The sequence below is a fragment of the Equus przewalskii genome, chromosome 10 (assembly GCF_037783145.1).
Source record: "Equus przewalskii isolate Varuska chromosome 10, EquPr2, whole genome shotgun sequence".
NCBI classification, from domain to species: Eukaryota; Metazoa; Chordata; class Mammalia; order Perissodactyla; family Equidae; genus Equus; species Equus przewalskii.
In genome coordinates, this window is record NC_091840.1 from 48156536 (window position 1) to 48295675 (window position 139140).

The 139140-nt window shown below is 54.8% G+C and overlaps 3 protein-coding genes and 1 long non-coding RNA gene across 5 annotated transcripts in view; 3 read left to right on the forward strand and 1 right to left on the reverse strand.

Moving 5' to 3' along the window:
* Positions 1-1156: 1156 nt before the first annotated feature.
* PITPNM3 (PITPNM family member 3) lies at positions 1157-91942 on the forward strand. 2 transcript variants are annotated; one of them, XM_070560989.1, is made up of 20 exons: positions 1157-1799; positions 19616-19711; positions 29851-29958; positions 46911-46958; positions 62499-62575; positions 62995-63230; positions 66076-66265; positions 66940-67062; positions 67489-67673; positions 70051-70223; positions 71489-71659; positions 72911-73105; positions 73682-73830; positions 75523-75639; positions 78357-78473; positions 78836-78984; positions 79272-79421; positions 82381-82564; positions 86118-86246; positions 87748-91942. In XM_070560989.1, exons 1-20 carry the CDS (start codon positions 1778-1780, stop codon positions 88048-88050), a joined length of 2922 nt encoding a protein of 973 aa, XP_070417090.1. In that variant the 5' UTR covers positions 1157-1777; the 3' UTR covers positions 88051-91942. The 2 variants fall into 2 exon arrangements, with proteins under 2 accessions (XP_070417090.1, XP_008517603.1); XM_008519381.2 differs by lacking the exon at positions 1157-1799 and adding an exon at positions 9683-9767.
* Positions 91943-92127: 185 nt separating this feature from the next.
* On the reverse strand, positions 92128-97237 carry PIMREG (PICALM interacting mitotic regulator). Its single transcript, XM_008519377.2, has 6 exons — positions 97152-97237; positions 96254-96581; positions 94465-94760; positions 93864-93959; positions 93168-93217; positions 92128-92828 (listed from the first exon to the last, which is right to left on the reverse strand). Exons 2-5 carry the CDS (start codon positions 96545-96547, stop codon positions 93184-93186), a joined length of 720 nt encoding a protein of 239 aa, XP_008517599.2. The 5' UTR covers positions 96548-96581; positions 97152-97237; the 3' UTR covers positions 92128-92828; positions 93168-93183.
* Positions 97238-101738: 4501 nt separating this feature from the next.
* On the forward strand, positions 101739-110830 carry AIPL1 (aryl hydrocarbon receptor interacting protein like 1). The gene is made up of 6 exons (XM_070560991.1): positions 101739-101907; positions 102489-102668; positions 107410-107598; positions 108549-108725; positions 108810-108951; positions 109684-110830. The coding sequence occupies exons 1-6, from the start codon at positions 101812-101814 to the stop codon at positions 109884-109886; spliced, it is 987 nt and encodes a 328-aa protein (XP_070417092.1). The 5' UTR covers positions 101739-101811; the 3' UTR covers positions 109887-110830.
* Positions 110831-132321: 21491 nt separating this feature from the next.
* Positions 132322-139140, forward strand: part of LOC139073957 (uncharacterized) — a 7905-nt gene continuing 1086 nt past the window's right edge. Inside the window, exons 1-2 of the long non-coding RNA XR_011523188.1 lie at positions 132322-132395; positions 132890-133029. This is a non-coding gene — a long non-coding RNA (uncharacterized lncRNA). The remainder of the gene's footprint in view (positions 132396-132889; positions 133030-139140) is intronic.

Genomic DNA, 139140 nt, shown 5'->3' on the forward strand with positions numbered 1-139140 from the left:
ATGACTGAGGCGTTCCCTGGGGTGCAGACTTTCAGTGCTAAAACCAGGACAGTCTCTGGCAAACTAGGATGGTGGTTCCCCCTAGGTGAAGCCACACGAGGGAATCTGGACAGAGGGCCCTGGGAAGCCTTGGTTTTGTTGGGTGAGGCATCAGAAGGACCCATAGGTGGGTCCTAAGAGATGCAGATTTCAGTTCAAATGAGGGAAAACATTCTCATGGACAGCACCATCCAAAGATGGAAGAACTCATGCTTGAGGTAGTGAGCTCCCTGTCCTTGGGTGTAATCAACTGGGAGCTAAAGGGTCCCTTGGTGGAGATCCTGTGGATGGAGTCAAAGCCCCAGAGGCGGTGCTGGACTAAATGCCCCTGAGGCCCTTGTGTGCCCAGTTTTCATAGAGGGGCTAATGGGACCTGGAGTCAGGACCATGGCTAGTCCAAGGGTGGACCTTTTCCCTGGAAGGTGGGAGTGGCACAGGGTGGGTGGGGCCTGGCTGCAGACTGTAACTGTCTTTAGCCCTTACCAATCCTCAGAGGAGGCAGAGGGCATCTTCTCAGGGGAGGGCTTGGTGGGAGCTGAAAAGTCATCTGAGGAGCAGCGACCCCTCCCGCTTCCAGCAGCAGGGCTTCAGGCAGCTGGCCTTGGGGTGTTGGGAGCTGCCCAAGGCTGGTCGGACATCTGTTGGGCCCACAGACCTGGCCCAGCCCTGAACTATGGAGGGGACGGCTCTCCCCTGGGGCCGCCTCCCACCTGGGCACCATCCAAACAACTGGCCAGCTCCCACCCTCTGTTGGGGCTGGACTGTGGGGATCCCTGGCTGCCACCAGGCAGAAGCCACAACCCAAATCTCCTGGCCTTCCCCAGGCCTGTGCACCAGAATGTCTCCCTCCCAGGTGTGGGCAGTGGAGGGGGTTACTGCTCACACCTGGGCTGCTGGCCTCCCCAAACTCTGCTCTGGTCTGGACTCTCCGGTGGGATTTGCATGTGTTTTACATTGTTCCTTTAGAGTTAAAGGCACAGAAACCCCTTCCCCTCTGAGGCTAGGGCAGACCCTAGAAATGATCCAGAACTCTTGGCGTGGGGGCTGATGGAGGGGTCTGCTCTTGTCTCTGATCCCTGGAGCCACCTCCCTCGTGGCTTCGTGGGAGCCTCCCCGATCCCTCCTTCCTTCCTCTCTCCTCGTCCCTGCTGGCTCCGTCACTCTGCCGGTGCCAGGCTCGGGGTCTCCAGTCCCCTCAGAATTTCTATCCCCAAATTTCTCTCTCTCCCCGTGGGCGTTTCGGCCCCAGGGGCGTCTCTCTCTAGCGCGGTGTCGCCGTGTCTCTGCGCCCCTGACTCCAGTCCGCGTGCCCATCTCCGTCTGGACCGCAGCGTCTCCGCGTCTCTCGCGCGCTCTCTGCTCCGCGCCCGTCCGGCTCTCGGTCGCCGTGGCCCCTCGGCCGCCGCCCCCCGCGCGCTGCGGTGGCCTCGCGGGCCGGAGCGGAGCGGGCTGGAGCGCGGCGGCCGCGGGCCGGCGGGGGCGGCGTCGGGCGCCTTCCTCCGCCAGGCCCTCCCCGGCGGCGCGGGGGGCGGCGCGGCCGCAGCTCGGCGCCTTTAAGGCAGCGGGAGGGAGCGGCGAGGCGCGGCGGCTGCGGTGGCGGCGGCCGAGGCGAGCGGGGCGGGGGCGCGGCGCGGCGCGGCGCTCGGTGAGTCCGCTCGGGCCGGAGGCGGCGCGGCGGCCGCGGCCGGGCCGGGAGCCGCGAGGAGCGGGCAGCGCAGCCGAGCCCGCCGCCCGGGACATGGCCCAGGCGGGCCGTGCAGGTGAGGGCGGGCGCCGCGGGGCAGGGCCGCTGGTCGGGAGCGGGGACCGCGCGGCCCGGGGAGGGGCGGCCGGCCCAGGTGCGCCCCTCGCGCAGGTGGGCGGAGGTCCGGGAGGGCGGGAGCGCGCGGCGGCGAGGCCCGAGCCCCGCGCGGGGAGAGGGGGCTCCGCGCGCCCCGCGTCCTTCGTGCGCCCCCGGTCACCTCGTGGCACACCGCGTCCCCCTCGCCACGGCCCCGCCGGGAAGGGCCAGGTCTGCGGCGCCCCCGTCCAGTCCGGCTGCGGGAGCTATGAGCACCCTCCGGAGGCCCCAGGCACACCCGGGCACGGGGACCGAAGGGGCTGTCCCGCGGCCGCCGCTCCATCCCACGCCCCCCAACGCAAACCAGGACGCGCCCCCTTGTCCTGCCGCTCGCTCTATCCAGGACGCGACAATCCCCCGCCCCTAGCTCCGTCAGGAGACCCAGATTTCTTCTCGGGAAGGAGGGGCGCCCCGCGCCGCGCCCGCTAGCGAGCCGTCCCGCCCCCTCCCCCCACCCCCGACCCTGGGAGGCAGAGCCTCGGTGCAGAGGTCTGAAGGTGGGGCCTCTTCTGGGGTCCTGGGGGCTCTGCCCTCCCGCGATCAGGCAGTGTAGCCCGTGGTGTGAGGGAGTGGGCGTCAGTCGTTCGTTCATTCATTCAGCCAGACGTTCATTCACCAGCCTCTGCTCTGGGCCAGGCCCTGGGCTGGGACTGGGGATCCGGAGAGGGCCAGACTCTGCCCCTGATTGCACCCTCTGGGCCCGATAGTGCCTGGGGAGGCCCCGGTTGAGGAAAGCCCACAGGGCCGGCCATGCGGTGGTGGCAGCAAGCCTGGTCTCAGCAGGGCTGGCTTTGTGAGGCTGGCGGGTGTAAATCGACCACAAACTCACACCCAGCCTGTGACGTTGGCAGGTGCTATGCCATCCCCTGGGACTCGGCATTGGCCTGGCGTGAACCCTATGCCTCCACCTAGAAGTGATGACGGTGATGGAATGAGTGTGAATTCACCCATACACACACTTGGTGTGATTACCATTGGGCTGTGTGTAAACCCACTGTGACCCACAAAGGCTGCCCCGGATCCTGGGCTGGGTCCCAACCCCCTGTGTGTGCTCTGGGCGTAGGATTTGGGTACCCGAGAATGTACTCCCATTCTGTCCCAGAGGAGGAGTCCTGTTGGGGTGGGGCTGGTTGTGTGTGAGACACAGCGAGTGTGGAACATTCCTAAACACCCCCTTTCTCACCTCCCTCCCTCTTCGCCTCTGGAGAGGGCACCGGGAGAGAGATGACACCAGTGAGGCTGGGAAAGGCTGCCTTGTCCTCCCTGCCCCGGGCCTTACCCACCCCCACTCCTCCCAAAGGGCACATGGCAGGGTGTGTGTCCCGCCTACCGCCCAGCTCTGTGTGTGCATGTGTGTGCGTGTGCGGGCACACCCCGTGCTGGATCACCTGCCAGGGCACTGTCATCCTAATAGCAGCAAACAGTTGCGGCTTGTTCTGTGTACCAGGCAACATGCTAAGCACTTGACTGCACAGTGCTCCTGGGAGGGAGGAAGGTTACTCTCCCCGCTTTGAAAGCTCTGAAAACAGGCACTGGGAGACACAGCTCCCTCCAGGCAGCTCACAGGGTCTGGGCAGAGCCTGGACGCAGGGCTGGCTCTGTTGGACTCCAAGAACTCTAAGTGATGGATTTTCTCCCTCGCTACCCGGATAGGTCACCCCCCTCCCGAATGGGGGTGTGGTCCCAGCGCCTCTGCCTTGGCCTGTGGGTCCTTTGGTCCCTGGGCCAGTTATCCATGGGAATTTACTCCACCAGTGGAAAAACTGCCCTGCTCTGAGCACCAGTGCCTCGCGCTGGTCCAGCATTTTGTCTTTCCTGCTGTGACTTCCTGCTCAGCCCGGTCCCTCAGGGCAGCGCAGACTCCCCTCCTCTGAGGATCGAACAGTCCAACTCCCCTCTCCCGTACTCAGCTGCCACCCCGCAGAGCCTTTTGGGACTGACCAGCAAGATGGGGTTCCTTGTCCTTTCTCAGCTCTTCCAGGCTCCTTGGCATCTTGTAAGTGTCCCTTCTCTTCTTTCGGCTCCTGAGCCTGCTGAACTGAAAACAGCATGCAGTTATGTGGGCCTGGGGGTCACATCCCCCCATGGGCAAAGCCTGTGGAGAATAGATTGGGGGACTTTAGGACAGAGGGCGTCCTTCGAGATCAGGAGCCCAAGTCCCTCTCTTTACAGCTGGAGAAACTGAGGCCCAAGGAGGGGCTGTGACACAGAGAGGGGTGGCTATTCAGGATGGACTACCTCGGATGGGCAGACTGATGGTCAGAAGTGACCAGATCTTCACTCTGGGAACTGACCCTAGAACCAAGGGGGGCTGAAGGCTAGGGGTGGGGGCTGTGGGATCCTGGCCTGTGAGTGAGGGGTCTGCTCTGTGACCAGAGAGGTGTTCCCTCTAAAAACCGGCCAAGAGACCACCTACTGAAGGAAGAGATAGGGGTTTGGGCCCCAGGGCCACCATGGTGCATGACTCCAGGGTCATCACACTGTGGTCTTGTAAATGGCTTCCCTGGACTTGTGCAGTGCACAGCCTGAGCAGCCAGCCATGGCTGTGTCAACCGTGTCAGACAGGAGCTGAAGGGAGACAGTGAAAGGAATTTCACATTGCCAGGTACAGAAGTAAATGTGATCAGGTCCCAGAAAGGATTGGATAAATCGCAGAGGGTGGATCCCAAATGGGTTACTCCCAGTTCCCAATCTCTGGGGAGAGTTCAGTCACATAGACCAGGATCATTAGGGTGCCCCACATCCAGTCTTGAGAGGAAAGGCAGGGAAGGAAAGCCCTTGGTCTTGCCCTGAGGGAGCTCTTCGTCTGGTGGGCAGCGGAGGAGGGAGACGTACCTGTGGATGAACGCCAGCTGGGGGGGGCAGGGGGGGGGGCGGCTGGGTGGGACAGCATCCACAAGCTCCATTGAGGAAACGATAATTTACAATAGAGAGCTCCGGCGCCCAGTGCAGTACAGACAGAGAAGAGGCCAGTGGTGGCTTGAAATAGTGAAGGCTGGATTTCTCTGGGAGACGGGCCTTAAAGGCTAGCAGAATGTGGACAGGAGGGTGGCAGGGGGCAGCCTTCCAGGTGAGGGTCACAGCTTGAACAGAGGCAGAGGTTGGAATGGGAGAGACGTAAGTGTGGAGGGACCGCAGTAGGGTGGGGCTAGGGCACGTGGGCAGGAGGTGCCCAAAGGTGGAGGAATCCACCTGGCTGGGGTGGAGGGTTCCTGGAGGAGCGGAAAGCTGAAAGGGAGTCTGGAGAGATGGAAGACAGAGCAACACTGCACGATCGATGGGGGTGTTTCGACAGGTCCCTCTGGCTGCTCCGGGAGGGCTCCTGGGAGGGTGGAGGGGGCCCGCCTGGCAGAGCTGTCTGTGTTGGGAGGGGTTTGTTCTGGCTCATGCCAGGGCACCGCCCCTCCTATTCTCCCTCGTAGCCCTCCCTCTGTACCCCAGAGGTGTCTGCAGCCTGGGGCCGAGCGAGTGGGAGGCCCCCGGCGGGGCAGGAACACTGGGAGCAGTCAAGAGTGTCTTGAGACCTCTCAGGCTGGGGCAGGACCATCTGGAGAGGCCGGGCTGGGGCCCCAGGGCTGGGCCTTCCAGGCTGGAGGAACCAGTTTATTTGCTTCCAGGTGTAGTCTCTGCTCTGAGGGGAGGAGCCGTGGGGCTGGTGTGGCTCAAATCCAGTGATTTGAGTCAGTAAAATACAGATCCACTCCACATACTCACGTTCAAAGCCCTGGTCCACAAGAGGATACTGAGGCCTGGGGAGGAACAGCTCTTTGCCCAAGGCCGCAGAGCAAGGTGGTGGCAGAGGTGGGCCTAGAACCTGCATTTCCTGAGTCTCAGTTCAGACCTTGCTCTGCTGAGTCAGCTGCCCTGTCACCATCCCAAAACCAGACCTTTGCCTGGGCCCCCTGCTCCCCGGCTCCCAGGGTCAGGGGGCAGTGGCTGGATCTCCCAGAGGAGGGGCTGTTGGGAGGTTGGGACGGGGACCAGTGCTGGGACCCTCAGGACTTTGGGGAGGCACCGGAGGATTCGAGGCACGACTCTGAGAAACTCCCAGGCCTAGGGTCCCTGTATTGCTTTGCTGTGTATCTTGGGAAGGGTGTCATGTTCTGCAAGGAGACTGCAAATTCACCCTCTCGGGTCCCCACGTGGAAGGCTGGGGCCAAATCAGACGCCAGTGTCCTGACTCAAGGCCTTCCCAAAACTCTGCCTCCAGGAAGTCTTTGTGGACTTCCCTGCCGTCGGGGAAGTGCCTGAACTTGGGCAGGTCTCTTGTTCCTCTGCCGAGTTATCTGTCACAGCAGCAGACCCAGCAGGCCCCAGCTTGCGATCTTTGCTGCCTCTTAGCCCTGGCTGCCATGTGGTTGCATGAGTCAAAGACAGTGCAGCTCAAACAGAAGTCCCACATCAAGCATCTGACCCTGGGCCTGTAGCCCCTGTCCCAGCTGGAGGCCCCGTGACCTGGCTGGTGTTTGAGAGTCCAGTGTGGGACACAGAGGGTAGGACATGGCTAGATTCCCCCTGCTGGGGCCGTATCTGTGTCGGATTGGCCAGAAGTGCGATGTTTTCTCGTGTACATCTCAGAGTATTGTGATAGCTCATGGCTAGAAGAGGCTTGGCGATCTTCCATCCTACCTGTTAATTATGCAGGGTGGAGACTGAGGCTGCATAGGCAAGGAGCTCTTCTCTGACGTCTGGTGTCTTCAAGGACAGAGGCATGAACTCCCAGAGGCCAGTGAGGCTTTGAGGACTGGGGACGACCCGGCTGCCTCCTGGGAATTCTCCAGGATCCCAGGCTTGGGTGAGGGAGGCAGAGTCCGGGATGAGCATCTTGGGGACAATCTGGCCCATTTGTTTGTAGTGGTCTTCAACCTGCTTTCCTACCCAGTGGATCCACAGCATCCCTTTGGGGTAGGCCCAGTGGGATTCTTGTTTTAAGGATGAGAAAACCGAGGCCCAGAAAGGTTAAGTGTCTGGTTCGAGAATCACACGTGAAGTCAGAGGCAGTGCTGGAATCAGAAGCTCGGTCTCTTCTGCTCTTGGATTCAGCACTCCTAGGGGTTCAATTGTGCGACAAAGAAGAGACCTGGCTCACCTCCTGACCTTGAACTGTCCCTCTGGGGCTCAGTTTCCTCGTCTGTAAAAGGGGCAGGGGGAGGGAAGAGGTGAGAGTCAGGATGAGCTTTAAGTTGGTCCAGCTCTGACACTGCTCCTTCTTCTTTCCTGGCCTCCCTCCCTGCTGGCCTTGCCACATCTTGAGGGGCCTCACCTCTTCTCTTCTCCTACCCCCCCAGGACCCTCCCAGAGGGGTGGCGGGGATGGGGGAACAAACGGGGAGCTGAGGACTGGGGATCCCGGGCCCCCACCCCATTCCCACATCTGCAGCCAAGAGTCACGTGGAAGGGGCTGCCAGAGCCCCCAGGGGAAGGGCTGGGGGTGGGAGGGGGAGGAGAGAATGCATAACAAATGAGTTTGGAAATCAAATGAGATCTGAGCTCCCCACCCACTCCCTTAAATCTCTCTACGCACTCTGTCTCTTTGAACATTCTTGTTTTCTAAAGAGAAAGAAAATGCTAAGTTGCACCCCCTTTCACAAAGGAATGGGTGCCTTAGTGAGTCAGGCCGGAGGTAAATGCCACCTCCAGGGCCCCACATCTGCCTGCGGAGGCCTGCACAGCTGTGTGGCCATCAGCCCCCACAGGAGTCCGTGCGTGCGTGGGGAGGGTGGACGTGTGTGGGGAGGGCGGGTGGGGGTGGGGGGAAGCCTCTTGCCTGTGAGTGCTTCTGGGTTGGGAGCTGGGTCCCTGCAGTGGGGCCCCTGCCCTGCTTCCTCCAGGCTCTCCCAGGGCTGCATCTGTGAGGGTCACTTGTGGATGGAGCCACGGATCAGGCTGTGGCCAGGCTGAGAGCCTATGTTGCCCCATCAGGGCTGAGTGTGAGGCTGGGGGTGACATGCAGGGGCTTGGGCTGTGGCCTGTCTATGGGGTGAGTTCAGGACCCCAGGGGGAAGGCTTTGTGGCTGCGGGGAGCCGGGTCAGCGTGCGGAGCCAGGGCTGGGAGGGGGCAGGTGGCGTGGCATCTGCCTCTGGAAGCTGGAGTTCTCAGGTGTCAAGCTCCTCACTCCAGGCATCTTGGTGAGGTTCTCCAGGGCTGGTGAGCAGGAGACCTCGGAGCTGATGTCCTGTCAAGGAAGGGTGCCCAGGGGTGTCCAGAGCCTGGTCTTCCTTTGGGAGGGTCAGCCTGTTTGTTTGCAGACCTGGGAAAGGGCAGGCCAGAGAGGATGTAGGTGTTCCCCTTCCCAGATGACCCATTATTCTGGAGGGAGGGGAAGTAGCCGTCTGTTAGCTGGAGATGCCAAACAAGGGTTGAAAGCAAAAATAGAACCGCGTCGGGCTCTGTCTGGGAGGGGCGTTGAGTTCTGGATCTGAGAGGCCTCTCCGGAGCTGTCTGCTGCCGATGCTGTTTGCTCAGCTCTCAGTATTTGTGGAGCACGTCACATCCTGCGCTCCTGGCCTCCTCAGGGAGAGACCTGGGTGTACGGGATGCAGGGTTCTGAGCTCTGGGGGGCTGCCGTGGTTCTAGGTGTCTGTCTTTGGGAGGTTTGGGGCACTTGTGGCTACTCATCACTCATACAGCCCTGACCTTTTCTGGACTGCTCTAGAGTGGTCCAGATCACTGCCTTCGGGATCTAACTCCCTTTGGCCCCGCCGTAGTGCCCGTGGCTCCCTTCTCCCTTCGCCCCCACTTCCCAACCCCCCATGAGGCTGGTCCCAGCTGAGCAACTCTGGAATCATCCCTCGTGGTAGAAAGAGCTATTTTCAGCCTTCCCATTACTGCCCAGTGGGGGGGGTTTATCCCCGGCTGCCTCTTTGTTCCCTTCTGGTACAGTGTAATGAGAGCATTATGCAGCCCGCCTGCGGGGTCCTGGCTGGCAATTCCCTGCCTGTGATTTGGCACCAAATGGAGAGCCTGGGGGCAGAGGCAACCTTGGGCCTCATCCTTGCTCAATAGCCACCCGAGTTGTGGGTGGTACCCGTGGCCCACACAGGGTCACCTTGGCCCTTGCTGGCCGGGGTGGGGGGGGGCTACTCCCTTGCTGCTGCTTGCTTCAGGCTAATGGTAGCCTTCGGTGCCCTTACGAAAAAGCTGGCCGGCTCATTGAGGCGGGGGTCTGAGAAAGAGTCCCCAGCATCCTCCACAGAGTCTGTGACCCCAACTTGGCCTTCCCATGCTCTGGTTGGGTGCCTGAGTCCCAGGCTTCTCTGCCTGCTCCCCCTAGGGGGTCCCGGGATGATTGGAAGAAGTGCCTTCCTGCGGCTGCTGAGGGGCCCCTTGGTCCCGGCTTTTGGACCCCCCCCACCCGCCGCAGTCCTCCTGAGGAGCCTGGAGATGGCGGAGCCCACAGTGGCAGGTGCTCTGGGAGTCCCTGCAGAGGGAGGAGAGAGAGCCTTCCTTCTGGAGCAAGAGTCTGGCGGGACAGCGGGGGGACATCTGGGGTGCGGGAGAATTGTTCCAAATAACTCAGAAGCCGAGTTGGCAGAGCAAATGATAGTACAATAGATAGCCAAAGCTATTAATCACTAATTATCTCCTAAATAAGGTAATTAATGGGTATTTAAATGGCATATTTATGAGATACCAGCAGGTCTTCAAAAAGCACATCTTTTCCAAAGCAACTGGTTTGGCCAACTGTGTCCTGCTGGGAGACTGGGATTCTAATCCCACCCCAGCCCACCCCCCGGACAGGGAGCGTGACAGTGGGCAGGTCATCTTCCTCCTCTGAGCTGCACTTTCTCATCCGCAGATGGGCTCATGGCTCTTCTCGACTGACCTCACTGGGCTGTTGTGAAGACGGTGATGGAGGCCATGCGAATCCCAGACAGTGGTGTAAAAGGTGCACGGAGTTTAATGCTGGCGTGAAAATATCCTTGAAGTTATAGGATATAGCCTCTTGATGGTGCCTGGTGTGGTTCACGGCCAGGGTCAGGCCACAGTGAGTGGCTAGAGTCATTACTTGGTGGGTTGCCGAATTTGTGGCTGGATCTGTGGCCGGCTCAAGGCTTGGTCTGTGGCTTGGTCTGTGGTCAGCTTCACGGCTTGGTTTGAGATTGGGGTTGAGGCCTGGTCTGTGGCCGGGTTGCAGCTTCTTCTGTGACCAGGGTTGTGACCTGATCTGTGGCCAGGTCAAGGTTCAGGCTGTGGTTGAAGTCAAGGTTTGGCTGTGGCTCGTCTCAGGATAATTCTGCAGCCTGGAGTCTCGGCCTCAATCCTTGAGTGCCCCCATGGACTGATGGAGCTGCCTGCTGGCCCCGGACACTGGATTCTGTCTGGGTCCTCCAGGATCTGGGCTCCAGGTGCTGGGAACCCCAGAGGACAGGCACTTCTGGCATGTCCCCCGACACAGCCCAGCGCACAAGCTCATCAGTGGCGCATACAGCAGTTTGGGAGATGGTTAGGATATGTTTCTATAGCAACCAGCCCCCAGCCAGCACTGGTTTCCTTCAATAATGCCTTTTGCTGGAAGCAGCTTCTCCTGGCCTCTTGTTTCTCCCTGGGTAGCTCCACAGCCCCTTGAAGGCTGAGCATGGACTGGCTGGCCCTGGATTGGTGTGGTCCCAGACCCATCCTGACCTAGAGAGGGAGCCTGAGGACCTTCCCTCTGGGATACTTCCCTGAGCTGGAGCCCTCCTGAGATGTACCCTGTGCTGGGCCATACTGAGCAATACAAGAGCTGTCTCTGTGCCCAGCCCTGGGCCGGGAGAGACTATGGGCCTGGAGATGATTCCTACCAGGTGTCTGCCTGGGGGATCCCACAGCCTAGTGGCGAGGCAGGCCTGCCCCCAGCCTGCCAAGAGATGCTCTGATGGGCACTGGCAAAGGACATCCTGGGATCACAGCGGAGACGGGCACCCAGGCCAGCCGGAGGGTCGAGGACAGCTTTCAGCTGACTCCTCAGCTGATTCTTTTTTTTTTTTTTTTATTGAGGTAACATTGGTTTATAACGTTATATAAATTTTGCTCAGCTGGTTCTTAAACAGCATGACTGGGCGTTGGGGTTGGGGTGGGGATGGAGGGCGTTTCAGGCATCAGGACCTGCAGGAGCAAAGGCTTAGAGGGAAAGAACGTGGTGTGGGGGCTTCCCGGTGGCACCGTGTTCCTGGAGCCCAGACTGGTGGGTGGAGATGCTGGGAGAGAGCATGGGTCCTGGCCTTGGGTAACTTAGGTTTGGGGGGCGGGCTAGCCCCAGCCCAGGGAGCTGCACTGGGCAAGAGGAGAGAGGGGTCAGTGGGCGCCAGGAGCATCAGGAGTGTGGGGGGCGAGGCACTTCCAGCCTCGGGAGAGGAGGGTTGTTCCTTTTCTGCCCTCTGGGCTCCTACTCCAGGGGCCTGAGGAGCAGGAGAGGGCGCCCCCCTCAGAGTGTCCACGTGTGAAAGGACCAAAGAAAGACCCATGGGTGATCATGACATTTATTTTATTTAATAAACCTTTTCATAGCACCGAGTGCCAGATGCTGTGCTAAACCTTTTTCAAATATTCATTCATTTAATCCTCATAGCAACCTGATGTGAGTGCAATTATTACCCCCATTCACAGAAGAGGAAACTGAGGCACAGAGTGGTGTAGTGACATTTATTAAGATCACCAGTTGATAAGTGGCAGCGCTGGTTGTGAACCAGCCCCCAGGGGAGTGGGATTGGACTAGCGGTGCCCATGAGACACGAGGAGGAAGGCCAGGCTCCCAGGGGGAGGGGCGGAGAGGGGGTGGGTGTGGGAGATGCGTGGAGTCCAGGGAGGTGGGCGCATGGGAGCCTCACCTGGACTCCACGCGTCTCCCACGCTACATCATCCCAGCTGCAGACCCCTGGGACCCCGGGCTGGTACTGAGGAGCAGGGAAGAGTGATTCTAAAGGTATGTGTGAGGCTGTGTATATGTGAGTGGCTGTGTGAGCCACATATGCGCTCCTGGCTCTGCGTGTCCACGGGGCTCCTGCTGCCCATGGGGAGTCTGGTGGCCTGATTCTCTCAGCAGCATTGATTGTGGGCAGTTAGGCTAGATGCTGTGCTCGTAGGAGCTGCCATTCTCCTGCCTCTGTGTGTGTGTGTGTGTGTGTGTGTGTGTGTGTGTGTGTGTGTGTGTCATGTGTGTGAGAGACAGAGAGAGGACACGAGGGGCCCACTGGAGTGAGCCGATAGCCGGCAGCCGAGCTCTTTCCTCCTCTCGGCCCCTCTCCTCTTCGGAGGCACAGATTGCTCCGACTCAGCAGGTGGGTCCGGCCGTGGTTTCAGACACAGCCTCAGGCAGGGCGGCCACAGCCCCAGGGGCAGCCCAGCGCCAGGCACCCCACCTTTGCTCACTCAGAGGTGCTCGTGGCTCCCTGGAGGTCTGGGGATTGGCGGGTGTTACCTGAACACCTGCAGAGCCGTGGCTGTCACAGACACCCAAGTCCCCTCCCTTGCTCCGATAAACCAGACGTCTTACCCTTGAGGAGAGAGGTCTAGATCCAGCTTCTCCTGGGAGATGCCCAATTGCTTTGACCCGTGTCTCTCTTCCCTCCCACTCTTCCCCAGCCTGGCCAACCCTGCCCATCCTTCCTTTAAGGCTCAGCTTGGGCGCTCCCCCAGGAAGGCCTCCGGGCCCCTCCAGCCTGCAGGGTCACTGCCTTGGGGAGGTGCCGTCCACATCTATGGGACACATGTGTGTGGCGTTTAGGCAGGGGCCAGGCTGCCCGCTCCTTGTTTGTCCTGTGCTCTGGGCAGGGGCAGTGCAGGACTGGGTCCCGAGGCTGGCACCCAGGGGCAGGGACAGATCCACTTCAGCTCTGTCCTCGACTCCTTCCTCCCGGGCACCATCTGGCCCAAGGTCTGGCCCAGAAGAGTCGCCCAGTCCCTGCAGCCCTCGCTGTACCGTGCCTGGGCTTTCCTCACTGTGAACTGTCTTTCCGCTCAGACAGGGCTCCTGAGAGCCGGGCGGTGTCTCCCTTCTGGTGGGGCTCTTGCCCTCTGGCTGGGGCGGCCCTGGGGTCCCTGGTATAGAGCAGACCCCACAGCAGGCTCCTCTCTGTGTCTCCGTCTACCTGTTCCTGGGTGCCTGGGAGCCAGGGCTGAGGTGGGGAAGGCATGTAAGTGCCGTCGATGACCTGACCTGGGACCTCTGGCTGCACCCATGCCGGGGAGACCCAGGCCTGTGACAAGGTCCAGGAGGCCGCACTGGACCTGAAGGCGGTGGAGAGATGGGCCAGGAGAGAGAGTGGGGCTGGCTCTCAGCAGCCCCTCCCACCGCAGGCCCAGCTTGGAGCTCTGTGGGAGGTGGGGGCAACGGGGCAGGGGCACCGGGGCACCATGGGGTGTGAAGGAGAATTTGTTTTTCTCCAGTTGCTGGGGGAGGGGTAGGGTGTTCCCCTTTCTCTTTCATCCTGATTTAGAGTTTTAAATAAGTGTGGTAGTGAAGGTGGGACAGAAGGAGAGTCTGCTAGAGGTGTAGGCTGGGCCTTGGAGGACACAGAAGGAGCTCTACAGCCTTGGGGAGGGCCCCTGCAAGCTGCCTGGAAGGCCCCTGGGTGCAGGTGGCTGCTGGAGCCCTGCCTTAGCCTTGATCCTGCAGCTAATGAGGGCCACCATCTCCCCCCCGAGGGTCGGGCAGTGCTGGACACATTATCGGATGATCTTAGTTAAAACTCCTAACAGTGAGTTGGGAATTATGATACCCATTTTACAGATGAGAAAAGGCCGGATCGGAGGGGTTAACTTGCTTCGGGTCATAGTAAGTGATAACGCTGAATCTCGGTTTGTGTCGGTCCAAAGCGCACGCTCTAACCTTTCTGCTAAATTTTCACCCACGGCTGAGAGCTGATTCGTGTGTGTGTGTGTGTGTGTGTGTGTGTGTATGACACAGAGAGAAAATATGGGAGCCTGTGTGCCTGTGTGTGGGTTAGGAAGGGCGAGTGGCTGGTTGGGAGGCTCACACTCTCTGAGGAATGTAGACACATTTAGATTTTCACCCAGACACTAATTTGCGGACCTGGTGGGCAGATGATTCTAGAACTGGGAGAGCTGCCCCCAGGGCTGGGGCCCCCAAGAGCAGCCAGGGGGAGGATTATGATTGGCCAAGAGAGCAGGTGATGGAGAGAGGGGGGGACCTGGGACCCCTGCCCTAAGCTCTGACACAGAGCACCCAGCATGGTGGTCCTGAGCACAAACCCTGGAGTCAGATGGCTCTGGGTTCGAATCCTGCCTCCATCACTTATTCGCTTTATGACCTCAAGCAAACAACTTCATATCTCTGAGCCATTATTTCCTTAGCTGTAAGATGGGGATTTATGGTACCCACTCCGTGGGGCTTGGTCAGGATTCCTTCAGATAAGACCTGTGAGGCAGCTAGCAGGGTCTGGCACACTCTATTTACTCAGCAGATCATTTTTATTCATTTGCTTGTTTGCTGAACACTTCTTGGCTCTCTTCAGCCCGGGGCCACGTACTGGACACAGACAACGCAGAGTACGTGTAGGGCAGGGACCCCTGTCAGGGGCACTGTGCTTCCCATCCTTTGCCATCACTGTTCTGGGATCGTGGTGCCCACCTTCTCTGACTCTGGAGACTGTGTGTGACCTTTAGCACCCCTGACCTGTGCCCCCCGCCCTGCCCCTCAGGAGACTCCCTGACCCTCTTGGGCATCTGTGTTTCCCTCTTCCTAAAGTGTGTGGGCCATAGACCCTAGGTCAGGGTTGGAACCTCAAAACCCACCTGTTCCGAGCTCCCATCCATGACAGGCCCACTTAGTCCTTTAGCTCTTTCATCCGGGAAGGTCTCATCCATACACTCTGCCTGTCTGTGCCACACGTGTGTGTGCAGGAGTGGCGTGCACACACACATTGCATGCTCATGCTTCGCATGTCTGGCTCTTCCTCATCATTCAAACCCCCACTCACCTGACACCTTCTCAGAAAGGTCTTCCCCTCACCTCCCAAGATATTCTGTCCTTTGCTGTTTTCCTTTTTGGAAAGATGACCTTTGCCATTTGCTAAAAAGTCTGCATGCTGGAGAAAGAGGTGGAGGCAGCGTCTCCCACCTAGAAGCCGGGTGAGGGCTGCTTCCCAGCACTATCTGTTTTTATGAGTTATTTTTTATACAAAGATAAATAACCTGGATCCCCGCAGGCACCCACCTTTCCAACGGTGGATCTGGGCGGCCCCTGCCTGCGAGGAGGGAGGGGCTTGGAGCACATTTAATCAAACTGACAGTACATGTTTAAAAACCAATGCAGGTATGCATTTTGCAAACAAAGAGGATAACAGTAAACAAGATAAAATACACCTTTGGAAAGAAATTCAAATATAGATTTTGACCACAAAGGAGAGTCAAGAATCAGGTGAAAGTTTCATCTGAAAGGAGAGGCGTAGGGTTAGTTCAGTGTCTGTAACTTGAGTAAATGATGAGTTCTTTTGGTAATTGGGGCTGATCGCCCTTGTCACTGTCCCTCAGTGGATGTATAGACCCACGAGTTCGTCCCTGTGTATCCTTTAGGCTATAATTGTGCTGTAAGAGGAAGGGAGACATAGCGGAGGTAGGAAGGGAGCCGTTTTCTTTTCTTCATGGCGCTTTCTCCTGATGGCACTATCTGTGGGGTTTACTTGTTTCCAGTCTGCCTCCCCCTGCAGAATGTAAGCTTTGTGAGTCCTCCCCACCCCGTTTCTCTTAGTCACCTTGCTGTCCTTGGCACCCAACACAGTTCCTGTGGGATGGGCAGCTCCCTTTGACACCCTAAAGTCCCCTCCCTCTCTGCCCACCTCGAGAGGGGAGAACACCTCCCTCCGATGGAGCTGAGCTGGCCCCCGGCCCTTCCCCTCTGCCGGGCTCTCCCAGCTGGGACGCCCACGAGACCAGCCCATCACACGTGTTACCAGTGTGGCGGTGACCTAGGATGCTGGTGGCCCAAAGGAAGGATGTGGGTGGTGAGTGAGGGACATATTCTAGAGCTTTCCTCCTTCCCTCAGGCTCTGGCACACGCTATTTGTGAGGGGGAGGTTGGCAGAAATGTCATTGCCTCTGTTCTCGAGTGGAGTGTGTCCTGTGTAGATATAAAGGCCACCACGTCCAGGAACGTCTCACCGAGCCCTCTCTGTTCCAACTCGGGAACCAAATAGACTCAGAAATCTTCGGATAGTCCCTTCCCCACTGAAACTTGCTGCTTGCCATCCAAAACCCAGGCACCAAATAGAGAAGGGTGATATGACGGTGCTGACTATCCAAATTCTTGCTTCTTAGGAATGGAGTAGATTTGGACAGCAAGGGATATCTCTATGGTGATACAGTATATGTGATACGTTTTGTACCTTTAGTGTCTGTTGATTGAGAAAACATAAAATTAATGTAAATTCAGAAAGAATTTTAAGTGACTGTATTTTTTGAATCACAGAAATCTTCACATACATTTGATTTATACCTAAGCTCTTCTATTTTAAATTTTTATTTTTTGGGGGTGCTATTGTAAATGGTATTATTTTTTAAATTTCAGATTCCAGTTCTTCATTGCTGATATATAGGAGCAATGACTTTTGTATATTGACTTTTCTATATTGCTCTTTATCCTTTGATCTTGCTATACTCAATTATTAGTTCCAGTAGTTTTTTTTTTTTTTGCAGTCGTTATGGAGGGTTTTTTTTTCCTATATAGACAATCATGCCATCTGAGAATAAAGGGAGTTTTGCTTTTTCCTTTCCGAATGTATGCCCTTTATTTCTTTTTCCTGTCTTACTCTGCCAGCTAGAACTTCCAGGGTGCTAGCAGTGAATCTGTGGGCCATGGGTAGGAAATTGCTGACCAGCCTGTCGTGCTGTCCACACTGGTGGGTAAGAATCAAAAGTGTAGAGGGTCCCCGTAGGGAGTGTGGGCAGATTCAGCTTTGCACTTAGAGGTGACTCCTGGTGAGTGGTCCCTGTGGCCTCTGCATTTTTTGTGTCTTGGAATGTGCTTCTCACCTGGCTCCAAGCCATGGAGCTCAAGCTGTGTGAGTGTTTGGGAGTTTGCGGTGGGTGGGGCGGGAGGACAGGCAGGAGGGCTGTGTCCCTGGGCTGACCTGTGCTGGCCTCTCCCTTGAGGAACAGCTTATGTTCTGGGATCTGGGCTCAGGGCAGGGCACAGGGCCAGCATCCTGCAGGGTGCCAGGGCGTGGTGAGCTGGGGCTGCAGCAGGTCCTCTAAGCGCTGTACCACAGTGTGCCCTCTAGCCGTGGCTGGGGGAGTGCCCGCCCTCACTTGTTCATTGGCACCTCCTGTGTGCCAGGCGGGCTCCTCAAATATCAGTCAGAGCTGAAAAGTTTCACTGGACAGTCTCTGTGAGGTTTCTCATTGTACAGGCAGGGGCATCACTGATACAGGAACCCAGGTCTCTCTGGAGACAGGACATGTGTGCCTGGTGGCCAGGGCCAAAGTCCTGGTGTAGATGTACCCTGTGTGTATGGTGGTTTTACTGTTTTCCATTGAATCTAAGATGCGATCAGTTGTAAGATGCACCATTATTTTAGATACCCCGAGAAAGAAATAACAATGCCAATTAAGTTGTGCCATGCCGTCATGTAAGATGCACCCCAATTTTAAAGTGTGAAAGAAAGTACATCTTTTTAAAAAAAATTTTAGGGGGAAGAGTGGCCCTGAGCTAACATCCGTGCCCATCTTCCTCTATTTTATATGTGGGACACCTGCCACAGCATGGCTTGATGAGCTGTGTGTAGGTCCATGCCTGGGATCTGAACTGTGAACCCTGGGCTGCTGAAATGGAATACATGAACTTAACCACTACACCACCAGGCCGGCTCCAGAAATGTACATCTAAAACTAAGAAGATGAATTTATAAAATGAATAATCATATGAAATTACATGTGCAGTGTAAAAACTGCTTCCTCTGCCTCTTGTATCAAATTCTACTCTGCAGAGATATGACTATTGATGTTTTGGCACGTCCTTCCAGACACTGTAATGCATCTGTAAGTGTATTTATACACTTGCCGTATGCTAGGCCCTGTGCTGAGCACGCTGAGGCATTTTGTTTAATCTTTACCATGAGCTCATGAGGCAGGTGTGAGTTATCCTCACTTTATTCCTGGGGAAACTGATGCACAGAGAGGGGAAAGGACTCACCTGCTGTCACCCAGCTTCTAAGAGGTGAGGCCTGAGCTTGAATCCAGATCTCCTCAACCCTGGAGTCTGAGCTCTTAACTAACAAGCTGCGCATATCCTCAGGATGCAGATATAAGTATGTTTTTCAAAGATGAGGTCACAAGAAACTGTTCTGGGACCCACCTGTATTTTTTTCTCCTAATCCTACTCCATAGGCATCTTTCCTTGTCAATACATAGGAGTGACCTCGTTTTTCCAACAGTTGCAAAGAATTCCCTTTACGGCTGTTTATGAACGTCCGTTCAGTGCCCTGTGGATGGACACTGGCATTTCTTCCAGTTTTTTGGCATTACCAGAACACTGGGAGGATCAAGTGCACACTTCCTTCTTTGTGTGCTTCTCTGATTATTTCCTCAGGAAAATCACCAGCTCAATTTTCTTCTAACACTTCTATAGTTTTAATTTTTACAATCAGATTTTAATCCGTCTGCAATCCTTAGTATTTCATGTGTCCAGGGAGCATGCAGAGGAGTTCTTGGGTGTGCTGGGCACCAGCGGGTTCCATGTGAGTCCCAAAGGCCCTAGTAGAGGGAGCTCAGAGAAGGGGGGCGGGGTGGGGGAGGCTCCTGGACCCTGCTCTATCTCTGGCCTTCCTCCCCCTGGTCCCGAGGCAGGAGATGGGTTGGGGCAGGATTCAGGGCACGAGGCCACATTCTCTGTGTGTCCTTGCTCCTGGAACCACTCAGCCCCACGTGGATATTAATAATAAGAGCAGTAGCTGTAACTGGGCCTCCTGAGGTACAGGTGCTGAGCATGTTATTTCTGATCCTTCGAGCTCAGGATTGATTGTTCTTGATGTCTTATAGAGGGGGAAAGTGAGGCTGTGGTATGGAAGAGGATGGGCGCACAGGCTGCCAGGAGCAGAGATGGCACAGAGCTCAACTTCGGGGCCCCTGTTTCGGGGCTTGTTTCTCTACTGGAGGCTGCAGTCCCGGCAGGCCCGCACGTGTTGTGTGAGGTGGACATCACTACACAGGATGTCTGCTTCCCCACTCCCTGCTCTTGAAGTGGGCACGGCCGTGCGACTCGCTTTGGCGGATGAATTGTGTGCAGAAATGTGTCACTTGTGGGAAGAAGCATTTACGACTGGGCGTGACTTTCTGTGCTCTCCTCTCCTGCTTGAGCAGACCTTAAAGTCTCACTTTGAGATGGTGGCCTCACAAGATGGTGGTGCCTTTGAGTGACCACCATGATTGAGCCCCCTTCTGACCTGTGTGGGAATGACAAATGAACCATTGTTTTACGCAGCTGAGACCATTTGTTGACACAGGAAAGCATCCCCTGTGCTGCCTGATGTAGCAATGTCTCTTCACTGCCTCCAGGCTCAGTTTTGGTGCGTGTGCAATGGGCGCTCTTGTTCCTGCCCTGCTGGGCTATCTCATAGAGGTCCTTGGGGCTTACATCAAAGCTTAGTAGCGGGTCGGCTCTGTGAGGTGCTGAGGCCTTGAAGGGAGAGGGCAGACATGCAGGACACTGACTGACCCTTGGTCCAGGGGCGGGCTGGGTTTACCTCCTGCATGCCGGGACCTGGTCTCAGGCTTGGCTAACGGGTGTGTTCCCTTTGGCAGGTGGCCCTCCCCCGGGCGGCGGTGCCCCCTGGCACCTTCGAAATGTCCTCAGCGATTCAGTGGAGAGCTCGGATGATGAATTCTTTGATGCTAGAGGTGAGTAAACGCCATCCTCCCATCACTGGCTGAGTGACCTTCCTAGAAGCCTCAAGAAGGGGATCTCTGTTGGGGGTTAGCATCCCTCCCCACTCAGACACCGCAGTTCCACACTCCACACTTACCCAGTCGGTGAGTCTCCCAAGGGCCGGGCTCAGCATTCCTTCATTCACTCCTTGAGATATTCATTGAGTCCCCGTGCGCGGTGCTGTGGATACTGCATGAACTGATGGGTGTGGTCACTGCCCTCATCAGGCTTGTAGGCTAGGAGGAGAGGCAAAGATTAAAGAATTACACAAAGGAAAATGCAATCACCAATGGGAATAATGCCACAGCCTGAAAAGTACCAGGTGTTAATAGAAAGGGTGATGATGGGGGGCTCCTAATTTAGTTAGTGGGGGAGGTCGTGACCTCCTCGCTGCAGCACTGAGGGTAGGAGGTGGCTAGGTGAAGAGTGGGAGAAAGGGCCTTCCGGACGGAGGAGACAGCAGGTGTGGTGGTGCTGAAGCAGGAAGGATGCGAGCATTCCAGGAACTGCAGGAGGCCCGTGGGGCGGGAGGTAGTCAGCCAGCGGGGAGGAGAGATGAGGCTGCCAGTGACCCAGTACGCGACTTAGAAGATCAGCCCATAGAAGGGAGGGCAGTCGGAGTGGAGGTGGGGACCAGTTAGAAAGACTATTGCAGACATTCAGGTAAGAGATGAGGGGGCAGGACATCAGCTCTGTGTCCCAGTGGTGGGTGCATGGCCAGCAAGCAGGACATAGCAAGGGACGCCATTTAAGTGGGGAATGGAAGAACAAGATGCATTGTGAGCACTGGAGGAGAGGGCACCAGGTGGGTGGGCATTTCAGACAGAGAGATCAGCTTGAGCAAAGGCTCAGAGGTGAGAACATGTGGGGCCGGTGTGGGGACCAGTGGGAGGCGGGGTCTGCCTGGAATTCAGGAGAGGGGACCCTCACAGCCGTGCTCGCCTGGGTTGTGTGGGAGTGGGCGAGAAGCACCAACGGCCTCCTCCCCAGCCTAGGAGGGTCCCCAGGTCTCACTTGGCTGGCTTGGCCCAACTCTGGGAAGTCCCCACGTTTGGAGGGTTGACTCATTCTTGAGACGGGGCCAGCTTTGAAATGCCTGGCAAAACAGAATCTTGAGAGAGAAACAGACTATGTGCTGGGTACCTGCGTGGAACGGGACACTTGGGATGTGGTCTCAGCCGGGCCAGTGACTTGTTCTGTGATCTTGGGCAAGTCTTCCACCTTCTCTGGGCCTCAGTTTCCCTATCAGATCTGTGCTTCCAGAAATGGAGAAGACCGAGTTCCGGTGATTTTCGGAGAAGCATAGCCGGGCAGTGGGTGCTGTCCCACCTGGAGCCTCCCCTGTTCCTGGCTCTGGGTGGAGACCCCCCTCCCTGACACCGACCCTAAACCAGCCCATTCGGGGCTCATTTCCTGTCTCCCACTGGCGTCTGATTGGAGTGACTGCCGGGGCTGAGTTTCTCCATAGCAACTAACCCACAGTGTGACAACAACAGCTTCAATATTTTGATGCTTAGAACACTTTAATTTAAAATATTTTTGCAGTTTGCCAGGGCTCTGCGTTCCCAGATGACGACGATGACGGCCTGCTGCGGGAGGTGTCTGCGGGCGGGGCGGGTCAGCTGCATCTCTGTCCCTCGGGGCCCCGCTCACCTGCTGTCCCTTTGAGCAGCCGTGCATGAGTCCGGCTCCCCTCCCTGCTGACCACCGCCTCGCTCAGCATTCTGTCCTCCCCTCCCGCTACCTCACCGCTCTGTCTGCGCTTCCCAGATTGGCCTCATCTCTCACTCCTCTCTTCCTGGCGGCCCCACCCTCTCTTCTCTCCCTTTGTCTCATCTCCTCCCCTCTCTCCTCACCTCCATCTTGCCTTCTCTCCACTGTCTCGGACTGCAGACCCTCCTGTCTCTCTCTGTCTTCCACCTCCCAGCTCTCCCTACCTGACCTTGAGTCTCTGCTCTCCCCTCATCTCACCAACCCCACAGCATCTCCCCCAGCACATCCCAGCCCTCAGCCACAGGACCCGCCCATAGGCTGCTGGAACCCTCTTTTGTACTTTGGGGAGTTGCCAATTCCCCACCTCCCGTCTATTCCACGTGGCCTCCCTGGACAAGGCCTTTGCATATTTCCTTGGCTTAAGGCAGTAAGAGGTGAAGCCATCTGCTTCTCTGCTCCCAGGAGCTGATCCAGGCCTGACCCGGCCGGCTGTCTCAGCATCCAAGGCCAGGCCGTGGGTGTCCAGGGCTCTGGGTGTGCCTGAATGGCTACTTCCCTGCCCTCTGTTCTCTAGCCCAGCCTGAGCCGGGACCCCGGCCCGCCATGGGGCTCTGCCTCCTGCGGTTCCAACTCTAGCTGTGGGGGAGCCACATGGCTGGGTGTCAGTGCTGAACAGGCCCCTGGAACGTTGTGTCCTCCTCCTGAATGCACTGATGGGGAAACTGAGGCCAGAGCATTGAAAGGCCCTCCCAAGATCCCACAGTGAGGTGAGGGCAGAGGAACCCAGGAGCTCAGCATCTAGTCAGGCCTTTTTCTTTGACTTATTACTGAAATTGGGAGCTTCCTCCCTCCCTTTCTTCCTTAGGTTCCAGCCCATTGGCCCAGCACTAAGGGTTACCTGGTGGGACTGGAGACCTCATGGCTTGTGGTCTGGCAGCAGAGGGGAAACTCTGAGGCTCTGGGGGGGCTCTGGTTGTGTATGTAAGGCATGGGAGGGCTTGGGGGCAGTCAGACAGGAGTATGAAACTGTCTGGGTCCACAGCCCCTGGGCAGGATGCCAGCTCCTTGGGCCATGGCAGCAGCCCTGGGGCCTCAGGGTGGCTGCTGCCCCTGATTGGATGTGGCAGGGTGGGCGATGGGGTCCAGGTCTCCAGACCCAGAAGAGGCGCCACTCCCCTTCCTGTCAATACAGTCAACGGTTGTGTGGGGAGCCACAGGCCAGTCCACAAAGGTTGGAGTGCAGAGTGAGGGAAAACCCAGGGTGGCCAAGAGGGATGTGCCTCAAATCCAGACCATGTTAGAGCTGGGGGCCCTTCAAGGTCTTTGAGTTCAATGCCCCTGTCCCGTTTTACAGGCTGGGAAACTGAGGCCAGAGAACTGGGGAACTTGTTCAGGGTCACACAGAGTCAGGCCGAGCAGGGGCTAGAATTCAGACCCATTCATTCACTTTTTTCAAGTGTTTATTGAGCGTCTGCCCATCAGGTACCAGGCACTATTCTAGGTGTGGGGGACACAGGGGCAAACAGACCCTGTCCCAGCCCTCATGGATCTTATCATATATAAGAAAGTAGGTTACATTGATAATTATCACGAATAAAATAACTTAAAGGAACAGTCACCAAAGAAGACATATGGATGGCAAAAATGAAAATCTGCTCAGCATCGTTAGTCATTAGGGAAATGCAAACCCGAACCACGGGGAGATGCTGCCGCAGACCTCTTAGAATGGCTCCTTGAAACAGCGGACCAGGATGTGGAGGGACTGGAACTTGCAGACTCTGCTGTTGGGAGTGTAAGATGGTCCAACCGTTTTGGAAAATAGATTGCGGCATCTTAAAATGTTGATCACAGTTAACCGCCACATGTGCCAGCTCTTCCACTCCTAGGAGCTTCCCCAAGGGGAAGGAAGCATATGTTCAAGTGAAGATGCCTCCGTGGATGTTCATAGCGGCTTTATTTATTGTGGCCCCAAACTGAAAGTAGCCCAGGTGTCCATCAGCGGCTGAGTGAGTGACCAACTGTGCATTCGTGCCATGAAATGCTACTCGGCAAGAAGAAAGAGGGAGCGGCTGACACATGCAACAATATGGATGAATCTCAAAATAATCATGCTGAGTGAAAGGAGTCAGACTGAGAAAGAGTGCGTGCTGTAGGATTCCATTTGTGCAAAACTCTAGAAAATGCAAATGCATCTACAGCGACAGGAGCAGATCAGTGGTTGCCTGGGGGTGGGAAGGAGGGATAGAAAAGGACAGGAGAAAATTCTGGGGGTGATGGATACACGTTCACTATCTTGACTGGGGTCACGGTTTCATGGGTGTGTACATATGTCAAAACTTAAATTGTACATTTTAAATATGTGTAGGTTATTGAATGTCAATGCTACCTCAGTAATACTGTTAAAGAAATGGAGGCACTTCTCCCAATATAGCATAAGGCAATATGATAGAGTGACTGAGTGACTGTAGGAAGCCCCCAGAAAATGTGTCCTTGAGCTGAGAGCTGAATAACAAGAAATGAGCCATGTGAGGATCTGGGGGAACAGTGTTCTGGATAGCTGGAACAGCCAGTGCAAAGCTTTTACCGAAAGAACGAGTAGGAAGGCTGGTGTGGGAAGAGTGAGGAAGGGGGCTTCGTGAAGTTGGCCCACTGCCCCAGCAGACCCGACCCAGTAGCCTCTTTCCTGCCCAGGCTCGGGGTGGCCCTGGGTACCCCTGCCCTGCAGGAGGCCAGAGACTCAAAACTCAGAATCTCTGGTGCAGGATGGACCGGCAAAATGGAAGCGTGCAGGGACCTTGAGTGCCTGAGCTCTCCTTGTGGCGATGAAGATTGCTGGGTGACAGGTGGTCTGGCTGGAAACTGTGGGTAAGAAGAGCTCAGTAGGCCAAGAAGGGACAGCTGGATTTCACATGGTTCCTGGCCATGAAGTGCTGAGTTCTAGAGAGAAAATGAAGCTGTCTTTTGGACCCGCTCTTCCTCGAAGGGTTCAGGTCGAGGCGGGAGTGTCGATGTGGCGTCGGATGAGTTTACTGGGATGTGGTTGGACATGTCCAGCAAGGCCTGTTTCTATAGCAAAATGTGTGTCTTCATTTGGATAATATCAGTGCATCCTTGACTTTAAACTTCTACTTAGATGCAATAAACAGTGCAACTAGAGGAATCTTAAAAGCCACCGAGCATCTAGGTACAAACAAAGGCTCTTACCATGAACGTAACTGCTGGAAGGTAGGGTTAGTGGGAAATGGCTTGAGGGAGCAGGCAGGGGACCTGCCTCTTGGCCAGCCCTGCCCCTGCGGTGCTGTGTGACCGTGGACTGGTTGCAAAGCTCTGCATCTGTAAATTGAAGGTGCGGGGCTTCACAGGTGCAGGGAGGGAAGTGTTGGCAGGGCTGGGGGTGAGAATGGGGATGGGGTGTGGGGGATGGAGCCAGGGCTTGTTTTCAGGGCACGTCTGGCCCTGGGTAGCTTGACAGAGAGCAGCGCCTGGGGCTCCCTCCTGGGCAGCGGGAGGGAAGTTCTCCTGGGTGGGAAGCTGGAAGTTTCTGCCTTTCTGTCTCTGCCCATGTCTTCTGTGTCCTCTGTTCTCTTGCTCTCTCTGTGCCCAGCACCGGGGGTCCTCCCCTCCCCCACCTGGGAGGAGGCTGGGGGCTGAGGAGCTGGACTCTTTCTGGCAGAGATCCTGCTCGTTGCCCTAACTCCCTGGTTTCTCAGAGCAACCAGGAAAGGCAGGTGGCACAGGGATAACTCATCCCATTTTACAGAGAAAGGCTCTAAGGCAGGGGCGGGTCTCATGGAGAATAAGGGGCACATCCCAGGTCTTCTCCTCCTTGTCTGGGCTTTTGCTGTGATCACACAGCCTGGGTGGGGGGCGGGGGGCAGCACTTCTAACCCCAAAGGGTGATAGGGAGGGTAGAGGAGACCAGTGCATGTTGTCTGGGGTCAGAGGACCCAGGTTTTCATCAGGGTTGGGCCACTCACTGGCCGCTGTCTGACCTCAGGCAAGTCTTGAGTCTCTGAGCCTCAGGTCCGTCCTCTGGAACACGGCAGGGGTGAGGTGGTTTGTCTTGTGGGTGTAGTGGGAGGATGTCACTGTGGAAAGCTGGGCAAAGGAGCCCTCACAGAAGCAAACCACAATGTGTTACTGAGCCCCAGCCCTCCTTCTTGTTGGAGGAGGGGAAGTGGAGATGCGAATGCATGGAGCTGGCCCCAGAGGTTTCTGGGAGTGGGCTGAGTGGGGACCATCCCTCTGTGATGAAGAGAGAGCAGTGGTGATGACTGTAGGTGGGGGGATGGGGGTGAGTGTTACACAGCGACAGGGGAAGGTTAACAATTTTATATCCCAGTGGCCCCAGAGCAATGCACGTCTAGGCGGTTGGAGAGATTGGTGTCATGGGCCTGATGCAAAGGGTGATAGAGGTATTAGACCGGCAGACTACGGAAGGTGACCGAGCCCGCAGCTCTGTGAGCTGGAGGTGACGCCTTCCTGGCACCGGACAAGGAGAGTCCCTGCTCTGAAGTCCTGTGGGTCCAACAGAAACAAAGGCCCTGGGGTAGGAAAAAAGGCTTTCCTTATGGCACTGAAGGTTGTCCTTAAAGTGGTGTATCCAGGCATTGGTCGAGGTTAAAATCAGTCTGAGGTCAAGGCCAGGGTTGTGGTGCTGGTGGGTGAGGCTCAGCCGGGCACCTAGTCTGGGCAGAGGCTGGGGCTCGGGGGTGAAGTAGGTGCAAAACTGTGTCTGCACCAGATGTCGCTGGGGATGAGAACTAGCATGCAGGGGACAGTCAGTAGAAGTTGGAAAGCAAAATCGACAACCAGGACATTTATCCAAATGAGCCCTTTGCGGCCTCTGTGGGCCCTGTTGGGAGGCACGTTCCACAATGAGGAGAAGTAGAGCAGAGACTCAGAGCTGAGCCGTGGTCCGTGGTTTCCTGAATGACTCCAAAAGGAGCTGTCTGGGCTGCCGCTTCCCCGTGTGTGTGTGTGTGTGTGTGTGTGTGTGTGTGTGTGTGTATGTTTTGTTGCTGCCACTCAGGGGACAAGCCCATTGTTGCCAGAGTGAAGATCTGAAGGCTGAGTGTTGAGAGCGGGGAGAGAGGAGAGGCCCAGAGAGGGAGAGAAAGCATGTCTGAGAGGAGGGTGCGGGGAGCAGCTGGAGAGACAGGGATGGGGTGGAAGGGCAGAGTGTGCAAGAAAGCCAGGGAAAATATGAGAAAACAGGGAGAGAGCAAGGGAGACTCAGAGAGGATGGGGAGAGGGACGCTCACACACAACCCCCACCCCCGCCAAGAGAGAACCAGAGAGAGTTGAAAGAGAGACAGTGACCCAGAAGGAGAAAGAGAAGACCGGAGAGAGCAAGAAAGATCTGCAGGTATGGAGAGATCCTGAGGGGCAGGGGAGAGGAAGAAGAGAAGGAAGAAAGAGAAACCCGGAGAGTCAGAGAGATCCAGAAAGAGACATATCCGCCCAGAGAGAGGAGAGAGACAGAGACCAGGATAAGGAGAGAGCAAGAGCAGAGCAAGGGGGTGTGATGGAGGAGGCCCAGCCAGAGAGAGGGACGGAGGAGGCAGAGTGCCGAGAGCCTGAGAGAGAGACAAATACAGGACCAAGAGCGACGGCGCTCAGGCGGAAGGAATCTGGTGAGACCAGGGCCGGACATCAAGCATGAGAGGAACATGAGGAGAATCTGAGAGGAAGATACATTTACTAGAAACACTTACAAAAGCCCAAGAGGGAAAGATGGAGAAGGGTCCTATACACAACTAGGAAAGGAGGGAGAGGCAGAGGGCTGTGCAGAAGTAGGCGTGCTGAGACCTCAGAGCCCTGGGAGGCCCCTCGGGGTTCTGACAGCCTCACATACGCCCCCAGGATAGGGCTTACACACTGTAGAAAAACAAGAGCTGGGCTGTGTAAGCCAGCTCCTGCTGAGCGCCTGCTTCAACACCTGGCCCTGGACCAGGAGCCCCGGCTCGCTCATTTGACCGTGTCCGAGGTTTTTACTGTTGTGTTTTCCACAAAACTGGATTCCTACAGGTTGGAGGTCATGTCTCACACTGCACACAGCAGGTGCTCAGGAATCCACTCATTGTAGAATGAATATTAGAATGAACAAGTGGGCCCCTACATGCTTGGGTTACTGAGCCAAGAGACATAGGCACTCAAGGTAGGCTGCAGGTTGACCCCGACCACCCCATTCTGGAGCTAGGACACAATGTCCTAGGGGCAGACAACAGCATCACCGGAACCAAGAGTGAGTGTTGGGGCAGAAAGAATACCACATGCTCTGGTGGCGGTGGTGGTAATGGTGGTGGTGGTGGTGATGGTACCATCATTGTCACATGCTCTTATGCACTACTGTGGTCTTACTGTGTGCTAGTCATGCTTGTAAACAGTTTACCTTACTTATCTCATAAATCCTCACAGCAATCCTATGACATAGGTATTACTATGATACTATTTTATAGATGAGGAAACTGAAACTCATAAAGCTGAAGTTACCATCCAAGGTCAGATAGCTCAGGTGGCGCGTCTGGGATTGAAAAGAATCAATCTAACACCAGAACTGAGCTCTTAGCCCCTTCACGATTCTGCTTCCCCAAGAGTAACACTACCTGATACTTGTTTGCAGCATTTTGGCTTGTGTAGCTTTTTCAGACTTACTGTATCATTTGTCCTCATGATAGCTTGCTAGAAAGAGATGCAGAACCAGAGTTGTTATTCCCATTTAAGAGATAAGAAAACAAGAACGGGTGAGGGACACGTGCAAAGGCGCAGGCTCCTATGTAGCAGAGTCTGGACTGGAACCCGGTCAGGGCTCTGCCCAGGACACAGTGCTGCTTCGAGGTCTAACCGGTGCCCAGATGGAGCACACCGGGCTCAGGAATTGTCAGGGTGTGTGTGGTGCCTGGCCGGAGTGTCGGGTAGCCAATGCAGCATGTCCAGGGCAGGCCCTCAGGATGGCAGGGTTTAAGGACTCTTGAAATAGTTTGTCTGGATTTAAATCCTGGCTCTAGCCAGTGACCTTGGGCAAGTTACCAAACTCCTCCATGCTTCAGTTTCCTTGTCTATAAAATGGAGATTATAACAGTTGTACCTTTTTAGTATTGTTACAAGAATTAAGTGAATTAATATTTGTAAAGTAGTTATAACAATCTTGGTGCTTAGAAAGGATTGGATATGTGTTGTCAAATAAATCAAATAAGGCAGGAATAATAATGATAATAATAATAATAAAATAACCCAGACCCCAAACAGAAATGGGGTCTGGATTACTGAGCGCTAGAGTTATTCAGAACTCTGGACAGCTCCCCAAGCGTCAGATCCACCGTATTGGTTCCATCTGCTCTGAAAAGTTCTTCGGAAGTGAAATGAGTCTCATCCCTTTATTCTTGGTTATCAGGAGCTTGAGGATTCTCCTCACCACCCTTTGATGTCTTTTCTGTAAGAGCCGGCGCAAAGCTCTTCACCAGGAAGGCCCATCTCTTTAAAGAGAGGCGGGAGCTTTCTTGTGGGTGTGTTCTTGAGGAAATCTCCTTTCTGGAATGAGGGACTGGACTAGATGTTTGTGGTTGATGGTGGGGACCCAGGGGCTTGTGTTCAGTGTGGTTAGGGACTGTAGTTGCACCGACTCCTCACAGAGAAATCACTAAGCTCGTACAGGGAAAGGGCAAGAATAGAGACAGGTTTTGGGGAGGAGTGGAGGGAGAATGGAGGCATTGATAGGTTCATAAGATTGAGATGCGGGCTGAGTCTCACCCAGCTCAAGGCTTCCTTAGGGCCAGAGGGCTTCCACTCTCCCAGTTACTCCAGAGCTGCTCCTGCCCCACTCAAATCCTGGTGGTTCAAATACTGATGGCAACTCACTTTTGATGGAAGAAATAGCTGTAATGTCTTTCACCTATGAGCACCCCTATGCACCAAGACCTTTATGCCATTATCTCATTTAATCCTCAAAACAACTCTGTGAGTTAGACATTGCCAGTCCCATTCTACTGATGGGAAAATGGAGGCTCAGAGAAGTCAAGTAACTTACCCAAAGACAAACTGCTAGCAAGTGACAGAATTTTTATTTTTCTTCCCAAACACATTTCCTCTCAAGAAATATCACTCTTAGTGCTAGTAGGAATGGAGTCTTCTATGGGTTTTCACCTCTCTCACAAGTGTCCCTTGTTCCTTTCTTTCAGTGTAACATATGGGGGCCCAGTAGGGTACAACAACAGTGCCTTCTTGCAATAAAAATTCCTGAATGTCTCATACCTGTCTGCAACTACAGACACCTTCAACAGTTGAGGTCTACCTCAACCCAAAGGAAGAAATCAGGAGTCCCTCCGATATAAGCCCCTGTTAGGGCTAACCGCACACAGCCATGCCTGCTCATGCCCGTTGCTGCTTCTTCCCACAGAGGAGGTGGCGGAAGGGAAGAATGCCATCCTCATCGGGATGAGCCAGTGGAATTCAAATGACCTGGTGGAGCAGATCGAGACCATGGGGAAACTGGAGGAGCATCAAGGTGAGATTCTGCTTCTCTCATATCTGGAGTGTGGACATATGTGTGTCGCAGGGTGGGTTGAAGTGCTGGCAATGTGGGGCTAGAACTTGGGTCTTTTATGAAGAGCCATCTGTCTGTCCGGGTGCCTCCCATCCCTGAGTCTGTGATCCCTGAATTCCGTGACCTGCAGGAACCCTCCTGAGGACTTCTGCAGGGTCTTCTGTGGCAGAACAGCTCCAGGGTGCTTCAACAGAGCTTCCTTTGCCCACAGGATGACCACCCCAAGAGCATGGGGAATTAAGGGCAGGTGGCATGGTCCAAGCTCCTTGGATTGCCAGGCCTGTGGTGTTGGAACCTCTTGGTTCAGGCAGGGTGGTGACTGGAGGAACGTTTGAGAAGGGACAGGGGAGAGTGGCAGGAGTAAGGATTGTGACTTCCTTTGGCTGAGTTGTTGAAGAAGGAGAATGTGGCTGGGGATTAATTCAGGAGGTTCTTATGGAGGGGAGTTTTGACCAGGAGCTTAATCAGCAGACAAAGCAGCCATATCCTTTTAGGTATCCATTTGTCTGTCCTTTTGACCGTCTTGCATCATTAACAAAATGTTCGTTGAACACCTACTATTTATAAGTGCTTAGTAGGAGAGACCAAAGGTGATTCAGCTGAGGTCTCTGCCCTGTGACATGTGACAGAGTATAAGTCAAGAAGTAAGGAGGTCAGGCTGAAGCTGAGGATTGTTGGGGCTGGAAGGGACAGGTAAAACTCATAGAAGGAAGCAGGAGAGGGGATCAAGGAAGGTTCCTGACAGTGAAGCTATGGAGCCAGGCTTTGAAATGCAAGTGGAGGATGTAGCTGAGGAGGTCATAAAATCTGAGATGGCAAATGGGGAAACCGAGGCTCAGAGAGGGGCTGTGTTTGATTAAAGTTACACTGGAGTGGGGCTAGAACCCTATCTGGGATCCAAGGTGCTAACCTGTTATCCTGAGGCCAGTGTTTTCTATGCCTCCTCCCTACCTCATGTATCACCCCTCCTACTTCCCTCTGCCTCATCTCCTCTTTCCTGTCTTCTCTTGGTCCCATCATTCCACAGTCACGGATGGGCCAGAGCTGCTGACTGGGCAAGGCGCTATCAGGAGATGTTCAGTGAGGTGGTCCTGGCCTAGCCCAAGAGAATGGCCATCTTGGTGCTGGCCATCTTGCCCCTAGCATCCGTTCCTTTCCTTACCCCCCATGCCTGTCTCCTTGATTCAGAGCCCTCCCTCCCCATGCCAAAGTGCCCATCCTGAGAAGCGGACAGGCCTGGGATATTCCATTTTACAGATGAAGAACCCGAGGCTCAGAGAAGCTGCGTCTTGCCTGAGGCTCTCCAAGCGGGTGGCAGCATCATGCTCAGATCCCCAGTCTGCTGATCCCCAGTCCAGGGCTTCCCCTCCCAGACTGGACCAGGTTGGAGGCGAGGCACAGTTCTGGGCTCCTGCAAAGTCAGGTCCAAGAAACCCAGAGTCTTAAAGCAAAGCCCCACTGGGCCACTGTCACATTCACAGAAAGGGCAGGCTCTGAGGCTGGTCCCCAAAGCCAGTCCAGAGACAAGAGGCAGTCTTCACAGCCACACAGTTGCAGGTGGCCCTTTGTCTGCTCTTTCCTTCACCCCGGGAACCTGCAGGGGGGCCCCAAAGGGGTCACAGATTCCACGTCCTGCCCAGGACAGGGCTTGGTAACCATGAAAAGACAAACCCAGATTGTCCTCACCCCCCATCTGGTCCTCCCCTTCCCGCCCCCACCCCTACTTGTCTGCCAAAGAACGTGTGACTCAGACGCAGGGTGAACTAAGGAGGAGTGAGCGGGAGGCAGGGTGAGCGGGGAGGGCAGGGGAGACGGAAGCAGAGGGAGGCTGACGGCGGAGGCAGACGGAACTGCAGCTGTGGAGTCCCAGAGGTCTGGGTTTGACCCTTGGCCCCACCACACTGTGGCTTTGTGGCCAGGGGAAGTCACGTCAGCTCTCTGAGCCTCAGTTTCTTCACCTGCGGAGTGGGGCAAGTACAAAAGTTGTGAGGATTAAATGAACCAATACTTGCAAAGTGCATTCGATAGCAGGTGATGATACTTCTGGAAGAGGGCGAGAAGGGAGAAAGCCTTGCACAAGTCATTCCAACGAATGCTTCATGGCGCTCACGGAGGATGAATTAGGGGCAGTGTTTGCCTGATTCTGGGAATTGATGCTATTTCCTCCCAGTACGGAAGGGGGAACAGGAAGGAGAGAGAGAAGAGCGGGTGAGGAAGAGGAAACCAGCTGTGTTTCCAGTTCCTTTCGAGTCCCATTCTCCTGTGGATTCCTAATGTGAATTCCCACAACACGATAGAACACACGCATTCATTTCAATAATCATTTATGGGGCCACGAGAGGGCCTCACCCTTTTAGGAGCGGGCAGCAGAGCGGAAGATATGATCCTAGGCACGGTTACCATGAGCCTGAGGAGAGAGGCTCTGGGGACCATTTTGGGGAGAAGCAGCTCTGCAAACACTTCCTGGAAAAGGCTGCAGTCCAAATTGGTGCATAGACAGAGCTCTCCTCCTGCCTCCTTCAATTTCCTGCCCTTACACTCAGGGCTCCCCCCAGAGACCCCCTCCCGGCTCACACCCAGGCCGGTCACAGCTACCCTTGGTGATGAGCCCCAACTCCATCTGCAGCCGAGACCTCTCTCCTGGCCTCCAGACTCGTCTTCTGAGTAGCCTCCTACTTGCTCTGCCTGGATGTCTGGAAGACTCTGCGTGTTCTGCAAGTTCCAAACGGAGCCGACCTTCTTCCTGCGAAACCTTAATTACGTTTGAAATTCCATCTTTTATCTCCTTAGCCATTGAAGGCATATGTTGCATAGGCCCTTTCAGACTGCTCCGTTGTCTCTGCTTCCTGAGGGTGCTAATTCTGGGGGGTGTGTGTCTGTGTGCGTGTGTGTGTGTGTGTGTGAGAGAGAGAGAGAGATAACTGCACCTCATGGGTTTTGTTTCTTCATTTTTATTGAAGAATAAAACTCGTCTTGGTCGTTCCTTGCCCCTTTGCTCTTCTCTGGGAATCTTGTGTGCCATGGGTTGTGACAATGCCCTTTTAGAGACGGGTCTTGCCTTTCTGCTGGGCCCGAGCGTTTCACTAATCTTGGACATTTTATATGCTAAATTTACAGTTGAGTGTTTCCATTCTACGTGAGTGGTGTAAATTTAGACCCCACACCCATGTGTGGCACGGGCGTAGGGTTTGAATTACTCATGTGTGACTTTTTTCCTTCTCACTGTCTGTGAATGGTTTCTTTACTGCTTCCCCCAAGGAGTTTTCTTTTTTCTTTCTTTCTTTCTTTTTTTTTTTTTTTTTGGTGAGGAAGATTGGCCCCCAACTAACATCTGTGCCAATCTTCCTCTATTTTATGTGGGATGCTGCCACAGTATGGCTTGATGAACGGTGCTAGGTCCACCCCCAGGATCCAAACCTGCGAACCCTTGGCTGCCGAAGCAGAGCCTGTGAACTTGACTGCTACGCCACTGGGCTGCCTCGAGTTTCCTTTTTTTTTAAGTTCCTTTGTGGGTGCAGCAGCCCTTCAAGGATCCCTGCTCTACAGGGGGCTCCCTTCCGCTCATCTGCCACAGGCTGAGGCCACGTCTGTGGGGTTAACAATACAGTTTCCAGCCTCTAGGCTTGGAGCCTCTCTCCTCCTGAATCTTTCTGAATTTCTTAAACATGCTTTTTTCTTGTCTTCTATTGGGTTATTTATCTTCTTCTCACTTGTTTTTAGGAGTTCTTTATATATATGTATATATTCTGGATATAAATTGTCTGCGACGTATTTGAAATATTTGTCTCTTGAATTGTGCCACTTGGCTGAATTTTCTTATTAATTCTAATGGTTTGTTAGTTGATTCTCTTGGGTTTTCTAAGTTAGAGCATCATGTCATTGACAAATCTTAACAGTTATGTCCTTGCCAATATTTACCCTGCTTACTTAGTTATCTTAGTAAATTGCATGGCACAGGATCTCCAGATGGATGCTGCGTAGCAGGAGTGATGGCGGGCTCTCTTGTTTGGTCCTGACTGTGATGCTGGGGTCTCCTCCCCCATCCCCCATCCCCCCTCCCCTCCTCCCTAACTTCTGCCCCTCCTCCCCGTCATTTTTCTTCAGTTGAGTATATGGAGGTATGATTTCCATTCCATCAAATTCATCCATTTTAGTGTGTGGTTCTCACTGCTGCTTCTTAAATTCCATGGGTTGCCTCCTCTTTCCTCTAGAATGTCTCCTCAAGGAATTCTTTCAGGGGGGAACTGTGGATAGCGACTTCCCAAGTCCTTGCATTTCTCCGCGTGTCCTTGTTTCGCCTTCTCGCGTGAATGCAAGTCTGCTTGCGCTCGTTACCACGTTCCCCGCCATCTTGGAAGACCTTCCTCATGGGCTCCTGCATTTAGTGTTGTTGGTGAGAAGTCTGAGGTAAATTGGATCTCATTCCTTTGTGGGTAGTCTGTTTTTCCCTCTTCTTGAGGTTGTAAGGTTTCAAATCTCTATTCTTTGTATTTTGAAGTCACAAACAATGTTTGTGGGTGGGGTTTTGTAGTCTGTCATGCCCACTTCTGGTGTTCTCTTTCTTCATTACGGTGACTTCTTGTTTTATTATTTCTTCAAGTATTTCTTTCTCTCTGTTTTCTCTTCCCAAAGCTTATAGTAGATAGATGATGGAACCATGTCTCATCTTGCCCTTCCTGTTCTTATTTCTTGGCCCTTGCTGGGTTCTGGAAGTATTCCTTGGTTCTGACCTAACCAAGAGCTCTCCAGTTGTTTCTTCTTCAGCTGTTTTCATTCTTCTGATCAGCCTTTCTGTGGAGTTTTTTTTTTTTTTTTTAAACAATCATATTTTCATTTTCGTGCACTCTGACTGGTCCTTTTTCATAACGACCTGATATTGATTCATAGATGCCGTGGACTTATTCTGTGCTTTTCAAAATCTCCATCTTGTTAAGTTTCAGAGTTTTCTGGTAGGTCAGAGGTGGATGGGAAGACCATACACACTTCGGATTGGATTAATTAACCAAAGATCCATAAGTGAGATTATAACAGAGCAGGAGCAAGCTTAATTCTAATTATCTAAGGAAGCACACAGCTATCATTAACGGCGTCCGAGTAAAGTAGGTCAAGCCAAATTCTTTTTTTCATTGAGACATCATTCACGTGCCACAAAATTCACCCTTTTAAGTTGTTCAATTCAGTGGTTTTTAGTATGTTCCTGAGGTCGTACAACCATCGCCACCATCTAGTTCTAGAACATTCTCATCACCCCAAAAAGAATTCTCATACCTATTAGCAATCACTCTTCAAGTCCTCTCCCCGAAGCCCCTGGGATTTCATATAAAGGGAATCAAACAATGAGTGGCCTTTTGTATCTGATGTCTTTACCTTAGCATAATGTTTTTGAGACTCATCCCTGTAGTATGCGTCAGCACTTCATTCCCTTTTACGGCTGAATAATATTCCCTTGTATGGGTATACCACGCATTGTGATCCATTCATCAGTTGATGAAAATTTGGGTTGTTTCTACTTTTTGACTAGTTATGAATAATGAAGCTATAAGTATTCATGAATGTCTAAGTTTTTGTGTGGACATATTTTCAGTTCTCTTGGGTATATACCTAGGGTGGAATTGCTGTATCATATGATAATTCTGTTTAACTCTTTTTGAAGAACTGACAAACTCTTTTCCAAAGTTGCTGTCCCATTTTACATTCCTAGCAGTACGGTAGAAGAGTTCCAATTTCTCCACATTCTTGCTGACACTTGCTATCGTCTATCTTTTTTATTATAGCCATCCTAGTGGGTGTGAAGTGTTATATCATTGTGGTTTTGATTTGCATTTCTCTAATAACTAATGATATTGAGCATATTTTCATGTGCTTATTAGTTATTTGTTCATCTTATTTGGAGAAATGTCTATTCATATCCTTTGCCCATTTTTAAATTGAGTTATTTGTTTTTTTATTGTTGAGTTGTAAGAGTTCTTTGTATATTCTGGACACTAGACCCCTGTCATCTATATGATTTCCAAATATTTTCTCCCGTTCTGTGGGCTGTCTTTTCACCTTCTTGATAATGTCCTTTGGAGCACAAATTTTAAAAACTTGATGAAGTCCAATTTATCTATTTTTTCTTTTGTTTGTGCTTTTGGTGCCATATCTAAGGCACCAAATTACCTAATACAAGGTCATGAAGGTTTACTCCTCTATTTTTTCTTAAGAGTTTTATAGTTTTAGCACTTATATTTAGGTCTTTGATACACTTTGAGTTAATTTTCTATATGGTGTTCAACTCCATTCTTTTGTACAACTGTGGGCAACCAGTTGCACTAGCACCAATTGTTGAAAGACTATTCTTCCCTCCATTGAATTGACTTGGCACCCTTTATAAAAATCAATTGATCATGTATGCTTGAGACATCCGTGTAAAGATGTTCAGTGACATTTGGATGTAGCATTTAGTAGCTCAGGAGATCCATCTGGGCGGAGGCTACAGATCAGCATATAGATGGTATTGCAGCTACGGAGGTGAAGGAGATCCTCCAGTTGTAAAAACAAGGAGAGTCTGGGATAGAACTCTGTAGTTAAATAAATGTTTAAGGAGAGGGCCAGCAAAGGTGACTTGATTTTCTGTATAGGAGGGAAGCTGAAGTTCCCAAGGTTTAAGAGGAGAGGGTGTTCAAGAAGGAAATGATCACGTCCAATAAGATGAGGACTAACATGGGCCGATTGGATTTATCATCTAGGTTCGTGGGAATGTTGGAAAGGCCACTTGTATTGGTGCGATAGGAACTGGATTCTGTCCCCAGTGGAGTGAGACATGTTTTCATCCTCCATCTTAATAAATGACTATTAAAAAGATCATAAAGTTCTTTCTCAAATGACGGGAAAAAAATCAATTGATCATGAGCATGTGGGTTTATTTCTGGACTCTTAATTCTGTTCCACTGATATATACATACATCCTTATGCTGCTGCCACATGGTCTTGATTACTGTACAGTTGTAGTAAGTTTGAAATCAGGAAGTGGGAGTCCACTAACTTTGTTCTTCCTTTGCAGGTTTGTTTTGGCTTTTCTGCATTCCTTGCATTTCCATATGAACTTTAAAATCAGCCTGTCAGTTTCTGCAAAAAATTTTGATAGAGATTGTGTCGAATCTCTAGATCAATTTGTGGAGTATTGACATCTTAACAATCTTAGTCTTCCAATCCATGCTCATGGGATGTCTTTCCATTTATTTAGGTCTTCTTTAATTTCTTTCAGTGATGTTTCATAGTTTTCAGTGTACAAGTCTTGTGTTTGTTTTGTTAAATTTATTCCTAAGTGTTTTATTCTTTTTGATGCTATTGTAACTGGAATTATTTTCTTAATTTCACTTATGGATTGTTTGTTGCAAGTGTCTAGGAATACAATTGATTTTTGTATATTGTTCTTGTATCCTGCAACCTTGCTGAACTCACTCATTAGTTTTTTTGGGGGGGGATAATCCTTAGGATTTTCTCTACACTAGATCATGTCATCTCCAAAGAGAGGTACTTTTACTTCTTCCTTTCCAATCTGGATGCCTTTTATTTCCTTTTCTTGCCTAATTTCCCTAGCTAGATCCTGTAGTATAATGCTGCATAGAAATGGGGAGAGCCAGCATCTGGTCTTGTTCCTGATCTTAGGGGGAAAGCTTTCAGTCGTTCTCCATTCAATATGACGTTAGCTGTGGGTTTTTTGTAGTTGTCCTTTGTCTGGTTGAGGAAGTTCCCCTCTACTCTGAGTTTGTTGGTGCTTTTGTCGTGAAAGGGTGTTGCATTTTGCCAAATGCTTTTTCTGCACCTATTGGGATGATCATGTGGTTTTTGTCGTTTCTTTTATTCATATGATGTATTTCATTGGTTGGTTTTCACATGTTGAACAACCTTGCATTCCTGGGATAAATTCCATTTGGTCCTTGCCACATCGCTAATCTTTCATGCTCAGGGTTTATGTATCTCTTCCAGAATAATTATACTAACAGTCTATGAGCTGACACTTAAAGGGACTATTTACCATCAGGGCTCTTCTTGTTTTTGAAACAGTGTCATCAAGGCTACGTTCTCCTCGAGAGGAAGGAAGCAGTCACTGCCTGGGTGTCCCTGATCAGTTTCTGTGCCTCTAGCTTTCCAGATGTAATCTTTCCTGCTCTTCATCCCCTGACTCTAGTTTATGTCCTTGTATCTAGATGTGCGCTCCTCAAAGAGAAGTCCCTGGACCAACAGCGTTAGCATCACTTGGAAACTCGTCAGGAATATGAATTTTGGAGCTCCATCCCGGGCTTCCTGAATCAGAAACTCTGGGAGCAGGGCTCAGAATCTGTGTTTTAACTGGTGACTTGGGTGCTTGCTAAAATGTGTGAATCATTAATTATTATGATATGTTGGTTCAAAGAATCCACAGACCCATTTGCCTGTGCTCTGCTTGCTTCAGTCATTGAGTTGGATGTCTTTCTTCCACGCTGTTGGTTTTCCTCTAATATTTAGAAATATTTGGACGTGTACTCCACTTTCTCCTTGCAGCTCCCTCTTGGCCTGTCTCTGAGTGATGTATCTGTTTACTGCAACCTGCTGTCATTGGATTCTTGGGGAGGGTAGAATATGCTGCTGGGTGGGGGTGTCCTGCCCCTCAAACATTCATTCCTTCTCACACCTGGGGACAGATGTGTCTGCTTAGCACAAGCAGAGGTTGGGGTGAGGACCAAAGCACTGCTCCTCTTTCACGGAAGCCCAGACAGTTGCAAAGCTTCCTTTGCTCCTGTATTCTCCACCCATGAGCCTGCTGTCTCCTCCGAACTGCCCCCACCTTTGGCCACAGACCTTCCTTTGCAAGATTGAAGTTATGGTTTCTTCTCTGCTGGGTCGGCTTTATGGGCATTTCACCTTTGCAGCCACACAGAGCTCCATACTCAGAAGGGCCTCGCGCTTGATTTTATGCTTTGCTGTTGCCATCTTGAAATTCTTAATTTTGAACAAGGGGCCCCACATTTTCCTTTTGCATGGGTTCTGCAAATTATGTAGCCAGTCCTGCTCCCTCCATCACATGTCTCTGCCTTCTGCCTTTCAGGGAGGCCTCACAATTTCTGGTCTGCTAAGGACATCCCTTCTTGTTTTACAGTGCTACCAAAGATTAATTCATAGAAAAATATTTAATGTCGTTTTCTGGAAATTTGGGGCAGGAGGAAAAGTCTGGATCGTGTTGCCAGTTTACCATCTTTGTCCAATCCTACTGTGATGCTTCTAAAATATAAATCCAGAAATATCATTCTGCTGTGGAATTGGCAACTAGGTCTCCGTTGCCTGCAGAATGAAGTATAAATCTCCCAGCCGGGCATGTGAGGCCATCACAATTTGGTTCTGCCCTTCCTTCCAACAGTTATAATTGTCCAGGGTTAGTAAGTTCCCCGTCACTACAGGAATCAGACAATCCTGGAATGGCCACCATGAGGGATATTACAAAGGGGCTGTCGGATAATTGCTAAATCTGACCATCTCAAGGTTATCTCACTCTGATATTCATGACTTCCAGGCTGTACCTCCCCTCCTCTTCCATTCACCCTGTGTTCTAGCCAAATGTCCAGGGCTGCTTGCTGACCCGTGAGCCCCCTTGAGCTCGTCAGCTTCCTGCCTTCGCCCCTGCATTTCCCCTGACTTCATCTCTAGCTCTTGCAATCCTGTACGCTTCCTTAGGGAGCCTCCCCGATACCCCAGCCTCCCCCAGAGTGCCCCCTCCCAGCCAGTCCAGCTTGGACTGTCCCCTGCAGCGCTGACCATCGGCTTACACTCGTGCCTGTCTGGGTGTGTGCTTTGCCTCCCTTTCTGAACCCGAGGCAGCGAGGGGCTCAGGGTGCATCCATGCACTCCCTCCCTCACTTATGCATTCAGCACACACTCCCTGATACTTACTCTTTGTCAGACCCTGTGCCGGTCAATGTTGGGGACACATTGATGACTCAGAAATAGACTCAGAATTGATCGGCTCCCAGACTCGGGGGTGGGACAGTTACAGCCCAGTGAGCTAATTGCGCTAAAGAGAGTGGGAACAAAGCACAGAGGGATGAGAGAGGACGTGGAGCTTGAGCTGAGACAGGAGGTGCTAAGGAACCCTTTCTGGGCTCTGCACAGACCCATGAGGGTGCAACAGGCAGGGGACAGCAGGTGCAGGGGTGTGCAGGGAGGTACGAGAAGGTAGGGGAATTTGGGGAACCATGCAGAGTTCACCTTGACTCAAATTGGGGTGCAAGGCGTTGGGCTGGGGGATGGTGAAAGGAGCAGAGAGGTCTGGGAGAAGAAGTAGAGTGGGAAAGCTGAAGACGAAGGCCTTGAATGTCAGGCTGAGGAGCTGGGGCCTTCTCAGGAGGGCCCCGGAGGATCCATGGAATAGTGTAAGCAGGGGAGTGACAAGCCACTTTTTAGAAAGATCATTCTGGAAGCCCGTGTAGAAGATAGTAGGAGAGGGGCCAGGGAATGAGTGTGGAGGGGTTGCGATGGGCTGGGTGAGAGAGCATGAGGGTGCATCTTGGCCCTGCAACTCAGGAGAGGCTGAGTGTCTGGGGAACCCCCTGCACAGGGAGGGGCAGTGGGTCTTCCCTTTTCAGCCCTACTTCCTGAGCTGGGTTTCCAGGCCAGGCCAGAGCCTGGTTAGGGCTCCCAAGGCCTGGAAAATCTCAGGACTTCAGCTGCTCCCGTTCCTGCTCCATGTGGTCTGCCCAGATACTTCCTGGCCTACCGGGGGGAGAATTCCCAATTCCGTCTTCCCCAAGGCCCGGTCCGCCTGACTTGCTCCCCCAGCAGCCACCTAACCTTCCCCTGGGAGGCAGGAAGATGCTCCTGTTTCAGCTGTTTGGTGAAAGCACTTCTCTTCTTGGCTACACATTTTGCTTCTCTTGCTCTTGGGGAGCTCCCCGTTTGTTGGAAGGGGACTGAACAGAGGAAATACAAAATCACAGGAAACCACTGGCGGGGCCTGGAAGCATCTTCTTGCAGGAGATGATGTGGCTCAGAGGCGCAGGGCGTGTGGGTGTGGGACAGGCAGGATGAGCAGGTGGCCCCATTTCCAGCCTCTGTGTGTGTAGCCCGTCCTGTTTGCAGGAGTTTCTGGCAGCTTGTGCATTTGAAGATGGCTCCAGCTGAGGCGAGGCTGCGGGGCCCAGGGGCCCTGGAAAGTGCCAGGCCAAGTGGGGTCTCATTTAGGCAGTGGCTGAGCCAGCTGCACATCTGGTTAATCGCCGTCATCCTGGGAGCCTGCTAATCAGAGAGCCGAGTCCACAGCCGACTCATCTGCTCGCTTTCTGGTGGCTGCGACAGAAGACGGAGCAGAGCCGGCCAGCTGGGCAGGGAGGCTGGCTTCCTGCTGCCGGGCTCCATACTTTCCTTGAAAAACAGCAAGCTCCTTCTTGCCCAGGCCTGTGGCCTCGCCAGCCACCCACCCCTTGGATGCCTGGCTCAGGCGTCACTGCAGAAGACTCTAGGCCTGACCCCGGTCAGCCACAGCCCCTGGTCCCTTGTCCTCTCCTCCTGCTCCCACTCCTCAGCCTCTGACTGGTCGCAGCCTTCGTCTGCCTCGATGACTCCCCACTTCAGCAAGCACTGCCCACACTGCCCGAGCCATCTCTGGAAGCCCCTCTCTGGAAAGCCCCCTCCGTAGGAGGCAGGGGTGAGAGAGAGGCCCTCAGCAGAGTTGGGTGTTGAAAGGGACCACATCTAGACCTTGGGTAAGTGGCTTCATCCCGCTGAGCCCAGGTTCCTTGTCTGCGAAGGGGTCTTTTTTGCACAAGTGTGAAATCACAACCATCTCACAGGTGGGGAAGCACTGGGCGTACCACAAGCTCCTTTCCCATCTACACAGCTGAGCCCACACTCGCGGGATTGGCTCTGAACTCCCATCCTAATGTCTTCCTTCTCCCCGTCTGATCCCCGTGTGAATCCCATGCACCAGCGTCTCAATGACCTCCGCCCCCTGCCTTCTTCCTATCTCTGCGCCCTGCTTCCCAGCCCTCCCTTGAGTGACCTGCTCCACCTACTCCCAGGCACCGGTGCCCGTGGCCGTCCTGCCTGGGCTACACGTCACAGGTCCTTTCCGGTGATGAAGTGTCGCATGGTATCAGCATCTCATTAACCATCCAGGTGCGCTGCTGCTGGTGCCTGGCCGGCCCCTCAACCAGACGCCTCCCCTTCTCCCAGGGTCTGGCATGGAGTAGGCGCCCAAGAAATGCCCTGGGTGCTTGTGTTGTCCAGGGCTTGTGACCAGTGCTCTAAAGGGTTTGGGACTTAAAGTTCTGAATTCTGAATAATTTTGTCTTTACCGTTTACCCTGAAGCTCAGATCTTGGCTCCACCTCACACTTCCCCAGGGCCCCTCGATCAGAAGGAACCTTTCTCTCCTTCTCTCTCATCACCCCTTGACTTACTCATCTCCGCATCCCCCGCGGCCCTTGGCCCCTAGCACCTGGCCCCTGGCGCCTGGAGCCTGGCGCCTGGCAGGTAGATAAAAGGTGTTTTGTAAATGAATGTCTTAATCTTCATGTTAGGCCTTGTCCTGCTGGGTGGCAGGAGCTGACCTCCCCAGTGGGCATCAGCTGGTGCTTAGACGTGGTGCTGGCCTTCTGTCTGACCTACGCATCTGACACAGGTGCTTCCCTGCTCCCATCCCCATCTGTGCTGCTCTTGCACCCTGGGAAGCGGTCTGTGGCCACCTCATCATGCTGGCTGGGGGACAGGACTAGAAGGGTGCCAGGCCTCTCTCTCTGTCTGGGTCCCTCTTGGGCACAGGCTCTGGCACGACCCCTGGGCCCAGGAAGCACTGTGAGCTGCACACCGCATTAAGCACTGATTCTCTCCATGCGGCTCCACCTGGAGGCATGATGCAGACAAAGAGACAAGGCCTTGAGCCACTTGTTCAAAGTGAATAAAATAGCAATAGAGCAATCCTCACTTACTGAATGCTCACTGTGCGCCTGGCTGTGTGCTAAGGGCTTTGCACATATTAATCATTTGATATTCACACTAACCCTTGAGGTAGGTACCTCTGCTATGCCCGTTTTATAGACTGGAAGACTGAGGCACACAGAGGTTACATAAGTTGCCCGAGGGTATACATTAGTAAATGAGGGACCTGGATTTGAATCCAGGTGTTTAACCACAATGCAGTACCACCCGAGGACTTTCAGTACCTGTAGGATCCTTAGAGTGTTGGACTCACATTGTATTGTGGGAATGAGGCCCAGAGAGAGAGAGCGACTTGCCTCAGGTCACAGAGTGAGTCAGTGGGGGCCTGGAATGGAATCTCAGCCTCCTAACTCCAACTGTCTGCTCTTTCCACTCTTTGCTCCTGCCTGTGAGGGTGCTCAGGGCTTCTGACCCTGCGGAAGAGGGGGACGGACGAGGATTCAGGGACGAGAGCCGTGAAGGCAGCGCCGGCAGGCAGGGGGCTAGGGAAACAGGTGATGGGTTCCAGTGGATGGCCTCTGGAAGGCTTCATTCACATGGAAGGGTGTCGCCCACAAGCCCTGGATTGTTGGTGGGGAGGTGGCGGAGTTCCCTAGACGGGAGCCGCCCTCGAGTTCTTCTGCAGGGGAGGGAACAAGGAGCTCTGCGCAGGGAAGGGCTTTCTGGGCCCCCAGGAGAGGCCTGGAAGTGGCTTCTCTTGAAGCTGTGGATACATTTTTTGGGAACTCAGACTTGCTCAGGAAGCTGGGGGCGCCAGGCCCCGTATCTAGGTTCTGCCAGCATGGTCAAGTTCAGAAGAGACAGTCCTACCTGGGCAGCAGGATCCTCCTCTAGCTAGAGTTTTCAGGCTGGAGGCTGACCTCTACATGGCTTCCCCCAGGACCCAGACCCCAGTCCAGCCATCTTGTTCTGTCCCCAAGGCCCAGACCCCTTGCCCTGGGAAGCAGGAAAGGCAGAGCTGGAGGACGCTTCAGCTTGGTGGAGTGCCACCTTCTGTCAGTCAGATGTGAATAATTGAGACCCGAAACATATGGTGCAGCGGAGTGAGGGCTAGGACTGCCGAAGCCACCGGCTCCGGGCTGCAAAGCCTTGGGGGCTCTGAGAGGACTGTTGACTGACTGCGCTCCCACTGGGCTGGGGTCTGGTGAGCTGAGGACTGCAGACTCCACTTCTCAGATTCCAGCTTCACTGTGGGTTCAGGGATGTCAACTTAAGTGCAAATTTGCTGGTTATTTTACCCTCAAGTTGAATTTATTTGAGAATAACCAAAGAATTGCAATTTGGGATGTGCATGCTATGGGGAACCATGGACAAATCCAGAAAACAAAGGAGGGGAGCTGCTTTTATGGAGAAAAATGGGGAGTAGGGAGAGGCTGTTCTAAAGGAAAGTCCATTGGGGGAAATAGTTCAGGGCAGCAACGGCTTCTTATTGGCTGAACTGTGGCATTTCTCATTGGCTGAGCTGGGACATTTCTTATTGGTTGGGCTGTGGCATTTCTCATTGGCTGGGCTGTGGCATTTCTCATTGGCTGAGCTGTGGCATTTCTCATTGGCTGGGCTATGGCATTTCTCATTAGCTGGGCTGTGGCATTTCTCATTGGCTGAGCTGTGGCATTTTTCATTGGCTGAGCTGTGGCATTTCTCATTGGCTGGGCTGTGGCATTTCTCATTGGCTGGGCTGTGGCATTTCTCATTGGCTGGCTGTTGCCAGGTGGGGAGAGAAATCTTCCTTCTGTAGTAAAGTAGTTGTACTTCCTGTGGAAAATGCAAGGGTACAGCTCTTCCTGCTTGGACTAATTGACAATGTATGATAGGGCGTGAGAGCGCTGGCTACAAGCCCTCCCAACCCCAATTTAGTTAAGGTTTCTTTTATTCATTTCCACAGGGAGCTTTCTAGCTCCTGGGGTTTGGCTTAGGTCCCTTTCTGAGCCTTCCAGTCAGGTGGGATGTGCTGGAGGAGGGCATTCAAGAGGAAAGGAACTGGCCTTTGCTGATGCTGGCCCTGTGCTGGCCCTTGGGACCCAGAGCCGACCTTTGAGAACAGAGGTTGTGAGAACTGAGGCTTCTGGGAAAGAATCGAAGCCTTCATGGAAGAGGTGGGCTGGGGTTGGTTCTCGACCTGGCCCACAAGACACACCAGGTTGGGCAGAGAAAGGTGGAAGCACAGGTAAATATGTGCAGTTGTGCAGGTTCAGACGCCGTGATTTGGCTGGTGGACGGTGAGTGGGAAGGGGTGGGAAAAGGCTGGAGAGGTGGGCAGGGGCTACTTTATGGAGAGGCTTGCTTGCCAGGCTCAGAGTTTGAGGACGGGGAGCCGCTGGAGAGGTTTAAGCAAGAGGGTGACCTGGACAGGCTGGTTTTAGAAAGATTCATCTGGTGGAACCAGAGGCAGAGAAACCTGACAGATGGATGGAAATACCGGGTAGGTACACATCTGCTGAGAACAGCACCGACTTCTGCTGCGGGTGGGTGTGTAAATCAGAACACACGCCTCACTGGAAAGCAATAGGGCAGTAAGCATCAGGAGCCTCAAAGAGGTTCCTGCCCTTTGACCCAGAATTCTCCTTCTGTGGATGTATTTGAAGGAAATCACAAACAACACAGAAAGAGCTTCAGCCATGAAGATGTTCATTGCAGCAGTAATTATAATGGTGAAATTCGAAACTTTCCACCAATAGAATAATTCTAAAGTCAACCATGACACATCCTCTGGATAGAATATTCTATAGCTATTGGAGTGATGTTTACAGAGGTTTTATAACTTTGCTGGTGAACCATTTATGCTTCAACTTGAAGTACAGAAGGTGTATTGTGTGCTTTATCGTTTGTGGCTTCCACGAGCCAGCCATTGCTCTATTTGTTAGGAACAGAGACAAACGACGTAGTCCCTGCCCATAAAGAGCTGATAGGACCTCAAGAGGCCCCAAGAATGCATTTAGAAAAAAAGACTGGAAGGAATGACATGGAGGCATCAGTAGTTTTCTCTCAGCAATGGGACGATCAGGTTTTTCTTTATGTTTGTTGGTGTTTTCCAAATTTCCGGTAAGGAGCTTGTTTCACTTTCATAATTATGGAAGAAAACCTTCTCCTCTAAAGGAAGAGCTATTGCAATAGTCTGAGGAGATAGAATGGAGTTCTATCTTTGGGTAGTGTCTGTGTGTTGGGGGGGTTATTCTTTTATTCGTTCCACAAATATTGATCGCAAAGCACTGGTCTAGGTCTGGGGATTCATCGGTGAACAGCACAGAAATACCTCCTGTTGGGGAGTGTAAATCTGTGGAGAGAGAGAGCGTCACCGGGAGATAAGAGGGGGACCCCACAGCGCTCTGTGACTGCTTGTGGGAACGAGGGAGGGGAAGGGTCGTGGCTGACTCCCCAGGCTCTGGGACAAGGTGGTGCCTTCATCGAGGCGGGGACTTGGGAAGAGGGGCAGTGCCGGGACCCTCGCTGTGGTCATGGGGAGCGTGCACTGCCTGGGAAGCGTCCAGAGCTGGTGTCCAGGAGGCAGGGGGAGATGGGGTCAAGAACTCAGGAGAGAGGGTGGGACTAGGGACGGAGATTTGGTGGTTGTCTGCACGGATGTGGTGTTGACCGCTGACTGCCGGAGGGGAGAGTTAAGTGTACAGAGCAGGGCGACCCCAGGTCAGCAGCTGCTTTGTGAAGGTGGGAGGTATGAAGGTGGGAGGAGAAGAGGCGCCAGGGAGGAAGGCCGAGGTGAGAGGTGACCAGGCCACACTTCCCCAGGCAATGGCCTCATGGCTCCATGCTTGACTGCGTAAAGAGCTAAGAGCTAAGAGGGCAGGGACAGGGCAGGGCCTGAGGAGATGGGAGATACCTCTGTCCACCGCCAGCTCTGGGAGGGGGCCAGCTTGAGAGGAAGAGCAAAGGCAGCCACAAGTGGCCTTCCAGTGTCTGGCCAACAGTGATGGGGAGTCACCTCACGTTTCTTTTCTTTTTCTGCAGGAGAAGGGAGCGCACCGTGCACGTCCAGCATCCTGCAGGAGAAGCAGCGTGAGTTAAGCCTGGCCCCCAGGGAGTCTTTGCTTCCCCTTGGATGGGTCCAAGCTCCTTGGGCCTGCGGCCCCTCTCGTCCACTCAGAGCCCGGAAGGTGGTAGCATCTTCATCACCTTGCCCACAGGCAGGATCGGAGGGCCTGGGGCCGCTCTCTGCTCCATGAGCTGAGCAACTAGGGTGTTCAAGTTCCCAGATGCTGGGCAGGTCGGGTGTCAGAGCCAGAGTGAGGGGCCTGAGGCTGGGCGTGGAGGGTGAGCCCGGCAGAGCAGATGGGGCCATGGAGAACACCTGTGTCATTTGCACGTGGAGGGAGAGAGGAGGACGGGAATGGGGAGCAAGCCCTCCTGAGCCTTTCAGACCATCTCCTTGGGGTGACACAACTAGCAGGAACCACAGACGGTGAGCTGGTGTCCAAGGTCAGAGGCCCCTCATTCAAGGCCGTGCCAGGGGTCACGAGCCTTTTATCCTATCACACAGAGACCATGTCTGCAGGCTTCCTTCTGTCTATGTTTGCCTAGGGGATTGAGCACAGCATTGGACCCGGGAAAGACTTGGTAAAGATGTCAATTTACTGACATGGCGACCTCAGGACGCCTTCCCCAGACGTTCTGGGTGGACTTGGTGGGTGCTGTCTGAGCCAAATGCCTTTGCTTTGGGCAGCATTGAGTTTCCCATGAGGCTGGGGTCGGGGAGAGGAGTGTGTATGTGTGTTTCGGGGAGGGGTGTATGCTCAGAACTTCCCTTACTTCTCTCTCCTGCCTTTTTGATCTATGCTTGCCGCTTTGGGGGGTTCAGCCCACTCTGCCCGCCCCCTCCCTAGGCTGAGACCTTCCTCCGAGCTCTTCCATCCTCATCTGTGGGGCGGTGCCCACAATGCCGGCCTTCCCACGGCCCAGGTCCAGCCCTGAGAAGATGCACAGGCCTCCTGGGCAGCTTTCTATGTTGCTGACATCCGGTGGCAAGTCGTAGACAAAGCTCCCAGCGCTGGGAGGCATGAGTGTCTCTGTGCGGGGCACCCGCCAGGCTCAGCCACCAGTGTCCCGGGCGAGGGGAAAGGCAGTGCAGAGAGGGGGCCATTCCTTGTCCTGTGTCCTCATAGAACATAAGGAACTGAGTTCAGCATGAGGGGGGCTGTGTTAAAATGTACCCAGGGGATTACAATTTATAGAGGTGACTGGGTGAGGACACGGAGAGATCAATGCCATTGGCAGAAGAATTACGAAGGACGTTTTCCAAGAGGAGGGGCATGCCATACCACGCAGGGCCACAGGAGAGGCACCAGGTCTGGCCAGGAGACAGCAGGAGCACGGGGAACGCATGGGCGAGTGCCTTTGTTGTGTTCTCATGGGAAAGCAAGGCAGGGCACAGGACACAGCTCGGGACTGGTGGGTTTGAATAACGTCTGGGCTCTGGGCTACAGGGATGGTCTCTAGTTGTCTGTTACCCGGCTGTGGGGTGACTTGGGGCAGGTGGAATATTAGCTGGGTGTGTTAGCTAAGAGAGGATCTTGGAGGCGTGGACCCAGGATTGGTTGGTTTGCATATGAAAGGCGTGTTCAAGGTTGGTTGTTTATTATCTCTAGGAATTGGCTAGTCCTGGGAAGAGCAGGCCCCCCCAGGATGTCAAAACATCATAAAATAAAAAATATGGTTAATACAGGAATGTCACCACATTCTTCAGGATTGTGAGAGAGGAGAGGAGCCCAGATCAGTCCTTCTGGGCCTCTAGGAAGAGGAAGCCACAGCAGCCTCAAAGTGAAAGCACGGCCGCCTGCCGTGGGGCTGTCTCCGAGATGCCAAACCGCAGCTCCATTTCCACAGTCACGACGGCACCGACCAGATGTCTGGTGTCTTCTGGACCTGGCTGGGAAAATGCATGTTTAAGTAAAGGCAAAGTTTTTTACACCAAGGTTATAGATTTTAGTCAGCATTTTATTGCTAAAGGCTGTCGTCCTTAAGGATCTTCTTATTTAGTAAATAATAACAGTAGATGCACAGAACAATTTTGGAGCCGAAATGGTCATTGAGGGCAGTGACTTCCAAGTATAAACCCAACATTTTTGCGAGTGTGAAAAGCAACAACACTGTAATGTATTTTTCCATAACAGGATGCAGTTAATTGAGACGACTGCTTTTTATTATGCAATTATGTCCTGTCTACAAATTTTGGCGTTCAGATATTGTTTCTTTAAGACACGATGATGGTAGTTGATGGTGATTTGTTTATTTTTAATCCAAAATTGGCAAAATAAAAATCTGTGACCCTGAATAAAAACAGAATAATAGCAATGCCTGACATTTATAATGTGCTTTACCATTTGCGGTCCACTTCCACGTATCTTACCTTATTTAATGTTCCCACTTGGTTTGGAAGACCTCACTAAAAATAAGGTGGGAGGCAGTACAAATTGCCCTGGACCAGGAGTCAGGAAATCCTGGGACTGCTGCTACAGCATCTGAGCTTTTAAGGCATCAGGCCTTGGTCTGAAGCCTAGTTCCTTCCTTTACTCTCTGTGCTGCTTTGGGCAAGTTACCTAGTGTCTCTGAGCCTCAGGTCACTCAGTGCTGGAAAGATGACCGTAATGTCTACTTCCTAGGGCTGCTGAGGGCATAGAGATAGTATATGTGGGGGCTGAGATCTGCGCCTTGCACACAGGAAGCATTTAATGGGTCTCACATATTATTGGTTTTCGGATGGGCCTTGGCAATGGGGATCCCTGGTGCAGGTGTCGGGGTGGATCTCATCATCTCATGGAGCTCAGTCTTTTCGATGCTCTGCTGGTTCTGTGGCTGCTCTCTTGTCACTGTCGCAGAGATGCTACCTCTGGAGTCTGAGTGCCCAGGGAGCCCTCCTGAGCTGGCCAGAGAGCACTGGGCCTCTCAGGAAGGAGGCCTGCACGGGTCTCTCAGCTCAGTGCAGACGAGAGGTTGCATGGCCTTGGCTGCGGTGGCCGTGGGGGTGGGGTGGGGTGGCTGTCCTGGAATTCTCCCTCCTTCGCGGGTGCCAGGCGGCCCAACCTTCATCCTGCAGTCGCACAGACGGCCCGGCGGCCTGCTGTCTCTGCCTTGTGCTTATTTGGAACCAGAGTTGAGGAACCCTGGGGAGCCATTGTGTATGTCGGGGCCAGGTAGGAGACAGAGGAAAGAGAGGGCCTCTGCCAGTGGTGTCAGGAGACCAGGGCCCCTCCCACCACTTTGCTGTGCCGCGTCAGCTCCTGCCTGTGGCCAGTCTCCCCTCCTGTCCCATCTGTGCTTGGAGTCCCTTCCAGCTCCTACGTAGCGATCTCTGATTTCCTGGTGCTGCCTCTTTGTCTGTGGCTTCCCTTGTCTGCACGGCTTTCTGTCCTGCCGTGTTCGTGCTGCTCCGTGCACAGCAGACATTCACAGAACGCTTCCAGGACACCTGACGTGGTGCTGGGGCGGGGACTCTGGGAAGTTGAACCTGCTCATGGAATCTCACTCCTGTTCTTCCGTCCAAAGTGAATGGCACCATTTTCCACAAACTCAAGCCAAAAGCTTGGAGGTCATTTTAGATTCCTCCCCCTCCATCACGTCCCAGAGCCAAATCAGACCACCGATGGCATCCATTCTACACTCAGGAGAGCTCTCAGTGTCTCCCCCCTACCCCTGCCCCCTTTTTCTAGTTGAGACTGCCGTCTTCTCTCTCCCAGAACTGTCCATACTCCTGCGCACGTGTCTCCTTGCCTCCAGTCTCTCCCACTCCAGTCCTACCTCTAGAGTGGCAGAGAGACCCTTGCGGGAGGCAAGCTTGTCTTTGTGGCCCCTGATGCCCTGCCGTCATTCCTCTCCAGCAAAGGCTGAGCCTTGTCCTCACACAACTCACCTGCCCGCTTTTCCCACCGGCTCTCCCCCTTCCTTTCCACACTGGCTTCTAGAGGGAGCGTGCAGACTCTAAGCACAGCCTTCTCATAGGCTAATTGGAAAGCTTGGGCATTCCGTCCATCCTCGTGGAGGGGATGCAAGCAGCCCCCTCCAGAGCAGATGGCAGGAAGGACGTGGGGGGTCCCAGAGCGATTCTCTTGGGACCCAGCACTGTGGCCTCTGACCTCTCTGTCCATTCACGCTGCCTGGATCTGGGAGCCCACCCCTCCCTGCTGGGACCTGCATCGTCACAGAGGGGGCTGAGGAAGAGCTGTGGGCTCACTGGGCACAGGGGGTCCCCTTCCTCTGCCCACCGGGCCTGTCTCCAACGAGGAGCATGGCACTCTCCCAGGAGCCCCGTGGCACCTCACCCTCCCCGTCCCCCCTCAGCAGCTCCGCAGTGTGCAGGGCACTGTCCAGGCCGTTCTCTCTGATCTTCATGATGACCTGGGAGCTGGGAAGAGCCACAGTCGTTTCAACCGTGTCACATTGAGAAAACGAAGACTGGAGTAAATAACCTTCCGAGGAAGGCCCTCAAACCCAGGTCTCCTCACTCCGTTCTGTCCCGCGTCTGGCTTGAGCTCCCATTTTCCTGCAGTGTCTCCTTCCTATGGTCACCCCAGGTACTTGGGGAAGTACCCCGTTGTCCTCTGTGTCACACAGGTGCCCCCTCAATAGCAGCTCCACTGAACCCCTGAAACCCTGGGGTCCGGGATGTGCACAGGACAGGGAAGTATGAGCTGGAAAGGCTTCCTCCATCTCCTCTGCTTCTGGGCTGTGGGGGACGGGTTCCCCGGGATAGGAGGACTGACTCCTGGGCCCTGCTAGTGGAACCCAGACCGTCTGGAGTACAACGTGACTTGACTCACGTGCCCCCACACTCATGGTTGTCAAATGGCTTTCCCAGGGCCAATTCTGGCATCAGACGTGGGGTGGGCCAGCAGGTGGCAGCCCCAGGTGTGGGGAGGGTCTGTCCGTGGCCATGCCTGCTCATGGAGCAGGGTGCTTGGTGAAACTCTGAGCTTACCCTTGTCTCCAGACCAAGACCTGACAATGGTCCAGACTGATCCCAATCCTGGCCCCAGACTGACCCTTGATCTTTATCCCTGACTGAGCCTCTAGCCACCAAGGGAGCCCCAATTTGTACCAGGCTGTCTCCTGGCTCTGGTCCCTGGTCTTGGACTGAGCTTGGGTTCTTGACCCCTTTAACTGTCAGACAAACCTGTGTGGTTGTCCCAAAGGGGTGGAGAGAAGATGTGGTTACTCAGCATCATCCATCCCCATTGTGAGGATGTCGTTCTGCTGCCTAGCACCAGTGACCAGAGGAGTGGTTCCGAATGTCCAGACGGCCACCAAGGGGCTTCCTCTCCTGTGCACCATCAGTGCCGTGGCCTCTCACCAGCCCCACACGGGTGTGTGGTGTGGAGCCCCCTGGCCGTGGCTGGCCTCCCCGCTCCTCTGCCTGGAAACAGTGTCTTTCCTGGCCTGTGTGGGCAGCTTGCTGAGCGCAGCTGCAGATGGCCTATATTTAGCCGGCCTTAGTGAGCTCAGGGTGGCAGACACCCGCCTTGGGAGCCCTTTTCCTGCGTGCGTGTGTATGTCTGTGCTTGGCATGGTCCGTTCTAGTGTGTGCGTGTGTGCCTGCATATGTGTGTGTGCATGTGTGCCCATGCATTTGTGTGTGTGCGTTAGCGTGTATGTCAGTGTGTTGGTGCATTCATTTACATGAGGGGAAGTGTGTGTCAATGTGGGTCTGTATAAAGTCTGTGCTTTGCTGGGGGCATGGACAGCTTCTGACACTTATAGGGGTGCAAATTATTAGTTCATTCCTCCATTTGAAAAATATTTAATGCGCATCTTTTATGTGCCAGCACCTTGATAGTCTCTGGGGACAAAATGGAGCGAAAAAAACCCCAGTTCCAGCCTTTAAAGATCTTAGTCTGGGGGCTGGAGGAGGGGAAGTCAGAGATCACAGAAGCACAGAACTGAGAGGGTGAGGGTGAGTCCCAGGAAAGAGAGGGCCCTGTGCCTTTGGGGGAGGAGAGTAAGAACGGAAAGCCCCCAGTGTGGGGAGACCAAAGTTTCAGTAGGAACTTTCTGGCACAGGCAGTGTGAAGAGTCCAGACACAGGGAGCAAAATGTGCAAAGGCCCTGTGGTGACAGGGAAAATGCAATGTTTGAAAACTGTCGAAGGGACTTTGGTTGAGCTCAGAGAGTGAGAGCAATTGGTGGGAGAGGTGGGCGGAGGGTGGGGGCCTGTGGGCAGACCACATGGGGCCTTGGTCAGGATGTTGGAAGCCGGAGGAAAGGGCAGTGCGAGATGTTTTGCTAAGGGTTTTGTAGAGCAGTTACAATCTCGTGCGTGATTCAGTCAGGGCTCCAGCCGGAAGAGGAAGGCTTCTGAGACCCCGTGAGAGGAGGAGAGGCTAGCAGAGGGACTTTCTTCACAGGCTTAAGGAAACCCACAGGGCACAGGGCTGTTCCCACCACTGCAGACAGCTGCATCCCCATGAACCCTGCAGGAGCCGTGACCTTCAGGAGAGGGACTGACCTGTGAGGCCCCAGCAGGGAGCGAGCGTCACTCTCCCGTTCTGCTCGGGCCTTCCGCTGGCCAAGCCCCGCTGGCATCAGGGGAGCCTCAGCCTGGACTGAGAGTGGGCCGGATGGATGAGGGCAGATCTGGAGGGGCAGATGGCCACCATACCGCCAGTGCCCTGACTGGCACGTGACAGAACAAACTTTCCTTTATTTTTCTATAAGCCAACTTACAATTTTGACTGCATACCTGTCCAGCAGAGATTTCCCTCTGTGGTTCCAGGGGCTTCTCTTTTCTTCATTCTCCAGCTGTGGTCCCGAAGCCTCAGGTGTCCTCCCCAACACCCTGGTGGGTGGATGGCGTGTGCGTGAGCGTGTGTGCATGCCTATGTGTGCATGCACATGTGCAGGGAGCACTCCATCCACACTCGTGAGTGCTGGGGGCGAGCCCCAGCCTGTGGTCCCTTTTATCCTGGTCTGCAGCTCCTGGCCTAGGTCCAGGCTCTGTGGGGTACAGGGTGGCCAGGCCCTCTGGAGCTGTCCTCCATCCTTCTGGAGTTGTGAGGGCACCCCAGATGGGTCTCTGTCCACCGGCAGACTGGGCAGCAGGTGGGGATCTGTTTTCAGCCTGAGGAGATCTCTGACTCCTCAAATCCTTTCCTCCCAGGAACAAAAAGGCTTTTGGAAACAAAAGCCAGGAAGCTCTGCCACAAACCTCCCCAGAGGCAAAGATGCCAGAGCAGGGAGAAAATATAAATTAGCGTCTCAGAATAAAATCTCCCTGCAATGTACGCTTGGAAAAAATTCTTATTTTAGTCTGCCTTTGAGTAGGTAGCATGTACCTGGTGTAAAATTCCAAAGGAAGAAAAGCTGATGGGTGTGCCTCCTGGTCACTCGGTCCCTCTCCCCAGAAGCAACCGTGGTGACCGGTTTCTTATAGACCATTCCAGAGACACTGTCTGCATACAAGAACATACCCATGAATATTCATTTATATATGTTTTTATATCTAGCCCCCACAGATGGAGCCTCCACTGCCTTCCACTTTGCATCTTGCTTTTCTCAGATAAGAATAGATCGGGGTTATTTTTCTATCTCAACACATTTAGCGACGCCTCGCTCTTTGCAGTGCTGTCATATTTCACTGTGACGTAGTTTATTTAACCAATCCCCTATTGGTGGACACATAGGTTGCTTCCTGTCTTTTGTCTACACTGTAAATAGTGCAGTGATGGTCAGCCTTGTACGTAGGTCATTTTGCACATGGCCTTGGAATTGCTGGGTCAAGGGTATTTCATATTTTGAGGCTGTACTCGTTTTTACTTTATCCAGCAATGAATGAGGAGGGGCTGTTTGTCCACACCCTGGGCTGCAGAGCGTTGGTAATTGCTAATCGGAGAGGTGAAAAAAAGGCATTTTAGAGTAATTTCAGTGAGCCTTCCTCTAGTCTAGGGTTCTGAGGTTGAGTACCTCTTCATATGTTAACGAGCCATGCCCTGCCCCGTTTTCTGGAGCCCACATTCATTTTGAAGGTATTACCTTGTGGGAGTGTATGGGTCGGAGCGTGCTGTTGTATTTCTGTCTTCTAGGCAGGGCCACGGCGGGCTTGACAGGGATTCCATAGCAGGTGGAGCCCGAAGGTCCAAACAGCCTCCTGCTCCTGAGAACAGCCTCTCTCCTGCCTTTCCCCTGCTGTGCCAGGGATCACTCTGCAGGGCAGGCTGTGGTGTGGAGGCATTGGAAAGAGGGACGAGAGCTCCCCTTTCTTCCTCTGCCTTTGTGGGGCACTGCTTCAGGAGGAGGAAAGAGCCCTGGCCTGGTGACCTGGGTTCAGATCCCCACCCCTTCCCTTACATCCTGAGATAAATCTCTTCACCTCTCTAAGCCCCTGTTTTCTAATCTGTAAAATGGGAGAGTGCCCTGACCTCTCAGGATGAATGTGAAGATTGCCTGAGACACTGGATGTGGACTAGAAACTCAAGACAGATCTTAGGAGGGCTGCATTTGTTACAAGAGAGTCACCAGGATAGGGAATGCCAAGCCCTTCTGGCATCACTGTGTGACAGCAGGAGGGTTTTCTTGTGGTTGTAAGTCTGGGACCTTCACTGGGCTGGATTCAAGATGGCGGCACTCCCCATCTGAGCTGGTTCCCCCTAGAGGAGCTGCTTCTTGGAGCTCTCCGCATGCTCACTTGGGTGGGCAACAGCATGTTTGCAAGAGGCAGGATCTGGAGCCTAGACCCCAGGGAGGGTCAGGCCTTACCCTGGGCTAATGTGTCCGTGGGAAGCTGATTGGCCCACCAGGGGTTTGGCCTCATTAGTTAATCCAGGCTGATATGATTGGATTCTGACACTGAAAGGGTTAAGGAGTCACAGGAGGGGCCTCAGCCTCTCAACCCCCCAACCCTGGTGGAAATTCCTACCCAGCATCCCTGCTAAGTGGCCACTTATATAACTTGCTCGTGTAACCCTGGGAAGGAGAGCTCGCTGCCTCCAGGCTGGCATGGGCCATTTGTGAACAGTTGTAAACATTTCCTAAGTTGTGCTAAAACTTGGAACTCTCCAGAAACCACCCTACCCTCATTCATCCCGGCTCTGCCCTCTGCTCCTATGACTCAAACACAGCTCACCAGGGATTTGCAGGCAGCCACTGTGTCCCTCAGAGTCTGCTCTTCTCCAGCCTGGGCCCTCTTCCACAGCTTTCCTCCCCAGTCGTTGGGCTCCAGGTGTGCTCTCAACGTGGCCCGGGCTGCAGGGCAGGGCAAGGCCAGCCCTCCTGGCTCTGCACTGAAGCCTCCAGTGCATGTGGCCTCAGAGGCTGAGGGGTCGGCAGGCAGTCCCTTCACCCTGGCTCGGGTGATTTGCCACCTTTGGTCATGTGACCAGGCTTGGTCTTTGTCATGTTACCTGGCCTCAATCATGTGATGCTCAGGGCTGGCGTGATCCCTGCAGGCACGTGCTGTATGTGATTCATCCTGATGTTTTCAGCCCTGACCCAAGTTTGGGCAACAACCAATAGAGTAGGAATTGACAAGTGACGTCGAATTGGTTTTTTAACCCAGCTGCAGGATCTCAATTCACTCATCGTGTTTCACATTTGTTCTCTCCTTCTGCAAGTGTCTCTTTTCCTTTTCACGTTCCTTCACGAGCCTGTCAGCTCCCAGAGAGCAGGACAATGCATCTCTGCTTTATTTCATCTGTAGTGTTTGCATTTAGTAAAGTAGGGGGTTGTGGCTTGTTTAAAACGTTCGTATCATAAACATGACACGTCCTTATATTGTCTACTCAATAGATACATTTTGAGTTTTAAACAATTTATGGGTTCACTAGAGGAAAACTGGAAAATTGAGAAAAGTAGAAAAAAAAAATCACCCATTGGCCCACCATCCAGAGGAAACTGCTTGTGAACATTCTGCTGTGTTTCCTTCCCATACGTGGCCCCCAACCCGCCCAGCACCCCTCCACCTAGACTGTTTTTCAGGAAGCCAGGGCTGGGGCACCGGGAGGGGGTGGCCTGGAGTCTGGCTGGGGAACAAGGTGATGGCGTTTTAGCTGTGCTCTGTGGAGCCCTCAGGGGTGCCAAGGGGCAGGGGTGGGGTGGTGTAAGGAGGTGGGACTCTGGGCCCCCCAACTTGCTTCGGCCAGAGTGGGTTCACTTTCATCTGTTTTGCAGGTTAGGATCCTAAGGAAAATTTCACTGGATAAAAGCTTTCACTGTTTTTGAAAAGTTTTAGAACCATCAGACAAGGGCCGGTTCTTCCCCCTGTTTCTCGCCATCCAGTCTGCATCCTGCTGTGGGCAGGGCCCCGCGGGATGCGATGGGGTGCTGTGGGGGCCTCTCGAGCTGGCCCCTCTTCATTACCCCACACTTCCTGAGCTGCTGCCATGAGAGCTGCACGTTCCCTACCTGGCTTCTCATCCTGCTGGTGACGCCCTCCTTCCCAGATGCCCAATGTCCTTGGGGTTCCCTCGAGTTCCCAGGCCAGTGACCATACTCAACAAACAGTGAGGTGGGGTGGCAAGATAGGTTCCACGCGAACCTATCGGAGCTCTGGGGGCCATTGCTTCCTTCCCTGAGCGCTCCCCAAACACTTGTTTCTTAACTGCACCAGGCCTTACCTGGGAGTTGATAGCAGCCTCCCTAGTTGGAATCAACCGCTTTGAAAATCCAGGTGACATTTGCCACCTGCAGCTTCCAGGTTCCCCTTGCTTCCTCCATAGTCCCTCAGATACATCGCCAACCAGCCTGCAGCTCCTGGCAGGGTCCTGGGGGCGAATTCTGCTGCATGGAGGCTGGAACTCACACCAGGCACCCACTCCTCGTGCCCGGCTGCAGAGAATCCCCAACAGCCTGATGCCTCAGAGGGAATGTGGCCACCCTCTCATTTCGGAGTGGTGTGGAGGGGGCATCCACAGTCACCCTCTGACTACGGCTTTCATTTCCCATCCCGGGACTCTTTCCATGGCCTGTCTCCTCCAGGTGTGTCTCCTTCTCCATGTGGGTTTGCAGGGGATTGGGGCCAGGGTCTGAGCCCCCTGCTTGCTGCTGAGTGAGGCTCTAGACCTTCCCAGATCTTCCTAGATCTCTCTTCTGCATCACACATCAGTGCAAGATAGCAGTGCCATTGGGTTCATCTGAAAAATGTGTATGTCTGTGCCCAAGGATGCGCTTCTGCGTGCCCACGGTGGATTAGATTGGAGACTGCTCGGGACGTGCCCCACGGTCTCAAGTTGTGCTCGAGTCTGCTCGGTTGGCCCCGGGGGTGACTAACGGAGGTGAGGGTGACTGCAGGGGCTGGCAGGATGGAGGGTGAAATTGTGTGGTCTGCTTTAGCCAGGTGACACCCCCAGCAGGCCCCCCTTGTGGGTCCCGGCGGCTGGTGGCAGGAGAGGTGGAGACAGTCAGATGCTTCAGCCAAGCTGGGTGACGCTTTGCTTAGGGTGACGAGTATGTGGGCGGTGACCTTGGCTTTTGTCTCAAGAGCAGTGTGGCACGTTGGTAATTAGAAGGGATGATCACGATCTGTGCCTTTCCAAGGTTGTGATTAAGCAAAAATAGCCTCCCTTCTTCAGCCAGCAGGAGGAGCCGTGGGGAGCCAGTGGCCCCCGGTCCCCGGGCTGGCAGGGGCGCTGGGAGCGGGCGCTGGGAGCAGGCGCTGCCATAGATGGCCTGCCTCAAACCTTGTCACAAAAGCAGCTAGGGGCTCCCCCCACCCAAATCTGGGCACGGCAGGGACCCAGCCTGAATAGGGCCATGCAGACAGAAACAACAGGAAGTGGGGAGAAGTAGGCAGCCCGATAATCATGAGGTCCTGGGGCCCCCGGCATGTGGTCCTCACCACTCAGGACCCCGGGCCAGCAGCTCTTGTCATCAGAGGCTCTGGGGAAGCCTCCAGAGGCGGAGCTGTAAAGCCCAGGCCAGGCTGTTCCGGAACTCCCAGAGGCTCCTCGTGCCAGTTCCCCGGGGGGACTTTTAGGAAATGTGCCTGCCGGCGGATGATGCTTCCCTGAACCCAATTTCTCCCAGGGGGTTAATAGCATAGAGACGTCTCGCAGACCATGTGCACCCTGGGATCTTCATGTGCAATAAATTTTCACAAAAATGCCATGCTAGGCCCTGACAGCTGATTAAACCCTGCTCTCGAGGGGCCCACAGGCTGATGGGGAAATAGACAAGTAACTTCACAGCAATGAGCCAGGACTAGCTCAGCATCATCTCTGCCTAAGTAGATCTGAGAAGGCTTTCCAGAGGTGGTGACAATTGAGCAGGGTTTTGAAGGACAGGTAGGAGTTTGTGGGTCTGCAAAGTGGGGAGGAGCTTACCAGGCAGAAGGCTCAGCATGAGCAAAGGCATGGAAGAGTGAGAGTTGTCTTATGGGTGAGTCAGAGCCATTGGCCTCAATTATGGTGGTGGGAACGTCTGGTTCTTGGAAGAGCAGACCCCTCATGGGCAAGGTCCAGGCAGGGGGGCCTCTAGGCTGCCTTTCTGCTTGTCCACTGAGGCCTCTGCTGCAGTAGAGACTGGAGACATACCTTCTAGTGGGGTAACTCTGTCCTCTCTCAAGGGGCCAGAATCTAGATCTGGCAGGCAGAGGCCCGTCTTCCCTCTCCCAGAGCAAAGTATTTCTGGGTTTTGTGCATTGAAAGAAAGCAAGGCTCCATCTGTGAAGAACACAGGAGGCCAGACTCTTTCCCTTGGCTGAGGAGAGAGTGAGGGATGCTGAGGACAACCCTCCCAGTCTCCCATCCCCACCGAGCCAGGAGCTGCCTCAGCATCATTTGCGGCCAGGATGTGGCTCTTGTCCACCAATTCAGTGCTGAGAACATCGTGTGGGCCCCGAGGGAGGTGACCGCAGGCAGATCAAGGATGTAGGTGCTCCTCGTCTGTGTAATCAGTGAGGGCGAAGGATGCAGCCCCTCCTGACGGAGGGCATGGTGCCTGGGAGACGGCAGGACCCTCCTGTCTTCCCAGTGACTTATTTATAGTCTCGCTGTAGTGATCTGTGGCAATCACAGCATTTAATCCTGTAATCGCACTGCATGCAGGCACTGGGCCCAGCGAGGCCAGGAGCCGGCCGGCGCTCGGGGAGGGGCTGGGGGCAGGGCAGGAACCTGGAGGTGGCTGCGTCCCCATCAGCCTCCGGCCCTCGTCTCGTCAGCTGTGGCCCTGGCTCTATGCCACCCCCATTCGCCCGAGATAACAACAGCAGCAACAACAACTAACGCTTACATTCTAAGCACTTTGTATATATAAACTCATTTATCCTCAAGGCCACTCTACGAGGTAGCTACTTTTATTATCCCTATTCCAGATGAGGAAACTGAGGCACAGATCACACAGCTGGTAAGAGCCAACATTTGAACTCAGGCATTCTAACTTCAAAGTCCATGTTTTCAGCCAGTCCCTCCCACCCAGCCCCAGAGGTCAGGGGTCTCCCAGGCTCTGTGCCTGCGACCTTATCCCTGCTCAGCTCTGGTTCCTCCTGGTCTGCCTGTCCCAGAGCTGCCCACAAGGCCGCTCGCACCACGAGGTGCGGCTGCTTTGTGCTGGGGAAGCCATGCTCAGCTTCCCTCTCGGGTACTCTCTTTCCTGCTGGCAGACTTTCCCCTGCGGTGGGCAGAGGTCTCACGGTGGCACATCTGGACTTCAGTTCGAGGTGCCATTTATCACTGTGTGCCCCTCTTTCTCCTCCTGCAGAATGGGGATTGTCACGTCCGCTTCCCCAGGAAGCTGTGGAGGTCAGGAGGGTGGGGAGCCCTTTGTCAAACATCGTCTTCTGTTGGGCTCATGGGCCCAACACACTCAGGCTTATTAGTTGTGTGGCCTAGGGCAAGCGACCTAGGTGGTTTGAGCCTCAATTTGCTCATCTGTAAAATGGGGCTAATAACAAGAGGCCCAAAGCTCGGCAACTGTGGGAACTAGATGGCGTGAGACACGCACAGCACGTGGTCCTGGGACATAAGTGCTCAAAAAAGCTGGGCTGCCTTCTGTTGTCCTTTATACAATCCTGTCCCCAGGGCAGGGCCCAGGCCTCTCCTGCAGAAGGTTAGAAATGAGGCAGCCGAGTGTGAACCACTGGGAGGAGCGTTAGTAAGAGCTGGGCAGAGCCAGGCCTCAGGACAAGTTTTTCCTCCCTCTCCTCCAAGCCGAATGCGTCCATCATTTAGGAAACGATTTCCTGTCTATGTGGGCAGCAGCTCCAAGCTCATAAAACAGTTACCCTTAGCCCAGGGTTGTGTCTGTGAGGACAGGATAGTTCAGAAATGCACCTCCTCGTGAAGGAAAGCTGCTCATTTGAAATTCTTTGCGGACGCACCTTCTTCTGGGGCTAAGTAGTGGCTGACAAGATGTTGACTCAGCCGCCCCTTGGCCAGGGATCCCACCCACACCTACCGCAGGGTCACCCACAGAGCCCTGGGGAAGGACCCTCCCCAGATGTGATTCCTAGTGGGGCACAGCAGGCTCGTGCCAGGGGCTGGAGTGTGGACAAGGCAATTGCCATCCGTGTCTAGAACTGGCTGTTTTAAGAGATAAGCAAGTGCCCCATCACTGAAGGCAAACAAGTGGTTCGCTGTCTAGCTGTGAGGTTCAGCCACACAGAGAAAATAGCATCCTTCTCGTTGGGGAGAAAGGTGAGGAGGCCTGGCCAGCTGGATGGGAGGAAGGAGTCCTCAGGGGGGCAGGCATCACTGGGTGAGCAGTGAGGGGCCTTGGATGTCTCTCTTCACCTGCGAGTCCAATGCAGTGACATCTGGGAATTAGGTGTCAGATTGAGGGTTGACAGACTTCTCTGTAAACGGCCAGATAGTGAATGTTTTAGGCTTTGGGGGCTGTCAGGACCCTGTGGCAACCATTCGGCTCTGCCACTGGGGCACCATAGCAGCCACAGACGATGTGCAAATGAAAGAGCCTGGCTGTGTTCCAGTAAAACTGTTTACAAAAACAGGCGGCAGGCCAGATTTGGTCCATGGCGGTGGTTTACTGATCCTGTGTTAGAGGAACGAGAGCTCAGGCGGGGCTGGATGCCAAGAAGCGCCTCCTGGAGAAGGAGGAGGAGGCAAGGAGGACCTTCCCGGCAGTGGCTGGCGTCACCCCAAAGCTCGTGGGTGATGACAAGTGTGGTCCCAAATGCTGGCCTTCCCTCTCTGAGGGTCCCTGTCCCCTGGACCGGGTCCCATAATTCAAAGCCTGGCTATTGCTCTGATAGCTTCAAACAGGTACTAAAAAAAAATATTTTATCCAGCAGTCCTAGTTGTCTTCAGAGGATGCTTGCTCCAAATTTCCATCCATAACTGGAAGTGGAAGTCACCGGACGACACTCACACTGTCGCTGTTGTTGGTGGTGAAAAAAAGCAGGGTAGTTCCTTTCTGTGACACCCTGCCTGGCCTTAGGGACAGCATCCGCAAGGCCTCGTCCCGCTGGCCCTCCTTTTCTTAGGAGGAGAAGGGTTTGGAGTGTGTTGATTTTGGAGCCGGGGCTGGATGGGGTGGCTCCCCAGCTCCAGATGCTACGGTTCCAGCTCTCCCATAAGCCCAGGCCTCGTGCCAGCTGGGCCCCAGGCAACGTCCAGTCCCCATGAGGGAGGCCTGGAGACACTGAGTCCTCTGTTCTCCCCGCAGGAGAACTGTACCGAGTTTCCTTGAGAAGGCAGAAGTTCCCAGCACAGGGAAGCATCGAGATCCACGAAGACAATGAGGTGGGCTGGGTTTCTGAGGGTGTCTGGGTCCACCTCTCGGGTCAGGATTTTAGCAAGAGCCCTAGGCTGGTAGACAGCTGCCTAGTTTTCACCTGGCTCTTCGTTTGACTTGCTGTGTGACCCTGGGCAGGTCCCTGTTCTTCTCTGGGCTTCCCACTCCTATATGAACAAAAAGGGCCTCTTGGCACCCTTCCTGTCCTGACTTTGAGGGGCTCGCCCTCCTGGCAGCTTGTGCCCTCACTCTGAATGCACAGGAGGCCCCGTCATATGAGGGGCTGGAAAGCTCCCTGACTTGGAGCTGAGACAGGCCGGGCACTGTGCCTGCCTCTCCGGCCACAGTCCCTGTGTGTGACCCTCTGTGTCTCCCATCCCATATTCCTGCCACCTGTCTCCCTCGATCCCACGGCCGTCCCTCTCAGGAAGGCTGCCCACAGCGCTCCTGCAAGACGCACGTCCTCCTGCTGGTGCTGCACGGGGGGAACATCCTGGACACGGGTGCGGGGGACCCAGCCTGCAAGGCGGCCGACATCCACACCTTCAGCTCTGTGCTGGAGAAGGTCATGCGCGCCCACTTCCCAGCTGCCCTGGGCCACATCCTCATCAAGTTCGTCCCCTGTCCAGCCATCTGCTCAGAGGCTTTCTCCCTCGTCTCCAAGTGAGTCCCTTTCTGCTTGTCTGGACTGGCTGGGGCGTGAGGGGACTGAGGGAGGGGCGGCCCCTGCCGTGTGGGTACCTGGTGGGCAGAGGATACCTGCGAAGGCCTCTCTGGGACGTCAGATCCTGACTGACCACGAGCATCACTGGTGCCCAAGTTCTCCTCTTCTGGGCCCCCATGGCAGCTCACCTCCTGTGCTCCACAAGCCCTGGGCTCATTGGCCCAGATAAGGAAGCTGAGGCATTGAGAGGTTAGGCAATTTTTCCCAGGGTTACCCAGCAAGTAGAGCCAGGAGTCAAACCCAGGCCTCCTCACTCATGAGCCACACGATTAGAACCCAGTAGGGATGTGTGCTGTGATGGAGGTGGCACAAGGCACAGTGGACACCCAGAGAGAGGGCCAGGGAGACTTTCTGGAGGAGGTGACTTTTCAGTGTGCTTGAGAGTAGCATAATGTGGTTCAGGGTGTGGGCTCTCTGGTCAGCCTGGGTTTGAATCCTGGCTGTGTGACCCAGGGGACATTGTTTAACCTCTCCCTGTCTCAGTTTCCTCATCTGTAAAATGGGGATAATCATAGTAAAACTACCTCCGAGGGTTTTGGGAAGATTCTGTGTGCTGGTGGACGGGAAGCACCTAGCACATCGGGGAGTAGCTGGGACTCACATCATCACCCCGCAGGGGAGAAGATGGTCTCTCCATTGGTGGATGCTGGGCTGGGGACAGAGATGTCCCGACTCCCAGCAGAGAGCCTGGCTGGCAAGGATAAGGCAGCATGCTCACCAGGCCTGGATTCTTCATCCAATCCCACCTTCGTCCCTGTGGGTGATGAACCAGGACCCCAGGGGCCCCTGCAGGACCTGGGGGCCTGTGGGAGGTCCAGCCCACTGCTCTAGGACCTGAGGGCACCAGTGCCCCCCAGGTGCCCGCCCTGCTGAACTGGCCAAAGGTGGGAGCCTGGAGATGGGTGGGGGCCCCGGCTGGTCACAGATCACATGGGTGTGTGGCAAGTTGCTGGGGCTGGAAGCCAGGAAGCCAGAACTTTCTGCAGGTAGGGGTGAAAGGGAGGCTGGCGGCTTCTCCATCGGGCTCCTTACCCCCTTTCATGTCGACTCTGCCAGAACTGTGAAGCTTCTGGGAAGAGGAGCTCCACCCACTTGAGGAGGGTGGACAGGGTGTCCCCAGCCTGGTGTGGGTGGGGAGGGTGCTGTCAGGCAGGCGTGGCTCTGAGGAGGGGCTCTGCTGTGCGCCCCCAGCTTCTGGCTGGTTGGGAGAGAACTTGGGGAGGGCGTGCAGGGCGTCCCCTCCTGGAGAGAAAGGAAAGTTCCCTCTGCCCTCTGGATGGGGAGCAGACTCAACTCTGGTTTATCTGTTCCCAAGACAGGCCCAGGGCAGAGCTCGATCAGAGTTGGAAGGAAGGATCAGTCAGTTGTTCCCCAAGCTCGCGAATGGCCCGAGTCCCTGGTGTGATTTTCGTTAAACCGGAGGCTTTGGGCCCCGCCCCCGGGCGTGCAGGCGGGCACTGGGGAGCCCTGGGATGTGCATCTTTCTGGGCTGCTCCGGCTTCTGCTCTGCAGCGGCTGTGGGCGGCTGAGCTGACAGCGCCCCATTCCCTTCATGTTCCAGCAGGCGGGAGTTAATTGTGCTCCTTCATAATCGGTCTCAGGACCCCTCAACCCCAGGATCTGACCTCCAGAGCTGGGTCACCCAGCCCAGGCCCCATGGATCTCCAGGAAGACAGATGGCGGGCCACTGGAGGGGCCAGCCAGGGGGAGTGTGCCTCTTCCCCGCAGGCAGCTCCTGGCTGGGGCCATCCATCACCCCTAGTCACTGCTGGGAGGGAGCTCTTTCCCAGCTCATTAAAATCTCTCCGCTGCAATCCGGGCCTGTTTCCTCTAATTTGTGTTCTCTGGAGATGAAGAACGGCTGTTAGGCTGGCCTTGCATGCCATGAGGTCTCTGCCACCGGCCCAGGGTGCCCTGAGCCCTGTCACCTGTCCCGGTTTCTGTCAGGTCCCCAGCGGGATCAACGTTGGGCCCTCGGTCAGCCTGAGCTGGACCCTGGGGGAAGGGTGGGTTCTGGGGAGGGGGTGGGCAGTCCTTCCCTCTGTGCTCCCTCCTGGCCAGCTGGGTCCCAGGGGACAGAGGCAGGAGGACTGGGGGTGGGGGATGGGTCTGAGCCACCCAGAAAGGGAGGGACTTCCTAGTAAGGAAGTGAGGGGTCCCATGCAGGGGCTGGACAATCTCCTGGCAGTGGCGATGCTGTAGGGCAGGCTCTCTTGTCCTTTCTGGGGTCACAGCCCTTTCCACAAAGCTGATGAAGGCTCTAGATCCTTTCCCCAGAAAGATGGGCACAATATTGTGCTTGCAGCTCTGTGCCCGCCTCCAAGCCATGGGCAACATGTGATCCCCATGTCTTGCAGACCCTCTGTCCTCCTCCTTTCTAGCTTCCCCAAAGCCTTCCTTGAGGCCCAGTTCAAACCCCACCTCCTCCAGGAAGTCTGCCTTGATGATATATCCCCACCCTGATCCACACCAGTAGCTTCCTCCAAAACTGATGTGTCTTTTGGGGCCATGCAGAGGAACACTGCTGTTCAGGAGAGTCCAGGGCCCACATCACGGGCTGGCACGGGGATGGACACTCAGGGCAGTCAGCACAGGCTTGGCTCCCCTTGCTCCCCCCATTGCCTGTGCCTTGTCTCACCTGACTCCTGCCTGGGTGCTCCTGAAGAGCCCCGGAACAGAGGCCCAATTCCTGGCCAGGACGTGTTCTCTTCTGCCCGGCCTGCAGCCCCAAACCCACCCCCGGGCCTGATCCCAGCTGGGCTTACCTTGGCCCCCTGTCTGCAGCCTGAACCCCTACAGCCACGATGAGGGCTGTCTCAGCAACAGCCAGGACCACGTCCCTCTGGCCGCCCTGCCCCTGTTGGCCATCTCCTCCCCGCAGTACCAGGATGCGGTTGCCACTGTCATCGAGCGAGCCAACCAGGTCTACGCAGAGTTCCTCAAGTCCCCTGATGGGATTGGCTTCAGTGGGCAGGTAGGACAGCCTGCCCTCGCCTCCCCGTCCTGGTCCCTGCCCGGAGAGAGGCTGGGGTCTGCCAGAAGGATCCAGACCAGGCTGTTCTGGAGCCATAGCTCCTGAGATCCAAGGAGGCTTTTGAGATCTTTGGGTTTGTCCTCATTTTACAGATAGGAAAACTGAGGCCAACATCTGAGTTTTGATTTTGAGCCCATGCCAATCCCTGGCTGAATTTGACCCCTGCCCTGGCCTGATTCCTGTCCTCAGGCTGACCCCGGCCCAGTCTGACCCCTTCCCTAGCCTGATTCCTGTCCTCAGGCTGACCCCGACCCAGTCTGACCCCTGCCCTAGCCTGATTCCTGTCCTCAGGCTGACCCCGGCCCAGTCTGACCCCTGCCCTAGCCTGATTCCTGTCCTCAGGCTGACCCCGACCCAGTCTGACCCCTGCCCTAGCCTGATTCCTGTCCTCAGGCTGACCCCAGCCCCATCTGACCCCTGACCAAGCCTGATTCCTGTCCTCAGACTGACCTTGGCCCCAGAACAAGTACCCCTCGCCCTATTGGGGCTCTCTCAGTGCCTCCCTGGGACAGGTTCCTTCTTCCCCCGTGAACAGGTGACCTGCGCTCTGGCTGGGTATGGGGGTGAGGGGCCAGTAGTGAGCAGGCCTATAGTTCCAGCTGTGCCTTCTGCAGGTGTGTCTCATCGGGGACTGTGTGGGCGGCCTCCTAGCCTTCGATGCCATCTGCTACAGCGCTGGGCCCTCGGGTGACAGCCCTGGCAGCAGCAGCCGGAAGGGGAGCATCAGCAGCACCCAGGTGCGGGCCAGGTGGTGGGGATGGTGGGGGGGTCTGTCCTTAGGAGCCACCCCCCAGCCCCAGTGGAGCAGGGGCCTCTCTGGGGGAGGCAGTGTTAGTTGCATTTGTAATGTAATATCCAAGTTACAAAGTATTGTATCACAATCCTACAGACTAGCAAGAGATTATTATCCTCCAGGAGGAAGCTGAGGCCCAGAGAGGGCTAATTTAGGGTTGGGTCCCTGGACAGCTGTCCAGAGTCCCCCTGCATCAGCTTTTGGATGCAGGAGACAGCCTGTCCCTAAAACCTCTCCATTCCTGTCGCGGCTCCTTCCTCGCTCCTTCTGGGAGAGGTATTGCCTCTCACCTCTAGGAGAAAGGGGTTCATTTGTGCCGCCGAGTCTCTGGTGACCGCAGTGCCCTCCTGTCCTCTCCTTGGTCCCAAAGGACAGCCCGGTTGTGGCAGAGGAGGAGTGCGGTCTGGCCGGCAGTAAGCGTCTGAGCAAAAGCAGCATTGACGTCTCCAGTGTGTTGGAGGATGAGGAGCCCACGAGGCTGTTGCCACGGAAACAGAGCGACTCCTCCACCTATGACTGTGAGGCCATCACCCAGCATCACGCCTTCCTATCAAGGTAACCGCACCCTGTGCCCCGCCTTCCTTCCAGCACAGTGTCCAGGGAAGAGAGGACCTTGGCTCGGAGTCATCTGGGAGGCCTGGGACCACTCACATGTCCCCGGCCCTTTCATGGGGGCCCAGAGAAAGGCACTGAAATGCTGGGTCCAAGACCACTCCTGGTGGGCCCTGCACCAAGACCCGGGACCCTGTGCTCTGTCCCTGCTCCACCCCGACGTGCAGAGACGGGACAATTGGTCTCACTTCTCCGAGCCTCAGCTTCTTCTTCTGCGAATGGGTAAATGCTGCCCAGCCTCCTGCGCTGATGGGCTTACGAATCTAGTGAAAGAACAGATGTGCGTGTGTTCTGTGAGCTGCTCCAGGCGTGTGTGCTTATTATTTCTCAGACGGGGCAACAGAGGCCAAGGAGGTCAGGAACTTTTCTGGGATCACACAGCCAGTTACTGGAGAGCTGGGTTCTGGTCTCCCAGTGCCCAGTAGACAACACACTCATTTGTAGGCCGGGTAGGTCCCTCCACGGAACGGTCCACACTTTAACTTTCCAGAGGAGCTGTGTTAATCGACAGTGGCTAAATGAATTAGTTGCACATTTATTCAGGATACAAATGGGTATTGGACATAGACCCAGATTGGAAGGAATGCCTTTTTGTTTCTTCCCTTTCTCCTTGATTCGTTCCTCTCTTCCTTCCTACCCACGTGATAAGTTTCCTAAGGTCATTCCAACATTTACAAAACAGAGCATCTCAGCGCCCAGAGGGGACCACTGCTCTCCCTTCAGAGTATTCCCTTTCAGTATCTTTTTTACATGCTTTGCATATAGTTTTACTTAAAAAAATCTCTTATAGTGTGACATTTTCCCCATATAATTAAAAATACTTGGTAAGTATTCTTAGTAATATTTTATTGAGGGAATGGACAGCATCTTAATCCCAGTAATTGGACGCTTTGTCTTCTCCCAGTTCTTTGCATTATAAATAGCACTCTGGTGAACATTTCCGTGCATAAACATTTATGGAGATATTGGGGTTATTCCGCTTGGATGAACTCCTGGAGGAGGAATTCTTAGGTCAAAGCCTCTGCATATTTAAACCTCCACCTATTTAAAGCCCCTCTGACAGATTCTTCTTTAGAAAAGCAGCTACATTTCAAGTCCGGGTTGCAAGGTGAATTCTCCACATTTCTGGTTCGTCCTTGAAAACTCCTTTAAGAGAGCCCCACATTTGGAGAGTGATGAGGGGTCAGAGGCTTTTGGTAGCTGGTCCGACACAGCTAGCTTTCCCCTCTGGGGGAGGGACACGTGGCTGTTTCCTTGGCAATTGAGTAGTTGGCTTGTGGTGAGGGACCACACTGCACGTGAGTATGTATCGTTAAACACCAGGGTCGATGTCCTAACGGCAAGGTGCTCACACTGCGAGAGGCAGAAGGAAGTGTGTGGATGCAGATTCAGCTTTCTGGACCCCCGCTCGCAGAGAGTAGGGGCCTTGCCCACACGAGTTCAATCGTTGTGTCTAAAATTCCATTTCTCCTCCAACTTGAGTATTTTTGGTGAATTTGCCTTCAGTTAATTGATTCATGGGTCCTGCGATCGCACTGGATTCTCTTAGACTCTGAGCTACACCTAAATGCCAGCTAGAAGGTCAGAAGGGGCCCCGTTTTCCTGCCCTCTCTGGGTGTGTGGCTAAACGTCATCCACTTGGACTCTTTGGGACGATGACGCCTGCGATGGGAATAGTTGGAATTGTGTGTGTCTCGTGTTTTCCTTTTTAAGCTCTGCTTCATCTGCAGGCTGGAGGGGAGGGAAGGCCAAGCTGCGCCTCTGTGTCTGCGGGTTGCCTGGAACATGAGTTACAATGAGAGCCGTAATCCTTGCAGGACCGACATCATCCAGCTGGTCGTATATTGGCCAGGCTGGGCTGCTCTGCTAGACAGTACGGGAGTTCAGCATGACTATCCCCAAACCAGCACAATGGGGCAGGCCTGCCAGCCCGTAGGATGCTTGGGTGTCCTCATGTTCTCAGCATATTTCAGTAAATAAAGTTTTACTGGATCATGGCCACGCGTGTTAGTTCAAGTATCGTCTGTGGCTGCCTGCGTGCTACACTGGCAGCATTAAGTCGATTCGATGGAGACCATGTGGCCCCCAAAGTCTAAAGTATTTACCATCTGGCCCTTTAAAGAAAAAGTTGGCTGACCCCTGCCTGAGCCAAGCCTCGGTGGCCAGTGCTGAGCTGACCGCTAGCTCGTGTTGATGGTGTCCAGCTCGTGGATGCCGGTTCTGAGCGCTCCCCAGAGGTGAGGGGCTGTCCTGCCAAGTGATGCTCCCACGTCCTCAGGCTCCCCTAACCTGCACTCCTGTGTCTTCCTCCCTGCGACAGCATCCACTCGAGCGTGCTGAAGGATGAGGCTGAGGCCCCGGCAGCGGGGGGGCCCCAGCTCCCCGAGGGCAGCCTGGGCCGCTTGGACTTCGATGTGTCAGACTTCTTCCTCTTTGGCTCACCCCTGGGCCTGGTCCTGGCCATGCGGAGGACAGTGCTGCCTGGGCTGGACGGTGGGTGTGTGGCAGGCTGGGCCTGGGATGCCTTTGTGTCACTCGGCCACTATGCCAGGGCCTCAAATCGGGGAGAGTGGGGCTGGGGGGCAGCGGTGAGAAGGGTCATGGAGTCGGGATAGATAGAGAGAGGAGAGAACTAAGAAGGAGGGGAAGGTGGGGGAGAGCGGGGCAGTTCCTCAGATGGGGCAGAGGTGAGGCAGCCCCTGGTGGCTTTCACGGTCCCTGTCACATGCCCTGGGCTGATTTGTGGTCCCATTGTCTGGTTGTCATGCCCTATGGGAAGAGAAATCATAACTGTTTACCCTATTTCACTGCACCCCCTCCTCCCCCAGTGCCAGGCAGACCCCCTGCAGTCAGGTCCTCTTACTGACTCCTGCATAGACCTGAGCCCACCTCAGTGCCTTTGCTCACACAGTACCTGCAGCCTTGAATGCCTCTCCCACTCCTCTAAAATACACACTGGGATGGTTTGCACCTCAGCTGGGTAAGCAAGGATGCTGAGGACATGAGAGGCTAGGGGCACCCTGGAGACCAACAGAGTAGGGCTGCTGAAGCTTCTTCTGCACCAAAGCTTACCAACACACTGCAGTATGGAACAGTTAAAGGGAGGGGCTCTACTTGAAGTGGGGAGAGGAGGCAGAACCCCACGGCCGCCTTTAATGTTGCTCAGGGACCCCAGGGCTCCCCGGACGCTGGACCATCCAGTTCCCTGACGTGAAGGGACAGGGAGGTGCACTGATGCATTGGAGGCCTCAGTGGAGACACTTGCTGGTCAAAGAGAGAAGTGCACCACCAGCTCTGGTGACCACGAGCTCCATTTATCGCCGGCCCGGGAATGGAGCTGGGGCCGGGTGAAGGGGCAGCTGATCCTGCCTGCAGGACCTGGGTTGGCTTCATAGATCAAGGAGCAGCTAAGCGAAAGCCGGAAGAATTTCAAGGAGTTTCACCACTAGAAATAGTGGAGGGAGGGCCTGCTAGCAGGAGGAAACGGCTTGAGCAAAGGCACAGAGAAAGGAAGGCAGCAGCCTGGGGGGAGGTGCTGCAGTGCTGGGCACCTGAAGTGCCCCTCCCAGGCGGGGCAGAGTGGCAAGGCCTTGCGTGCCCGACTGAACAGAATGGCTTTGATCCTGTTGGTAGCAGGGAGCCATGGCAGGTTCTTGAGCAGAGGAGGAGGCTATGGAAAACAGCACTCAGGGGAGCCTCCGAGGCCAATGGGAGCAGGTTCTAGTAAGGGGCTTCCTCCCTGTCTCCTCCCACTGCAGGTTTCCAGGTGCGTCCTGCCTGCAGCCAGGTCTACAGCTTCTTCCACTGTGCAGACCCCTCTGCCTCGAGGCTTGAGCCCTTGTTGGAGCCCAAGTTCCACCTGGTGCCACCGGTCAGCGTGCCCCGCTACCAGAGGTTCCCCCTGGGCGATGGACAGTCCCTCCTCCTCGGTAGGCCCTTGGGGGTGTGAGAGAGTATGCTGAGCTGGAGGCTGGGCCCCAGCCACGTGGTACTCCAGGACCACCCTCTCTGGTCCAGCCCTCCAAGCTGTCAGCAGCTGGAGTGACTAGTCTCGGCTGAGCAGGCTCTGTGTGCCCTTGGGGGAAGAGAACAGGAAAACAGCCAACTCACCTGCCTTCCTCGTAGCCCGCCTGTGCGAGCCCCTGCTCTGTAGGAGGCATCTTGGGGCTCGGAGACTCAGGCTCTGCCCCCAGCAAGCTCCTGGCCAAGCTCCTGGGACTGAGGCCAGCATAGTACTTGTGCTGTTGGCCCTGGCTAAGAGTCCAGGGCTCCATGCTGAGTGCTCTTCCCCAGTGCCCAGCCTGGACTCTGGAGGTGCAGAGCATGGAGGGTCTCATCCTGGTGGGCTTCATGGAAGAGGGGGCCTTTGGCCAAGGTGTTTGGGCAGGTGAAAAACAGCTGGAGGATGGACTTTGGGGACATCTTCTAGGTGGAGGGAATGGCAGCAGCAAAGGCAGGTGGGTTTGGGGAAACTCAGTGGCCTCCGGGGCTCAGGGGGGTGAGCAGGGTGTGGACTTGGGGGAGGTCAAGGGGAGGCCTGGAGTGGACAGTCAGGGGCGGGGAGATAGGCTCCGTTCCCCGTTGAGGCGGTTTAGCCAGAGCCTGTTCCGGGGTTTGGGCCGGACTGTGAGGGGAGTGCTGTGCATGTGGCGCACTCAGGCTTAAGAACCAGCCCCGTTTCAGAGGGAGCTCAGTTTCCAAAGTCCTGCTTCGTCAGGAGCTCCCGTGGATGGAAGAGGTGCTGTAAGCTCCCTGCGCCGCCCTAGCATGTGTCCCTCTCTGGTCACGGAGGGCTCTCTGGCTCCAGGCTGGAGCCCCATCCACTACCAGGCTCAACCAGTCCTGTGTGGCTCAGGAGAGGAGTCTGATACGAGAGCACGTGGTTATGGGTCACCCCGGGACCTCGGCTGGTGCTTTTGGGGGCAGCAGGGGGTGGGGGGATGGTTGGGACCCCGGCTCGTTCTGGCATAGCCCACAAGTTAGAAGAGGTGAAGCCCAACGAGTTGCGATGACGGAGTCTCGCTAGGCCCCGGAGGGTGACAGGTGCAGGCTGCCCGTTGGGAGCAGGGCCAGGGCTGGGTCCTCGGAGCACGCCTTCCTGCCTGGCGCAGGGCTAGCACGGCGGGGGTGGCTTCTCGGAGACACCCTTCTGTGCCCTGACCGTGAAACTCCCCCTCCAGCCGATGTCCTGCACACCCACAGTCCCCTCTTCCTGGAGGGCAGCGCCCGAGGCAGCCCCCCGCTTCTGGATGCCCCTGCCTCGCCCCCTCAGGCCCCTGGGTCCCGGCGCCTGGGACGGAGGATGAGCCAGGGCAGCTCCCGCAGCGACAGCTCAGAGTCCTCGGACAGCCTGGCCCCCGTGGGCGCCTCCCGCAGTGAGTGAGGGTCTCTGGGGGCCCTGCCTGGCTTAGAGGGAGAGGGACCGTCCTCTGGGTGGCCACTGGTCCACCGCCAGGGCTGCGGAGGGCAGGGGAGAGGGGGTAATGACAATCTGGACTGAACTCTGACCTCAGAGAGAACTTTGACCTCTGACCCTGGACAAGGCCCTGACCTCTGACTGTGGCCTGAGCCACGACCTCTCAAGGCATAGACTGAGCTCTGACCTCAGCCAGAGCTCTAATCCCAACGTTTAGTTTTCCCACTGGGAATCCCTGCTGACCAGTGGCGTGGGGGGAGACGGTAGACATCTCCACGGGTCCCCACTCCTGGGACCAGTTTGTAGCACATGTCCCAGAGGAGGGGCGGGTGGGCGACGGGGGTGGGGCGTCATGAGGAGGTGGGAGAAGGAGCAGTGTATTCCCCAGAGCTCACTTTGAGTGTAGCTCTCTGGCCCCAAACTTGTGCCCCAAGTGACCCATCTACCCTGGGTCTGTGCAGTGGGTCCCACACTGCCCCTTGGGTCGAGGCCCCAGGCAGTCCACTTTGTCCCCTCCTCTCTCTCGGACCTGCAGTCACGGCCAAGTGGTGGGGTGCCAAGCGCATCGACTACGCCCTGTACTGCCCGGATGTCCTCACGGCCTTCCCCACGGTGGCCCTGCCCCACCTCTTCCACGCCAGCTACTGGGAGTCCACGGATGTGGTGGCCTTCATCCTGAGACAGGTACTGCCGTCCCTTCCTGGGCCTCCCCAAAGGGCACCTCTGGAGGGCCCCATCCCTCTATGTCTGGAGAAGAGGCCTACCTTGCAGGCCACATTGGGCATTGGAGCATTTAGCCAATTGGGGGGTGACACGCTCAGACAGTGGGTTTTATAAAGAACACTGGCTTCTGGCTAATGACATAGTACTTTCTAGAAAATTAAATGGAAACTACATGGGAGAATGTACCCAGGTTTCAACTTGGAGGCTGGAGTGATAAATGCCTGTCCCCCTATGGGTCTCAGTGTCCTCAGCTGTGACACAGCAGGGGCAGCAGAGAGGCAGTGGCTGAGGGGGCTCTGGGGGAAGGCGGCTGGGAGGTGGGTGGGTTCGTATCACCTGCGGCCTCGATGGCCAAGGTCAGGAGTTTGATTTTGTGCTGGGTCCAATGAGAAGCCGCTGCAGGGTTTTGAGCAAAGGAGAGATATCAACTGACTTGCATTTTTAGAAGCACGAGGCCCGTTATGAGGCAAGTATAGGAACCAGCTTCTAGATGGTGGCGTGGCCTGGGCTGCTGGTGGTGGGGGGTGCTGAGGAGCAGCTGGATTTGTGCTGTGGTGACCAGACTTGCTGATGTCTGGGCTGTGAGGGAAAGAGGAGAATCCAACGGGCCCGCTTTCCACTTGCGTAACTGCGGTGGTGCCACACCCTAGGGTTGGGGACGAGCAGCGCTGGGGTGGGCTGGGGGATGCCGAGTCTTGGGTCCGGACCTGGGAGGTGTGAGGTGCCTGTTGGATGTTGGGAAGGAAGGTGAGTCGAGTCCAGAGCTTAGGGAGGGCGTCAGGCTTAGAGGGAGAAATGTGGGGTCATCAGAGCTCGGATGGCATGTAAAGCCAGTGTCGGGTACAATACTCTGATTGTGACACAAGTTCCAGGGTGTGGGTTTCCCTCCACCAAGCAGTTCTCCGGCATCAGCTGGGTGTCCTGCAGTTCAGCTCAGTTCTGACACTGTCCACCTGGAGAGAGCGTCAGGTTCCACAGGGTGAGGGCTCAGACCCACAACTCTGCCCACTACCCGCCCCTGTCAGATGCTAATTGCATGTCTAGGTTGTCACCTGCGCTTCTCACCGACTGACTATAGATCGGAGGTTCCCGTGACCCCCTCCGTGGGCTCGATTACTTTGCTAGAGTGGCTCACGGGACTCAGAGAAACAGTTTGCTCACTAGATTACCGGTTTACTACAAAGAATGTGACTCAGGCACAGCCAGATGGAAGATGCCTCGGGCGAGGTCTGGGGACAGGAGTCGAGCTCCCACCCCCTGCCCTCCACCCCCCGAGGGTACCCCTCTCCCCACATCTCCACGTGGTCACCAGCCCGGAAGCTCTCCCAACCATGTCCTTTTGGGGTTTTGTGGAGGCTTCGTCACGTAAATGTGATTGATTAAACCCTTGGCCATTGGTGTTGGTCCAGCCTGCAGCCCCTCCCCATCTGTGGTGGTCAGCGGGGGCCTGGAGGGCAGAGGCTGCAGCCGGGCCAGAGTGTCTCAGGACAGGCAGGCAGGGAGATGGGTCCTGGGGCCTCCAGCCTCCTGAGGGTTCCAGGCTGGGAGGTGGGGAGGCCCGGGGGAGGGCCTGGCTGGCCACAGGCTGGTGGGCCCTGACACCCTGGGCAGGAGGGAGGGGGTCGAGCTGGCCTGGCCCTGCTCCGCTGTCAGGTGATGCGCTACGAGAGCGCGAACATCAAGGAGAGCGCTGGCTTGGATCCCGCGGCACTGAGCCCCGCTAACCCCCGTGAGAAGTGGCTTCGCAAGAGGACCCAGGTCAAGCTGCGGGTATGTGCAGGCTGGGGTCACATACGGGTTGGGACTGTGGCCTCGGGGGGTGGGGCTGCCCCTGGGGGCTTGGGTGTCCACCCAGCAGGTCAGGCCTTCATTTACCCCTCAGAGCTCACTGCTCACATAGGCCGGGATTCAGGCTTCGATGAGGGCCATGGCGCTGCCGTGGGGCGGGGCTGGGGGCTGTGAGATGGGGGAGCTGGTTCCCGGTGGCCTGGCTTCCCGGGAGCACCACGGCTGGGGGTCCAGGGCACTGGGCATGCTGAGGATCAATTGCTATATGCCAGGCCTCTGTGGACGTGGATGTGCATCAGAGAGTCCTGCCCACAGCCATGGGGCTCATAGTCTGATTCACCTGGTGTGGTATTTGCCATGACAGAGGGAGGCACAGATTAGGAAGAAAACAGAGAGAAGAATTGTCAGGGCAGGCCATGCAGCGCTTCCCTAACTCCCTGAAAAGAGTCAATTTTGTAAGGTATTGAAGTATGAATAGCAGTTCGGTATGCACACATTCATTTATTTACTCAGCAAACAATCCTCAGTGCCCGCTGTGTCCCAGGACCTCTGCCTAGGGGGTGGAGCATAGGGATTTACAGACACAGCCACTGCTCTGGTGGGCACTTCTAGTCTGATGGGAGCATCAGACATGGACCCCAAGAACAGTCCTGAAAGGTAGAAGGTGATCATTGCTCCATGAATTAATTCTTTTTCTGTAAACATATTTATTGAGATATAACTACATTTTATACAATTCACTCACTTAAAGTATATAATTCAGAGGATTTTAGTGTATACACAGATGCGTGCAACCATCACCACAGTCAATTTTAACACATTTTCATCATCTCAAAAAGACTCCTTATTCTTTAATTACCATCCCTCTCCCCCATCCCCCCAGCCCTAAGCAATCAGTGGTCTACCTCCTGTCTCGATCAAGTTGCGCATTCTGGACATTTCATATAACGAACGATGCTGTCTTCTGTGTCTGGCTTCATTCACTTAGTGTGATGTCTTCAAGGTTCATCCATGTTGCAGCATGTGTCAGTACTTTGTTCCTTTTTACAGCTGAATAATATTCCGTTGTGTGGACATGCCACATTTGTTTATCCAGTCATCAGCTGTTGGACATTTGGGTCGTTTCCAACTTTTGTCTGTTAGGAATATGCTGCTGTAAATACTGGTGCAGAAATTTTGTGTGGACTATGTTTTCATTTCTCTTGGGTATGTCCCTAGGAGTGGGATTGCTGGATCCAATGGTAGCTCTGGTGTAATTACTTGGGGAGCTGCCAGATTTTTCTAAAGCAGCTGCACCATTTTGCATTCCCACCAGCAGTGTATGAGGGTTCCAGTCGCTCCACATCCTCACCAGCTCTGTCTCTTTGATCCAGTCCCCCGAGTGGTGTGCGGTGTATCTCACGGTGGTTTTGATTTGCATTTTCCTGATGACTAGTGATGTGGAGCATCTTCCCATGCGCTGATTTCCACGAATCAACTCTGCCCTCTGCAGTGTTCTTGTAAGGGGCCTGTGTCCCACGCTTGACTGTCTCCAGGTCTCGGTCCATGACTGGTTCCTCTCTGCATCCCCAGGACCGGTGCAGATGAGCTGGCTGCAGATGTTTGTTGAATGGAACTAAAATACCGTGGGAACTGAGAGGAGGCAGACACCATCTTTGGGGAGTCGGAGGGGACAAAGTTGTCGGGTCATAGTGGATGAACTGGAGTGTGGAGGCAGAAGGTCAGGGATGGCATGTAGGGTAGGGGGACCAGTGTGAGCAAAGGCCTGGAGGCCCCGCACAGCCTGGCCTGTAAGAACCAGAGGGGCTGAGAAGGGGGCAGCAGGAGAGACTAAAGGCACGGCTTTGACCCTGAGCCCAGCATCTGGCCTTCATCTGGAGGGTGCTGGGTATTAACAGGTCTGTGCTTTGTAAAGACGATGGATCTGCCACAGGGTCTGTTTTTGAATAAGGAGCTCCATTGAGAAGCTGTTAGCAGAGCCCATGACCCAAGCGAGAGGTCATGCAGGTGTGGGCAGATGCCCCACGTGTGCCGTTCTGTACAGGAAGGGCCTCCTTGTTGTGGGGTTCGGGTCTTGAAGCCAGGCTGGGAGTGGGGGGCGGCTGGGCCAATGCAGGCCTTTGAGCTGTGGGCTAAATTGGAACCAGAGTGAAGAAGGATGGGGATGTTGGGATGGTTACAGGCAAAATGATGCAATGTCCAGGATTGCTCCAGAGTGATCTGGCATCAGGGTTGGGAGAGGGGGGTGTTCTGCCATTCTGGAGCTGGGGTCAGGCACACGGGACTGCCTTACACCATTCTCTCTACTCTCGTACATGGGAAATCTCCCACTCAGGAAAGACGGATGGTAAACGGCTGTTGGATGTGAGCTGTGATGTGACCGGGTGGTTTCCAGCCTAGGAAACTGGAGGGAGGGCAGGCTGTGAGGACTGGCTGGTACCCCAGGGCCGCGGGGGAGGATCAGGGGCAGAGAATGCTCACCTTCAGGAGCCCCAGTGCTGCTTGGACACAGCGTGAGGGTCGGAGCGTCTGTTTTCCTCGTGGGTTCCCTGGGAACACATCTCAGAAACTCTAAGAGAAATGAAAAGGAAGGCGTGATTCAGCAGGTCCACATCCCTCCAGCCAATCCTAAGGACGATGTAATGAAAAAGGGAGGTCAAGCCCCTCTTCCAAGGTTGAGCTGGTTTCTGTCCTTCCAGAATGTCACTGCCAACCATCGGGCCAATGACGTGATTGCTGCTGAGGATGGCCCCCAGGTCCTGGTGGGGCGCTTCATGTACGGGCCCCTCGACATGGTGGCTCTGACTGGAGAGAAGGTATGCAGGCTGGGTCTCCTCGGCTGGCCCCTCACACACCAGGTGCCTCATGGTACCACGTGGTATGTGGGGCAAGGGCTGAGGGAGGGCAGGCTGGGCCGGTGGGAGCACGGGGCAGAGAGATACTCCCCCTGCCGGGGCAGGTCAGGGAGGGCGAGCAAGGAGTGAGGGATGATCTTGGTGCATCTGAGGAGTAATGAGAAGCCAGTGTGGCTGCAGTGGAGAGAGGGAGAGAGAGGGTGGTGGGAGCCAGGAAACAGCAGCAGGCAGGGCCCCAGCCCCTGTTCCCCAGCCCAGCCCCTAAGCCAAGCCTGTAGCCCCCCAGCCTTCAGTGAGTCCACTGGCCCCCTGGCTGCCTGCAGGTGGACATCCTGGTGATGGCAGAGCCGGCCTCGGGCCGCTGGGTGCACCTGGACACTGAGATCACCAACAATAGTGGCCGGATCACATACAGCGTGCCGCGGCCCCGGCGCCTGGGGGTCGGGGTCTACCCCGTGAAGATGGTCGTCAGGTAAGACCCAGGGGACGTTCTCATGGCAGGTTCACATTTCTATGGCCCTTCCAGCCAGGCCTGTCCAGAAGACGGAGTCCTCGGGCACTCTCTTTTGGGCCCCATCCCTGTCTGTCTGGAGAGAGGAAAAAAGGATGAGGTCACCAGGTGTGACGTCATGGGATGCCGCCTGGATTTTCTCTGACCCTGCCCCAGACTGAGCTCTGCCCCTGGCCACTGGTGGACCTCGGGCCTCCGGCCGACGGCTGACCCTGAGTGCAGGGCTGACACAGGTGGGTCCCTTTCAGGGGCGACCAGAGCTTTGCCATGAGCTACCTCACGGTGCTGCCCCGGGGCATGGAGTGCGTGGTGTTCAGCATCGACGGGTCCTTCGCCGCCAGTGTGTCTATCATGGGAAGTGACCCCAAGGTCCGGCCGGGGGCAGTGGACGTTGTCCGGTGAGTGCTACCTCCCTGCAAGGGACATGTCTCACCGGGCAGAGCCCTGGGGCAGATGGGCGTGTTTTTTCTGATTTCCTCCAGGAAGTCCACTGGTCTCCAGGTCGGGAGCCGGGAAGTCCTGGCTTCCCCTCCAGCAATAATTTACTGAGGGTCCTTGAGAAAGCCCTGCTGCTTTCTAGACCTCAGACCCTCCCTCCCTGCTTTCCTTCCTCCATTTATTCTAACTGTCTGAGCGTTGTGATCCCAATGAGGATAGAATCTGTGTTCCGACTCCCCATCGCTGTGTAACAAGTGGCTCCAATCTTAGCAGCTTAAGACAATACTTTATTACTCTGTCTCGTGGATCTGTGCATGGACTGGGCTCTGCTGGGAGGTTCTCACGTGGGCTCCCTCCAGCGATTGCAGCCAGTTGGTGGTCTGGGCTTGGGGTCATCTGAAGGCTCTCCTCGGCTGGGCTCTCTCTTTCTCTCTCTCCACATGGTGCTCCTTGTGAGCAGCCTGCGCTTCCTCACCACATGGCATCTCAGACTAGTCAGACTTTGTACGTGGCACCTGCTTCCCCCCAGGACAGCTGGCTTCCTCTGGGTCCTGGAGACCTCGATGGAAGCCATAGGCTTCTTATGACCCAGCCTTGGAGTCGCAGTGTCCATTCCTCTGTGTTCTGTTGGTTCTGAGCTAGTCACAGGATCAGCCCAGACTCAGGAGGAAGGGACCACAGAAGGGTGTGGACACTGGGACACGTGGCTCACTGGGGGCTGTCTTTCAAGACTTGCTAACACATAGTGCTCACTGAGAGATGGGAGCTATTACGGCTGATTGGAGAAAGCAGAGCAGGCTTCCTGGGAGAGGTGGCATTTGAGAGAGCCCTTGAAGGATGAATGTGTATATATTTTTATTTTACAAAAGCCATCCATGCCATTGTACAAACATTAGCAAATGCAGAAATGCAAAAAGAAGAAACTACAAAACTGATTTTGATAGGCCCAGGAGGACGCAGGGTGGCAAGGACAAGGACAAGCAGAGCATGGGTGGGGACCAGGTGGAACAAGTTCAGGGCACTTGGATTTTGGAGGCCAGATTAGGAGGTGTGGTTGGACACGCAGCCCCCCAGGGCTGTTGTATCACTACCAGGGGTGTGGATGGATTTTGCCAATAGAAAAGCAAAAGAGGTGCCACTTTAGTGCCTTCCTCCCTGCCTGGCTCCCTGCCTCCACCTGCCCTTTCCTGAGCCAGGCTCTATGCTGGGTCCTGATGCAGAGGGAGCTCCTGGTCGGAGGAAATCCACAGTCCAGTGGGGAAACAAGTCAGGGCTGTGAGAAACTGTGATCCAGGATTCCAAGTGATCAGAACCGATCCCGGGCCCTGGGAGTTCTGGGGGTTGGGGAGAGGGCTGCCCTGCCTCACCCCAGTAGCAGTGGTGGCTTTGGGGAGAGAACACCAGCTGGCTCAGGGGCTCCTCGGAGACTCCTGACCTCATGATGCCCCTGGCCCCAGGGGAACAGGCTCAAGCCCATCTCAGGAGTCAACCTCCCCCTTGTAAGGTTGGGTCATTTATTCCCATTGGACACCTTCTCCAAACCCCTCCCGCCTTAGCATCCCCTCCCACAGCTGGGAAGGGGAGGCTGTGGTCCTTCCTCTCTGGGGGTCCACGCGGTGCTCTCACCTCCTTCACGTGGGCTCCTGGGGCCCCCGCAAAGCTCACCAAACTGTGCTAGTCACAGAAGCTGCTTTTTATAATCACGGATCCCTGGGCCCCCCTGCAGAACTAACCAGAACCCCCAGGGTGACAGCGGAGACTGTACATTCTTACAAAACCTCCCCAAATCTCTCAGATCATCTTCCAGGTTTAGAAACCCCCAACCTATGGTAGCCAGTTGGTGGCTAGGGCCACAAAAGCCCCCAAATGGGTCTGGGCGCACCTGACATCTTGCAGCCAGGATTCCACGTGAAGTCAACCAAGAGCACTTTTCTGTTGTGCTGTAAGAAGGGAGAGGCTGATTCTGCTGGGGAAGCAGGGAGGGCTTCCTGGTGGAGAGGGCCTGGAAGGATGGAGGACAGGAACATAGGGAGATGGAGGCGTGAAGGCTGTCCAGGAGAAGCGTCTGCAGCAGAGGACCACAGGGCTCGTCCAGGGCCGCAAAGCAGCTCCGTGTGGCTGGGGAGATGCCAGGCTAAGGGCAGAGAGGGAGGGTCACTAGTGAAGAGAGGACTTGTGACCTCAGAGCACGGGGGAGCCAGGAATGGCCAAAGGAGTAGCGGGGTTAGATTTGTGATTTCCAGAAATCGCCATGGAAACAGTAGCAAGGATATAATAAAGTCACCATAGCACGCACACCGTGCCAGGCACGTTGGGGGTTAATTCGCTTCATCCTTAGGACAACGCCATATGGTCGTTGTTACTATTGTCCCCATTTTGCAGGTGGGGAAACTGAAGTCCTGGGGGGTTAAGTAGCCTGCCACGTTTGCACAGGTTGGACTGGAGCAGGGGGACCGGAGGGAAAGAGGCTTCCCAGGCGAGAGGCGGGGCCCGAGCTAAGGAGAGGAGTGGGCGACAGTGAGAGGCTGGAGCAAAGATCCTGCTGGAAGAATGAAAGGCTCGCTCACTGATGGAGGAGCGAGGAGGAGACACAGGGAGAAGGGAGGAATTGAAGGCGGCTTGTCTCTGGCTCCAGAGTGACGATGGTGGCATCCTGGAGGAGGGGACGTGAGCAGAGGGGGCAACAGCGGGCATCAGTTTTGTTGTGGGCATGCGGTGCCTGTGCGTCATCCAGGAGAGATGTCCAGGCTCGTGGGCTCAACCGGGAGACGGCGTTTCCAGGTCCCCCTTGTTTCCGTAGTGCTCCTTGCAACAGCCGCTCTGGCTTCTCGGGGGGCAGCAGGCGGGGCAGGCCGCCGGGCAGCGGGTGGCCTGCACGGGGCTGGGGCCGGGCTGGAGCCTGCAATGCCATCTCGTCAGGCACTGGCAGGACCTGGGCTACATGATCCTGTACATCACGGGGCGGCCGGACATGCAGAAGCAGCGGGTGGTGTCGTGGCTGTCCCAGCACAACTTCCCACAGGGCATGATCTTCTTCTCGGACGGGCTGGTGCACGACCCGCTGCGGCAGAAGGCAATCTTCCTCCGCAACCTCATGCAGGAGGTGAGTGCCCGGCCCGGGCTGGGGCTTCGGCCAGGGGCGGGCTGAGAGATGAGACCTCCTCGCTCCTCCTCCTCCTGCTCCTCCTCCACCTCCTCTATCAGCCTCAAGGGGCCTCATCCATTTACTCCGCATCCTCCCATTGTGCAAGCCGATGCCCACTTTGCAAAGCATGTTCCCTGGATCTCACTGGGTCCTTTGACAGCCCTGCAGGTGGGTATTGTTATCCTCTCTGCCAGATGGGGAAGGTCAGGCTCAGGGAAGCTCGGGGCTTGCCCAAGATCTCAGCATCAGACTTTCATCCTTCATCTCCTCACCCTGAAGCCTGAACTCTTGTCTCTGTGTCTGGTTGTTGATTCAGCAGTCCGCTAAGTGCCTCCTGCCCTTGCCCTGTCCTCGGTGTTGGGGCCACATAAACAGAACGTGGGACGTGCTCTCCGCAGCAGCTTTGACCTAGAGCTGTGTGTGGGTCTCACCCCATGTCCCCGGGACCCGCAGCACCGTGCCCCTGGGAGCTCATTAGAAATGCAGATTCTCTGCCCCACCCCCAGCCTACAGAATCAGAAACTCTGGGGACAGGGCCCAGCAATCTGTGTTTTAACAAACCCTCCAGAGGATGCTCATGCTTACACAATTTAGAGAACCGCTGAGCTAGAACAGAGGTTGACAAACTACAGCCCACAGGCTAACCCCACAGCCTGTTTTTATGACCTGCGAGCTAAGGATGGTTTTTATACTTTTCAATCATTGGGGGGAAAATCAAAACAAGAATAATGTTTTAGGACATGAAAATTATATGAAACTCAAATTTCTGTGTCCATAAATAAAGTTTTATTGGAACACAGCTCTGCCGACTTGCTCACGTGTAGTCTGTGGCTGCTTTGGGGCTACACGGGAGCAGTCGAGTAGTTGTGGCAGAGTGCAAAGCCTAAAATATTTACTACCTGTTCTCTCACAACAAACGTCTGCCAATCCCTGATCTAGAGGAAGACAGACATGCAGATTGACAATGTACTGGTGGGTAGTAAGAAAAGTCCCTATTGGCAAGTAGTGGGGAAAGGAGTGGGGAGGCCGGGGAAGGCTTCTAGGAGGTGGTAACTTCTGAGCTGAGTCTTGAAGCATGAGTATAAGTTTGTCAGGTGGATGCAGAAACAACATATGCAAAAGCACTGAGGCAGGAAAGAGCCTGGGATGGTCTTAGAGCTGCAGGTGTCAGGATGGGGGTGTCAAGTGTCAGACCTGGTCAAGTGGGAGAGCTGAGGCCCCAGGGGTCATCAAGGACCTGGGCTTGGCAGGCCTTGAAAACCTTGGAAACCAGCCCAAGACCATGAACTCTCTGCTGAGGGCAATGGGGAGCCATGGAGGAGCTTAAAGCAGGGAAGTGGCAGTGTCTAATTTGCGTTGTAGAAAGGTCCCTCTGGCGGTTGTGTGGAGAACATAGTGGCGGGAGAAATGAGAGGCAGGGGGCTAGTTAGGAGGCTGTTGCCCAAGCAAGAGACAGAAGACCAGAATCCAGGTGGTGGCCGAGGGATGGAGAGAAAGGCTCGCACAGGCAGGGGAATCAGGAGGTGGAATCGTCAGGACTCAGTGATGGTTGGATGGAGCAGTGAGGAGCTCTCAGATGTCTGTCTTGGATGACCAGAAGGGACTGAGGTGCTACTCACCTGACCGTGGCCTCCATGGAGGCCGAGTCTGTGTCTGCTTTGTCACTGATGTATCTCCAGCATCTGGGACAATGATGGCACACAGTAGGCACTCAGTAAATGTTAGTAGAATGAACGAGTGAATGAAATGAGGGGGACACAGAGGAGGACCCGCTGGAGGAAGATGAGATCAGTTGTGGACACATCGAGGCTGGGGTGGCCATGGGACACCAGCCACGTCGGCCCCAGTGCACCTGGGCTGCAGGTGGAGACTGGGGGTGTCAGCGTGAAGCAGGTGTGTGAAGCCAGAAGATGGGAGTGAGAAGAGTCAGCGCTGGGCCCTCCAGAGCAGGAAGAGGAGGCAGCGGAGGGACCAGAGAGGACCAGAGCAGGAGGGGGCCAGGAGAGAGAAGCTTCCGGGTGTCAGGGAGGAGAGTCCCCTTCTTGTGAGGAGGTACAGTGAGGACCGTCCACTCGATGAAGACTGGACACTGATGGCCTCGCTGGGGAAGGGACTCCCCCACCCAAGGGGCAGAAGCAGGCGGGTGGGGAGCAGAGAGGGTGGTCTCGGCTCGGAGGGTCGTGGACTGAAGTTGCAGGAGTGAGCTGCTCCTTCCTCTCAGCCAAAGGCTGGCGAGGAGAGGGCAGTGGGCTGAGGAAGGCCTCTATTGGTTCAATATCCAAGGCAAAGTCACCTGCAGGATGGGGTGGCGGTTCAGGGAGGGAGGTAAAATCGGGAAAACTTTTTTGGTGGGAGCAGAAAGGTGATGTAGGGCCAGAGCTGTGTGGTTCTGTGTTTCTCCAGCAGCTCTCAGCAGCTGGCGTATAGAAAGGGAGAAGGTGGAGGGTGGAGAAATTCCAGGGCTGAGGCATGGCCAGGTGGGTGTGGGAGGAGCACGAGGAGGCCGGAGAATCCCAAGTGGTGGCTGGAGAGCACAGGCATGCCACAGGGAGCCCGGGTGAGATGATGAGGAGGTGAGGCAGGAGGGCATGTGCACAGAACACAGGTGTCGATGAAGCCAGAGGCAGCTGGTGTGGGAGCTGTAAGAGGCATGGAAGGGAAGGAGCGGGGTCAGCTTGGGGATGTGGACGTTCGGAGTTCAGAGGGGGCAGTTCCGGGTTCAGTCTGGGAGGCGATAGCCACTGACCTTAAAGAGGCCCAGAGGCTGAGGGGGTAGGTGTGTTATCCACGTGGGCAGGAAGTCATCCCAGTGATGGTGGGACTTAGGAGGAAGGAACACTGAGACCAGGGACCACAGAAGTCTCCAGTGAACTTGGGGGGAGGGTGAGTGGGAGAAGAGAAGATGGCACAGATGGGGGGCTCAGAGTGAGGAGCAGCTGGACGGTGAACCCCTTGGAGGGGTGGGTGAGGGTCTGGAAGTGACCTGGCGCGAGGAGGAGCTTGGGCAACTCTCTGACCTGGGATGAGGCCTCTGGGGAGGACGTTGGACCAGTCAGCAACAGGCAGCAGCCACATGGCATGCCTCAGTCTGGCCTGGTATGGCTGGCCCAGGGTCAGGGGCCAGACAGAAGTGGCCTCCGGTCTTGGCCCTGTGATGTGTAAATTGGGAAGTCAAATTTCTGTGTCCATGAAGAAGCACATTGCCCCATTGTTCCATAACCTATGAATAGTGCCACTGGAGTGGGGTCAGCAGACGGTGTGGCCATGACGTTCCCAGGAGAGCCCTGTATCAGGCCTGGGGTCTGGGTGTGGGGTCGGGGTCAGGGCTGGGAGAGGAGGCCACTGCTGCAGCTGGTTCCTGACACAGGGCGGACCCATGACTTGGAGTCTAAGTGTGCAGATGAAGGGTTCCCAAGCAGGGGCTCCCGGGGTGGGGGGTGGTCCTAGGAAGACTTCCCAAGGGGGCCGACTGGACCTCCCCTCTCCCTCCATGAGCTGCCCTGTGTTTCAGTGCTTCATCAAAATCAGCGCGGCCTATGGCTCCACCAAGGACATCTCTGTCTACAGCGTGCTGGGCCTGCCACCCTCCCAGATCTTCATTGTGGGCCGGCCCACCAAGAAGTACCAAACCCAGTGCCAGGTGGGTAGAGGCCCGGCTGGGGGCTGAGGGGTGAGGGCCAGGGAAAGGGTTGGGGGAAGTAGATGGTTCATTCCTTCCTTCCTTCAGTCATTTATTTGTTCATTCCATCATTTGCTCATTCATTCATTCAACAAACACTCCCAGGCACCTGCCTTGGACTAGGCCCTGTGTTGGGTGCAGGGGAGATCCCTGGTGGAATTGGATGTCATGTCATCCAGTGTAGTGAGGGAGATGGAAATATTGGCAGACAATGACAGTGCAGTATGGCAAGAGCTATAGTGCGTGATGGGGAGCACAGAGAATTGTGGGGCCCCAGAGAGATGCGGCTGAGCTGGACTCAGGGGCAAGGTTGGTTTTCAGGAGTTTGAAGGAATTGGCCAGAAAGGGCCTGAGGTTGGAGGAGCATTTGTGACAGAAGCAGAAGCAAAAGCAAAGGTCATATGACAGAGCACATGCCTATTATGTCTATTCTGGGAACTGCAGGTGACCCAGGCTGGCTGAGTGTGATGTGGGAGGAAGGGATGGGGTGGCTGGAGTGGCCCGTGTGCCTTGCCAGGTTGGGACTCCGTCCCCTAAGTCTTGGGGGTGAGTTTGTAATTCAGAGCCATCCCCCAGGCTGCAGGTGGAAGGCGGATCAGAGGAAGGGGCGGGGGATGGAGAGAAGGCAAAGGGTCTTAGAGGCATTTCCCAGGCAGGATGGGTGGGATTTGAGAATGAACAGATCAGAGGTGCGGGATGAAGGCAAGCCAAGCCTGGCACCCCAGTTCCTAGCTTGGGTGACCGGGTGGGGGTGCCATTATTGGGACTGAGAAGCAGGCTGGAGAAGGAGCAGACTGAAAGGAAGGTGATGATCTCCTTTTGGGGCATGTTGAGTATAAGGTGTCTGAGAGTGACCAGCAGGGGTGGTCAGTGACCAGAGTGACCAGAGGGTCAGAAGATGGTGGGAGCTCAGAGTTAGTTTGAGAAGTGAAGGCTTCTCAAATTAACATGCACACGGGTCACCTGGAGATCTTGTTGAAATGCAGATTCTGATTCCACTGGCCTGGGGTGGGGCCTGAGATTCTGCCCATCAAGGGTCCAGATGCTGCTGACGCTGCTGGTCCACGGACCACAATTTGAGTAGCAAGGTTCTGAGGACACCATCGGGGAGGGACTGGCAAGAAGGGAAGCTGTGGGGGCCAGACAATCACCGAGTGACATTGCGAGAAGCTGGATGGTGGAAGAGACTTACATTTTGGGATTTCAGTGAGAGTGACCAGGATGGGAACTTCACCCCATCAAGAATCTGGAGAACTTGGCCTATCCCACGGGTACAGATAGAAGCGCTCTGTTGTCCAAAGTGGGGAGGGAGGCTTTCACGGTAATGAGCTCCCCACTTCTGGGAGGTTCCACAGAAAACTGAAGACCCCGTGGCAGCGTGTTCCAGGAAAAGGGCCATGTTCGGGTGGCAGGACCAGGGGCCTACCCAGCCCGGCTGGCCTGACGCCTGTCTCCTCCGCAGTTCCTGAGCGAGGGCTACGCCGCGCACCTGGCCGCGCTGGAGGCCAGCCACCGCTCGCGCCCGAAGAAGAACAACTCGCGCATGATCTTGCGCAAGGGCAGCTTCGGCCTGCACGCGCAGCCCGAGTTCCTGCGCAAGCGCAACCACCTGCGCAGGACCATGTCGGTGCAGCAGCCCGACCCGCCCGCCAACCCCAAGCCCGAGCGGGCGCAGAGCCAGCCCGAGTCCGACAAGGACCACGAGCGGCCCCTGCCCGCGCTCAGCTGGGCGCGTGGGCCCCCCAAGTTCGAGTCGGTGCCCTGAGGGCCGGGCTGTGCGCAGAGCAGGGGGGCCCTGCCAGGCCGCCTGCGGGGACCGGAGGGGCTGCCTTCTCCCCGACACAGGCCTTTTCCTGCTTTTTCCCTCCCGTGTCTGTCCAGCAGTGTCCGACCAGAGTGGGGAGGGACCCTGCCCAGCCCTGAGGGGTTCCCTGGGCTGCGAGGGGGTGAGGTCCGGGGGTCTCCGCGCAGCTGCTGCTGCCTCCCCCAAGCTTGAGATGGCAAGCCCGAGTCAGGGCTGATGTTTGTGTGGTCCCGGGGGCAGGCCTGCCCGGAGCTGGAGGGTTTGACGAAGTCTCCCGTCTTTCTGAGTTCCTGAGGCTTCGGTAGCGATGCTAGGCGGGCCCTAAAGGGAGAAGCCCCCAGACTAGGGATCAACAGCCCTGGCAGGTACAGCTTCATGGCTGTATGGTGGAGGGGTGAGTGGCATTTGTGCCCGCTCTTCCTGTGACATCCGGGGTCACCGTCTTGGGCCTGGCTCTACTATGGCAAGGTGGCCACTTTCTGGGAGTGAGATGTCCCCAGGGCTCATCCTATGTTCGCTGTGTCAGTCCGTGGCCCTTGGGGGGTGGGATCTGGTGCTGATGGTCTGTCCTCCTGCCGCTGTCCGTTATCCCCCCTCCTTGTCCTCAGTGTCCTCACCATTCTCCTACGGCCCTTGAGGACAGACAGGTGTTCCTCTTCCCAGAGTCCTGCTGGGTGCCCTCCCCTGTGAGGCTGCAGCCTTGAGCTCTGGCCTAGCTGGGCTGGCTCTGAGCTCTTGAGCTGGTTGCTTGCCCTCTCTGGGCCCTGCCTTCCTTATGTGATTGGAGGAGGTCTACCCAGCTAAGATCCGTGTGAGTTTTTGACTCTTAGGCTGTCCTGCGCTTCTGCGCCTGGAGGCTTTTCAGGCCTAAGAGCCCCTCGGAGTGTCCAGTGATCTGTCCCTTCCGCACTGTCTGGGAGGGGCTCTGAGTGGGCCGGATGGAGCAGCTCCTGCTCCACTCCTTCAAAGGAAGCCCCTCTGTGTGTGGGGGAGGTGGGCTATGAAGGGACCCCTGCTCCATGGAGAGGGGCGCTTTGCACTGATGTGTAACCCTGGCGTCCTAGGGACAGAGACATCCCCAGAGAGGGACAGGTCTGGCTCCCCCTCCCCAGCTCTGCGCAGACCGATTTCTCCCTTATGGCTCCTGGAAGGCATAGAGCTGAGATCCCAGGGTTCTGGGATTCACGTAATTTTGGCTCAAACTGTTGCATTCTCTTCCCTTCCTCCTGCCACTCAGCTTCGTTTGTGCCCATGACCTCCCCCGGGTCGTCCCGAGGTTGGCAGGGCTTGGCTCCCCTGGGGCCCCTCAAAGCCTGCTCAGGCCCTCCTGCTGCTGAGCCCGTGGCCTGGGCATTGGTCTCCAGAACTCCCCCCTGCTCCCTGGCCACGTGGGCCCGCCTCTGAGTCCGCGCGGGCTGTCACCAAGGCTGGTTGTAGCTCTTTCAGCCAGCGCTCTGTGTCAGGGGCCGGGCTGCCCCAGGGCCCAGACGTCTGTAAACAGCAGGCAACTGTGTCAGCTCAGTGTCGCTTCTGCTCAATGTCTACCTCTTGCAGCTCCCACGTGGCCAACGTCCCCCCGGATGGTGGCTGCTGATGGGGGCGCTGGCATCGCTGCTGCGAATCGCCTGGCAAACTGGGCACCCTGCTGAGGCCCAAGGGGTCCGACTCCCAGCCCCCACCCCGGCTCTCTCTCAGAAAAGTGTCTTCTCCAGTCTGCCAGCTCCTGCCACGTCTGCCCGACCTGTCTGCCAGCCCTCTGCCCCCTTTTGGCACTGCGTCGGCACCCAATCCCGGAGCTGCTGGCAAGGCTGTTGGGGTGGGGCCATCACCCTCAGCTTCCCCTCTAGTCCTGCCTCCTGGAGGCTCACACGGGCCCATCCTCCTTTAACACTTCATCCTTCCTGGCTCTCCATAAGGCACCAGCTCGTATGGCACAGCCACCTCATCGTCCCCATCCTTTCCAAAATAGACCCTGAGTTAAACTCGGGCAGGCTTAGTCTGAGTCCTGGAAACTCCACTATCTCCTTTTTCTGGAGGCCACTGATGTGTCACTTGCAGCTGATGAAGTAATCAGTGCGGGGCTCTTCCCCCCCCCAGTTAGACTCGCTGGGCCCTTTCTGAGAACTCCAGGCTGGGAGCAGGAGAGAGAGAGTGGGGCCCTGGGGAATCTGGAGTCCGAGCAAGCAGGGTTCTGTGGTTCTGGGGGTCGGAGCGGGGACGCAGGACCCAGCAGGAGGCCACCACTCCTTCCTTCCAGAGCCCAGGATTGGGGCTCTGGTGACTCACACCTGAGATGCTGATGGTGTACAGTGAGAGGCTGTGAACACGACTCCCTAGGGGCTTTAGCTGGTGTGTGTGACCGTGTGTGTGCGTGTGCCGTTCTGTATAGTGACCCACTCAGACAACGTCCGTTCAGTGCAGCTTTCACGGCACCTGTGACCAACGTGCACTTTCCCAGTGGTGTGTTCTGTGCTGTCCGTCCAGTTCAGTTGGAGAAAAACAAAGAACCCAGTCATGTTGTTCTCCGGACGGGGAGCCGCTGCCTCTCTCCGAGTAGTTCTGTGACCCCCTAGTCCGGCTGTTTTCTAGAGAATCCTAGCTCCCGGTGTGCCTGCTCCCCAGGAGCTGGGAAACGGGTCTTCCCGCCTGACCAAAGCTCCTTGTTCTCGCCTGGCATGTTCGTCCTGCCGACCAGGCGGCTGTCCTGCCCGGCTCCCTGCCAGCCGCCTTCCTCTGCGTTCACCCTGCTGGGGGTCGGGTGCATCCTGAGCCTGCTCTGCTGGCATCCTGGGTTTCCCTGAAGCTCTCCACTCCTCCCTGGGGCTCCGCAGAGTTTGAAGAAGAGTAGCCTCTTCGTGCGTTTGGGCGAGCGGCCCTCCTGTCTGTGTGCTGGGCCACAGAAAACACATGTGTTTGCCCCCCAGTATCCCAGAGATTCCTGGGGGGTGGGCCCTCTCAAAGAAGGGAGGCTGGATCTCTTGGTTTTTAAACCCTACTGTTACCCGTTTGGAGTCCATACCCGCACCCTGGAAGTGTCCAGCAGACAAACGTGGTGCCATTTTTAGATGAAAGCCGGACCCTGAGGCCGGTGGAAATGGGGCCAGAGGTGGCACTGGTTTTGCCTGGACACTCTCTCACCCAGCCTGGGTGTGACCCCGCCTGGGAGGGGCACCCTGACTTCCAGGAGCCTTGCAGCTGACCCCGCCTTAAACAGTCAACTTTCCCGCCAAACCCCGGGGGTTTGGGTGCCAAGTGCTCTGGAAACCTAGTCTCTTTGGCTCAGCCAAAAGAAACATCCGCTCCCTCCTTACTCTCCTTCTGGGCCTGGGGGGACTTACTTAAAAATCATAGTTAGGTTAAGTCCAAACTGCAAGGCCTGGCCCGGGTCAGGCTCTCCTTGTTGAGAGGCCACCAGGGCGGTTGGGAGGAAAATCAGAGTTTGACCCCACCCTTATTGGGACAAGGAAAGGCAGGTGATGCCAAGGAGGGGCAGGACAGGAGGGCGGCTCGCTCACGGGGACCCCGACCCTTGGACACCGCTGTCCTTTTCTATTTGTTTACTCCGTGGTGGCAGCCTGTCTGATCTTGTCCGTGGTCTGACTGTTCCTAAGTGTGTAACTCTCAGTATTGTCTGTGGTGGGTGGTTCTGTGGTGAAAAAGGTTTATTATATTCCTCATGGCTGCCTTGTACAAAATCCGTTAGAAAAGAAAATGTAAAATATCAGATTTCTAATAAGACAAAAACAGCATTACGGAGTTAAAAGATTTTTACAACTGGTCTTGATTTTGACGTGAGCTGGTTTTTAACTCTCAAACGTTGTCACTTAAATAAAAACCTTATTTGCCTTTAAAATGGGCTTCGCGCTGAGCTGAGCCGAGCTGGCTTTCCCGTTGTTCGTGTTCTCCCTGCGTGGGGGGCAGGCTGGCTCGGAGCAGGAGTCGGGGGCAGGGGGCAGGGTGAGGTGAGGGAGCAAAGCTGGGCCCCAAACCACAGACCTATTGCCCAGAGTGGTGTGGGGACACAGAAGAGACGTCAAATATGGAAAGAGAGTCTTTATTTATGAAAAAGCAACATTATCTAGGAAAGTCTCATACTGGTTTCTTTCTAATAAAATGATAAAGCAGATTTCTTAAATAATTTACAAAGGGCAGAAATTGCTAGTGAATGTGCTAGCCCCATCCCTACACACCCACCGTGCCCCGTGCTGAGAGCATGAACAGGTCCCAGGCGGCCAGGGTCTCAGGGCCTGGGAGGCTCTCCTATCCCTTCTCCCGGGGCTCCGATGGGGGAGCAGGGCGGAGCTGGGTTCCTGAGGGCCTTGGCACAGGTGACACAGGATGACCGATAATTCTCTGCAGACCCCGCTCCTGGAGACACAGCTTGGAGATTTCAAATATCTTCTGCTGCCTGCGCCTCACGTTGCAAACGAGGCAACCGTGAGGCTCAAGTGTGGGATGAGTTCCTAAGCCCAAAAGGGGGGTAGCCTGAACAATCCCCGCCCCTCTCCGAGGTCTCCCCAAGTCACTCTTGGACGGTGGCAGGATGTCATGGTGGACCTAGATGTGACCGGAACAGGAGAGCAGAGGCCCCAGAGCAGCCTCCATCTGGGCCCTTGTCAGTCAAGTCCTTGTTAGTGTGACCCAGGGGCGCTGCCGTCTCCAGGGGGTTTCCTCCAGGAAGTCATGGGGAGGCACAGATCCTGGGACTGAGGGTATGGTGGCCAGATATGGCTTGTGTCCTGCAAGACAGAGCTCCCTTCATGCCCCCCAAGGCAGGGGAGGTGGGAACACCTAGCCTGCCTTCTCCGCAAATGAGGAGTCCAAAGGTGGTCTAGCGGCTTGGGGCCCCGGAATGCTCAGTTAGTGATGGGGTCAGTGGGTCAGCAGTCTGACTCCAAGCAGGTAGGAAGACTTGCACACTTCCTACTCTGCTGGGCCCATCAGCTCTGTGGGTTTTTCCAGAAAAGACTTGGTTCTTTAACGTGCCTCCCAATATGCGTACGTGCTCATGCATGAGGAGGAGGAGAAATAGGAGGAGGAAGATGACATTGAGAAAGATGCTTGGGAGAGGGTGTTACCTGAAGGGCACTGTCCTCAGTCACGAATGAGAGAAATGGTCATGTCGCCACTAGAGATGGGAAAGTGGGAGGGGCAGATGCCATTGTGTTCTGCAGGCTCTGAGGGGCCCCCCCCAGCCTGGACTAGATGAGACCTGACCTGGCAACATGGTGGGAAGGAACGTGGCCCCCCTGACATACAGTCAGAGCTGGCAGGGCCCCACCTGAAAGCTCATCACGGCCATGTACAAATAGGGAAACAGCCCCAAGTTAGCACAGCTCCTGACCCGGGCCCTGCCCGCAGGATGGCGTCCTGAGCAGGCAGACCAGGAACTCCCAGTGGCCATGGAACTTTTCCCAATTCCATGGGTGGTCAGGGCACAGAGGAGCCATGGGGGGCCTTGGGGGCCGGGCAGGTCTTTCAGGAACCAGGTCCCTGGCCACATGGGAGGTTCTAGGTGATGGAGAAATGTGGGATCCCAAGGCCCAGGGGGCCACGCACGCCCAGGGTACATCCTTAATCACCACCCTATCTAGGTTTTTCATCTCTTCTCATGTTGCAGACCAGGATACCGAGGCTCAGAGAGGGGGAGGGGCTGGCCAAGGTCACATAGAGCCAAGGTCATAGAGCCAGAACCAGAGGTCTGCCTATAAACATGGCATGGCTCGGGGGGACCTCCTGGCCATTTCACCTTGAAGCATGGGATGCCAACTCACCTCTCTTCAGCGACAATGGCCTCATCCAGCTCTTGGGACAATTTCTGGAGGTGCTGAATTCCTGTCCCCACAGGCTCTAGATCACTGTCAGACTCACTGAACCAGAGGAAAAGCCACATGTACCAGTGACTGGTTGGAAACCTGTGGTGGGAGCCCCTCTCAACCCAGCACTGGGTCCTGGAGATGACCAGTGGGGGCTGGGAACGCCTCACCCCAGACCCTCACTCCAGGAAGTGACGTCAGAGCGCCTTGGAGCAGCTGGCAGAGAACAGACGGATCAAGGCCTGTGAGGCCAAGGTCAAGGGCAGGTGATCTTGTAGACAGGTGTGCTCTGCCGTTCCCTGCTTGGAAACTGAGCCTCAGCCTCCAGATGCCTTCAAAACTGGCTTTTGGGCTCACCAGGTGGTTTGGGTGAGTGTGATACTGTGACAGATTAGCTCCCTGAAGGACTTCCCCAGGACCCTTCTAGGGAGGGGCAGAGCTGGGCCAGAACACACATGTGACTCAGCTCAGGGTGCCCCTTGCTCCAGGTGGCCCCAGGAGGGGCTCAGATGCCCCTGGGGCCCAGTTGGTATTTTTGGGCAAACTCTGTTCCTCTTACCTGGGGGAGCAGAGGGGCTCTGTCGAGGAGTAGGGGCTTCGGAAGGCAGCCTCCCTACAGGACCGCCGCAGTGGGTGGCCCCATGGGCCTCTCTGGGCTGAGAGGCTGAGCTGCTCCCTCTCGCAGGGGTCCAGGGTTGCATGGGCAGGGGCGGCTGCAGACAGCCGGGTGCTCCTCTGGCTCAGGCTGCGAGCTGGGGGGCTGCTGCCCTTCTGGGCCCCTCTCTTCCTCCTCCTGGCTTTCACCTGGGTTTCCACCAGCCACTTGGTGCCACTCTGGCAGGACTCCTGGATTCTCTGTACAGGGACACGGAAAGGTGAGCACAGACAAGCCACAGGGGAGCTCCCCCAAGTCTCCAGGCCGTCTCTCCACCCACCATCCTACAGATACAGGCAGCTTTCCGTCTCAAGGCTGAGGGATGTGGATGAGTCCGTGTGATAGGGCCATGGGCCTATGCATGGACCTGGGCCTGGGTGCCCAGGCCAACCCCCCAGGACACCATGAGATAGTTGGTCTCCACTCTGGTCTCACTCGCTTTAGTCCATCCTCCACATTCGTATGCAGAGACCCTTCTCGAAGGTAGTTCTGATCATGACACTCAACTGCTCAAAACCCTTCTATGGCTCCTCATTGCCCACAGGATCAAGCCCTAACTCTTGGGCCTTTCGCACCAGCTGGGGGACGGCTGTGAAGGCTCTTCCTCAGCTAGACTGTCTTTGCCTCAGCAAACCGGAGTGCAGAGCTTAGCGCAGCCCCGAGTCACCTCTGGTGAGTGGGCAGGCTGCTCGGAGCCCCGGGGGGTTAAAACGATCACTGGGCCCTTCCAGACAAGGACTAACATTTGGCTCAGAGAACTTTCTGCAAAGGGTCTAGCAACAGCTTCCCTCTCCCACATCTTCAGCTTCTCCATCAGACACCAAGGAGACTCCCCCGGCCCCCCAGTTCTCTCCATGGAGGTCCATTCTCTCTCCTGGCCTCGGTCATTTCTAGGGGACCCCTCTCCACATCTCCAGCTCCAGGTTCGAAGATGCATCCACAAGCACCTCACACCCAACATGTGTGACATCTTCCTGCCCACACATCTCATCTGATACCAAATCCTCTCACATCTACCTTCTGAGTAGCTCTTAAAGTTGCTCAGTCCTCTGCAAGGCCAGGCCGCCGGCCCCCTTAGGGGGAATCTGCTTCTGACCCCTTTTCCATCGAGTAGCTAAAGAACAAGTTCTAATATGCTAATCGGACTCAATTCCCACCCTGTTGAAAATTCTCCCCACTGGCCCCCAGGGCTCCCAGGCACTCTTGGGAGACTAACACCTTGAGCACACCAGCCTCTCTTCTGCCCCATCTCACTGTCTGTTCTCTGGCCACGCCCAGACTAAGCTCCTGCCAGTCCTCCCTCCGTTCTGGGTCTGGGCTCACACTGTTGCGCCTGCCTTAGACTCCTCATGCTCCCCCTTTCCTGGGTGAATTCCATGGAGTCACCTCCTCTGGGAAGCCTTCACCCTCTGAGCTTGTTTTGGGGGCCCCCCACCATCAGCTGCTTCCTTGCAATTTCCTATCACAATACAGCTCTTATCACCTTGCACCGTGAGGATCTTTTCTTCCATGACACTGTTTTCATTCACTCCTTCAACTATTTGTTGAGTGCCAGAACTATTTGGGGTGCTGGGTTACATCAATAGGAAGCGTCAAAGTCCCCGTCCTCATGGAGTCTATATTCTTGGGGGCTCCTTGAGGGCAGCAGCCGTTGGCACCTCCATAAATGGATGGTTAGCACTGTCAGCATTACCTGGGACATGGCACCCAAGGCGTTCTTAGCTGAGCGAGCCGCACCCTGGAGACCCTGCTGCCCTGGCTCTGGGGTTTCCAGGCGTTTCCAGGAGGGGCCGGGCCCCAGGTTGAGGCTGACTGCTCTCAGGGGCAGCCTCCTTTGGAACTGTCTGCACAGGGAGCCCAGAGCCCGGCTGGAGGTCTCCGGATGGCCGACTGCAGGCTGCAGCACCGCAGTCTCCTCCAGCTGCTCCTGGTCCTGGAGAGATCTTCGGCGCACGGAGACCCCCACGCCCGGCCACCGAGAGGCCATCTGCTTGGCCAAGAGTCTGTTCTGTCCGCTAGACCTTGAGAAGGGGGAGGAAAGGCAGGTCAGCAAGGCATCCCCCACTCCCAGGCTCCACAGAGTGCCTGGGTACAGTGGAAGAGATGGGATGGAGGCCCATGGGGTGGGGTGGATGGCTCAGGCTGGGGGTGTGGACAGTTGGCAGCTCTGGCAGTCAGAAGCAGGATGCTTCCTGGAAGGGGGCCCGCGAGGTCCAGAAGAGGGCAGAGGCCCTACAAGGCCGGTCAGCATTTCCTGCCCTCCCTTGCCGCAAGCGTCTAACACAGCCGGCTTTTCATCCCAACCTCTTTTCCGCTTTTTGCCTCAGGGAGGGAGGCAGAGTCAGGGCCGGCCCTCCCGAGCCTCAGCACTTGGCCAGGGCACCATCAGCGGCTCTTTCACAAACACCCTGACCCAACGCGCTCCCGCCCGGACCCCGCGGCTGACCAGACACCCCAATTTCCACCTTGCGATACCCACACGCCCACACGCCGTGCCCATCCTAACTAGAGTGCCATTCTCCCATCGCCCCTCATTCCCCCCCACCCCGTGGTCCCTTCAGAACAGAAGCCCCACTACGACCCGCACTCACCTAACAGCCCCCAACGTCGACCAGACGCCGAGCACAGCTGCTCCTCGCCCACCCTGGCCGATTTGAAACTCCGCGCGGATCCGCCCCTGGCCCTGTCCTCACAGCTGATTGGCTCCGTCCCCGCCTCGCTGCCGCGCCCGGGATCCGATTGGCCCCCTGGTCTCGCGGCTGTGAATCCTGTCCGCGGATTGGCCCAGCCGTCCCCATTCATCCCTCAGGACCCCGCCGAGCCCGGCGCGGAGAGATGCTTCTCCGTTGTAACTGCGGGTCCCGCCCGCGCCCCTCGCCGGCCCAGCCCCCGCGCCCCCTCCTGGACGCTCGGCCCCAGGCCATCGGGGCGCCTTGTAGGACTGCAAAGGGTTCACACAGGTCGGACAGGGCCCAGCGGAGACGCGGTCCTGGGCTCCTGGGGACCCTCGCATCCTGTCTGGAGGTCTCAGTGGATCTGTTAGAAAGAGCCGGGGGGCTGGGAGCTCGGAGCCCTGGGTTCCCGTGGAGGTTTTGTTTCAAACTTCCAGCCTGACCCTCTGCCTTCCTGAGACAAGGCACTGCCCTCCTGTGTTCCCCAAACACCACCCACACTCTGCAACGAGAAAACCCACCCTAGAAGAAGGAACAGACCCTTCCCCCCCGCCCCCCCCCCCCATGAGCGCGGCCACACCTGGGAGTAGAATGCCTCCCTCTAGAAAGCACCTCCCCCCCACCTCCTTCTTTTTTGTGACCTCAAAGTAGCTGGTTCTCCCCGTCCTCACCTGGTTCTCTGCTCCCTGCCCCCTGCCCCCCAGCCACTCTCTTGCCAAGGTCTCGCTGATGCTCCTTGACGCTCTGTCCTCAGCCTCTTCTTCACCTCTGGGTGATCTCACCCACTCGTCTGGCCTCGGTGACCGCCCACAGGACAGTGAGAGCGATGAGCATGCATGGGGCCCTCACTGTGCAGCAGGAACTTGTGTCCCAAGTGCTGTATATTATGAACTTTTCTGACCCTCAGTGCAGCCCGGACCAGACGAGGAGACTGAGGCACAGAGAGCTTAGGCTGGGCCCCGATCTCCCTCAGTTAGTATAAAGCAGGGCCAAGGATTCCAACTGTGGTCTGGGACCAGGGTCCACATGCCATAGCCTCTCAGCCGCACCTGTCCCCTCGTGCCTATCTCCTCCTGGGCACTGCAGGCACCTTAACCCCACATGCCAACCCACGTCACCCTGGGCTCTCCAACCCTCCTCCTCCCTCCCCGCGTCCCCCTCTCATGTCTTTCCAAATACCTACTGGCGTCTGATAGAGGAAGCACTGTGCTAAAAATGGGCCCCCAGGTCAGCAAACGGACGCATTCCTTACCCTCACGGAGCTCAAGTCCAACGTGTGGGGAGAGACAGATGTTAGTGAGTCAAATAACCAATAATCAATCAATCAAAGAAAGTTATGACACAAAAATTATGTCACTTAAAGCTGAGACCTAGAAAATGAGCTCACCAAGCAAAGAATGTGTGTGTGTGTGTAGGATCTTCTTGCCCAGGGAACATCACATTCGAGGGGAGCACACCCAGGTAAGACGCCCAGCACACACACATATGTGTCATGAAACAGTTTCCTGAAACTATGTGTGATGGGCGTTGATATTTCCCAAGCATCAGAGGTGTTTGTTCCCAAACCTGTTTGTGCCAGTTGTATTTTTTCTTGGAATTAGGGAATTTAATTCAGGTCCTTCACCAACGTGATATGAGGGGAAAGCAAGAGTTGTGATTTTTATGAAAACGAAGTTGAAAGTATGGGACTCTGTGAAGCTGAGACACTTGGAAACAAAGTCTCTCAAACTGGGTTGTCTTGTCCCAATTGTCTGTCTGTGCCAGGCACCTCACGGGCATCAGTGCAATGGCTTATATTTGCTGAGCCCTTGACATGGGTGTGCTCAGTGCTTTTCCTTTATTCTCCCTTAATCCTCACCATAACTCTATGACAAATTACAGATGATGAATTGAGATTCAGGCGGATCAAGTGTCTTGCTCAAGATGAGATGGAGAGCCAGAGCTGGATCTTAAATCCTGGATGTCTGACTTAAAAACCCGAATTCTTAGCCTTAGATTACAGGACCTCATCAAGTGTCAGGAAAGGATGAGTGAATGAATGAGTGATGAGGCCCTCCCTGTTTGGGGCTTCACACCCCCTTCCCTCAGAACCGAACTGGCAGACCAGGTGAACAAGATCCGTCTCCATGGCAACGAGAGGAGTAGGCAGGAACCTGAATGGGCAGGCGGTCCCTCTGCCTGCCTGGAGTGGAGCGCGGGGGTCGATGGAGGATGCTGAGGTTAGCAGGCTCCTAGCCGAGGGTGGTGGGTGCAGGGGCTCCTGTTCCTCCTTGAGAGGAGGAAGAACCAGTCAGTTGTTGCAGGCTGAGGCTTTTTGGGGTCCAGCTCCACCCTCGCCTCTGTTGGAGAGGAGGCTGGAGGAGGAGAAGGAGGAGCTCCAGCCTCGCCCTGCCCAGGGGCTCCCTGCCCAACAGCAAAGCGTCCACCAGTTTCCTGGAACTCACGGAACTGTCCATGTGATGGAGGAAGCCGACATCAAACTGTGCAAAATGCCACGAATGCGAAGTGCTAGGGAGCGGCAGGGGTGTCCAGGGGATAAGGAACCCCATTTGAGCTGGGGTCAGCACGGGCTGCCCTCGGCATCTAGTGTTTTTGCTGAGGAGTCAGGGGGACAAAGAGAGGAGAAGACGTCTTCCGACAGAGGGATCTTCGGAGGCCCATGCTGGGATCCGGAGCCCTGCCAAGGCTGAGCGAGGGCAAGGGCGGGGCTGGGAGCAAGAGGCAGGGGCTGCAGGGCTCCCTGGACCAGGCAAGGAGCTTAGAGTTTATCCCGAGGGCAGTGGGAAGCCTTTGCTGAGTTCTCAGAGGGGTGTGGGGTTGTTAGAGCTGCCTTTTAATGAATCCATTAAGAGGTTAGTTTGGGGTCTAAGGAGTGGTTGGGGGTTCTGTCTGGAGGCTGTGGCCTGAGCACCTCATTCTTCTCGGCAGTGAAACCGCTGGCATCATCTTCAACACCCCCTCCAGTCATGATCCCCCTATCTCGCCCCCGCCCACCGTTGGCCAAACCTCTCAGTTCTGCCTCTGCCCCTTTTCCACAGGGAAGCAGTTGGCACAGTGGGAAAGTTTTAAACAGTGTGAGACGTGATTAGACCTTTCTCTTCCACTGTGAATTACATCACTGGCAGAAAAATGCCGAAAACGTAAAGTCTGGTATAATGCACACATGTAAAGTAAACAGCCACGTGCCCATCACCTGGGTGAAGAGACAATGTTGCTGGGACCCCAGAAGCAGCCCCCGCCCCCTGTTGTTTTTTGAGGTAATTGCTTTTATTTTCTTTGTAGTTTTATCATTTGCTCTCTTACCTCCTATGCACGCAGACCGCTGTAGATTGCCGTGTGGTTGGAGAAAGGATGGAATGGAAGACAAAGGCCTCTGTGCCCCCTACCCTGACCCCCTTCCTCCAGGGAGGGATGGAGCTGGGCCCTGGGGGGGTCTGTGTGCTCAGGGAGGGTCCTGGAGGGCGTGACTTGGCTGCCCCCATCTGGGTTCTCCAGCCAGACAGCTGGCCCAGGCTTGGCCTCCTCTGTGCCGATGGCTCCTCATGGGAATCAAGACTTTTGGGTGTGACTTTTCAGGGTCCTACTCACTGCTCCAGGGAGGCCCCTCAACTTCCCGGAGCAGGAGGCAGGAGAGGTCGAAATTCGGATTCCTCTGGGAAAATGGAGTTAGGATGGGAGACACCAAGGCCACAGGTCAGGAAATAAGTGGGATCAGCTCTTTGAACACAGATCTGTCGGCTCTCAGTCTGGTTCTCGTCTCTGCCTGTGGCAGGGTCCCGTGTCCCCCCTCCGTGTAACAAGTCGGTCTGGGGTCAAGAAGAGAGATGTTCTGTGGTCCTCAGAAGCCCCCAGCACCCTCAGACCCCTGGGGAGCCGAGGCAGAAGAACTTGAACAGGCCACAAGGTGGTGCCAAATACCAGACTTTCACATTATTTTTCACTTTTAGACCAGAAAGGGCATCCCTGATGTCCTGAGTAAGCTCTGCCTGGGTCCCAGACATGGGACTGAGACCCGCCAAACGGGACAGAAGAGCCGCTCGCACCAGCCAGACCTTGGTTGGGGAGCAGGAGTGGGGCTGGGGGAGGGTTCCTCAACTTTCCCCAAACCTGCCAAAGAAGGAAGGCAGGGATGGCTAAGGCTGCAGGGCCCCAGACTGGGGTCCAAAGGGGCCAAGGGTCTGAGACCAGGGTTGGCACTGAGACCAGGCAGGGCAGGGGGTCTCCAGGGCTCCCCTCCTCATCCCTTCGCTGGCCTAAAGCCTCTGTCCTGCTCACTCCCTCTCCCCCTTCTTTGAGAAAGCTCCAGCCAACTTCGTTCCTTCTTGGGCTGGGACAAACCAAAGGTGATGCAGTAATGGTGGCCATCAGGTAGGGGCCGCACAAGCCGCAGAGCAGTAGAGGGAGCAGAGGGCTAGACTACCCCAGGGCCCTGATGAGCAGCCTGGGGCTGGGCCCGCCTTCCTCCTCCCATTCACACCCCTCCCAGTAGAGATTATCTGGGCCTGGTCTGCGCAGCCTGAGGGCCCTCCTCTCAGCGAGGTCATCTCAGCCGGGCTGGACGTCTCCCTCCACCTGCACCATGGACGACACTCTGCTCCTGAACGTGGAGGGGGTCAAGAAAACCATTCTGCACGGGGGCACGGGGGAGCTCCCAAACTTCATCACCGGATCCCGGGTGAGTGAGACCCACCCCCAAGACTAGACGGGGGTGCCCTTGGTGACCTTCTGCATTCTGGCTGTGCCCAGTGGCCCCGCAAACAGCTTTCAGCTTTGCCAAAAAACGGCCAGCCAGGTCCTTCCTGGATCATCAACCCCGGGGCATCTGGGAAGCTCTGAGTTGTGCCCATCCACCAGGCATTTTTGATACTTTGCAAATTAAGCTTCAGCATGGGGTGAAGGGAGGGCTTTGGGAATTTTCTGGAGCCCCAAGCATTGAGTGAGAAGGAAGGGCCCTCAGGCGTTGTGGTGTTTGTCCACAAATTCTCTCTGGATGATGGAGGGGCTGGGTCTGTGGCCTCGGATCTAGGGCTTATTTAAGGAAGGACTTGCTGACCTGCCGAGTTGTGAGATGGGGTCCTTTAGGAGGGAGTGGGGTCCTTGTCCCTGGGGGAGTCCAGGCGGGGGTGGGGATGCTCTGGGAGTGGGATTGGGTGAGCTGACCCCTGAGGGCAGCCCTGGGAGTCAGTGACAGGGGGTGGCTTCTGCTGGGCCTTGCCAGGTGTTGTCTAGACTGCAGTCCACTCTCTTGGTGACCAGGTGACCTTTCATTTCCGCACCATGAAATGTGATGAGGAGCGGACGGTGATAGATGACAGCAAGCAGGTGGGCCAGCCTATGCACATTATCATTGGGAACATGTTCAAGCTGGAGGTCTGGGAAATCCTGCTGACGTCCATGCGGGTCAGCGAGGTGGCCGAGTTCTGGTGCGACACCATCGTAAGTAGGCCATGCTGGCCCATTCCTTGGGTTTACCTTCTACAGCAGCCTCCAGCCCACTTCCAGGGCTGCTGTGTTTCAGCAAAGTGGGGGTGAAACAAGACTCTGCAAGGTGCATCCTGCACCCTCCCCCTGCCCTCCGCCCCTGTCAGAGGGAGCCGGATCCCCCAAGAGAACAAGCCCCTAAAGTGACAGTCAGGGTCGCAGCTGGCTGGTGGGATCCGGGGGCCTGGTGGGAGTGAGCTGCCCACCCACCGTCCTCACTTTTTGTGCAGGGTTATTAGACCCTGAAGACTTTTGGCCACTGGTCACTTTTCTTCCCTCCTCCCCACTCCTACCAACATTGCAAAGCTGTTTTCGCATTTATTCGCTCTTACAAATCACCAGCACAAGTCAGCCTCCTTGTTCTGTGGCCCAGATGGAGATGGCAACACTCCCCTTTAAACAGACATTTCTTTTGGAAACTTTCAAGCACATGCAAACGTCGACACAAGTGTACAGAACTTTCAGGTACCCCTCACCCAACGCCGGCCCCAATCTGCCCCCCCCAAGTCTTGTTTCATCCACCGCCATCACTCCCTTCCTCACCCCGCGTGGTTAAAGCACATTTCAGACACTGTAGCGTTTCAACTGTAAATACTTTATCTCTAAAAAGAAAGATATTAAAAAACACCATAACCTCAGTATCATTATTACATCCTTGAAAAACAGCAATAATTTCTCAATGCCAACTAATATCCAGCCACTGTTCCAATTTCTCCAGTGGTCTCCTCATTTATTCTTTGTGGTTGGGTTTGTTCAGATCAGGATCCGAAGTCCAGAGAGAGCGCTTTGTGGATCTGTCTCTCGAGTCTCTTGTCATCTCTGGCTTCTCCCTCCCTTTTTCCTTGATGTGAATTTGTTGAAGGACCTGGGTCACTTGTCCTGTGGAAGTCGCCACATTCTGATTTCGTTGGTTGCTTCGCCATGGAATTGTCCGACATGCTCCTCTACCCCCCATTTCCTATAAGTCGGGCTGTGTGCTGCTCCCTGGGAGCCACCCCCGTTTCCTCACCTCTCTCATTGATGGATGGGGCTCAAGGGTTGTCAATCCAGCCCTTACAATTTTTTTTAGAGACTAACTCTCTTGTTTTACTGATGAGGAAATGTGAGACCCAGAGGAGGAAAGTAACTTTCTCTGGGTCAAACAAGTTAAGGGACAGGATCAGGTGGGGCCCCTGGTCCCCTCACTCCTTATCCAGTGTCTGTTTCTCTTCACAATGTCTGATAGACTCAGGCTGCAACGCCGTCTTCTCCCGCCAGGGGACCCCATCCAGGGCATCACTCATTTCTTTACTTCGCAGATATTAGTCGAGCATCTTTCCTTTGTCTCAGTCTCTGTTATTCTTCATCCTGATGCTTTAAATTTTTAAAAAGATGTTTTATTTTTAACAATCCAAGTCTTCGGAATATCGACTTCTCTGCGGTTTCAGTTTGTTTAAAATGATATCTATTGACCTTGCTTACGATGAGGAGCTTCTGTACATTTTAGACCCGCATGCACCGGTAATTTGGGCCACAAGTTAAACAAGGCTTCCTCACCAACAAGAACCCCTTCTCCACAGGCTGCACGTCGGCTCACATGGGAGAGCTGTGTGCACAGAGGGCTGTCAATAAATTCTTGATTGGTTGATTGATTTGTTGTTTGCAAAACCACAAGCTGCTGCTATTCCCGCGATGTGGCCATGACTGTTTTCTTCCCTCGGTGTCTGTGTTTTTTTTGACCACATCCATAGTGACATGGGTGCACTGCCCATCTCCTGGGCTGGTTAACTTATGGCACAATGACTGTTGGTTTTTTCAATAGCCCCCACCTCTCCTCCCAGCCCACAGCTGCTGTGATGGTGCGCGTGCATGTGCACACACACACACACACACACACACACCTTTCCAGAGTCTTTTGTCTCCCTACACATCCACCTTTTACGCAACCTCTATCCATCCATGCGTTCAGGCATCAATTCATCCATCTTTCCCTTCAACCAATATTATTTGTAATCCGGTCTTCCATCACTAAGCATCCACCCATCTCTATCTATCTATCTATCTGAAAACTTTCACTGGGCACCAGATTTGGCCTGTGCTGGGTGTTAGGAAAGAACAAAGTCCCCATCTCTCAAGGAGCTTAAATTCTGGAGGAGGAGCAGACAGCTAAGCAGTTACAATGCAGGGCAGCCACTGCCTTGACAGAAATAAGGGAGGGCAGAGTGCTTTAGGGCCACAGGAGAGGGGCAACTAACTGCATTAGGAACTTAGGGGAACTTCTTCATGAAGACGACACTGGGCTGGGTCTTGACGGATGAATAGGAGTTCATCAGACCTCGAAGTGGGAGGGAGGAGGTAGCGTCCAGGCCAGGAAGTGTGGGAAGGCTTGGCATGTTTCCTTTAGTTTGCCCCTTCTCCTCTGAGGGGCCCTGTCCACTTCACAGTCTGAGGTTTGGAAAGACTGAGGCATCAGTTGGACAGTTAGGTCTATATGACAAAGGACACAGCAAGGCCTGGCTTCCCCAAGCGCTGGCTGCTGGTCACTCCCTGCAGAGCCCTCTGCCTGGACGGTCCTCACCGGGTTACCTTGAAGTTTAGGTCTCTGCAGGGCAGGGGGCTGCCTCCCTCCCTCCCTCCCTCCCCTTCCCCTAAACCAGAGAGGCAGGTCTGGGAGCTCCCGCCCTGGAATGCTCTCCTCCTTGTCCCCCACCCCTCCCCAGGGGGGCCTCTGGTCTCTATGTGGGACTTTTTGCTCGTGCCCAGTCCTGTGAGGCCAGGGGGTACAAACTCAGATCCCACAAAGGGTCAGGACCCTGGCCACTGGAGATCATCTGGTCCATCCAAGGGGGACAGCAGCTCTCAGCTCCCTGACAGCTGCCATGTGACAGCCGAGGCCCCGCGTGGCTGGATGGGCTGAGCTTTTGAGACAAGCCAGAAATCTTCATTAGCATGTGAACTCATTCACTGTTTAAACATTGGCAACTAATTAACAAAAAACCCCACAATGTGAAGGATGAAACAAAATCAGGCTGCGAGCTGATTAGGGCCCACTGCTCACCAGTTTGCCACCTCCAGTCTAGATCCAGCCCCTTGAACAGAACCAGGCTCTGGCCCTGACATCCCAGAGAGGGGCAGTGGTCCTGGGCTCCCGCTGCCCCAGCCATAGCCCCAGTGCACTGAGCGAGTCCCAAGGGCGGGAGTCTAGCTCCGCAGAGACCGCATGTGACTCTGGCTGCCCCATCAGCCTGCAGCCGGGGAAGCAGGCCTCCAGGGCAGGCCCAGAGCTGAGACCTCCACACTCCGCACACCCCTTCCTCCCTCTGACAGGCTGCCTGGAGGATGCGGGCCTCTGGACCAGTCCTGCTCCTCCCTCTGGCCTTTATCTTCCTTCCTGGATTTCTTCCCACTCCTGCTGGCATCCTGCAGCCCACCATGCTGACCAGCGACCCTGGTGGTACGAGGGTGGCAGGGGTCTAGCGGGAGAAGGCCTTTGTCTGAGGTCATGCCCAAGCAGCTGCCTGGCCCTGGGGTCTGCAGCTCACGACATGCTGCAGGGACAAGGGCCCGCCGAGCTGGGCGCTGCCATGTCAGGGCCGGGAGTGCCCCTCCTTGCAGCAAGCTATCCCGGGGGCATCTTCCCCCCTTCCTCCAGCCTTAATCCCAACAGGCTTAACTGCCATCTGGTCATCTCTCTCATAAAGAGGCTAAGGCGTTCAGGCTAATCCTGGCTGCTGGGGGTCACCTTCAGCCCCAAGCTGGTGACGTGGAGGCCAAGCTGGACCATGTCTGCCCTTTACTTTCCTAACAGTGTGTCTTTACTGGAGTTGCCGTGTGGGAGCCTGAGATGGGCCATCCCAGCCCAAGGACGGAGGTTCTCCGGGACTGTCTCTGGGCCTTCCTTCCCGGCTTGCAGATGGGGAAGCTGAGGCCCCGTGTGGCACAGGCCTTGCCTGAGGCCACCCGGCCGATTTCCCCAGGCCTCCTGCCCCCCAAGGGCGCCAAGCCCAGCTCCCAATGCTGGGTGAGGCTTTGAAGAGCCAGACTCATATCCCCACCATCTCACTGAATCCCCACAATGGCCTGACTACTGGACAGGTGCAGCAGAGGGGACCGCAGCTCAGGGAGGGGCGGGGAGTGGGACTCATGGCTAATCAGCAGCACAGTCAGGACGCAAACCCGGCCCGCTTGGACCCCAGAGCCCTGCTCCTTCCACTGCTCTCCACACTCCCCTCCCTGCGAGTCACAGGCTTCTTGGACCTAGGGTCTCCTTGTCCACGGAGACATGTGGAAAAATACACTAGAGCCCACCAAAAGGGCCAAGAAGAGGCAGCATGGCACTGTGGCTAGAGTGTGGACTCCAGAGCTGGGTTTGAATCCCAGGTTCGTTACTTCCCAGCTGTGTGACCTTAAGCAAGTTACTTAACCTCTCTGGGCTCTGGTTTCCTCATCTGTAAAATGGGGATACTAGCGGTGCCTCTCTCGTTGGGTCATCTTGAGGACTGAAGGAGCTAACAGAAGTGGAGCCCTTTGCCTGCACACAGTCAACCTCAGCCATTAGTGGGAGTGTGTTGGGGGCAATAAGTAGTAACAGCCGTGGGGCAGGCATGGGGGGGGGGTAGCAGGATTCGTGCTGTGGGGGCTCAGAGCGGGGGCTCTCTGTGGCCCAGCGAGTTCGGAGCAGACAGCCCAGACGCCGTCCATCCTTCCTCCCCCACAGCACACAGGGGTCTACCCCATCCTGTCCCGGAGCCTGCGGCAGCTGGCGGAGGGCAAGGACCCCACCGGGTGGCACGTGCACACGTGCGGGCTGGCCAACATGTTCGCCTACCACACGCTGGGCTACGAGGACCTGGACGAGCTGCAGAAGGAGCCGCAGCCGCTCATCTTCGTGATCGAGCTGCTGCAGGTGTGGCCCGGGGGTCGGGGGTCGGGGCCAGCCTCGGGGAGCGCCCGGGGTCAGCGGGCGTCACCTGTGCCTGGACGTCACCCAGTTTCTCAGAGAACAACAGAGGGCGCACAAACCACAGGAGAGCTGGAATCCAACCCCACTTCGGTGCCCCCAAAAAAGTCCTCTACTTTTTCAGGGGAAAAGCCCACTGGGGACCAACTTTTTAAATGTCATTTCTTTCCATTCTGGAGGCATTTTGCTTCTATCGGTTATCTACTTCCATTTTTGTTTTGAAAATTTTAGCATTATATCTTCATCCCCCATCCCTGTGGTTTGTGGGTTCAGACCTGGTTCTCCAAGAGAGAGAGAGGCTGCAAGGAACTCTCCACCCCTCTCACTCGTAACCTCAGAGTGACTGGTGTCTGGGGGGTGGGGGTGGGAGAGGGTCAAGCCCAGGTCAGGACTCCGCTTACAGCCAAGGAGGTTCAGCCTGAGGGCTCCGTGGGTGATTACAAGTAAATAAGAGAAGTGCATCAGCAAAGGGCCAGCTCGAACAGTTGTGCGGTATGTACACTGCACAAGAGCATCACCTTTCAGGTGCTCATTACAGACGATGTGTATTTGTACTTTTATAAGGACAGTTCTCCAGCAGATGGCAACACAGTGTCTTGTTCTAATGGAATGAGTATCGTGATGAGTTTGTGAATACTGGAAGTGAAGTGTGTTGACAAAGGGGGTGCCTTTCCTAACTTGCACAGAGGCGCTAATTTAGGGTAGGGCCCTGGGGGCCCCCCAAACAGTCACACGTATTGGACCAGCAAGCATGATTCTGCCGGCTGGACCCCACGGTGGAAAGTGCAGGCTGACTTCAGCGAGCTGTCCCCGGGGGGCCACTTTCTCTGGTCCCTCCCTGGTGGGGTGCAGGCGCCCGGGGTCCCTGCCTCCCTGACCTGCAGCTCTCGCGCCAGGTTGAGGCCCCGAGCGAGTACCAGAGGGAGACCTGGAACCTGAGTAACGCAGAGAAGATGCAGGCGGTTCCCCTCCTGCACGGGGAGGGGAACCGGCTCTTCAAGCTGGGCCGCTACGAGGCCGCCTCTGCCAAGTACCAGGAAGCCATCGTCTGCCTCCGGAACCTGCAGACCAAGGTGGGGGCCGCCCGCCGGCAGGGGGCACCGTGTGGGGCGCAGTCCGCGGCCTGAGCTCACGGCCGGCCTTTCTCCATCGGGCAGGAGAAGCCCTGGGAGGTGCAGTGGCTGAAGCTGGAGAAGATGATCAACACGCTCATCCTCAACTACTGCCAGTGCCTGCTGAAAAAGGAGGAGTACTACGAGGTGCTGGAGCACACGAGCGACATCCTCCGGCACCACCCAGGTGGGCTCGCCCGGGGAGGGATGCAGGGCCGGACCGGGGCGCAGAGTCACCTGCACAGACCTCCGTGCTCTTCTCCTCTGACCTGACAAAGCACCAAACCTTGCCTCCGCCCAGCAGGATATCCCCAAACCCGTACCCGGATCCCGGGGGATGGATGAGCCGTGCTCGCGGTGGGAGGCATGCTAGTTTAATGTCTCTTAGGACGACTCTATCAGCAGCTCCCCAACCTGTCATTGCGTGGAGAGTAAATAGATTTTTGTTAAAAAAGGCAGGCAATCGATACAGAGAGTAGTATCAACGCATACTAGTATCTGTGATGCGTGGATGTGGCAATGTTTGTGGAGACGGTGTTTGAACAGGATTCACAACATCAAACACGATGCAGCGGGCGCTAAATTCTCCCCATCTGTCGTCTCATTTAATCCTCACAATCACCGTATGCGACAGGTGCTGGGAGAGTCCCCAAAGTTTCCACAACTTGGGGAGCCTCTATAAGAAAAAGAATAAAAGTTACGAATCTAAAGTTAGCTACAGGGTCTTGGAAGGGTCCCTGTGCAAGGGCGACCCCTGCCGTTGCTACTATCATCCCCATCTTGCAGTGGAGGACACGGCTCAGGAGGCAAGGCCAGGTTAAGGATCGTGGTCAAGGTTAAGGGTTTGCTGCTGGTGAGGCCCGGCAGGGAGGGGCTGCCTCTGGGGCTGGGCGCCGGGTCCAGCCCATCCTCCCCGCAGGCATCGTGAAAGCCTACTACCTGCGGGCCCGGGCTCACGCGGAGGTGTGGAACGAGGCGGAGGCCAAGGCGGACCTGGAGAAAGTGCTGGAGCTGGAGCCGTCCATGCGGAAGGCCGTGCACAGGGAGCTGAGGCTGCTGGAGGGCCGCCTGGAGGAGAAGCGCGAGGAGGAGCGGCTGCGCTGCAGGAACATGCTGGGCTAGGGGCCCGCCTCCTCGCCCCGCCCCCAAGACTCCACTCTCCACCCCCCGCCCCGCCCCGCCCCGCCCCCAAGTCTCCACTCTCCCCCCGCCCCCCTCCCCCCGCCCCCAAGTCTCCACTCCCCCCCACCACCCCCCGCCACCGCCCTTCATGGTCTCCCCGCCCTCTCCACCGCCCTCCACCGCCCTCCACCGCCCTCCGCCAACCTCCCCTGTCCCCGCCTCCCACCCCGGCACCCACCACCACACAGACCCCTCCGCATCCACCGGACAGCAGGCACTGGGCCCCAGCAGATGGATGGCCTGGCCATTTCCGGTTCAGTTGGCCAGGATTTGGGTGTCACTTTTTAAAATTTAAAATAGTTTTAAATCAAAAAAATACGGGCCCGTGGTGAAAAAAACCCCAAAGGGCACAGAACAGCTTGTGAATAACAGCAAAATTTCCTGCCCTTCTTTGTCCATTCCTCACCCCAGAGCTAGCAGTTTTAACTGACTCTGTTTTTCACTCTTTTGGTAGTTTTCTTTCTCTCTCTCCAAATGATACGTTTAAATCACGATTTCTGCACGCGTCGTTTTTGCCCCGTGTCAAGGGAAACGGAGGTTTATTTAACGCTTTGATGCTTCCTCTTCCCTTCCGTCTCCTGCTCCCAATTTTGGCTACTTATATTTTTGGTTCTTGGCTTGGTTATTTTTGTAACTTTGCACACTTTGTCTAGAAGTCTCTATTCCATTGACGTTCGTCGGTTCAGCGACTCCTCCGCGGAGGACGATGGTGACAGCGCTGGGACCCCTCCCTCCACCTCCCACTTCCTCCCACCTCGCGGTCTGATGTATCTTTGCTTTTCCATCACCCCACCTTGTTCTGCTTGTAGCCAAAATTAAGTCTTCGGTGCTTTGTCTGTAGGTTGACCCTAAAATTTGAAATCAATAAACAGCATTTACACGCATATGGCGGCATGGGCGTGTTTCCCTGCAGGCCCTGCGCGGCGCTGGAATTGCATTTGTTTATCTGCGCTTCCAAATTCATGACCCCTGGGCCACCAGGAGGAGGCTATTCCTGGCACCAGGAGTGGTGGTGGGTATTTTAACGTGGGAGTGTTTTAGTTTTTCTCATCTCCCGTCTTTTGCAGCACTGGGAGATTTGAGGTTTAAGCCCTCCCGCCGTGGAGGAAAGAGTTAATTCTGGGCTGATTTGGGCCGGGGTCTAACGGGCCATCCAGGCATATGGTGAGAACCAGGAAGAGATCTTAGAGGAGGTCACAGGAAGGGGACATTCTGATCTTCAGAAGCAGAAAGGGAGGAGGGTCCTGAGGCTGGAAAGGGTGCCCTGAGCTGAGGGTGAAGGGGGGGGGGGGCTGAGGGAGGAGGACAGGGGGACCGTCGCCTCTCCTGACCGCCCTGGGAGGGAGGCCTGCACGGGGTCGAGCAGCTGAGGTGCAAGGTGGCTCAGAAGCAGATAAAAAGCTGGGACAGGGGCATTATTTGAGGACCAGGAACTATGGCCTGCAGATGTCCTAGGCTCCATTGTCCCCCCCATGTCCTTATGCAGTGGTCCGCCCGCTGCCCCTTTTCCTGGGGACAGTGAGGATCTTACTTCATTGGTGGTCCCCCCAGCAGGACTCATGCCCAAATGTGTCCCAGGACTCTGCACGGTCCCGTCCAACTCATCCTGTGCGGAAGTCTCCCCTCCTGATGCCCCAGGGAATTTGCAAGCCCAAGACAAAAGAGGGGTAGGGGCCAGGACCCCCCATGGAGTGTGGTGGGAGACACCCTGGCAGGAGTGCTTGCTTGAGGGGGTGTTGGACTGAACAGCTGGAGATGCCTTTGCCTCTCCTAAGCCGGAGTGGTCTGAGGACACTTCTGTTACAAAGACCCCAGAGTTCCTTCTTACCTGCCACCCAATGGATTAAAGTCAAGCCACATTCAGTTCCTGGCTTTCTTGGTCAGCTTTCCCCCAGTCTCACCTGGCCCAGCGTTTCTAACTGCCTGCCTTCTTTATTGGGGACGCAAGGAATAATGTGCCTTTGACATACCCTCAGGTTTAAGCAGCCTCATCATCACAGTGCTGCAGTCTCTCTTCTCTTTCTGGAGGCAGCCCTCCTGGGGCTGTCTCGGTGGACTTCTCCCTGGTAATTTTTGCCTTGTCAGCATGCTTCTTATGTGTGTGCTTCTCTTGTGTGAATTTGAGAGAGAGAGAGCAGGGACACCTCATCCTGTTGTTACTATCACCCAAAGGCAGAGAATGGGACAACAGACCACTTTTCAGAAACCACAGCATCTCATACCCCATCTCACCAGTTCGGAAGAGGTGGGATGCAGGGATGGGGAGAGCTGCCCCAGGGCCCACAGCAGGCAGCCTCCCCTTCCAGGCCTCTGGTCTCTGCGCTGGCTTCCTCTGAGCCCTGACAGCAGCTCCAGGGAGGTCCCGGTTGGCCAGGTCTGGGCAGGGGAATGCAGGAGTTTGCAGGGGGCATCTTCTGCTGGTCCCTTTCAACCATTTCCAAGGGATCCTGCTGGAAGCCTTTGTTTTTGATTGGCCAGCAGGGGGCAGCAGAGAACAAGCAGATTGTGGTCCAGGAGGGGGGTTTGGCTGGACCTCCCAGAGAAAGCTCTGTGTTCCGGATGTGGCGGTGCTCCAGGAGCCCTGACCACCCTGCTCCTACAGGCTCCGGCTGGCTGGCGACAGGGAAGGAGGTGTTGAGAATTGTGGAATCGGAATACCAGTAGACTAGGACTTCAGTCCTGTCCCCTTGTACAGATGGGGAAACTGAAGCTCAGAGAAGGGCAGTGACTTTCTAGACCCCACTTCAAAGCTGGAGTAGACCCAGTACTCGCATCCAGGTTTCCAGACTTCGGGGCTGGGGCTTTTTGTGCTGCATGGTGCTGTATCCTTCACCAGACAGTCCGTATGTGGGTATGATGTATTAAAACGAAAGGAAAGGAGAAAGTATGAAAGTTCTGTTAGGGAGCAGCCCAGAGCATGTCTGTAGCCCATGTTTGGGAGCAGCCAGAGGGGTTCATGTGAGAGGGGCTTATGTGGCTTCCCAGCCCCCTCGGGCCTGCTCCCTCTGTCTGAGCATCACGACTGGCTTACCAGGGCATTCGCTTCCACGTATGAACCACCTTTCTGACCTCCGTCCAGCTGGACTTGACATGGATCCAGAGCCAGAGAGTGATGTCGGAGGGGAGCAGAAGCTGGGTGGGCAGAGGGACCCCACAGGTATTATGCAGGTGCGTTAGTTTCCTGTTGCTGTGGTAGCAAGTTACCACGACCTGGATAGGCTAAAACAGCACCAATTTATCCTGTTACAGTTCTGAAGGCCGGAAGTCCTGAAATGGGACTGCAGGGCTGTGTTCTTTCTGGAGGCTGTAGGCGAGAATCAGCTTCCTCACCTTTTCCAGCTTCTAGCGGCCGCTTGCTTCCCTTGGCTTGTGGCCCCATCCTCCATCTTCAAAGCCAGCAGTGTGACGTCTTCCAGCCTCTCTGCGTGCCCCTCTAGTTCCATCGTCACATCCCCTCTGCATGTTTGTGACCCTCCGGCCTCCTTTTTCTAAGCACCATTGTGAATATGTTGGGCTCACGTGGAGATCCAGGATTGTCTCCCCATCTCAAGATCCTTAACTTAATCACGTGTGCCAAGTCCCATTTGCCACGAAGGTCACCTGTTCACAGGATCTGGAGATGAGGGTGTGGGCATCGCTGGGGGCCATACCACAGCCCGTTAGTCTCCGTTTGTCCCCAGATCTGCTCTCTGGCCTGCTCTGCCCCCGAGAGGCTCAACACGCCGATGTATCCTGGCTCCCTGGCCCTCCAGCCTCTGGCTGGGTTTGGCCACAGGTGGCTCCAGCAGGAGGTCTGCGTGGGAGGACAGAAGCTTGGGCCGTGCTCCCCGCCCCGTCTCCTGGCTGGGCTGTGGTGTTGCAGGGGCTGTGCTCTTTGAGCTGGAGTCAGGCAGCCCTTCCAGGCCACAGCCATCCCTGCCCCCAGAGCAGCAGTGCCCCCCTGGGCCCTTCAGGCCTGAGCATGGCAAGGGTGACACCCCAGCTGGTCCCAGAGTGCCCTCCCCGCCTTTGTTCCCTCCGCCCCGCCGGCACCTTTGTTCCGCTCTCCGCACCCACAACTTTGAGCGGTCCGCGTTTTCTGCCAAGACCTGCTGATCAGGTATCAAGTCTCCTCCAGACGGGAGGGAGGCCAGGAAAGCTGAGAGAGGCTGAGAGACACGTGCAGGTCACCCAGCTAGTCAGGGCAAGGTCAGAGTTTGCACTCAGGCCCAGACGCCACAAATGGGGACTAGCGTCAACATTTTCCTGCCCCATTGGGGCGTGGCCTTCTCTCGGGAGGCAAGGATGCCCTCAGTCACAGAACCGCCTGCCGTGAGAAGGCCTCGGCCAGAAGTGACATCTAAGGGTTTGGTGTGCATCTCGAGGGGGGCAACATGGCAGAGGGGACAACATCTGCTCAGTTACTGCTTGTCACAGGCCAGGTCACCTCCTCGCCCACGAGGCCAGGTCACCTTGGCCAGGTCACCTCGGTCAGATGCATTTAGCCGACAGTTCAACCTTCAGCAGCGCGGCTCTGCTGGTGGCCCAGCGGGAGCCCTGGGGACTGATGTGGCGCCGCTTTCTGAGCGCCTTCTCTCTGCCTCATGGTCTGCTTCATAGTGTCAGGGCCACTCGGCAGAGGATCCTCAGTGCAGGGGCACAGCTTGCCCGGGTCGCACACTGCGAGTGGCCGAGCTGGAATTGACACACGTGGCTTGGATCCAAAGCTTGGACTCTTTACCAGCACAGCTAGTGCTAAGGGGTAGCCGTGGGGATGACCCGAAACAAGAAGAGCAGAGCCGGCGTTTCTTTTCACTTCCTGCAAGGCCATTGCTCCTCTGGGGTCCTGGCAGCAGGTATGGGTGGAGAGAGCTGGGAGTGAGGACCCACCTGGGCCTGGCTCCTGGTTTCCCCCAGATAATAGATCCTCTGTGGAAAGTACGGAAGCTCCGGCCTCCCCACGTCGCCCATCTGCATGAGGACAATGTGGCAGCCCAGGTTTGGGAGCTCTGACAGCTGACCACTGGACGCCTGGTTTTCATCTTCCTGCCTCGTATGGGAGACTCACCTGAATCTCACCTGATTGAATGGCCCATGAGAGGGGCCGCCTTGACCCCCTCTGAGCACCTACTGGGGGGGCTGCTCCTGCGTGCCCCCCATCCCTCCCCTCGGGTTTGACCGAAAGCTTAGGTAAAGCGCATTCTTGTGCCTGGAGCTCCGAGTGTGCACAGTTCCTGGCCTAATTACAATTGCTCCGTTACCCTAGGTATCCTCATTTCTGCAAGAATTGGATGAACAAAGGGTCTTGTCTCACCTCCTGCCGCCAATAAAAGCACCACTGAAAGATGTGGCGGAGCGTTTGTCTCTCCTCAGCATCTTGAGGCTGGCAGCTCTTACTGAGATTGACAATCTCTGGAGGGCAGAGAATTTCGTCTGTTTAATTCACTGCTGAATCCCCTGTAGCTAGAATATGCCTGGCCTGTACCAGGGGCTCAGAAATATTGGCTGCGTGAGTCAGTTTCTTTATGAAAAACACATCTCAATTCTTGCACGTGCGAGGACGCTCAGAAATTGTCTAGTCCAACACCGTATTTTGCAGATGGAGAAACTGAGGCTCAGAGATGAGAAGGGACATATCCAAGGTCACAACAATGAGTCACCGACAGAACCAGGGCTGGGATGAAATTCCTTGACTTCTAGCTGGTGGTTAACCAGCCTGCTCGCAGTTTGCAGCTCTGTTTTCCTCACAACGTTTTCCTTCTGCCTCACCAATTTTTTCTTCATCCTTGGGTGGCATTCTAGGATTCCCCCCTTTTCAAACGTCCACCCACATTCTGTGCTTCTCTTGCATTTCTTAAGAGGTTTGCATGCCTCCTCGCTGACAGGCTGGCCACCCCGGCTCCCAGCTGGGGCTGCCGTTGTTGTCACCTCCCCAGCCGCCTTAGGAAGCAAGGAAGGAGATCCACGCTCTGGCATAGCTAGTCAGCATGGGGCGGAACATGGCCACAGTCAGGCCTGCCGGCTCCTTCTTGAGGAGTTAGGAGAGCGACACCCGGAGACAGAGACGGAGCGATCTCTCTCCAGGTGGTGACACGTAAGCAGCGAAACGGGGGAGCAGTGAGCCACCAAATGTCCCCCCTCGTGGCCTGAGAAATAGGGGAGTCAGCTGGTAAGTGAGGGGGAAATGAAGTAGATGTGCAGAGAGGAGAGCAAGAGAGGGAGAGAGAGGAGGAAGGAAGAGGGAAAGGAAGGGGGAGAAGAAGGAGAAAGAAGAGGAGATTTTAAAGCTCTGATTCCCCGTGGGTGACACCCACATATCCTAATCTTAAATCAAACCCGCTCCAACTATCGGACGTCCTAACTAGATCCTCCCCCCAGGAAGAGCTGGGTGGATCAGTCGGCAGACGGGCGTCCCATCACCACGGTCTCGTGCAGAATGACCGTGAGCTTATCCCGGCTTCCCAGAAGCGCCGGGCAGGAAGGGTGGAGAGCCACGTCCAAAAAGGGAAAAAGAAATAGGTGGCATTAATTTTTAACCAAGTATGTCAAAAATATTATCATTTTCTCATTAATGAGACACTTTCTGTTTCTCAGGCAGGGTCTTTGACCTTACGGCCCGTCTCAGTTCAGACCGGCCGTGCCCCATGCATGCTATTTTGACAGCGCTGGCCTAGAATGACTACACACCCCCGGCCCGTTCTGGCCCTGGACACTGCGAATTAGTTTCACTCATTCTTGAGCTTCATAGAAACGTGATCCAGCCACATGTTCCCTTCTGTCTTCTCTTGCTGCAGGTCACATGCCCAGTGTGTTCAACTAGAGGTGTGCTCCTGGTGGCCTTTGCTGGGAGGCATTGATGACAGTTTTGGTGAGGGCTGGAGAGACAGACAACAAACCAAAAAAAGGCCACCTGCTGTCACCACCATTGCACGTGTGATGACAGCTTTATGAAAGGCTGCCAGGCTGCCACTTGCAGTGGTGCCTGTTGTGCATTGCACAATTCCCCGGGGGTGCCTGTTTACCTCGTGGTCATTAGATATGTGTAGTTGCTACAAGTTTCCAGTAGGTGGCAGGAAAGTGCCTGGAGAAAGGGGTACTTTCTCTCTAATTCGCACAGTTGCCGTATTGACTAGCGCCAGGCGTCTCAGCTAGTTTGGCCTGTGAGCGTTAGTTTCTGAGGGCGGGGCCTGAGGAGGCCCACATCTGACACCGGGCAGTATCAATGGGTCAGAGCCGAGCTAGGAGGGACAGCCAACCCTGCCGATGCCTGGGACCCTTTTCTCTGGTCCAGGAGCATCTCATCCTTGAAGGGTGTGGCATGAGGGAGGGGAGGGCGGGGTTGGGATTGGTGCTTGAGACAGGACGAAGGGTGGTGGCCTCTGGGTTGATCACCTCTGCAGACTGGCCCCGAGGGTGGGTTTGAGACCCTTGAAGGACCCCCCCCTCCCAGGAAGCTCTGGAAGGATTTCCACCCTCTGTGCCCCAGATCCGGGTCTGTCTTCCCGGGATTCTGTTCTGAGGGTGGGCGTGAGGCTCCGTTCCCAGCTGCAGGGCAGACGTCCTGCTCCTCGTCAGGGCTCACACGTGGCCCTGGCTGAAGAAAGAGTGAGCCAACACAGAGTCTCTCCCAGTCGCCCCGCTGCGCTGGGTTCTCCCGCTCGTCTCCTCAGATCTACCCTCCACCCTCCCTCCCTGCGCCCCGCCCCAGATGCTGATCTGTATGGACTCATCAGTGGCCCCTTCTGCTTCCGGTTGGTTCCTCCAGTGGCAGCCCCCACAGGAGATCGGGGGCTGGAGGAGAGCGAGGCTGGGGTTTTGACCCCTCAGCTTTCTTTCTGGGGCGTCTTCTGCCTGACTGAGTGAAGGTCACGCCTCCCGTCACGGCAGCCCTCAGACCCAGCTCTCACTGTGCTAGTTTCCTGGGGCTGCTGCAAGAAATCAACACAAATTTGTGCCTTAAAACAACACAAATTTACTGTCTTACAGTTCTGGAGGTCAGAAGCCCGAAATGAGTCTTATGAGACTAAAATCGAGGGTCGGCAGGACTGCGCTCCTTCTGGGGGCTCCGGAGGAGAGTCCACTCCTCGCCTCTCCCAGATCCCACAGGCCGCCCGCGTTCCTCGACCCCCGGCTGCGCAGCACCCAAGCCCTGCTTCCCAGCTCACCTCGCCTTCTCAATCCTCCTGCCCCCCTCTTGTAACGACCTTGTGATTGCACTGGGCCCCCCAGATCATCCAGGATAATCTCCCCACCTCAGCATTGCATTTGCAAAGCCCCCTTTTTTTTACACACTCACAGGTTCTGGAGACTAGGATGTGGGGGGCCATTATTCTGCTGTCCACACTTTATTTCGGGGTTCTGGGAGCCACACCCTCCCTCAGTCCAGGGGTGGTAAGGGCCCCGGGCTGGTACTAATCGGGGACACTGCGTTGTTATGGCTTCACTCCATCCTTCCTCACCTGTGCAGGGTCCCCATTCCTCAAATTTCCCAAGTCGAGGGTGCTGTTGGAGTCCTGCTCCGCCTCGGCTCATGCACCCGCCTGGTTAATGTCATCTTTCCAGCAATCTTTGCAGTGGATTTTTCAACGCCCCCCGCCCTCCGCCCCCCGCATTTTATCTTGAAGAATTTGAAGACTGGAAAGTTAAGGACCTTGTCCAAGGCCCCCCGGGCAGGTCACAGCAGAGCCGGGCTTTGAATGAGAACCAACTCTCTGACCCCAGGGAAGAGCTCCTGCCCCTCCTGTGGCTCCTCTTACGGCCTGGCCTGGGGCGGCTCCATCTGTTAGGCAGTCCCCCTCTGAATGGTGACACTGTAGTGATTTTCAAAAAATACAGGCGACTGCTCCTCAGTGATCCTCTTGGCTGTCCTCTTGCATATGACATTGGGGCCACTGCTGCCATCAGTTTGTTTGTCAAAGCTGACCATGGATGTTATCCGTGTGTCATAATGCTCACCCTGGGTCCCCCCGGATCATCTCTGTGACACCTGTCCTGCTATCTCAAGGGCCACATGGGAGGTCAGCATAGAGTGAAGGTTAAGAGCAAGTGCTCTGAGGTCAGACAGGCTTGGATTCTTCACCTCGTTTGACCACTTTCCAGCTCTGCGATGTTGTACAAGTTACTTAACTTCTCTGAGCCATAGTTTCCTCATTTGTATGATGGAAATTATGACTGTTGTTACCTCACTGGGTGGTGGGGATTAAGTTTGTTAACGCACATGAAGTACTTAGAGAGGCTGACCATGACAATGAGTGCCCCATACATGCTTCCTGCTTTTAATATGATGACCACTAGGCGTGCTGTCACCCCAGGGTCACTTCCACGCACACCTTGGCTGCACCCCAGCGGTCCTGACCTTACAGTTGCTTTCTGGGAGCCCCTGTTCAGCTGCCCTCTGTCTTCCGGCAGAACCCCGACTCCTGGCTCGAGGGGAGAGGGACTTTTCACAACGTCTTCCAGCCCTGGCAGCTCCTGCCACTGCGGGAGTGAGGGCTTCACGGCCTCGAGGAGCCTGCTGGATATTTTGTGCCAACGTGAATGGTGCATCCTTTTTTGTAATAAATATTGCAAACGGCCAACACAGAGTCTTCAGTTCTTTCACAGCTGCTTTTCAGGACCCCTTGGGGAGTTCTAAGCAAGAAAATGACACCGATCTCAAAACTTAGGTTTCGTCCTGCTGATGACTTTGCATTTGTCTCTTAGACACACCTTTCCTTTTCCTGGGACTTTGCGTCTCCGGCTGGCCCCTGGGTACTGCCCTGTCAGATCAGAAGGCCCTGTCCTGGAGGCTTGCAACTGGCTCTGAGCTCAGATTTGGGGAAGGAAAGTGAAAGCCGTCCCTGGGCGCACCGGGAGGGGAGGCCGGCAGCAGGGCCGCAGCCGCAGGGGCTCGCTCGGGTTCAACGAAGCCGTCAGCCGCCTCTGCAAGTGCCCCTCCCTCTGTGCCCTGTTTTGGTTAATTAAAGCACAGCTGCCCTCGATGGGCGCCAGCTTCTGGCAGAGCCGGCTCCCCGAAGGCTGGGGAATGGCAAAGGCGGGTTGGCTGAGGGTGTAGAGGTGAGGGTCCCTCGGGGGGCGGGGGTTGCTTAAATGCTTTCTTCCCTTTGTGCCGAATCCCTGTCTGCAGGATGAGTAACTGAACTTGGCTCTTCCTGGGGAGAGCTGAAAGCAGCTTGAGAACCTAGAACTCTCGTGGAAGGAACCTTGAGACAGACTGTGGTCCCCAAAGCCGTTTCCTTCTGTCCCTGGGCAAACAGCTGGCCCACTTCCCAGTTCCCCTTGCAGTCAGATGGGCCCGTAAGCCTGAGCTCTGCCCAGTGGGATGGGGGCAGAGGGGATGGTACCACTCTGGGCTTGGTCCCTAAAACCCCTGCACAATCACCTTCCTATTTGCCAACTGATGATGCCAAAGTGTCACTGAAGTCACATGTGTGACGATGGTGGAATCCTAGCACGGGGGAGCCTGGACCTTCAAAGGACTACTCATCAGACTGTAACACGAGTTAGGAACAAGCCTGTACTGTTTTCAACACTGCGGTCTATTGAGATCCTTGGAGCAGTTAATTACAGTGGTTGGCACACCCTGAGGATCACAGATGCTGAAGGTCAGCAAACCCAAGCCTTTTATTTGGAGATGTCTGGGGGACAAACTGAGAGACGATCCTGCTATGAGGGACTGGAGTCCAGTAGCAGAAAGAATTTACTTGGGCTGGTGACACATCCGCATGGATGGAGCACACACACGGAATGCAGGAGACTCCACGGGGTCAGGCGCTTTGGAGCATTCAAATAACAGGGTCACATTTATAGGGTCAAAGTCATGTTTCTGGAGGGGTATGCTTCCCTTACACAAAGTTAGGCCATGGTGACCCTGGGAACGTGAACCCCCTCTGTGGTCAGACGCACTGGCCGCTGGGTGACTCAGGATGAAACCAGAGGCAGTCCTTGCTGGAGCAGAGGAGGAATCAGAGTCTGGAACCTCGCCGGCTTACTCCAGTTTGTAAGACTCCACTTCTGTTAGAAGATATTTGCTCCCTCTTTGACCTGAAGCCACGGGGCTTTTCCTTCTTGGTTGTTAGATATGAACTCCGGTGCTGTGTGGTGTGGGGCCCAGGACAGTCACCTTGATGCCTCTGTCTAAACCTGCTTTCCCAGCACTGTCCGGTGGCAGTGGCCCAGCTGAGGAGGCCCAGGTCTTCCCCTGGTGAGCTCACGCCCCCACCCTCCTGGGAAGCAGAACCCCCACAGAACCAAGTGGGCAGGCTGCTACCCTTGAGTGCCTTGGGGGTGGCGGTGGGGGAAGCCTGGGGGCCAAGGTCACACAGCAGGACACAGAGCAGGTCCATGGCAGAGGTGGAGCAGGTCCTATCATCCCTGGCCCCTTCTTTACCAGTCAGCCCCTCCCCACGTGAGTGAGTCATTCATGGGACTTAGGGCCAGCAGGGCCCTGAGGTCTCGCATCTCACGGAACTGCTGCTCAGTGATGGATGGGCTTTCCTCCCCAGAACCCCAGGGCCACTCATCAGCACCTCATTCACCCAAGGGGACCAGAGCGGAACTTGCACAGGCGAGCCATGGGGAGTGATGAATGGGCTAATGGGTTTATTTATTTCTCTGTTATGAGGCATCATTAAAAGCCACCCAGGTTCCAGGTTCTCAGGCCCCGAGTACGTGGAGGTGCGTGAGAGACAGACTGTTTCCCCATCTCGGTGGAGTTTATGATCCTGTGGGGGGCTGGCTCCGGCTCATGACCTGGCATGGTCTTACCTGGAGGAGAAGGTGGCCTCATGCCTAATGAGCCATGTGGAGAGGTTAGGGACAAGGAGAACTCCAAGGCAACTGGCGACATGAGGGAGGGAGGCCGTGGGTTTAAAGCAGCTCACCCACCAAGACGGGGAGAGCTGGCCTGCGGGGTCCCATGCTCACTTGTGGGCAGAGGGTGAGGAGCCAGGAGAGTGGGGAGGGATGAACACGTGTGTGTGTGTGTGTGTGTGCGTGTGTGTAAGAGAGAGAGGAGGGAGAAGTGGTAACTAGGCAAAGACTGGCCATCAGAGGGATGACTCATTTGAAAGAGGGGACCTGCCAGCTGTTCTCCCCTCACAGCAACCCTCGGAGGTGGCGATCCTCATTATCCCAGTTTTCAGACGAGATGAGGAAACCGAGGCTCCATGGGTTGGGATAACTAAGTCAATGACTATAATAAGCAGAGCGCACGGTGGGAGTACACTGAACCCTTCCACCAGCTGATTTGCCTTGTTAGTAGGGGACCAGCAGCTACCCTGGTAATACCTGTAGCAAGTATTCTGCTCCCATTGCATGGATGTGAAAACTGAGGCTCAGAGAGGAGAAGTAAGAGTATAAATATATGTGTGACGTCTTACCCTGATGATGGAGAGACATGGTGTTGAAAGGAAGGAAGAAGGGCCCGGGGGTGGATTACAAATCCCCCTCATGGTTCACCCTCTTTATGTGGTTACCGTTCCGGGTGCTGCTCCTCACCTTGCTGTTCTTTCTCGTGGAGAATCCCTTTGCCAGGCTCCTGGAGGAGGAGCCGTTGGACAGTGTCCTCTGTGCCGGGAGCAGCCCTAGGACCGGCCGCCAGAAATGCTCTTCTCCAGCTCAACATCTGGGTCAGCCACTTCCTTGGGGGCCCACACCCTATCATTGAGGAACAGGGAAATTGCCATGGTCGGCACGGCCCCCCACCCACCAAGATGTCCATGTCCTAATGCCCGCAACCTGTGAATACGTGACGTCACATGGAGAAGGGGAGTTAAATTTGCGCCTGGAATTAAGTTTGCAAATCAGCTGCCCTTAAAACAGGGAGATTATCCTGGATTATCTGTGTGGGCCCAACATAATCACGAGAGTCCTTAAAAGTGGAAGAGGGAGGGGAGACCCAGAGAGATGGCAGTGTGAGAAGGATGCAGCCTCATGTCGCTGGCTTTGAAGACAGAGGAAGGGGCCAAAAGCCAAAGAACGTGGATGGTTCCTAGAAGCCGGAAAAGGCCAGGAAATGGATTCACCCCAAAACTTCCTGGAAGGAACCCAGCCCTGCCAACATCTTGATTTTAGCCCAGTGAGACCCATTGTGGACTTTTGAACTCCAGAACTGTAAGATAATAAGTTTTGTGTTGTTTTAAGCTGCTAGGTTTGTGGACATTTGTTACAGTAACCATGGAAACTGAATACGGTGCAGTAGTGTATATAAAGGCTACGTCTTAGGGGAGAAGGTTTCAGGCATACAAGAATAGATTTCAGATGGACAGAAACATCACTGAACTCCAGACAGCTCAGCTCCCATGTTAGGGACAGCTCTTGGAGGTCAGCATCATCCAGGACCAACTCAGCGCAAAGGGTTTGGCCTGGGCTTCATCCCCTGGTGAATTTCTTGGCTGATTCCACTCCCTTCACGGACCATATAACTAGGATGCTTCAGTTCACGTGACATCTCTGTCTTCTTCTCTCATCCTTCTTATATCTCTATCTTCATTCTTGTCCTTCCATTTCTCGATTATCTCCCATAAAATATTTTACCTCTTCTGTGTGAGATTCCTGACTTTTAAACTATTTAAGACTGGCACTTTCTGGGGAGTCCACATATTCCTACCCACACTGGCAAGAACTGGACCAGCAAAGCCAGTTAAATTCCAAAGGGAGGACCCCTTCTCCTAGGATGAAGATGCCCAGGCACCATTGGGATCAGTAAGTTATGGGTGATACGCTGATAACACTGCCTTCCAGATGCAATTCCAGGTTGTTCCTCAATGGTGTGAAAAATGCATTCCTGGTTATCTTTGGCACCACCCAGGACATTTGAAATAAAGAAACAGAAGCACGGCTATTTAGTAATTCTCAGCAAATTCCACTACATTCTGAGCATAAGAGTTCAAGTTGCTTGCAAGGAAGAATGACTTTATGCCTGTGTCCCCAACTTCACATTTTGTGGGTCTTCCTTTTGCAGCCCACCACAAGGAAAATAAAATTCCATAGTGGTAATCAAATTCATCAATAAGGATTTCTTTCCACGAAAACTGAGATTGTTCTGTAAGTAAATCTCAAACAGGAGAATGTATCTAATTGGAATTAGAATAATTCTGCCCAACTTGGTTTGCCCCATTGGACTGTATTATTCCAACCAATGTTATTCTTTTTTAAATTGCCAATTTAAAAATACATCCATTTGAAAGGTACACAGAGATTAGCTCTCAATTTTTCAATTTCAGCCTCAATCTTACCTTAACGGAATATCTTTCACCCGTGGGGTTTTTTTCCTGCAAACTTCAGCAGCTGCGTTAAAAATCTACATGGAGAAGCAACACCCATCTGAGTTTTGAAGAAAGAAAAAGTAAAATTACTAAATAAAACACAAACTGTTTAAAGAGTCACAAGAAGCTGGAAAATAGAAATGAAGGAATCAAGTTATCGCCTGTCTTCTTTATCACGGTGGGCTCACTGGGTTTCCTGTGGGGAAAAAAATGCATCCAACAAATGGTTTAAAATAATAAAATCTGAAACCGTGTACCATCCTTTCGTCTTAATGAGGGTCCAATTCACGATAGCGTTTTGTATCAGACAGTTGTGAAGTGTGTTTGTTTTGTGTAGAACTGTTGGTTAGCTGGAACATTGTATCCTTGAAAAAGCGCAGAATTACAGGAAGAAAAATTGTACTTCTTTCAGGAATGAACTTTCTGGCAATCAGCATGTAATGGAAGAAAGAGCGTGCTTAAAATGAAAGTATCTGTTTCAACACATGTTCAAATATTAATTCCAATTTAACGACTTAAACTATGTGTCGAAAAGTGATATGAAGCTACTGAACAAACACAGCGTCTTGACACGGATTTACGTAAATGGCGATGCTGAGAGACGCGCTTGTGGAGTGGTTACTGGGCATACACAGTCACATTTCCAGAAATGTGCCATTTACCAAGTGAGAGCTCTCCTACCTTCCTTCCCCAGGCTCTGGGCAAACAACGTCCAAACAGGTCCACTGCGGAAAGGGAAATGCTGGCGCTTTCTTTTAGGGCAATTTCCAGCCTACTCTGAACCAGAAATATCTTTCACCACTAAGTCTGTTTTACACATTTCAAATGTTATCTATTTCCTGTTACGAGTCCTAGACTTTAGAACTCTTAAATCCCACTTCTCAACTCTTTCTTCACTTTTTCAATCTTCCTGACACAATGAAATCACAATTTTGGCTAAATTAATATTTTGTGTTTGTGTTATTATGACTATATAAATATTGTTCACTGCCAAGCCACAGCTATGATATGGCGATGCTTCCTTTCATGTCCTCGTTTGGATTTTTGCTGTCATTGTATTTCATTCAATCTCATCTTGTCTGCACGGCTTCGACTCTCAGGAATATGCTGCTGACTGTCACATTCTATCTCTGCCCAGACCTCTGCATCCGATCACATTCTCAACATCTTCTCTTGGATGTCCAGTAAGCTCTCAACCTCAATATGTGTAAAACACAGCTCCTTATCACCCGCTCCCCGCCGCTCAGCATTCACCTGCATTCTTCCCCACCCCAGTGCTCAGGCTAAGAACTTTGGGGGCCTTCTGACGTTCCTCTTTCTCTCATACTCCACAACCAATCTCAGCAAATTCTGTTACTTCTGCCTGCAAAACACACTCGGAACCTGTTTCTCATCACTTCCTCCAGCCACCGGCACAGTCCATGACACCACTAGTTCCCACCCAGATTTTTACAGTATGTCCCATAATTGGTCTCTCTCCTTCTGCCATTTTTGCCCGACAGTCTGTTTTAACCCAGCCGTTGGCGTGAGTCTTTTAAAAGATTAAGTCAGATCATGTTGCTCCCCAACTCACAACCTTGCAGTGTGAATCTCCTCCCTGGTTCAGTCCCTTCCAGCCACACGGACTTCACTGGTGTTCCTCGGACGAGCTGCGGATGCTCCCTCTGTAGAAGCTTTGCAGGAAATGCTTTGCTTCGGTTTCCCCCAGATGTGCATGTGGCTTCCTCCCTATCTCTTTCTGGTCTTTTTCAGTAAGGCCTTCCCTGACTACTCCATCCCCAAGCAGGCATGCCCATTGCCACCTTCTTTCTTTCCACAGCGCTATTGCCATCTAATGTGCTGTGGGTTGTACTTGTTTCCATTGTTGTCTGATGTCCTCCACTGCAATGTAAACTTCATAAAGCCATTTTTATCTGCTTTATTCACTGCTGGGTTCCCAGTGCTTAGAATCTTAGAATGGTGCCTAGCCCGTAGAAATTAATAAATAATTGTCCAAGAATGGATTTACTTATGCGTTATCTTCCTTGTCTCCTGGAATCTATGTCTTCCTCTTCTTTGATTTACTCCTTTGTTTTCCTGTAGGACATCCTCCAGTAACTTTCTGAGAAAAGGTGTGTGAGAGATAGACTTTTCTTTGAGATCACGCATGACTGAAATGTATTTACTTCACCTCCACACTTGACTGATATTTGGCTGGTTATAGAATTCTAGGTTAGAAATCATTTTGAGAATTTTGAAAGCACTCTCTCGTTGTCTTCTAGCTTCTATTATATTAGTTTCCTAATATAGCTGATGTAACAAAGTACCACAAAATAGGTGGCCCAAACAACAAAAATGTATTGTCTCAGTTCTGGAGGCTAGAACTCCAAGGTCAAGGTGTCTGCATGGTTGGTTCCTTCTGAAGTCTTGAGGGAGAAATTTACCCCATGTCTCTCTCCCAGCTTCTGGTGGGCTTCTGCGATCTTTGATATTCTTTACCTTCTGCTGCATCACCCTGATTTCTGCCTTCATCTTCACGCGGCGTTCTTCCTGTGTGTGCCTGTGTCCAAATTCTCACTTTTTATAAGGACACCAGTCATATAGGATTAGGGGCCCACTCTACTCAAGCATGCCCTCATCTTAACCAATTATACCCATAATGATGCAATTTCCAAATAATGTCACATTCTAAGGTATTAGGGGTTAGGACTTCAACATACGAATTTGGGGGTTGGAGGAATGACACAATTCGACCCAAAACATATAAAGGAGTCATTTTTATTCTTGATCCTTTTCATGTGACTGTTATTTTCCTCTCCCAAAAGGTTTTAGAGCCTTTTCTTTATTCTTGACATTCTGCAATTTCACAGCAATATGCCCTGGTGGGTCTTTGAGTTTCATTGTTACGGGCCCTCAGCCGTTCAATCTGAAAACACTTGTCATTTGGTTTAGATAGAATCTCTTCTATGTTTCTTTTACCATTTTTCCCATCCATTGTTTCCTGCTCTATCTGGAACTCCTGTCACTCGAGTATTGGACCTCACGGGTTGATATTCTAGATTTTATACCCTTTATTTCCTATGGACCATCTCTCTTCTCGTTGCTTTATTTTGGGAGCTATTTCCTCAACTTTATTTCCAAAACTTTCCACTGAATTTTGTATTGCTGCTATCATATCTTTAATTTCCGAGAGCTCTATCATACTTTTTGGTTGTCTCTGTGTTACGGGATCCTGTTCTCTTGTTTCATGGGAGCAATATCTTCTTTGATCTCCTTGAGGATATTAATCACATGGTTTTGGAAGTTTTCCCTTTGCTCCCTTTGTTCGCTCTATTTCATCAGAGTTCTTTTTCCTACTGATGTCTGTTTTGGTCTTTCTTATGGTGGGGATTTCCCTCAAACATCTAGAGATCCTTGTCGGCACTCGCATATTTAATGAGACCTGGACAGGTTGATTGCGATCTCTGCACACGGCTAGGCTTGTTGACTGGCGGGGGGGCTTTACCGTAGACTGAAAGAGAAGGAGCCAAGCCGTTCTGGGGACCCCCAATTTCAACATCATGGAGAGCTTTTCTCTGGGACCTTTTGGTTTATCCAAGGAGGAATACCCCAGAGGCCAGCTTGGAGATCTGCGTTTGCTGGCAGACACGCAGGGAATGGGGCGGGGCCTTGCATTTGGGTTGTGGACTTTCACACTGCGGCCCTCTGCTGTGCCTGGTCTCCCTGAGTCAGGAGGCTGTCTGGGTCCACTTCCCTAACAAGTCCGCTCTCCTGCTGGATGGGAAAGCAGGGCTCCGGGCTCATGGGGCTGAAGGAGGAGGCTTGGGTAGGCTGACTATCCTTACACAGGCCGGCTGCCAAGGCCTCTTGTCGGCTTTTGTTTGAATCACTGCCCTCAAAGTCACCTAGGGTCTTGAATTCCTGAGACTTCCTGGGGACACTGTGGGGCCAGCTGGTTCGCTTGTCATTGGGATTCTCTCTGCAGTTACCGAGGCCTCCACTCTCTCTCATTTCCTGAGCCGGTTATAACTGCCCTACCTGTTAAAAATGTGTTGTCCTCTCTCAGCTGCCCCTTACTCCTTGCTCATTCTCTGTCCAATTATTTCAGTGGGGTTTGGGGGAGTATCGGAGGTGGGTACACATGACCAAGTTGCCCTGAGTTATATCCAGCCCTCTTGGGCTGGCTGTTTCCATTCGCAACCTCCAGATCCACTCCCTGCTCCTGTCAATGTCTCTCCACCCCGGAGAGGTTGACGGGGTGGGCCAAACCCCAAGGACCCCTTGTTTCTGCCTTCTGGTTGGATTTGGCTAGAGGGAGGCCTTGGCAGGAGATCAACTGGTGGGAAGAGAGTGAGGTCGGGGTTTTTGTGTCCCCAGCTTCCTCCCTGCTGGTCACCTTGGTTTGGTGGTGTCCCTCGCCTGAGGGTCACAGTCCTCTCTCCAGATGCTGGTGACTGCTCCTCCCCTTCAGGTCCGGCAGCCCGGGGCTCTGCGCGCTGCCTGTTGACTTGCCTCCACCCTGCCCGCCTCTTGTAAGCAGTGCCCTCGTCAAGGCTCCTCCACTGCTCTAGTGAGGGGACGCGTGTTTCCAGCCGAGACCCACTGATGGGGCTCCCCTGCCCATCCATTCATCAGTGTCGCTCTCTTTAGGAAGCTTCACCTGAACACCCGAGACAAGATCAGTTCACAGTCTTACTTGTTCCCAGAGCCCTCTTTTTGTCCCTCTGGGCACTTTTTGGTGAGTTTCACTGTTTGCTGTCCTCGTGAGTCTCCACCGTGAGTTCCGGATTGCGGGGACGGGTCCCGTGCTCATCCTCAGATCCTGGCCCCCAGCAGAGTGCGGACTCAGGAAACAGGGCTGTGGGCAGTGAGTGAGTGAATGATTGGAAAGGCCCCCTCCTCTAGGAAGCCCTCCAGGGTCCCCAATGGGAAAGCAGCTTCCTCCTTTCAGCATCAGCAGGGATGGTCCCTGCCACTCTTATAACGTTTGTTACTCTTCTCCTGGCTCCACGGGGGTTTGTGGTCCTGCCTGCCGCCTCTCCCCGTGCGGACCTCCCTCGGGATGACCCTTTGAATCTCCAGTGCCTCGCTCAGCTCCTGCACAGAGTAGGCACACAATACACAATTGAGCAGTAAATCAATGACCCACACACTGGGTTTGGGAACAGAACCTGTTTATCTGTGGCTGAACACCAGATGCCCTGGGGTGGCTTATTTAATTGTCATTTTCTTTGTGAATTCATTATTGTTTTATTTCAGTGTTGTTTTTCCAAAGATCCGCTTCTCCCTGAGCCTGCGGAGCCGGCTTTGAACCAGGCTGATCAAACGCCCGGCAGCTGTGTGAGGGGAGAGCTCAGGGCTCGGGGGAGAGGAAGCTGGAGGCAGGCAGAGCCGGAGCCCTGGGAACACAGACAAAACCCTGAAGAATGCAGCAGTCACAATGATGCCCTGACCATCACAATGCCGCCCTGTGACGCCACCACAGCCGGGGCGACCAGCTGAGCTTGCAGCCCCAGGACTGGTGCTCCTCTCTCGGGAGGTGCATGGGGCTCAGAAGGAATAGGTGCCAGGCAACTGTCCCCAAATCCAGCTGATTCCTCCCTCCAGGGGCAAAGTGGTGGCAAAGGTGTGGGCTCTGGGCTCAGATCAGATGGGTCTGCATTTCAGTCTTGGTTCTGCTGCTCCTGGCTGTGCGACCTCGGCCTTCCTCTCTCCAAGCTGCGGTCTCCTCGTCTGCAAAGCAGGGACAACAATGCTTGCTGCAGCCTGCTGTGAGGATCAGATGAGGCCGTGCACAAGGAGCGATCAGCACGGTGTGCGACACACGGCAATAGCTGTGGGTGCAGCTCCTCTGTGGGTGAGGGTGGAGCACTGAGAACCACGCCTCCATACGTGTTAGCTTTGATTAAAATTAATGCTCTTATCGACCATCATATGCATTCTTGTGTCGGTGGCCTGAGGCCCTGTCTTTGTGGTTTTATCCTGTGCCTGCTAAGACAGCCCCTTCACTGAGCGTCCATATCCAGCCAGTGGTGGAATGAGCTCCCCATCACTGGAGGTGTTCAAGAAGCTGTTGATGACTTCTTGTCGTGCTTTACCCCCTGGATGGGAGGAGTGAGGGCCAGGGTGACCATCCTGGATGGCCCCCAGTCAGTCACCGAGGAGAGGTTTTTATTCGGTTAAACAGCGAGCCGGGTACTCCAGGTGTTGGTGTGCTGCCTGGCAATTAAAATCGGGAGAGTTTAATCCAAAGAGAGTTCCAGCTTCGTTGTTTGCCCTTTTAATCTTGTCTGTTGCCATGGGAACGGCAAGTGATTGCAATCACCGCTGTTTGTATTGTGAGCTCGCTCGCTCCCATCAATGCGGCTTTCGAAAAATAAGAAATACAAATCTTGACTTCGGCATGCCACTCATTGCTATGCAGAACAAACCCGAGAAGTTCTGTCAAACACGTCCTTCCTGGCATGTACGGGCTCTGGTTTGGAAATTCCCACCGGCCCAGCTTCCAGCCTGCTTCCTTTCCTCCCTGCTCAGCCAGGGGGCTCTGCTGAGGATGTCCTGGGAGCATCGCCCGCTGCCTGGTGGTTGGTGGGTGAGGGACTGGCCGCCGGGCTTCCCTCACAGCTGCCTGTGGCACTCCATTCCCAGCTAGTTATTTTTACGTTAATGGCTCATCATCACGATAATGATCACTTTCAGAAGATGGAGAGAGAGATGTCGTCCAGGGTCAGAGTCTTTTCAAAGTGATGGGCTGGGAAGAGCAGCTCTTGTGTGCCTGTCTGTTTCTGAGAAGTTTATGAGATGTTCTGGCTCACGGGTGCCTGCGAGGACTTAGCAGCACCCAACTGATCTTCTCTGAGCCCCCAGCTCCCTGGCCAGAGAGCTGGCCAGCTACTCAAATCCAGAGGCTGCCTGGAGGGAGAGCACTTCAGTCTCCTTTGAGTGAATCTCAAACACCTTTGCTCCCCCACATGCCCACAGAATGTGTCATGGAGAGAATGTGAAAATGTTGGCCTAAAGCCTGGAGGTAATTGATTAGAGCATTTTTCCCTGAGTAGGAACGGGCTCCAGAGATTGTGTGATCCCACCCCGTGCAACAGCCCAGAACAAACTCCTGAGCGAGGAAGGGACTTGCCAGGGGTCACAGCACATGGCAGTGTCTCCCAGGCCCTGTCTCTTGGTTTTGTGTAAATTCAATCTCGTTTCTGGGACATGCCTCAGAGCACTTCATTTCATAAACTTTACAAAACTATAACTTCTTTGCATTTGAAATACACACATGCCTTAGATCACTTTTCTTTAGAAAAGATGCAAGTTGGTATTTAAAAAAATGAGTTTAATTCTAGAAATCTGTGCTTAGTCAATACTATGTTCTTAAGCCAGAGCCACAGGCCAGGGGAAGGGATGAGTCCTCGTTAATTTCAAAATCAGCCTTGACCTCTGGGCCCACTTCCCAGAATCTTCTAGCTGTGTGACGTGGGGATCCACTTCGCCTCTTGGGCCCCCAGTATTGTCTTCTGTAAAATGGAGAAAAGGGAGCTCGCCTTGTCTACCTCACATCGTTTATGAGGTTTCTGATGAGCTCACGGATGCGCTTTATAAACTGTGAAGAGTTGTATAGTGTTAAATTGTGGTTCTTATTGTCACAGATTCTTAGGGTTAGGTCTTCTGGCTCCAGGTGGGACTAGAATTCCTCTTTTAGACCAAATGTCTACATGATGGATCTAAGTCTTTACTTTTTTGTTTGGATGAAAATGATTCCCCTTTGATATTTTGACATCGCATTCATCTAAGATTCTCTGGTTTAGACTATAAACCAATCAAGTATAAGAAGCACCTGGCACTAAACCCCCAGGGTGCAGCTCTACTGATGAGCAGGGGTTCATTCACTCATTCAACAAACACCAGAACCCCTTTGCGTGCCAGGCCCCGTGCTGAGCTTTGGGACTCAATGGTAAATAAATAGAATGGTCCCTGCCTGGTGAAGCCCCCACCTGGTCCCTGCCTTTTCCATCAGCCCCCTCATAGGACCATGGTTTTCAGCCTGACATTTTGGGCACCTGTTTGAAAACCAAAAGCCTCAGAATGGGAGCTGAAGTCTTATTTTAAAAACAGCTGCATTTTCAGTTTAAACTAGAGTCTGATGTTTCTAGGACTGGAGCAGTGTCTCATCTACACCATGTCCCCAGACGGAGCACAGAGCCAGCCACCCAGCAGATGCTTGGTAAGTGTTACTTGAATGTAACTGAATTCCCAGAGGTGGCTGGCTAGCTGGTCACCCAAGGTCTGTGCTTCCCTTCCCTAGTGTAGCATTGTTGCCAGAGGTGACTGCCCAGCCAGGGACTACGTTTCCAGCTAGGTAGGGAGACATGAATGTACATGGAGAAGGGCCGTGTGACACTGCGGGGTGAAGGAGCTTAAGAAGCAGGTGTTCCTTTATCCTCTCCTTATCCTCTTGCCGGATGGATGCAGGAGACAAACTATCGCCCATAGGCCAAATCTGCTCTGCTGTGTGTTTTTATAAAGTTTCATTGGAACCCAGCCATTCCCATTTGCTGCTTGCTTTGGTAAATAAAGTTTTATTGGAACACGGCCCTGCCCGTTTGTTTACTGTATAGTCTACGCCTGGTTTCTCCTTACGATGGCAGAGTTAAGGAGTTGTGACAGATATAGTCCGGCCCACAAAGCCTAAAATATTTACTATCTGGTCTTTTACAGAGAAAGTTTGCCAGTCCCTGCCCTAGAGGATGGCGGGGACACAAGATTGAAGGAACTGGGACCCCTGAATCTTTATGTGGACGAAATTGGTCTGCCAGCCAGGAACAGCCACTCACCTTGGACTCTTTTGTGAGTGAGAGGTAATCCTTCATCGTGTTAAGAGCTTGTATTTTGGGTTACCCTGCCTGTACCATGCGATGCACGGCCTACGCTGGGGCTCTGCACTGCTGAGTAATGGGTTGGCAACTGCTTCCAGACTTTTTGGTGAGTTTGTGCTTGAATCCGTGCAGAACTGATTCCCTAAGGTCATTGGCACAACCAGAGGATGCGGTGGCTTTAGGTGGCAAAGGACAGAGACAAACCTGACTTTCCTCAAGTATCATGGGGAGGGTCATTGAAAGGATGCAGGAGGGCGTAGGAGAGACGTGGGTCTCACAGCAACCCAGGGATGGACAAGACAGGCAGGAGAGGGAGATCTCATGGGATGGGGAACTGGACCCAGGGCAGTGTGGCGAGGTGCGCGAGAACATGGACTCCCGATTCAGACCACCTTGGTTTGAACCCCGATTTATCATTTACTAGCTGGGTGAACTTGGGCAAGCTCCTTCATCTCTCTGAGCCTGTATCCTCATCTCTGAAATGGGGGCAGTGACAGACCTAACTTCAGTGAGGATTATACGGCCTCTGCTGCTCAAGTGCTCAGCACGGTGATTGACAGCGCGTTAGGATGCAGAGCTGGAGGGGTCCTTGAGAGCATCCTGTCAACTCCTAGGTGTACGGAAGGGAACACTGAGGACCAGGCACACACCACGGACTCTACACCAGCCAGTGGGGCCGCTGCTGCTCCAGAGGCCCAAGGCAGACCCATCCTTGACTCTTTCTTCTTCCCCTGCTGAATCCAGTCACGTCAAGTCTTGTCCATTTTGCCTCCCAAATATCTCCTAGATCTGTCCATTTCTCTCCGCCTCCACCACCTCCCCCCATCCTAGCTGCCATCTCTTCCCGTCTGGACTTGACGCAAACCCTCCTGCCTGTCCTCACGGCATCCTGGGGCCTCCTCAAATCTCTTCTCTTCACAAAAGCCAGGGTGCTGTGTTTTCTAGAGGCAGACTGTTCGCAGTGCTGCCGCCTTACAGCCCTTCTGACAAAGCTTCCTTCCACAGCCACGGGTTCTGCCTTCCTCTCTGACTTATCTCATGCCTGCCTCGTCTTGCTCTCTGCCTCCCCCTCGAGAGAATGCCCTTGGTTCCCTGTGATGGCCGAGACTCCTCCCGTACTCCCCCAGGGCTTTTGCGCACGCTGTTCCTTTCACCTGGAGACAAGCGGGGGTGGACATTTCAGACTCATTGGCTGTGGGCAGCGTAACTTTTAAGGCGAGGTGGCTGCTGCTTGGCAGAGGGGACTTCCCTAGGGCAAACTTTTTCTGTAAAGGGCCAGATAGTATCTATTTTATGCTTTGTGGGCCGTGAGGTCTCTGTTGCAATTACTCCACTCTGCTGACCTGCTGCAAACGCAGCCGCAGGCAAGATGGAAATGAATGGGCGTGGCTGCGTTCCAATAAAACTTTATTCACAAAAACAGGCCGCTCTGGAGAATGGGGTGCTGTGAGCCACTAGCAGCTGATATTCACAGCTCTGGCTTTAAAGGGGATCTGGGAAGGCAGAGACAGCATCCGTGTCTTCATCAACTAGATATGAGAACCTCCCTTACTAGATTCTGGAAAGCCTGAGGTTTGGACCGGGTCCTGCCGGCTGGATGGGTCACTCGGCCATGTGTGCTTGGGGGATCTCGTGTTTCCCTCTGGGTGACAGGTGTATGGTAAGGTGGACTGAGATGTGGGGCACACTGCTTCCCAGGGCCGCCTTCAGCATCCTGAACTGGAAAATGAGGGGCAGACGGAGGAATCTGAGTACCCCCGGCTCTAACACCCCAGGCACCGCGGGTGGGGCGAGGAAGGGCGAGAAGCTGCTCCGCGGGTGCTGGGAAGAAGGTGGCAGAGAGGTACCGCTGGCTTTGGCCATCCCTTTCCAAGGCGGCCGGGTCCCCTCCCGTCTGCTCCTCTCAGAGTTATCCGTGCCTGGAGACAATTTGTTGTCAAAATGACATAGTTCACTTTGGGCATATTGAAGAAAAAAAACCCCTGTTTCCTAGTGTCTAAATCTCATTAAAAAAGCAATTTTGCAATCAATTACAATGCAATTTAGCCACTAACGATTTAATTATATATATAAAAAAAGACGAAGATCAAGCAGAAGCGAGTTTGTTCTTCCCGTGCTCATATTTCTGAGCCAGACCGAGAGAGCCTGTCTTCCGAGGACTGTTTGGAGCAAAGTGAGTGGCCGGCTTGGCCCAATTACGTTCCCAGTTAAACTTCCCAAGTCAATATATTATATTCACCCGAGGAGGTGGTGTTGTTGGGAGTACACTGGAGTGGGAGAGGATTCATTTTCCTGCAAGAGCTTGGGCCTTTCTCATTCTGTCATGCGCTATAAAAATTGTATCATTCCATGTGGCTTTTATTAAAGGAACGTTATTTCTGTAAATTATCTTTTAATGCTGTGGAAGAGTTTGCCTTCTGGAATCATCTCAGCAAAAGAATTGGGGGATGAGATGGAGGTTTGAGTTTGCAGAGCACTGGGAAGTCAAGACTTGGAGAGAGAAATGGAGAATAGGCTGAACAGGGCGGGCCTGCCACAGAGAGAGCTTGCGGGGGGGCGGGGGGGCGGGGGGGGGTGGGGGGGTGGGGACCACCGACGCAGCATCCGTGCATTCCTTATCGGGAGGAAGAGGGGACAGGCTCCTCTCAGGGGCTCCGCCTACTGTTGCTTCTTTCTTGGCTCCCGTCGCTGGCAAAGGGTGCAGTGGAGTCTGAGGCACAGACACTGGCCCTGTCTTGAGTCCCTTTCCATTGCCTTCTCTTCAGGCCCCTTCTGCCTCACCGTCCTCCAGCTCCTCTTCTCCGCTCTCCAGCCCACATTCGACTCCCCACTCTTCTCCTGGCGGACACTTTCCGTTCCACACATCACAGCCCTGAGAACCACACCCTCTGTCTTTCTGTCCCGGTTGGCTCCCTTCTCACCAGGGGAGGAGTACTGGATGCAGAGAGCTCCAATGCCTGGGGCTCTGTAAATACTGCAGGGAGGCTTATTTTTGCTATTCTCTTGTTAGGAGGCATGAGGGTCAGGAGTATGTCTGTTGAGGGTCTTTTTGGGCATCAAGTGGCAGAATGGCTACGGCAGGTGCACAGGCTGCAGAATATAAATCACTAATGTCACTACTTTTGTTTTAAAGAATGTTTACATCAGTATTGCACATGGACTGGAAGATGCATTAAAGTCATGAAGGGAAATGATGCTTTCTGCCCTCGGTGCATCCGTGACATGGTTAGAGCCAGATGCCCACAAAGCTTCAGCTGTGGTTATGTTCCCAGAGATCTTTACACTTCCCATGAAGAAATTCTGTTCCTTTCCCTCAAGTTGAGTCTCAGCTGTGGCCCCAGTGTGAGCCCTGATTCTGGCTGCAGGCCGAGGACTGATCCCGGGTATGGGCTGAGTTCTGACTCCATTCCCAGACGGAACTCTGGCCCTGGCCCAAGACTGAGGTCCAAACGCCAGCCCTGGACTGGACTTGGATCTTTGCATGGTTGGAGCCATGAGCCAGCTGCAGTCAAGCCCAGCCCCTCCATCTCACAGGCACATGCCATTGTCACAGGGAAGCCCCCAGAAGAGCACAGCCTTCCTCTCACGGGGACATGACTTACATCCAAGTCCTGCACCCGTGGGAGGCTTGAAGCCTCCCACAGATGCAGGAAAGAGGGCCGAGGCTCCCCAAATCGTCAGTGCTGCTGCTGAGAATGTGTGGGAGGAGGCTGGGGAGGAGGGAGAAAGAGAGCATTTCACCCAAACACCAGCTGGGCCTGCACCTGATCAGCAACGGTGCCCTTTGGAGATGCCACAGCCTCCTCTGACATCCCCCCTGCTATGGACTGAATGCTTTGCCTGACCCCTGCTTCGTATGTTGAAGCCCTGATCCCCAGTGCGATGGTGTTTGGAGGTGGGGCCTTGGGAAGGAATTCAAGTTAGATGAGGTCATGAGGGTGGGGCCCTCATGGTGGGATTGATGCCCTTAAAAAAAATGAGGAGGAGACACAGATCTCTCTCTCTCCCTCAACCACACGAGGATATAGCAAGAACATGGCCATCTGCGAGCCAGGAGGAGGGCTCTCACCAGACACCCACTCTGCTGGCACCTTGATCTTGAACTTCCAGCCTCCAGAACTGTGAGAAACACATGCTCGTTGTTTAAGCCACCCGGTCTCTACAGTATTTTATTCCAGCAGGGCTGAAGGACTAAGACCCCGCTCCTCCACCCCTTCTCGGTTGTGCAGGCTCTTCATTTGACCCAGCTCATCAGACACTACCTCTGGGAAGCCATAAGAAAGATGATGATGATGGTGAGGATGCTGAGCATGGCTAGTACATACACGGTGCTTATGATGGGCCGGGCACGGTGTTTGTGTTTTGTCCATCTCATTTTGTAGAACCCTCACCAACAACCCTGGAAGGTCGATATTCTTGTTTGTCCACTTTACAGAGGGTCAGTGACTTATGAGGGCCTAGGAAAGACTCAAACAGAGACCTTTCTGAGTTCATAGAGGATGCTTTTAACCCCCGTGTAGCTTCCCAAGGATGGCGTTAAGCAGAGAAACGACATCGTCCTATTTGCACTTCGGGCAGATCATTCGGGTTGCTGGGTCCTGTGTCGGGTGGATTGGAGAGGGAGAGAGTGGAGGCCTGGAGGCGGGGTGCAGGGTGGGGAGGCCGCTGCCGAGTCCAGCACTCTGTAGACGCAGCAGCGACTCTTCCACAGGGAGAAGCCAAGGGGCCAGCACCCCTGCACCCAGCTTGTCCCAGGACGTGGCAGCTTCAAGTGGAAAGGCTGTGAGACCCAAGAGGTGGCCACAGCTTTGAGGCCTGGGGGTTGGACCTCAGCCCAGCTCCTTCCACCCAGCCAGGGTGCGTCCCCATCTGCTTGGCCAGCCTTGACCACACTGTTTCTGCTTTATCTAATTCCCAATGAGCCCGGCTCTGGGCCACGCTGCACAGACAGAACACATAATTATGTATTGATTTCCTTCCAAAGATGCATGGCCTTGAGTTAACATGGCATTTTTGTGGCCCTGCATAAACACAATCAGAGAGTAACAGGGTTCGATTTTGGGGGAAGTCAGAGGAGCCTGACTCCTGGGTGAGGAGAGGATGGCCTGTCATGACACAGGAGTGAGAAGTGCCATCAACTGGGCTTTGTGGCCAGGGGAGGGAGCACACTATGGCTTCTCAGGGATTCAGATGCTGCTGGAGGCTGGCTGGGTGGGTTGGCCACTGCGGACGAAACAGAAACTTGCTCTCAACCTCCCTCATTGGTAAAGGGAGTCCAAATTCTGTGCGTCGATTTGTCCATCTCTCTCCCTCCTCCATCAGTGCAATTTTCTACGAATTCCCCCAGGTGATTAAGTTTCACAGTGTTTTGCCAGATGGCGTATTTCCCCACTTTCCCGGTCCTCCCGGGACTGTCTGAAATACAGGCCAAGCACTCTTACCTCAAAATTTCATTAAGGAGTTTAATTAACAGAAATGACTCTGAAAGCCATAGATCACATCCAAGTGTGTGTGCCACATGCAGACGCAGACAGGCTCTCAGCTGGCTCCCTTTGGCTCTGACACCCAGTCACGTCATCCTCAGCCATCAAATCAAGCCGTGACCTTCCCTCCTCCCTCAAGAAAAACTTTGGAGCAGGGTGCAGCCTTAAAAACTAAGCCTGGAGGGATTTCCCTCCCCCAGGACCCCTCCCTGGAGGCACTGAGTTTGTTCCTCCTTAAGTCCAACAAAAGGGAATTCCACAAGGGTCAGCTCCGATGTTGGGGGCCGGGCAGACAATTGCCAGTCTGCCACCGTCATGCCCTCGGGACAGAGCCTGTGAGCCACAGGGTATGAGGGGCTGCCGCCTGCCCTCTCCCTAAGGGGCTGCATTGCTGTCTTTCCTGATTCTGACATGAGTGGAAAACACAGAGCCACTCACTCCACGATCTACTGGAAGTCGGATCTGCTTCTTTCACCACCCTCTCCTGGGCACCTCTTCTGTGTTTCTTCCTTTGCTCTCCAGAACCTTCATGGCGGTTCTCTTGGGTGGTGTGTTGTCTCTGACGATGCACCAAGGGCCTTTCCATAGCATGAGTTTCTGGCCCGGAGCC

Bases quoted from the DNA above. Each gene is read 5' to 3' on its own strand.
- AIPL1 (XM_070560991.1), top strand. From the start codon at position 101,812: ATGGACGACACTCTGCTCCTGAACGTGGAGGGGGTCAAGAAAACCATT. The intron at 101,908-102,488 runs GTGAGTGAGACC...CTTGGTGACCAG, and splicing joins ACTTCATCACCGGATCCCGG to GTGACCTTTCATTTCCGCAC. The intron at 102,669-107,409 runs GTAAGTAGGCCA...CCTCCCCCACAG, and splicing joins AGTTCTGGTGCGACACCATC to CACACAGGGGTCTACCCCAT.
- PITPNM3 (XM_008519381.2), top strand. From the start codon at position 9,731: ATGGAGGCCATGCGAATCCCAGACAGTGGTGTAAAAG. The intron at 73,831-75,522 runs GTACTGCCGTCC...CTCCGCTGTCAG, and splicing joins TGGCCTTCATCCTGAGACAG to GTGATGCGCTACGAGAGCGC. The intron at 82,565-86,117 runs GTGAGTGCCCGG...CCTGTGTTTCAG, and splicing joins TCCGCAACCTCATGCAGGAG to TGCTTCATCAAAATCAGCGC.
- PIMREG (XM_008519377.2), bottom strand. From the start codon at position 96,547: ATGGCCTCTCGGTGGCCGGGCGTGGGGGTCTCCGTGCGCCGAAGATCT. The intron at 94,761-96,253 runs GTAATGCTGACA...GTCCCTGTACAG, and splicing joins CCTTGGGTGCCATGTCCCAG to AGAATCCAGGAGTCCTGCCA. The intron at 93,218-93,863 runs GTGAGTTGGCAT...TCCCATCTCTAG, and splicing joins GCCATTGTCGCTGAAGAGAG to TGGCGACATGACCATTTCTC.